We start from the raw sequence: 144,179 nt of genomic DNA, 5'->3' as shown, positions 1-144,179 counted from the left end.
GACTGAGCCCTGCGGCACTCCACATGTGATGGTACCCCCTTCTGAAGATATTGGGACACCATCTTGACTGTCTACTACAACTTTTTGTTTCCTGTTTGACAGATTGAGTCGAGCCATTTCCCTGCTGCACCACTTATACCGAGATGTGCAGCTTTTTGTAAAAGAATTTGGTGATTTACACAGTCAAATGCTTTTGTTAGGTCACAAAATATGCCAATCACTTTCAGTTTTTTGTTGATAGATTCCAAGAGTTTGCCAGTAAATGCAAATATTGCATCTTCTGTTGACAAACCTTTCTGAAATCCAAACTGATTTTTGCTGAAGCTATTGTGTTCACTGAGATGCTTAACTATCCTGGCATGCATTAGTTTCTCTAAAACCTTTGAAAAGCTTGTCAATAGTGATATTGGCCTATAGTTAGCAGTATCTGTCTTATCCCCCTTCTTATACAGTGGTTTTACAACTGCATACTTAAGCCTCTCAGGAACTATTTCTTGCTTAAGTGACACATCAAAAATGTGGCAAAGGACTTTACTTACATGGCTGGAGCAGTATTTCAATAATTTGTTAGAAATGTTGTCAATTCCAGCAGAGTTTTTACTTTTCAGGAATTTAATAACTCTTTCAATTTCTTGAACAGTGACTGTTTCTACCTTCATGTGCTGTACTGAACCAGGTACTCTAGCTTTCAAAAGATTGATGGCTAGCTTCATGGACCCTTGTAAACCTATTTTTTCTATTACTGTTAAAAAATTGTTGTTGAATGTGTCTGCAACTGTTTTTGGATTGCTAACAAGATTACCCTCACTTTTGATTTGGATATTTTCACTACAAACTGCATTTTTCCCCGTTTCCTTCTTTATAAATTTCCGGATAGTTTTTACTTTATTGCTCAAGTTGTCAATTTCTGCCTTCAAGCACATGTTCTTTGCTGCCTGAATTGTCTTATTCAGTACTTTATTGTAGATTTTATAGTGTGTAATCCTACTGTTATCATTTGAACGCCTTGTTTTACAAGAGATTTTGATGCCTTTAGTAATCCAAGGCTTGTTTCCAGATTTGAACAGGTTTTCTCTCACTGATTTTTTAGGAAATGCTTCTTCAAAAATGCTTGTAACTTCATTGGTAAATATATTAAATTTTGAATTAACATCAACTGTAGCATATACAGGAGACCAGTCCACAAGCCGTAATTGCTGATTAAAGGTTTCAATGGTGTGTCTGTTTATAATCCTAAATGTTTTACAAATGAAATTTTCTTTTCTTTGTACATCATTTGGTTTAGAGTGAGGAATTGCCCTTCATGATCAGAGAGACCATTTATGATATTTTTCATGGTTAAATTATTGCAAATATCCTTATCTACAAATAAATTATCTATTATAGTGCTAGAGCTGGCAGTTACTCTAGTTGGAGTGTCCACCACTGGTACTAAATTGTAACAGTATATTAAATGTTCAAAATCTGTCTTGTTTCTATTTTCTGTTGAAAGGTCCACATTGAAATTTTCATCAAGGCTCTGCAACTCTCACTAAAGTAGATAGGGGAGTTACTGAGTCAATATAAAAAAGGAAATAAATAATGTACAGGTTTTCAAAAGGAAACTAAAATTATTCCTCATTGAACAAACTTTCTATAAAATGAATGAATACTTAGAGTTATATATACAAGAGTGGGGGAAACTGCCTAAGAAAAGCACTCCCTTAAAGATAAAGTGTGATGCAGTTACTTGTAGTTTAACTGAAATTGTGATGATAAAATGTAAGTTTATCTGTTTCATTACGAGAAAATGTGAACTCCCATGTATCCCACTCTCTTGAGCATTCACTTAAACCTCTTCTTAAGGAATGCAGTTAAAAATTGTATTCATTCAAACCATGACCATGAAGAAAATTTACTTCTTTATATACATCAATAGCATAAAAATATGCACTGTCACTTCTACTATTTTAAACAATCACTTAAACTGTTTTTGGCAAAATGCAGGCTTTAATACTGCATGTAAGTAATTGTTCTTGCAAAATAAACCAATGTTTGTGCAATGTGATGTATAAATGTTAATGTACTACTGTAATTGCATCAATTGACTTGTCCTATATTACTTGTACACTGGCTGTATAACATGTAATCAACAGGACCAAATAAATAAATAAATAAAATAAAACCATGGAGGTGCAACAGTACATCATCCTTTCATTTCTTGATATCCAGGTGAAATGGAAACTGGATGGCGAGCTGGAACACAGTGCACACAGAAATCTTACACACTCTGATCTGTATCTAAGCACCCACAGTAGTCACTACAATCCCCAACATTAAGATACGAGGGTGGTTTGAAAAGTTCTTGGAACAGAACAGAAAAAAAGTTCTTATATGACTGAAACTTTGTTCATTTTTCATTGTAGTCTCCTTGTAGATTAATGCACTTGGTCCAACGATGTTCCAGTGCTATGGTCCCATCTAGAAAATGAGTTTCCTCCAGGCCTGCAAAATAGTTGTCAAATTTGGCTATCAATTCTTCATTTGAAATGAACCTTCATCCACCAAGAAAAAGTTTCAGTTTTGGGAAGAGATGGAAGTCTGATGGAACCATATCAACTTGCTGGAAAGGTAGAAATTACTCTTTATATCTTCTACTATATTCAAGGGGCTTTCACCAGTACAACCTTTGAAGCCATGGTTAGAGCTGCAGAGGAGCATGGCATTAAGACCACTATATGTAGGCGGATTAAGACCATATTGAATAGACAAAAAGTAGAGGCCACCATGGTGAATGTGAAAATGATGATCAACACCTCCAGAGGATATCTGTAAGGTGGAGTTTTGTCCCCACTACTGTGGAACCTGGAAGCTAGTGGTGATTGAATCATTTAGGATATAAATGCTGGAAGCTCTCTTGCCAAGGTTAGTTAAGTACCTAGTAATAACTCAGGATGAGAAACATGGGCCCCTCGTGTAAAAAATATAAGTTCCAAGGCAAAAGGTGCCCTAAAAGGGCTTATGGTAAAAACTGTGCATAAGTTCCAGAAACATGTACTGGACATAGACCTCTGCAATAAGACCTATGATAATTTATAGTCCTACAATACAGTAGAAGAAAAGGTGACTGCAGGGATTGGCCTGCTTAGCCATAACAGGTGGAATTAGTAGCACATCTACTGTTGGGATAAGACCATGCTGGACATGCGCTCATTACAGGTTACAGTGGATGCAGAGGCAGGAATATACAGGTTAAAAACTGGAAAAAGCTGAAAACTTTTAGGATATCTAGAATCCCACAATAATGTAATAAATGTATTAAATATAAGAATAGTCAGAAATGCTGGCTGAGTATATCATAGCTTCCAGCTTCACTGTAACAAATGGAAGTAGGGATTGGTGGATGAATGCACCACAATATGGTTCAGGAGAGACAATCTGTTTACTGATAGGTTGAAAACCAATGAAGGTGCTGTGGCTAGTGTGTGTGGGGTACAGTCTAGACTAGATTCTGTAGTCTCTCTAAGGAATCAGGATAAGGTATTCCAGGCAGAGATATCTGCAATCAGAGAGTATGTGGAGGAGAATTTAAGTAGATGCTACATGGATTTTAGTATCTACATTCATGCCTGCCCAGCTAGCCGTGCAGTCTAACGCACTGCTTTCTGAGCAGATTAGTGTCAAGGTCTGGTGTGCCAGCCAGCCTGTGGATGGTTTTCAAGTTTTCAGCAAATGCGGGCTGGTTCCCCTTAGTCTGCCTCAGTTACACTATGTTGGCGATTGCTGTGCAAACACTGTCTCCGCATATGAGTACACCATAATTATTCTACCATGCAAACAATGGAATGAGACGTTCCCAAGGAGGTTCACTGGGGGTCGAACCGCACAGTAACCCTGCATTCAGTGTGGGGCAGCAGTGGGGTGAGTGGACTGCTGTAGCCTTTTGTGGGGTTGCGTATCACTGAGGGCTATGGTGGGTACAAAGCCTCTCCGTCATTTCTAGGTCCCCAGTTCAATAAATACAAACATACAAACAACTAAATTCATTCATGAACCCCCAGTGAGGTTAGAGGAAAGTAACAGGATGAGTCTGCTGTGGGTTCCTGGTCACTCAGGAACTGATGACATTAAACAAGCAGAGAGGCTGGTATGGTGGGAGCAACATCTTCATTTGTTAGACCTGAACCTGTCTTAATCATCACTACAGTGATGGAAAAATCTAAATTACACAACTGAATCAGGAGGCAAGATGTAGAATATTTGGCTAAAATCCAGAACCATAGTTTAATAGAAGTTCTGAAATCTTTAGCCTGAACAAGAGGCAGATTAAACTCATGGGAGGTCTAATGGTTGGTCACGGGAACTTCAGAAAACACCTCCACATAATGTGTATAGAAAAAGGCTATGTGATGTAGTGGATGGAACTAAACCTCATTTAACCTACTGATGTCCAGGACTGAAGGCTAAAACACAAAATATTTGGGTCACAAAATTTTTGAAGAGATTGCGCCTAGCAAAGAAGTAGTAAATCAACTAAAATAAGCAATTTTTGAAAATATAATACAGTTGAATGGATAAAAAATCTGCTCACCAAGGGGCGGCAAGAGAACACACATACAAAAAAGGTATTACCTATGCAAGCTTTCAGAGCAATCAGCTCCTTCTTCTGGCACAAGGGTTGAAGGGGAAGGAAGGTAAAAGGATTGGTGAGGGAGACTGCTCATCCCATCCTGTAAATGTCCCTGACTGGGGCTCTGGACAACATTTCTGAACTCTACCCCTTTTTCCTAAACCACACCAATCCTTTTTCTTCACCCTTCTTCCTTCCCCTTCAATCCCTCTGGGAGAAGAAATAGCCACTGATTCCACAAGCTTACAAACTTTAATACTTCTATATGAGTGTTCTCCTGCTGCTGCTTGATGAGTAGAATTTTTTATCCATCCCATTGTGCAATAAATTTAGTTTGAATGTGGGGACAGGACCATTGTTGTTTTCTCTCCCTGATTAAATCAAATCATATCAAATCACATCAGATGCGGATTTGGGCAGGTTGTGCCTAGACAACAGCAGGAAGAAGAACAGGAGCACAAATCATTAATGTGTATCCCATTTGTCGGTAATACCTCCAGAAGATTCTTGGAGGAACACAATGTCAAATGTGCATTTCACTCAGCCCCTAAGACCTTCACACTATTAGGTTCAGTACAGGACAACCTAGGCATTCACAAACCAGGGGTCTACCAAATTCCCTGCCCCAGCAGTGAGGCATATGTTGGGGAAATTGTGCAGACACTGGATGAGAGATACTACAGACATAGATGCCACACTGAATTATGCCAGGCCACCAAGTATTTCATGTGCGGTCATTTTATAAACACTTGGCACAAAGATAAGATACATAGGCAATATCCCTCCTCCTGCAATTGCGTGATTTAAGAAACCATTGAAATTAGGATTCAAGGTGGTCTAATTAACAAATATACTGACAAAGAACTGAGTCAAACATGAAATCCTGCACAGAGCTGAGAAAAAGAAAAGTGTTCCCATACAGTGAGGTCAGTACTCAATCACAGTAGTGCAGGAACTGTGGGCTGAAGTTCAGAGCCCACTACCACCACCCCCACTGCAGCAGCTGGGTGGATAGCAACAGGAGCAAAATGAAGGAGGAGGTCATGGCTAATGTATGTAGAACATAACCCAAGGCAGACCAAGTTATCAGGAACCACCTACAGGTGACAACAATTCTGTTTGCCAAAATATTGTGGAGAACTAATAATATGACACAGGCGGACACCTGAGAATTCTACAATTTAGAACCACACTGTGAAAACATCAGATCACAAATCATCTACACCTGTTCTACTGTCTTCATGTGTCCACTATGTATCCTACATAACTACTGGAGAACCTTATTTACTACTACATTGCCCATGCCACCACAACTACCTAGAACACATCAAACACTGGAGTTAGCAATCCTGTGGAAGATCAAGATATTTTCATTTGTGGTAAATAATGACAATTTTGCAAGAGTAATTTAACCGAGAACTGAGTAAGCAGGAAAACTCATTTGTAAAAATTAAATCTAAATGTGTGGGGAGAGAGAGAGAGGGAGGGGGGGGGGGGCTGACACTTTGTATACCAAAAGAAGCAAAATTTAAGTACTAGATGCTAATGGGATAACTGCAGATTACTTTATGATGCTACAATCCAATATAATTTATAGAAATTATCCCTGTTTATTGTGCTGAAAATGTGCAATGATTTATGCCTAGACTTGTCTTTACAAAACTTTTGTGTTTCTTTGAATACTACACATACAAAAATTTTATCTTTGATAAAAGACTTAGAATAGATATCAACAAATGTATTTACTATGTTCTCTTACTTTTATAATAGATATTCTAAATTGAATAACACATCTTTATTAGAGCACAAAAGCATACCCCTCACTGGATGCTGGCAAATGACTTTAATTGATTGGTAGAATTCTAGGAAAATTTAATGACTGTACAGTGAAGTCCACTTACAGAACACTTTTTGGTCCATTAGTCAGTGTTTTCTTTCCCGGGTATTGGATTGTCAATTGGTCAAACCAAAAAGGGAAATGAAATTCAGAGATGTAGTTTTGCATTTGAAACTTTCTAGTTCAGTCAGTTTGAGACTGTTATGGCACTGTTCTCGGAATTTTGCAAGGGAATCTTTGCAAGAAAGAAATTATGTCCTACGAATATTGTTGCTCTTCTTAATTTCTTTTCACAGCAAATTGTTGGGCAAATTTAGAGATCCAATAAATCTGATACTATAAAATGGTTCTACTACCTAAATGGTATACATTATGTGAGGATCATAAGTGCACAATAACATAGTTGGGACATGTATTTATGTATAAACTTTCATTTTTCTGTAGTCCACTTGCAGATGGGACAAAAATTGAATAAACCACTCATTCAAAAGGAAGAGATTAATAAAAGCCTCAAGTACTGTCCAATAGGCACTCTACAATGGATTTCACATTATATACAACAATATTATGAAAAAGACAGTTGTCACTCACCATATAGCAGAAATGCTGAGTCACAGAACAGCACAACAAAAAGACTATTGGAAAAATAGCTTATGACTGACAAGGCCTTTGTTATAAATAGATAATATACGCACATACCCACTCATGGAAATGCAACTCACACACACATACATGACCTCAGTCTCTGGCAGCTGGAGCCAGACTGCAAGCTGCTGTGCATTATGGGAGACGCGACCAGGTGGGGGTAAGGAGGAGGCTGGACTAAGCACCCAGAATCCCAAACACCTCACCTGGTTCAGATTCATTGATGACATCTTCGTGATCTGGATGGAGGGTGAGGACACCTTATCCACATTCCTCCAGCACTTCAAACTTTCTCCCCCATTCACTTCAGCTGGTCCTACTCAACCCATCAAGCCACCTTCCTTGATGTTGACCTCCACTTAAAAGATGGCTACATCAGTACCTCTGTCCATTACAAACCCACCAACCACCAGGAATACCTCCACTTTAACAGCTGCCACCCACTCCATATTAGAGAAGTCCCTTCCATACAGCCTAGCCACCCATGGCTGTTGCATCTGTAGTGGCAAGTGGTCCTTCTCAAAATATACCTAGGGTCCGCTGAGGCCTTTACAGATCGTAATTACCCTCCTCCCAACCTTGTGCAAAAACAGAGCTTCCATGCCTTACCTTTCCAGTCAGCCACTCCTCTCAAAGTCCTACCATCCAGCCTCAGAGGAGCATTGCCCTCCTGACTCTGTACCACCGAGGACTGAAGCAACTGAATTATGTTCTCCACCAGGGTTTCAGCTACTTCTCGTCATACCCTGAATGAGAAATGTCCTACCCACCATCCTTTCCACCTCTCCCACAGAGCTATTCCACTGCCAACTGAACCTACACAATATCCTCATCCATCCCTACAAAATCCCTGCTCCCATCCCCTTGCCTCATGGCTTGTATCGCTGTAAAAGGCCTAGATGCAAAACCTGTCCTATACATCCTCCCACCATCACCTACTCCAGTCCGGTCACTAGCATCACCTATCCCATCAAAGGCAGGGCTACCTCTGAAACTAGTCATGTGATGTACAAGCTAAGCGGCAACCACTGTGCTGCATTCTATGTGGACATGACAACCAGCAAGCTGTCTGTCCACATGAACAGCCACCGACAAACTGTGGACAAGAAACAACTGGACCACCCTGTTGTCGAGCATGCTGCCCAACACAGCATTCTTCATTTAAATGCTTCACAGGGTGTGCCATCTGGATCCCTCCCACCAATGGCAGATTTTCTGAATTGTGCAGGTGGCAACTCTCCCTGCAATACATCCTGTGTTCCCATAACCCTCCTGGCCTCTAACTTTGCTAGTCATTGTCCTTAACCATCTAGCCTTTTCCCCATTTCCGTTCCAGCTCTACACAGCCCTCTATTCCACAACACACCACTCTTTTTACTTCTCTCCTTTTCTACCATCTCCCATCTCTCTCCTGCCCTCCCTCTAACCTCCCAGTTGCACCGAGCTGCCCTATTCTCTACCTCATAGCCTGCACCCCTACCCAACTATTCCTCCCACTCCCCACCCAAGCCTCCTCAGTACCCCAGCCTGGGTCCCTCTCCCATATTGCACTGGCCGCTGCTCGCAGTCTAACTCCAGTTGCGAGAGACTGTGGCCACGCGCGCGCCCGTGTGTGTGTGTGTGTGTGTGTGTGTGTGTGTGTGTGTGTGTGTGTATGTGTTACGCGCGTGCGCGCCCTTGTGTGTGTGTGTGTGTGTGTGTGTGTGTGTGTGTGTGTGTGTGTGTGTGTGTGTGTTACCCACACTGGTGTTCAAAATTGAAGCAACAAACTGCTATTTCCCCATATTGTGTCTAATTCATGATATAATTATACAAACTGTCAACAGATGTCGTTACAATTGTGTTCTGCATGGAAGATGGCATTACGATCAATTGACAACCACACCAGTAATGACATCAGGGCACCTATCAAGCGGGGTAGTATTTGCATGGTAGTCTCACATCGACAATCGCTGTGTAGACAGTCACAGATGGTGCACTATGGCACAAAGAAGATGCCTACTCTCTGCTGTGGAGGGCAATAGGAAGAATTGAAGCAGGAGAGTCACAAACTGATGTGATCTGATGGCTTGATGTGAACCATTCTGTTGTTTCTCAGATGAGGCAAAATTTTGTAGAGGCCAGGACAGGGACGACCAAGTTTTATATCAGGAAGTGTGTACCATTATTTGGCTTTAAGGGTATGATAGTACTGCCTTACTACTGCATTGAAACTGGCATCTGACCTTGCAGCATCCCCTGGACATGTTGTATCGAGACAAACAGTGTACAGTTGGTTTCAGCAGAGTGGCCTTTATTGTTGGAGACCTGCTGTCTGTTTATCTCTGGTGGATCTTCGCAGAAGGGAACGTCTACAGTGGAGCCGTCAACATGCCACCTGGACAGTCGAATGGTGGGCCAATGTTCTTTTCACAGATGAGTCCCGACTATGTCTGGAAAGTGATTCTCGATGGATTTACACCTGGAGGGCATGTGGAACATGATTTTGGGACCCAAACATTATGGAAAGAGACATATATCGAGGAGGATCCCTCATGGTGTTGGCAGGGATTAAGTTGACCACTCGAACACCTCTTCATCTAATTGTATGGGAGAATCAACAAGATTTAACTACTGTTAGGTACCACAAGGAGACCTTGGGGTCTCATATATGATTGTTGTGAGGTGTTGTGAACCCAGACTTTGTATTGATGGATGAGAATGCTCGATCTCATAGAGCACTGGTGGTAGGTGGTTTTTTGGAAACAGAAGATATTGCACACACAGTGTGGCCTGCGCGTTCGCTCTCGATTTGAATCGCACAAATCATATATGGGATGCACTAGGGAGATGTGTTACATCAAGTCAGCATCCACCAACCACTCTCCAAAACTTGTGAGCAACTCTGCAGGAAGAATTGGCGTTATTGCCTCAAAATGAGATTGATGACATCATTCACAGCATGTCCCATCATTGTCAGGCCTGTATTTGTGCCAGAGGTGATCACATCCCATACTGAGCACATTAACCAGTTGTCAGATTGTGTGTGCAAATCTGTCAAGGTGGAAGAAAATGAAGAACATTTTTGTCTACCAATATGCAAGTGCCAATAGCCTTGCCACAGTGGTAACACCCGTTCCCATCAGATCACTGAATTTAAGTGCTGTCAGGCTGGGCTAGCACTTGGATGGGTGACCATCTGGTCTGCTGAGTGCTTTTGGCAAGTGGGGTGCACTCAGCCCTTGTGAGGCAAACTGAGGAGCTGCTTGATTGAGAAGTAGCGGCTCCGGTCTCGTAAACTGACATACGGCCGGGAGAGCGGTGTGCTCACCACATGCCTCTCCATGTCTGCACCCAGTGGTGCCTGTGTGCTGAGGATGACACTGCTGCCGGTCAGTTCCGTTGGGCCTTCTGAGGCCTGTTTGGTCAGAGTTTATTAGAGTTTCATATGCAAGTTGTAGTGGATTACATTCTGTATACTCTACATTGTTTCTACTTTGCTTTCACCTGTTTATACTGTTTCATGGCAAAATAAACACGACCTTGCAAAATTTCTGTTTGTTGCTTTAGTTTTGGACACCAGTGTATTTTTGACAAAGACCTTGTTGGACAAAAGGTAACCTTCTGACAATCTTTTTGTTGTACCTTTCTTCCACTCAACATCTCTGCTATATGGTGAGTAGCAACTGTCCTTTTCATAATATTGTTACATTCCATCCTGGATTTTCCACTGTTTCATATTATGAAAAGGATAGATTGCTACCCACAATAAAGTTGACACACTTAGTTGCAGACAAGCACAATGAAAAGACAGTTACACATTGAGCTTTCAGACAAAGCATTCTTCAGAAAACAAAACACAGACTTCCACACAAGCAAGCATACCTTACACACACATGACCACTATCTACAGCCAGAAGGCTGACCGGTCTGGCCGAGCAGTTCTAGCACTTCAGTCAGGAACCACATGACCACTACAGTCGCAGGTCTGAATCCTGCCTCGGGCATGGATGTGTGTGATGTCCTTATGTTAGTTAGGTTTGAGTAGTTCTAAATTCTAGGGGACTGATGACCTCAGATGTTAAATCCCATAGTGCTCAGAGCCATTTGAACAGCCAGAAGGCAACTGTGACACTGAACAGAAGTCACAATCTTAAATGGGGTGGGGAAAGGTAAAGGGTAGCAGGTACAGGTGGAGGAGAGAAGCAGGGTCTAGATGGAGGCAGGACAAAGCTTCCAGGCGCAGTGTGTGAGGCTGTGGAGGAAGAAATGTAAATGTAGAGAGAATATATAACAGTGTTGGTGATGATTTGTTCATCAAATGGAGACTTTAAATGTAGTGCCCCATTTAATGCTCTTCTAGAAGGGTTGTCTATTGCTGCAATGTGATGTCACAGCTTTCTTGGTTTTCATTTATAGTAGCTTACAAAAACTATAATACAAATTGGTATTGTAAAATGCATTATTTCAGAGATCCATACAACACAGGCCCACTTTTTATCCCTGCTGAAAGGTTGGAAAAGGGATCTTGAACTGACCTACAGTAGAACCTTTGAAGATACTCGACGGAGATTTGCTAAGTCACTATAGCTTACTTTTGAGTATGGGAGTAACTTATTTGTGGACAGTTGGTGATAACAGGAATCACTTGTTATGACTTTCATTGGTATTATAGTGGGAACTATTTGTTGAAACCATCATGACTGCATAACTCTAGATTCAATTTTTCTTCCTATGATCTGAAAACTAAAAAGCCTAGCATCAACTAGGGCTACTTTAAACCACTTCTTTACATATTTACATTTACAGAAAAAACTGCAACAACAAAAAATAATTAATGGTGGGTAATGAAATTTTAGGAATACATTGGTCTAGGTAACATATTTAAGTCATTAAAACCGTAAAATCACAGGTTATTGTAAGCACAAGATAATCCATTATAAATGTGAAATGCTGTTACATTAATAAGCAGTTTAACTGCCAGAATGTTGACTGCAAACATGCATGCATTGTGTTGCACGAGTGTTGGATGTCAGTTTGTGGAATGAAATTCTGTGCCTGTTGCGCTTAGTTGGTCAATAAGGGGACAGTTAATGCTGGTTGTGAATGTCACTGGAATTGTTGTCTGATAATGTCCCATATGTCCTCGATTGGAGACAAATCTGGTGACTGAGCTGGTCAAGGCAACATGTTGACACGATGTAATGCACGTTCGGTTACAGCAGCAATATGTCGGAGAGTGTTATGCTGTAGGAAGACACCCCCTAGAATGCTGTTCATGAATGGCAGTGCAACAGATCGAATTGCCAGGACGATGTGCAAATTTGCAGTCAGGGTGCATGGGCTAACCACAAGAGTGCTCCTGCCATACGAAATTGCATCCCAGACCATAACTCTATGTGTAGGTCCTGTGAGCTCACAGACAGGGTGGTTCCAGGCTCTCAACTGCCCTCCTCCTAACCAACACTCAGCCAACACTGGAACCAAGGCACAACCAGTTTCCATCGGAAAGTACAACAGACATCCACCTGCTCTCCAGTGGGCTCTCACTTGATAACACTGAAGCCAGAAATGGTGGTGGTTTTGGGTCAATGGAATGCAAGTTACAGGGCATCTGGCTGATAGCTGTCCTTGAAGTAACTGATCTGTAAAAGTTCCTTGTGTCACTCTGATGCCAACTGTTGTTCAAATTGCTGCTGTAGATGCAATATGATGCACCAGAGCCGTATGCCGAACATGGTGGCCTTCCCTCTCGGTAGTGCCATGCGGCCTTCCGAGCCTGGTCTTCTTATGACAATACATTCTCGTGAACACCGCTGCCGGCTGTCATGTACAGAGGCTACATACCTGTCAAGTCTTTCTGGAATACCGCAGAAGGAACATCCAGCTTGTTGTAGCACAATTACGTAACCCCATTCAAACCCAATGAGGTGTTGACAATGACGTCTTTGTCGCCTTAAAGGTATTCTCGACATCAGCTCGCCACGTCCAGTCTCAGAGGTAACTGATGTTCATGACTGTTACAGCATGCATTTAAGGCAAACCTGATTTGCGTCCTCATAGTGGCACCACTAGTGCCATTCTGGCGTGAAATGTGAATAGACGTCATCTTTCAGATGTAGAAACATACCTACAAACTTTTGTTTATGTTGCACAACTCCTTTGTGTTGCGACTTTTTTTCTGTCAATGTAACATTTATTTTTATTTATTTCAAATAAAACTGCTGTAATAATTCCAAAAATGCTGTTTCCTAGTTAATAGGTCTTTTCTCGGCATTTCAGTACATTAGGGGCTGTTGCAACACTTTTGGATACGTAATTTCACCTTTTCAGAATGTGGGCCAACATTGTACCAAAGCGGCATTACATTGTTCCACAATTTTTTTTTCAAGTAATGACTTTTTTAATTGTCTTGGACTAAAATACCTCTGATGATAAAGAATTATGGCGCCGTAGCAACAAAATATAGCAATACATTTAGGTATTTGTGTTTATTTATAAGAACACACTAAACTTAACAAATTCGTACAGAGGCGGCCAAAGTTCATTGTGCATACAACAGAGAAGATTCTTACAGATTAAGAAACTGAATTAAGACACTTAAACAAATAACAGGAATGCTCTAGCCTCTACATTACACAAAACTATCTAACTCTGCCACTTTGAAATATCTCCTCTAGGAAAGTATTTTCGGTATATATATTTTTCTTGCAACAGATGGCCACAGGTATGACATTACACCTTTTTCTGAGCCCATTTGCAGCAATTTTTTTACATTTCTCCACACAATCTAGTGTGGGGCCTTCCACTGAGTACATCCTTACAATTACTTAAGGGTACTCCTGTTTATTGTATATAACAGTTACAAAATAACCCACATTCAGATAGGTCCTGATTCTGAAGGAGTCTGACAGCTGTAAGCTCTTGCTACTCACTAAGCTCATCTTCAGAGAACACCAACTCTGATGATGAATCTTGAACACTGAAGTTATCAGCATCAGTTTCCTGAGTCTTCAGATTCAAAAGTCTGTATTACTTTCCTGGGTCTTCCTCTCTTTTTAGAAACAGAACTATTATCACTTGAAACAGAAGCAATGATCCCTGAAGATGGAGGTGAATCTTTCAACTCTGTTGAACAATACTCTCCCATGGAGGGACATTTAATTTCCTGTGTATCCTTTCCACCTAAGTGTGCCAACACCAAAGTGAGAAGTAAACTAACTTGGATAACAGAAGGAATAAAAATTTCTAGTGCTAGGAAACGGCAGCTGCACAAAGAGCTGAAATATAACAAAGATCTAGCTTTTATTGAATATGTGAAGCATTATAAAAATGTTTTCAAAAATGCTGTAAAGGCAGCAAAACAAATGTCTAACAGCGAACTAATCTCAAATCACAAGAATAAATCAAAAGCAGTGTGGTCTGTTGTAAAATCAGAATTGGACATTAAAGTTGGCAGCCATGAAATTTGTAAAATAAAGCATGAAAACACCACCATTGTAAATCCTGGTCAAATATTCAAACACTTCAATGAATTCTTTATCAGTGTGACAAAATCAAACGTCAATGTTACAAATTACAATAAAAATGTATGTCCATACGGGCTTGATCGAAAAAATATATCTCCCATGAAATTTAGAAATATTACAATGAAAGAAATAGAAGACATTATATTACCACTAAAAAATAAAAATTTGGTGGGTTGTGATGGGATACCTGCAAAAGTAATTAAATCAGTGTTCAAAATAGTAAGTCCTCCACTAGTTGAATTAATCAACAAATCATTTGAAGAAGATTGTTTTCCAGAATCATTAAAATACACGGAAATAAAATCACTTTTTAAGAAAGGGTCAACAGAAGATATGGGAATTATTGTCCTATCTCCCTCCTTCCAGTGCTGTCAAAAATTTTTGAGAAAATCCAAAACTTTATTGTATCACAGGGGATTATTTTGTGCAATCACTTTGGCTTCCAGCAAGAGAAAAATACAACAGATGCCATAAATAATTTCATAGAAAAAATTAGCACAGCTCTAGACAAAAAAAGTAAAGTAGCCGGAATTTTCTGCGACCTGACAAAGGCTTTCGATTCAGTAAATCATTCCTTGCTAATCCACAAACTAGAAAAATATGGGATTAAGGGTGCAGTACTTCAGTGGCTTACTTCTTACTTTTCTAATAGATACTAAAGAGCAGTCATCTCTTCAAATGGTGTAAACTACCATTCAGACTGGAAAACAATAACACAGGGTGTCCCACAAGGTTCGATCCTCAGTCCATTTCTCTTTCTATTGTATGTCAATGACTTACCATTAAACATAAATTCACCATCTGTTCTGTTTGCTGATGACACGTCTGTCTTGGTAGAAAATGAAGAAACAGAAACAATTCCTGATAGAGTCATTGGTACATTAGACAGGCTACTAGAGTCATGGTTCCAGTTAAATGGTCGGAAGCTTAACACATCAAAAACAAACTTGATTGAATTCAGAACTAAATAGTCAAGAGACCAGGAAATTAGTATAAATCATAAAAGTGAAGAATTAACAGAAGTGCATTCTGCCAAATTTCTAGGTCTACACCTCGATAAGAATTTAAACTGGGACACACATTTTGAGTACCTGTGCAGCAAATTGGGTAGCTTTGCATATGCTATGCATATATTATCAAGTGCTACTAACATGTCCACTCGCGAAGTAGCATATCTAAGTTACTTTGAATCACTGATAAGATATGGCATTATTTTCTGGGAGAGCTCCGATAATATATCTCGTATACTGAAGGTCCAGAAGAAAATTAACAGAAATATGTGCACTGCACAGCAAAGAGAATCATGTCATCCATTATTACAGAAACTAAAAATTTTGACTGTCCCCTCCCTATACATATACGAGCTAATGATATTTTTACACAACAAACCGGAATTGTTCATTAGAAACCAATTTCATCATCCTTACACTACAAGGAATAAAGATAATTTTATGCTTCCTGCCCATAGACTGAGATTATATACTCAGTCCCCACAATATATGGGCATGAAAGTCTACAACAAACTTAAAGGCAAAAACATTCTAAACATGGAACTAAGGATACTAAAAAAGAAGTTACATGAAATTCTTATACACAAATGTTATTACTCATTAGAAGATGAACTGATAATTTGAGCAGAATCCAACCGCAAATTCGCCTTATATTGTGAAAAAAAAATTGTCCATTATCAAGAAAGATATTTACCTATGCTGGAAAATAAGAAAATATAGATACCTCTACATAGACTAAATATAGTTTTAAAAATTAATATTAGATTTTAGTTTGTAATTTTTGACATGTCTCCAGTACCATAATCACATGATTTGTAAGTGTATGTTATGAGACTAATAAATCACAATTCACAATTCTCAGTTTGCATCTTACACTCCTTTCTTTTCTGGATCAGATGTAGAAAGAAAACTTTGTTCACTTTCTCTGCTGCAAGTTCTTGATAAAATCATATGCTTACCCATTGTCTTCTAAGGAATGACTTAATAAATGTGTAGCCAGAAAGATTATCTTTGAAGCAGTTGATAACAACACCTTTCCGGACAACTTTGAGGTGTTGGACAGTCTGCTGGATGTCAGCACTATCCTTGCATGATATTTCAATAATGTAACTCGTTATGTTCATCGGCTGCTACCTGAGACTACCCCTGGAATGGAATGGGTCCAGTATATATACCTATAGCCTTCTCCCCCCCCCCCCCCCCCCCATGACCAGTTCCAGGCTTTCACTCGGCGGTCCACACCCACTGGACATGCACTTAGGCATTCCATCTTCTTTCAGGTGCAGATGCCAGCATACAGATATACTGTTTTCACCCAGGTGTAGTTTTAGGTGTTCCATTTGCTGTTTTCACATGTTGGATGTATTCCTAGACATTACATTTTTTGTCCTGCGCACCAGTCGGCATAATGGCATTTTGTTTTTTTGTCTAGTGCAGTTCTAGGTGTTTCTCCCGCAGTCCACAGCCTCTGGATGCAATCTTAGGCATTACATCTTTGGTCTGGTGTGCCTGGTACTCTGTCTGGGGTTCATTTCCCATATACATACTTTCAGTTCTTGTTTTTGTGATGTGCTTCTGCTGCCCCTGTAGTGTTTTCAGCAATTCCATTGTGGGATCCCAGGAACTACTGAGCTGGTAGCCAGTGTCTTGTCCATAAGGTTTTCTAACACTGTCCCAGTATTTATGAGATCTGTGTCAGAACCCTCTTTACATCATAAGTTATGGAATGATTGAATTCCAGCCAGAGCTCAGCAATAGCTTAGTCGCTCAGCAATAGCTTAGTCGGGTGTCTCTGATGTTCTTTGCATCTGTGTCCATTGTCCTGGCTGTTTGGCCAATGTGCCAGTGTGGCATGTCATACATTGCGTATAAACTCAGTAGAGCCTGGAATCCTGCACTGGAATTGCTAAAACTGCAACAGGGACAGCAGAAGCACTCCACAGAAACGAGAACTTTAAGTGTGAAGATGGGAAATGAACCCCAGACAGAGCTCCAGGTGCACCAGACTGAAGATCGTGTCTAGTGGGTGTGGGCTGCAGAGGGAGCACCTAGAAGCATACCTAACTGAAGAAAGTATGCCAGCACTCAGACAGGTGCACCAGATCAAAAATGGAATGCCTAGGAATGCATCCAGTGGATGCGGACTGCAGACGGAATACCAAGAACAGCAGCAAACCAAAAATGTAATACCAGGATGCCAGCAGACTTACCAGACAGAAGATGAAATGCCTAAGAGCACATCCAATGGGCATGGACCACAGAGTAAATGCTTTGGACTGACCATGAAGGGGGAAGGCTGGACCTGTTCAACTAGAGTGGTAGTCTCACGTAACACCTGATGAAGATAACGAGTTATGTTATCAAAATATGACACAAGAATTATGCTGGTATCTGGCAGAATACTGGACACCTCAAAGACATCAACGGGCTACCAGGGAAGCCTGAAGAATTACAGCATCTTTGCTGTCTAAATAGCCTTTAATTACAAATATAAGATCTGTTTGGACAAGTGGGAAGCCAAATTCAGCCACTTGAACTATGTGATTTACAAACTTTTCTCTTTTCCCGGACCAAATACTACTAGAAGACTATGATTTTTCACAGGTCTCACTTTCAGTTTGTGCTTTAAGGTGCTTCTGGACATTCCATAGGGATCTGAAGCAATTCTCTGATTTTTTGACCTGAGCTAATTTCTTCTTAACACATTTCTACAAATTGTTCTGTATGTTTTGGATAATTTCTTGCTCCAATCTTCCTTTTATATGCATTAGCCATTTTTTCATCTGAAAATAATAATAATAATAAATGATTACTGGAAAATCTCATATTAAGATGTGAAACAAATACTAACAAAGAGATAGAGGGGCTGGCCAGTACTTACCTCAGCTCAGTACAGCCGATAGATTCACAAAACAGAACAGAAAATTTACATTCCTAGCTTTCGGAACTTTGTTCCTTCATCAGGGAGGAGAGAGGGGAAAAAAGGGAAGAAGGGAAAGTGGATTCAGTTACTCACAACCCAGGTTATGAAGCAACAGGGAAAGGTAAACAGGGAGGGTAGCAAGGATGGGGGCATGGTAGTCAGAGGGAAGCCAAAGATATTCTGCTGTTAAGTACTGTGCCAACTTCAAACCAAAGAGGATGCATATAGAAGTAAAGAGGTATATAGTATTAAAGATAAACACAACTATGTAGGATGAAAAAATGCTTGAATGGCTAAAGAGGAGAGGGAAAAAGGAGACGACTGAAGAGTAAATGGGGGTGAGGTTGGTTAACGTAAGTTCAGTCCAGGGGGATGGTGGGATGAAAGGATGTGTTGGAGTGCAAGTTCCCATCTCCGCAGTCCCTCAGAACTGGACTGCAGAGATGGGAACTTGCACTCCAACACATCCTTTCCTCCCACCATCCCCCTGGACTGAACCTACGTTAACCAACCTCACTCCCATTTACTCTTCAGTCTTCTCTTTTTTCCCTCTCCTCTTTAGCCATTCACGCATCTTTTCATCCTACATAGTTGTGTTTATCTTTAATACTATATACCTCTTTACTTCTGTATGCATCCTCTTTGGTTTGAAGCTGCACAGTACTTAACAGCAGAATATATTTGGTTTCCCTCTGACAACCATGCCTCCATCCTTGCTACCCTCCCTGTTTACCTTTCCTTGTTGCTTCATAAACTAGGTTGTGAGTAACTGAATCCACTTTCCCTTCTTCCCTTTTTTCCCCTCTCTCCTCCCTGATGAAGGAACAAAGTTCCGAAAGCTAGGAATGTAAATTTTCTGTTCTCTTTTGTGAATCTATCGGCTGTACTGAGCTGAGGTAAGTACTGGCCAGCCCCTCTATCTCTTTGCTAATAATAATAATAACAATAATAAGTTCCAGATTGTGGTAATTCATTGTCAACATTTCAAATTTCTACCACGTATGTGAGTCAATCTACAAAACATAGTAGGGAGGTAACAAAAACTGCACTTCTTCCTTGTTGTTCGAAAACATTAGCAGTGAAATCTGGTGGCTGCCTTGGAAGCATTTCAAGTATCTCAAATACTTGTTAGTGCTGCCCCCTGTGATTTAGCATTGGTACTGCATGCAAATGCTGACGCATGTGAGTGCACTGCACTGAAAATCAATAACCTTTCCCCCTTGTGGGTCAAAGTAGCGTCATAAGGGCCAAGGCAGCCCCAGTTGATGGAGCATACATTCTTTTTTTCACTTGCTGAACTCCATTTATTTTCCATAATAAATCACCACTCTGTTAAAGTGCCAGTAACAGATAAATTTACTCTAAAGACTACACTTCTCTTTTGACAAGGTCACACACTGCCTTAAATTTCCAACTCAACAGAAGAAGCTGAAATTAACACTAACTGCAATATGTGGCTCTTACCTACAATTATTTTTTAGTTTAAAATAGAAAGGTTTTTGTATCATGTTCAGAATGACATTATGCAACATTATCACAAAAGAAATTCACCTTATACTTAAGATAAAATCTGATAACCTAAGGCACATGCTAACAATAATTGGACACAAGGTGGACTTCCTAAGAATCTTTGATGAATTATGCTTCCCTGCACCAGTCACACTATTAAACATCTTCTGTAGATGGCTACTTTCTTCTCAGACAACAATTTTATAATATCAAATTGATCATTTCACACAATTGTGCTTCACTACAGTTGTCTCCTATTGATTGTATTCCATCTTAGACTTACCAATAATATATTAAAAATCCTTATTTGATTTTAAACAATGGAAAATCCAGGATGGAATAATATACAAGGTGCACAACTTTGCTTCCACTGTTTTTTCCCCCGACATTTGAGGCTTTAATGAAACAAATTGTTTACACATGTATCATTCAAAGTATTTTCTGTCGCTGGTACTTTCTCCCATCTTTCTGGCAGTGTACAAATCCCACATCAAAAAAATTGTTCATCTTTTGAAGTGATCCACGAATCGATCCAATTTGTGACTTCTTCATGAGATTTAAAGTGTTGGTCAGCCAGGCCATGCACCATTGATCAAAACAGGTGATAGTCAGAGGGAGCAATGTCTGGAGAATATGGTGGGTGAGACAGGACTTCCCATTTTAATGTATCCAATTACGTTTTGACCTCTTTTGCAATGTGTGGTTGAGCGTTGTCGTGCTGCAAAATCACTTTATCATGCCTCTCACTGTATTGTGGCCATTTGTCTTTTAATGCTCTGCTCAGATGCATTAATTGCATTCAATACCGAGCACCTGTGATTTTTTCACTTGGTTTTAACACCTATAGTACACAACGGAATCTGGGTGGTGGGGATAAGGACAAGGTGGGGTGGGGAGAAGAGGAATAGTGGAGTAGGTGTGGAGGTGGTAAAGTGCTGCTTATGGGAGCATACAGGGACGAGGTGGAGAGAGGGTAGGGCAGCTAGGTGCAGTCAGGAGGTTAGACGGATGGGAGGGTGGGGATGGCAGTGGAAAAGAAGAGAAGTAAGAAGACCCTGAGTGCGTAGGAGAAATAATGGTCTGCATAGTGCCAAAGTGTGAACAGAGAAAGGGATATGTGGGTGTCGGACAATGATTAACAAAGATTGTCATGAGGGTTACAGGAACATAGGATATACTGCAAGGAGAGTTCCCACCTGCATAATCAGATAAACTGGTTTATTAGGAAGGATCCAGATGGCACAGGCTTTGAAGCAGTCATTAAAATAGAGAACATTGCCTTCGGTAGCATGCTCAGCAACTGGGTGGTCCACAGCTTGTCGGTGGCCATTCATGTGGACAGACAGCTTGTTGGTAGTTATGCCCACATAGATTGCAGCACACTGGTTGCAGCTTAGCTCGCAGATCACATGACTGGTTTCACAAGTAGCCCTGCCTTTGATGGCTTAGGTGATGCTTGTAACTTCACTGGAGTAGGTGGTGGTGGGAGGATGTATTGGACAGGTCTTGCATCTAGTCTAATACAGGGATATGAGCCATGGGGCAAGGAGTTGGGAGTAGGGGTTGTATAGGAATAGATGAGGATATTGTGTATGTTCAGTGGGCCATGGAATACCACTGGGGAAGGGGTGTGAAGGATGTTGGGTAGGACATTCCTCGTTTCAGGGCATGACAAGAGGTAGTCTAAACACTGGTGGAAAATGTGAATCAGTTGCTTCAGTCCCAGGTGGTACTGAGTCATGAGGGGAATGCTGCTCTGTGGCTGGACTGTGGGACTTTGGGAGGTGGGGGTAATTGAAGAGATAAGGCATGGGAGATCTGTTTCTACACAAGGTTGAGAGGTTAACTTATGGTCTGTGGAGGTCTCAGTGAAACCCTTGGTGTATATCAAGAGGGACTGCTCATCACTACTGCAGTGACGGCCATGGGTGGCTAGGCTGTATGGAAGGGACTTCATGGTATGGAATAGGTAACACCTGTCGAAGTGGAGGTATTGCTGGTGATTGGTATGTTTGATACGGACGGAGGTACTGATGTAGCCATCTTTGAAGTTGAGGTCAGCATTAAGGAAGGTGGCTTGTTGGTTGAGGAGGACCTGGTGAAGCAGCTGGGGGAGAAAATTTGAGGTTCTAGAGGAATGTGGATAAGGTGTCCTCACCTGCGATGCATATCACAAAGATGTCATCAATGAACCTGAACCAGATAATTGGTTTAGAACTCTGGCTGTTTAGAAAGTATTCCTGTAGATGGCCTATGAATATGTTGGCATAGGATGGTGCCATGCGGGTGCCCATTGCCATACCACCGATTTGATTGTAGGTGATGCCTTCAAAGGACTGGAGCAACTGAATCACATTCTGTGTCAGGGTTTCAAATGTCTCTTGTCATGTCCTGAAGTGAGGAATGTCCTACCAACTAATCTTCCCATCCTTCTCACAGTGGTATTTAGCTGCTCACCAAACCTCCCACATATCCTCACCCGTCCCTACACAACCCCTGCTCCTAACCCCTTGCCTTGTGGCTCATATTTCTGTAATGGTCCTAGATGCAAGGCCTGTTCAATACATCCATCCACCATCAGCTAATCCACTCTGGCCGCAAGCGTCACCTATCCAATCAGAGGCAGGGGTACCTATGAAACCAGTCACGATCTACAAGCTAAGCTGCAACCACTGTGCTGCATTGTATGTGGGCATGACAACCAACAAGCTGTCTGTCCACATGAATGGCCACTGACAGACTGTGACCAAGAAAAGCAGTGGACCACCCAGTTACTGAGCACGCTGTGCAAGACAACATTCTCTATTTTCATGACTGCTTCACAGCCTGTGCCATCTGGATCCTTCCTGCTAACACCAGCTTTTCTGAATTATGCAGGTGGGAACCCTCCTTAATGTTCCTGTAACCCTCCTGGCCTCAACCTTCATTAATCATTGTCCTACACCAACCTATCCCCTTCCTTATTCACACTCTGGCATTATGCAGTCCTTTGTTTCACCTATGCAGCCACAGTCTTTTTACTTCAATCCTTTTAAGCTGACTGCCCACCCCCTCCCCCACACCCTCACCATGCTCTCCGTCTTACCTCCTGACTGCACCTAGCTGCCCTATCCTCACTCCACCTTGTCCCTGTATGCTTCCACAACTCATAGACTTTTCTACTCTAATTTCACACATTAATAACAAAGTCTCTTTCTTTGTGAATTATCAGTGGTAATCAATCTAAGTGTTTGGTAGTGTGCATCAGCTTTGACTCATAACATAATGAAGTTTTGTCATGTTGGTTGTGTTGCAACTCTCCTGTTGTAAATTTTGATCTCATAAAAGTTGTTTGGTGCATTGTTACTTCTAAAAAGCCATTGCACCTATTCGTTGTGTGATGGGTGTACCAGTGATGTTTAACAGCTGCATGTTGATGGAGGAAGTGCGTGACATGCCGAGCACCACGATTTTCCTTCAGAAGTCTGATGTATTGTGTAAAATGTCTCCCTCATGCTCTGATGGATATCAGTGTTCCCAGGCAGTTGGTTAGATTTATTAATGAGAAGTTAATAGACTTTTATTTGTTTTGTATTTGAGGGTGGGGGAGGGGGGTGTAGGGTTGTTTGTCTCTGTGAAAAACCTCCAAATTTCATGTGTAGTGATTGGTTGCGTAATTGTTTTTAGATTATTTCAGAAATATATCTTATGACAAAATTTCTGTTGTTGCATGCTTATTATGGTTGCATGAGTGACACGATGATTGCTATATGGGATTTAGATGAGTTGTTTATTTCTACCATTTTGATGACATCAAGGATGAAAGCTGATATCTTGGTATCAAAAACCTTGATATTTCCACATATGCTCTATTAAATTCTTAACAAGCACATAAGCAGTGGCAATAGAGTATTATCTACGTATTTCACAAAGGTCTTAAATAACATTCAGTGATAAAATCAATAGAAATTACAATCACTTTGCACACATGGAATGGAATGGAATGTAGTTCCTACTCTCATTTTGCAGTAACAGCTAAGATTTACTTGTGCATTTATTTAACTAGTGCAACTACATTACTAATGTATGCAATGGATTTTAAGAACTAACATTCTGAAGCCAAACAGAGTGTCGTATATATCTTTGCTTCTGGTTTAATAAGTCCGTGAAACACAATCCATTACTCTTAAGCATTCCTGAGAACATATACAATTAAAATGCTTTTTTTCTGTGGAATTTGATAATTTATGTATGTGTAAAGGACAGAGATTTGTTCTTCCAGTAATTTTTGGGTTTTCAGCCAGATCCCATCAACATTATTTCAGCCCAGAGGCATCTGGCCATCCTTAGGTGAGTAGACGAAGTACTGAAGAGATCAGATGCAGTCAAGGTATTTATAGTGAATTCTGCACATGCGAATTGTACTGGCAGTTTACGTGCATGCGTTGAGAGATGACATTTTAGCACTGGTTTTCAGCTTCTGTAACTAAAGAATCCGTGGAAATACGTCTTGCTGATAATTTAATGAATTGTGATAACAGCTTTCAGCTGGATAAAAATTGGAATCCAACTATTAAAATTATGCGGTCACAATGGAATTGACATTCTCAGTTGATACTCAGCGATTTTATTGTCCTTACTTCATCACTGAGGGCAGCACACACAACTTGGCTGCCTCACATGTCACCTCTAATGCATGCACCATAAACTGCCAGTACAATTCACATGCGTGGTATTTTCTATTAATACTATGACTGCATCAGCTCTCTTCAGTACTTTGTCTATTCACCTGAGGACGGCCGGACATCTCTGGGCTGAAATATCATGGTAGAATGTTGATGGGATCCAGCTGCAAACCTGAAAATTACTGGAAGAAGAAAGACGCTGGGAAAATTTCAGAAGTCACATCAGAGATTTGTTATTCAGCTCTTAGGGCCAACTGCACCAATGCCGATTAAAAGTTAACTGTGGTCAAGTCAGCATTTAACCCTGATTAACTCAATATTCAGCTGCATCAACCATGATCAAATTTAATCAAGGGATTTGATCGTGATTAAAGTTAACCGAGCTCAAAGGTTTGATTATCTTGAATTGATCGTGGTTAACTTATTGTAAACACATAACATGGCAGCATGTTTTGATGTTTTAGGTGACATAGAAGATGAAGAAATGGTATATGTTCAACATATAAATCATTGCAACCGCGTAGGTGTACATGTGGAAAGGGGAAATCCTTTCGAAGATTACGGTGACCAGAAATTTGAAGAGAGGTTTCGTCTTTCAAAAGAAACAGTGTGGTGGTTATTGGATCAAGTCCATGACAGGTTAGAATTTCCAACTTACCGAAATAATCTGGTCTCACCCACAAACAGACTTCTGATGACATTAAGGGCATACGCAACTGGAGCGTTTAATATAGTAATTGGCGACAGTGCTAATGACATTCCACAATGGCACAAAGAATTATAAGTGAACTGTCTGGAACCATAGCAACAATGTCTCGTCAATACATAAAGTTTCCTTCTCAAGCAGAAGTATGCTCTGTGATGGATGGTTTCAACACACTGGCTGGATTTCATGGAGTCATTGGTACAGTGGATTGCACTCACATAAGGATTAAGTCACTTGGGGGATAGAATGCAGAACTTTTCCACAATAGGAAATCATATTTCTCCTTTAATTGTCAAACAATCAGCAACCACAATTTAATAATATGGGACATTGTGGCTCGGTGGCATGGTTCTGTGCATAATAGTACACTACTTCATAACTGCGCTCGAAGGGCACAGTTTGAAAATGGTGAAATACCAGTCGGTCACTTACTAGGAGATAGTGATTATGCATGCAGACCTTACTTATTGACACCACTTTCAAATCCACAGAGTGTGGCAGAGCACCGATATAATAGGTCTCACATTACATCAAGGAACACTGTGGAGAGACAATATGGTTTGTGGAAGAGGAGATTCCCCTATTTTATCTATGGAAATGAGGTGTAATCCACAAAAGACAATGACAATTATAGTTAGTACAGTTGTCTTGCATAATATTGCAAGGAGCACAAGCAAGGAAGAGCCACCAAAAGATACAGAAATTATGCAGCTGCTGTGGCTATTACATAGTGAGAGGGGCCCCGATATCGACCATAATGAGCCAATGCCTCCTGCTCAACAAATGTATCGGGATGACACATTACCAGGACGAGCAGTTCACACTATAGTTGATGAACATTTTCACTGAAGTAAACTGTTATTTAATACATGTAAAATACGTAACTATTTTTATTGGAAATTATTATAGTGCACAAAAAACAAAATGTTTTTTAAACATTTACATTACATTCGGTAGAATTCTTCTGCTTCAAATATTTTAATTTTTCTTTTAGTGCCAAAATTTTCTTTCATGTGTTCTCTCTTCATCATTTCCAGCTGCTGCTGGAGTACTTCCACCTTCTTCTGCATCACACTGTCCAGTGCACAGGAGGAAGTTGGTTTTGGTCTCAGTGTCATCCTTCTCCAATTACATGTTTCTTGTGATTCTGCACTTGAAGGTTTGGAGAAGGGTTGTTGAACATTCTCCATAACAACCTGTGCTGGGATCAGGCTTTCGCCAGCTTCAGAAGCAATTACAGTTCCATTACTGCTTGTGGTACTGCTGACATCGCCAACTGCTGCATCATCAACTATATCTACATTTAGGTCCATCATTACACTGTAACACTGTACTGTGCATCCGAATCGAAGGTATTTTTCAGTGGCTTCAATGATGAGCCAACTATTTCCAGTAATTTTGCCTCGTGTGGTCTCTTTTTAGGTACTGGTACTGAGGCGGTGCGGTTCTTTCTGTCCCTTTACAATGAACCTGCACCTACCTGTGAACCTTGTCTCAGCATATCATCAGTAGGGGAGCCGAGTGAAACCTACTGTACTTCAACGTGAACCAGGCTGCAATTAAAGTCACTAATTTACATTTCGGGAGAAAGTTTTTTCACTAAATGAAAAGTTGGAAATGTTGTCCTCAATTAATATATTCTGAAACTTAGGTGAACAAGTATCACTGCCAAGCCCGTGCTAGTCTTAACACAGTCACTCACAATCCCTTTCACTCACGTTTGCAAGTTTATGGTGTTGCATTTTCCGAAAACGTAATAGCTACAAAAATACTGATTGTTTTTGATCGGGAATGCTCGCCAAATATTAAGCCTGCCGGTACCTAATGCAGTCACAGTTCTTAGCCACCGACCTGCTCAATACGCCATGTGGAATATATGTCTTTTCTCATCACAAAATTCACTTAAAAATTCCGAAATTTCTACAAGTCCATCAGAATAATTATGCCGTCACTTTACCACACTTTTGATGTATGAAACACTGCTAGATCTGGCAACTTATCGTTTCCATTGAACTGTTGGACCACATACTGAAATCAATTGACCAACATAATATAGCTGCAGGTATCTTCTTAGATCCCTCTAAAGCCTTTGACGTACTAGATCATAAAATACTGCTTGCTAAATTGGAAAGAAGAGGAATAAGAGGTGTGGCTCACAACTGGCCATGCTCTTACCTACAAAACCGCAGACAGAAGGTATCACTTCAATTCGATATTAATGTACAGAATAAAATAAATAATACAGTTTTCCTCTCGGAGGAAAGAACAGTAAGATATGGTGTTCCCCAGGGTTCTGTTCTAGGGCCATTACTTTTCCTCATTTACATAGATGATCTTGTTGAACATATGAGCCCACAAAAAACTATCCTGTTTGCTGATGATACAAGCATAGTGTTGACTGGATCTAGCCCTGAATCCCTTCAGACAATATCTGATAACTCCATGAAAAAACTTTCTGAGTGGTTTAACAAAAATGGCCTAATTGTTAATAGTGGGAAAACTGTATGTATCAACTTCGATCTAATTCCCACATCCAATCAAAAAACTATCCAAGTAAAGTTAAATAATGATAAAATTGAAAATGTAAATGCAACAAAATTTTTGGGTCTATGGGTCCAACAAAATTTAAAATGGGACACACATATAAACAACTTATCAAAGAAACTCTCATCATTGTGCTATGGACTAAGAATACTAAAATCTACTACAAGTAGATCCACACTAATGCAAGCATACCATGCGCAGTTCCACTCATTGCTCCGCTATGGAATCATCTTTTGGGGAAATTCAACTCACATCACAAATATATTTAAACTACAAAAAAGAGCACTGAGGATAATCTGTGGCCTCAAAAAGCTGGAATCCTGTAAACGTCAATTTATAAAACTTAATGTTCTAAGCATCCCATCCCTATTCATTCAAGAAACAATCCTATTCACCAGGGAATACCTCTCAAGAACAGGCAAATTAATCCAAAACAATGATATACACGCTCATTATACCATAGGGCAATCTAATATCCATCAAATTTTTTCAAGGACATCATCATACCAAAAATATATAACTCATCTGGGCGTCGTATTACACAATAAAATTCCAGAACAAATAAAAACTGCTCCAGATCCAATATTTAAAAATAAACTAAAGGCATTTCTGACAAAGCACTGTTTCTATTCAGTACAAGAATTCCTGGAAATGAAAAATTATAAAGTTCCTTTGTAAATACTGTGATTAGAGTAAAACATTCTGTAGGCAAAATAATAACCTTATTTCTACTATACACAACTATGTTTCAGTTTCACTTCCCCAAATTTTTTAACTCGCTTTTTGAATGTACAAGTACACATTCTATTAGTATTAAAACTTAATTGTCTGGGAAATCTCAATGTTAATTTCATGTTTAATGTAGTTTTTAAATGACATTGTCCTTCTGTTGTGTTTCCAGTTGACATTTTCACTATTCTGTAATCTCAGTGATTATTTGTGTAAATTTAAAGTAGCACTACATTGCCTACATGTAAATTGTTTGTATTCTCTGTATGTGAAGTTACTATATTCATCAATGAACAATTTTGTGTACATTTTTTTAAATGGCAGTCCATTGCCTATTTTTTTCTCCAAACTACATATTTGTTAAGAAAAATGACTTGTCCTATATCATGTGTACTTTGCACAATATGTGATCCACAGGATAAATAAATAAATACAAATACAAACTACTACTACACAAATCCGAACTGTTTCATGTCTAGGTTCCGACTCTCCTCTAGAATACTCTAAGTCTTCTCTACCAGCAGAGAAAGGCGCGTGAAAAATACTGCTTTACCATTGGTCAGTTTACTCAACAGCCAATAGCAAAACAACATTCTCCCGTGTCAGTCCATGCTTTTCCTCAATAACCAATCGCAAAATAGAGAGACACTTTTTACTGACGTAATTGTCTAATATGCTGAAGTTTTGCTTCTGCATAAAGTTATTTACTATTGTTATTTATACCTGAATTAACTTTCCCTTTACCATAAACTTACTTTACAAAACTATTCTACAAAAATCCCCTTTGTCCATATCCATACTTCTTTGAAATGTTCCCACACTAAATCCTACTACATAACTCATTAAACAATTATCTTCATATTAACCTTAAACCACACTCACACATCATTCATACTGCTAAAACACATTTATAACATTTTATATCTATGATGTGACTTACCAAATGAAAGTGCTGGCAGGTCGACAGACACACAAACAAACACAAACATACACACAAAATTCAAGCTTTCGCAACAAACTGTTGATTTGTGTGTGTATCTTGAATTGTTATTAAATATTAATCTAAGCACCATGAAAAATTGTGTTTTAATTTACATTAGTAACAGATATTTATTGATTTTTGATTCAAATAAAATTTAACAACATCTTTGTTTTAGATATATTTTTCCTACGTGGAATGTCTCCCTCTATTATAACCACATTTATAACATTTTACATACACATTAATGATATCAGTATAATAGAAGGAAACATTCCACGTGGGAAAAATTATATATAAAAACAAAGATGAGGTGACTTACCGAACGAAAGCGCTGGCAGGTCGATAGACACACAAACAAACACAAACATACACACAAAATTCAAGCTTTCGCAACAAACTGTTGCCTCATCAGGAAAGAGGGAAGGAGGGGGGAAGACGAAAGGAAGTGGGTTTTAAGGGAGAGGGTAAGGAGTCATTCCAATCCCGGGAGTCTCCCTTAAAACCCACTTCCTTTCGTCTTCCCCCCTCCTTCCCTCTTTCCTGATGAGGCAACAGTTTGTTGCGAAAGCTTGAATTTTGTGTGTATGTTTGTGTTTGTTTGTGTATCTATCGACCTGCCAGCGCTTTCATTCGGTAAGTCACCTCATCTTTGTTTTTATATATAATTTTACATACACAAAAAGAAATAATAACACTTTATGAAAATACTAGAACAGTTTATGAAAAACATTCTATTACTTTAGTGCACTCTAGTGGGCACAATTGAAACTATAAAATCACAGTCTCCCTATCCAATATTGTCCTCTATTGGCTGGTACATAAACTAAATGCATCTGTCACTATCCAGCTCTGAGACACATCTCCCACTTAACCGCCTCCAAGGCAGGATCGTTATACGGTGCTATACCTCAGTACTGCCTTCTCTCCTCCTGTTTTATAGACTTGAACCTTCTCTTCAGCCAAATCCTTCTGCAACCTCGTCTTCAAATTCTCATAACATGTTTTAAGCCTTTCAGGCCTTCTTTTTGTTACACCTGAAATGGATATATTTTGTAGTAGTTGATATTTTTGTGTGTGTATCTTGAATTGTTATTAAATGTTAATCTAAGCACCATGAAAAATTGTGTTTTAATTTACATTAGTAACAGATATTTATTGATTTTTGATTCAAATAAAATTTAATCTTAACTGGAGTTGAATTAAATTGTTTTGCTAGATTTTCCCATGCATCCAGTTTATCCCTAACTGTGCAACCTTTCCTTTTTTACACTCTAATATACTTGAATTGGAGGCAAGCAACTACAAAAGTATGTCTACTTCAAATTTGGAAAAATTTGACGTCCTTTTCTTGTTCTCCATAGTGCAGTAACTACGCTCACGTTATGCCAACAATATGAAAAGTGCGCAAAAGTACCACAGACCAAGGCATGTATATGGGCACTTTCCTCTGTAAAATGCAGAGTTAACCATGGTCAAACTCCCGATTAGCTAACCGTGTTTTGGTAATCGGCATTTAACATTTTTGCAGCACAGAGACAACTTACTCATGATTAAGTTTTAACCGTGATCACAGGACCCTCGGTTATTTTGCTTTTTAATCGGCGTTGGTGCAGTCGGCCCTTAATGGAACAAAAGCAACAGATGTGAAGGTAATTTCAGGAGTACCTCAAGAAAGTGTGTCAGGAGTGTTATTGTTTACAAAATATATAAATGATCTAGTAGATAACATCATAAGCTTTGTGAGGTTATATGTGGATATCTCAGTTGTCTGTAAAAAGGTGGAAATGCCAGAAAACTACAGAAAATTGCAGGAAGACCTGCAGATGATTGACGATTGGTGTAGGGACTGGCAGTTGACTCTGAACATAAAAATATGTAACGTACTGAGCATAAATAGATGCAGAAATCCACTACTGCACAATTACATCATTGGAGACAAATCACCATAAAATAAACTCTAAGACAAAAAAAATCACCATGAAGGACTTACGCAAATTGTTCACAAACTGCTATTCATACAGGTATCAGTGGAAAACACAAAATTGTAAACTTTGATGGCTGTTGGGTGAAAGTGTGATGCTGCATCACACCCTTGGCAAGGGTAGTAAACAGGGGAAATGATGATAACAGGGCATAAAGTCTTTTCAAATTTCATTCTGTGTATTCCGCTGTACAGAAACTATGTCTTGCAGACAGGTAAATGGAAAACATAGGAAGATGTCAACATTTGAGAGATGATGTGTAGTTGAGCTCAAAGAAATCAGTTGGAAGAATTGGCGAATCATTCAACATTTGAATATGAGTGATGCCGCTATTTGACAATGTTAGCAGGAAGGGGTGAATCATGGCTGAACACTGTATCATAGAAGGAAGTGGCCAACCTGAAGAGATGACAGAACATGAGGACTGAGCAATCATCAGAGATGAACTCAGAGTCATGGATTCATCATTATCATTGATCCAAAGTGCAACTGGTGCTTCAGTGACCACGAGGACCATTAATAGATGGCTCATAGACACGTGGCCGAGCTCACAATGCCCCTCGCACCAACTGTGATTGACATCTTTTCACAAACAGTGATGTTGGGCACATCTGGTCTGCAATCTCAATGACTGGAGTATAATTGTCTTCAGTGATGAATTCTGCTTCAAAATGATCCTGATGACCAGCTAAGACAAGTCAGGACACACCCCAGACAGCAGTGGAATACCAACCATACTGTTGCTCGCCTTACACCTTCAAGACCAGGAGTGTTGGTCTTGGGTGCGATTTCATTATATAGCAAGACCACTTCAGTTGTCATCCACAGCACAGTGGTATAGTGACAATGTTCTACGATGAATTTTGTTGCCTTTCATGTCAAGCCATCCTGGGCTTACATTTCAGTAAGATAGTGCCTGCCCCACAAAGTGTGAGTTTCTACTGCTTGTCTTCATGCTTACCAGACCCCAGCTTGGCCAGCATGACTGCCAGATCTCTGCCCAGTTAAGAACATTTGGAGCATTATGAGCAGGGTCTCCACCCAGCTTGTGATTTTGACAATCTAATTTGAAGATTGGACAGAATTTGGCATGATCTCCCTCAGGAGGACATGCAACAACTCCATCAATCAAAGCTAAGCTGAATAACTGCTTGCTTATGGGCCAGAGGTGGACCAATACATTTGTCACTTGTTCAATTTGTGAAGCTCTTCCTCTTGAATAAATAATCCAGTTTTTCTAAGATTGTATTCATTTGTTTGTCTGTGCATGTACATATCCCCTTGTGGTGTGTGTGTGTGTGTGTGTGTGTGTGTGTGTGTGTGTCATCATCTTCATCAGCGAGTTCTAATGATGTGGCCTCTTTGAGTTGGCATGTAACAAAGCATCCCAGTAAGATCTTCCATTTCTTCCAATCCTGAGCTTCCTGTTGACAATTGAATCCCACCGCCTTCCTTAAATCTCTGTGCCATCTGTCTGGTGGTCTTCTTCTAGGTCTTTTTTGGTAAATTGGGCTCCAGTCTAGGACTTGTTTAGACCATCTACCATCTTTTGCTCGAGCTACATGAGTAGCCCACTGCCATTTTAGTGTATTCACTCTTTTCATTATGTCAGTGACCTTTGCTGTTCATCTTATTTAACTGCTCTCTTCCTGTCTTTTTTTGGGTAACCCAACATTGATCTTTCCATTCCTCTTTGGACTACTATTAGCTTCCCAACAATGAATTCTTTTAATGTCTATGTTTTGCACCCATAAGTTATTACTGTCAATATACATTGGTCAAAGATAGATTTCTCTTGATCAACCGACATCTTAGATTTTAAAACTGAAGAGTGCTTCTAATAAGCTTGCCAGCCCAATTTAATTCATCGTAATATTCTTGGTTTTATCAATGTTCATTTTTAGCCCAACTTCAGAGAACACAAATGCAACTTTATTAACTAAAACTTGAAGTTCTTCTATGTCATTTGCAAATAAGACAATATCATCTGCAAACCTCAAGTTGTTCAGTCTTTTTCTAAAAACCTGAATTCCCTCTTCTACCCAATTCAGTTTAGACATGGCTTTTTCTAAGACTGCTGAAAATAGTTTGGGAGATGTAGAATCACCTTGCTTTACACCCTTTTCAATGGGAAATTCATAAGTATCTTCGGTAATGCTCACAAAAGCTGTAGAGGTTTTGTAAATGTTATGCAGGATTTTGATATAGCCCTGTTCTACTCCTTGTTCTTTTAGAGCAGCAAACATAGCTGGGTGACTGATTGAATCAAAGGCCTTTTCAAAGACTATAAAAGCAAGGCAAAGGGGTACATGGTGCTCATTTGTTCTACTAATTATTTCCCATAGTTTGAAGATATGGTCAACTGTGCTAAATTCTGATTGGAAACTGGCTTGCTCAGTGGGTTGAGCCTGGTTGAGTGTAGTGCTAAATCGGGTAGTCAAGATCCTAGTGAAAACTTTGTACATTATGGAGAGTAAGCTGATAGGGTGATAGTTCTTTATGTCTTTGGTACTACCTTTCTTGTGTATTAGAATTATTTTGGCTGTATCCCAGTCGCTTGGTAATGTTCCACAGTGCAAAACAACCAGAAAATATCTTAGCTAAATGCTTTATGGATTCCTCATCCATCAGCCTTAGAATATCTACTGGGAGGTCATCACTACCTGGAGCAGTCCCTTTTCTTTGTATTTTCTATTCATGTTTGACTTCTGATGGGAGTATTTCTGTAATTTGGGAGACAGAAGCATATCCAATTCATCTAGGATCAAGGTATCATCACTGATTTTACTGTATAGGTTAATATAGAAATTTCCAATATATTCAAGTATTTTTTCCTTGTCTGTAATTCAGCCTTGATCTGTGTCCAATGCTATTAGCTGATTCATTCTAATCATAAGCATTCGCTTGGCTTTCTTTAAACTAGATTTATTCTCAAGACTGACTTTTAGCATGTCTTCATCATTCTTCTTGATGTCGTCTTCCATGCTCTTTCTCAGAGCTTTGCACAGGTCTGCATTTTCCATCTTATCTTTGTCTGTATCAACTTTCATTCTTCTTCTCTGGTCCATCAAACCTGTTGTTTTATTTTTTAGTTTCTTGGGTTAGTTTTGAGATTTACTTAAGCCACCCACTTTTTCAGCTGTCATGATTAGTACATTTAATACTTCTGCTTCACATTCTTTTAATTTTCTCTGAATTCTTTCTTGAAATTCCTATTTCTGTTTTCCAAGATTTTGACATTTAAAATTTTACTTTCTTGATTAATTAGTTTTAATCTTTCATATTTTGTATGAAATTCAAATCTTGCTCTTACTAATCTATGATCACTGCTTGTCTTGAACCTGTTTAACACAGTGACGTCTTGAATTTTTTAGGTCAATTGGTGAGAATGAAGTCACTTCAAAGTTAGAACTCCTCCAAGTCCATTTATGACTTGGGTGCTTCTTGAAAAATGTATTCATAATAGGTGTTTTCATGCATTCTGCAAATTGTACCAATCTCTCACCTCTATCATTTCTTTAGTGTATTCCATATTTGCCAACACACTGAATCGCCTTCTTTGTATGTTCCAACTTTGGCATTAAAGTCTCCAGTTATGAATTTATAAAAACATTCTCTGTCTTTTTCATAGACTTCCTTGAGACATTCGTAGAAAGATTCTATCTCTTCATCTGAGTGAGCAGACATAGGTGCATATGCTTGAACTATTTGGATCTTATATCTGTCTAATATTTTTAGAACTAAGCGTGCAATTCTGCTTGAAATTCCTTCTGATACTGTTATCTTGTTGACAATGGTTTTGTTTACTTAAAATCCAACTCCATTTAATTTTCCATTTGGTTCTCTACAGTAATATAAGAGATTCCCTGAATTCAAGCAAAGGCAGTTTTCGCCTTTATGGCACACTTCACTTAAACCAACGATGTCCCAGTTTATTTTCTCTAGTTCCTCTTCTACTTCCAGTAATCCGTCATCTCCCACCAGCATATGACAATTGTATGTACATATTTGAAGGCACTGCTTCTCTTGTTTTGTAAACTTAGGATTTTGTGACACTAAAGCAGCTCCCAGCTGGAGATCTGAACTTGGGGCTATTTTAATTCCGGAACATTTTACCTTACTGTCACACATCATGACTCAAAGGTGAGAAGCATAATCGCCATGCTTGCTTCAGAACGGATTGGCAATGTAACTTTCCAGGCCGCCCCTAACATGGGGTACAGATGCATTTGGCAGGTCGCTCATCTGGAGTACAGATGCCGCCTATGCATGAGAAGTATATGTTGGAAAATGAAAGACACTTAGCCCTCAAAACCTAGTAGCATCAGGGTTGGAAAAGAACAAGAGTTGGCCGAGGATGGCCAAACAAAAAAGATAAAAGTGAGGAGCCTGGCATAAGTAAGTGGAAGCAATTCCAGGACTCAGCTCGGGGCCCCGTGGTCACCAGCCATGTACTCACTAGGTGTGAGGCCCCTAGGGAAATATATATGATATGGTTATAATAGAGGGAAACATTCCACGTAGGAAAAATATATCTAAAAACAAAGATGATGTGACTTACCAAATGAAAGTGCTGGCAGGTCGACAGACACAAAAAACAAACACAAAGATACACACAAAATTCAAGCTTTCGCAACAAACTGTTGCCTCATCAGGAAAGAGGGAAGGAGAGGGAAAGACGAAAGGATGTGGGTTTTAAGGGAGAGGGTAAGGAGTCATTCCAATCCCGGGAGCAGAAAGACTTACCTTAGGGGGAAAAAAGGTCGAGTATACACTCGCACACACACACATATCCATCCACACATATACAGACACAAGCAGACATGTCATGTGTGTGTGCGAGTGTATACCCGTCCTTTTTTAATTTTGTGTGTATGTAAGTGTCTGTTTGTGTTTCATGCCAGACTGAGATTCATTGGAAGGATCTTAAGGAGATGTACGGCTGTTGAGTATAACCTCTACCCATAGTAATTCGCAGGAACTATCTATTTCAACTTCACTACAAGATAACTGGTAGAAGCTGACCTCGGGGAAGATCAGTTTGGATTCCGTAGAAATATTGGAACACGTGAGGCAATACTGACTCTACGGCTTATCTTAGAAGAAAGATTAAGAAAAGGCAAACCTACGTTTCTAGCATTTGTAGACTTGGAGAAAGCTTTTGACAATGTTAACTGGAATACTCTCTTTCAAATTCTGAAGGTGGCAGGGGTAAAATACAGGGAGCGAAAGGCTATTTACAATTTGTACAGAAACCAGATGGCAGTTATAAGAGTCGAGGGGCATGAAAGGGAAGCAGCGGTTGGGAAAGGAGTGAGACAGGGTTGTAGCCTCTTCCCGATGTTATTCAATCTGTATATTGAGCAAGCAGTAAAGGAAACAAAAGAAAAATTTGGAGTAGGTATTAAAATTCATGGAGAAGAAGTAAAAACTTTGAGGTTTGCCGATGACATGGTAATTCTGTCAGAGACAGCAAAGGACTTGGAAGAGCAGTTGAACGGAATGGACAGTATCTTGAAAGGAGGATATAAGATGAGCATCAACAAAAGCAAAACGAGTATAATGGAATGTGGTCAAATTAAGTCGGTGATGCTGAGGGAATTAGATTAGGAAATGAGACACTTAAAGTAGTAAAGGAGTTTTGCTATTTGGGGACCAAAATAACTGATGATGGTCAAAGTAGAGAGGATATAAAATGTAGAGAGGCAATGGCAAGGAAAGCGTTTCTGAAGAAGAGAAATTTGTTAACATCGAGTATAGATTTAAGTGTCAGGAAGTCGTTTCTGAAAGTATTTATATGGAGTGCAGCCATATATGGAAGTGAAACATGGATGATAAGTAGTTTGGACAAGATCACATAACTAATGAGGAGGTATTGAATAGAATTAGTGAGAAGAGAAATTTGTGGCACAACTTGACTAGAAGAAGGGATCGGTTGATAGGACATGTTCTGATGCATCAAGGGATCACCAATTTAGTATTAGAGGGCAGCGTGGAGCATAAAAATCCTAGAGGGAGACCAAGAGATGAATACACTAAGCAGATTCAGAAAGATGTAGGCTGCAGTATGTATTGGGAGATGAAGCAGCTTGCACAGGATAGAGTAGCATGGAGAGCTGCATCAAACCTGTCTCAGGACTGAAGACCACAACAACAACAGGATATTCAGCTTGAGAATTTTACACTGGTATTCATGAATTATTCTACTGTATACAAGCAGCTCTTCTGAAGAAACATTTAAACTTTTACTCTGAATCCTTTTTTATTTGACTGTAAGCTTCTGGGTAGCTTGTGCTGCTGAGGAACACCCATGTGCCTGACACTGTTGTGTCCCTTACATAGCCACTCTATTTATAAAAATGTCACTGGAGTGATGGCTCAGATGATGGTAGAAGTTTTATTTTTTGTAAAAATATGTAAATTTTCATGAATATAACACACTGATTTGTGAATATAATAAAAGGCAATAGCAGGATAATAAGCTCCAGAAGTAAATGTTTAGTGGTGGAGGTAACAGACACATGTCTCATTATCCTTCCTGCATAATAAATATATCTCAGTGCGAGATGACCTAATATGGAATGCAGTATGTGATTACTGAGGGTACAGATGTAGACTGGGCACATTCTCGTGTTACAGATTTTATCAGGACAGTAAATGCATAACATAAACTCATCAGTCTATCTACTAACTTTTTTCTGTATGTTCCATGGTAGACTGTCACATATCCATGGTCAGAGGAATTTAGTGATTACCTATGGGTTTATGGCCTACTTTCAAATCTGACATCATTTATCCTTGATAAAATATGTATGATGGCCAAAAAATTATACACACAATTTTATCCTTAAAAAGAAACAGTTTTGTGTGAATAACCAATTTACTGGCTTGGAGTTTGTGTTCAAAATAGTAATAGAGGGAAACATTCCCTTTGGGAAAAATATATATGAAAACAAAGATGCTGTAACTTACCAAACGAAACCACTGGTATGTTGATAGAGACAATAAAAAACACACAAACACACACACAAGTTTCAAGCTTTTGCAACCCAAGGTTGCTTCATCAGGAAAGAGGGAAGGAGAGGGAAAGACGAAAGGATGTGAGTTTTAAGGGAGAGGGTAAGGAGTCATTCCAATCCCGGGAGCGGAAAGACTTACCTTAGGGGGAAAGACAAGGGAAAGACGAAAGGATGTGGGTTTTAAGGCAGAGGGTAAGGAGTCATTCTAACTCTGGGAGCGGAAAAACTTACCTTAGGGGGAAAAGTTAAGTCTTTCCGCTCCCGGGATCGGAATGACTCCTTACTCTCTCCATTAAAACCCACATCCTTTTGTCTTTCCCTCTCCTTCCCCCTTTCCTGATGAAGCACCCTTGGGTTGTGAAAGCTTGAAATTTGTGTGTGTGTTTGTGCGTTTTTTATTGTCTCTATCAACATACCAACGAACGCTTTCATTTGGTAAGTTACAGCATCTTTGTTTTTATAAAGATGCTGTGACTTACCAAATGGGAAAGCGCTGGTAGATAGACACAATAAAAAACACACAAACACACACACAAATTTTTTGTGTGTGTTTTTTATTGTTTCTATCTACAAGTGCTTTCCCGTTTGGTAAGTCACAGCATCTTTGTTTTTTATATATATTTTTACCACGTGGAATTTTTCGCTCTCTTATATATAAAGGTACTCTACACAAAACAAATGTGCATCATAGTAGACTACACAACATCAGACTGCATTGAAATAGCATGTACAACTTTGATTAATTACATTAATGTATGAGAAAGACCTTTTACATGGAATACACAGTTGATATTTAGATACAACCCATAATAATTCTAACATGTTTGTACATATTATTTGTTTAGATCATAGCAACAGTAAGATAAAAATCAGTATTGGCACAGAGTACATAAATCTAATTATTTTGTATGAAGCTATTCCAGGTATTCGTTTACACTATAAATTAGATTGGATTAGATTAATACTTGTTCCATAGATCATGAATACGACACTTCGTAATGATGTGGAACGTGTCAGGTTAATAAAAGACATCTGTACAAGATATTTCATTACACAAAATATTGCATGACACTAATGTTTAAGTTGGTTTTTTTCCCTTCCTTTAATTTATATCTAAAAATTCAGCCAATGAGTAGAAGGAGTTGTCATCTAGATATTCTTTTAATTTATTTTTAAATGTTGGTTGGCTATCTGTCAGGCTTTTGATGCTGTTTGGTAGGTGACCAAAGACTTTTGCGGCAGCATAATTTACCCCTTTCTGTGCCAAAGTCAGATTTAACCCTGCATAGTGAAGATCATCCTTTCTCCTGGTGTTATAGCTATGCACACTGCTATTACTTATGAACTGGGTTGGATTATTAACAACACATTTCATAAGTGAATATATATATATATATATATATATATATATATATATATATATACTGTGAGGTTACTGTGAGGATTCCTAGATCCTTAAATAGATGTCTGCAGGATGACTGTGGGTGGGCACCAGCAATTATTCTGATTACACGTTTTTGAGCAATGAATACTTTTCTACTCAACAATGAATTACCCCAGAATATGATGCCATACGAAAGCAGTGAAAGAAAGTAGGCATAGTAAGCTAATTTACTGAGATTCTTATCATTAAAATTTGCAATAACCCTAACAGCTTACGTAGCTGAACTCAGACATTTCAGCAGACCATCAATGTGTTGCTTCCAGTTTAACCTCTCATCAACGGACACACCTAAAAATTTTGAAAATTCTACCTTAGCTACTGACTTCTGTTCAAAGTCTATATTTATTACTGGAGTTGTGCCATTTATTGTACAGAACTGTATATACTGTGTTTTATCAAAATTTAAAGAGAATCCGTTTGCTGAGAACCACTTAATAATTTAGTGAAAAACATCATTTACAATTACATCACTTAGTTCTTGGTTTTTGGATGTTATTACTATACTTGTATTATCAGCAAAAAGAACTAACTTTGCATCTTCATCAATGTGGAATGGTAAGTCATTAATGTGTATCAAGAACAGTAAATGACCTAAGACCAAACCCTGTGGGACTCTGTACCTGATAGCCCCCCAGTTTGAGGAATCAGCTGTTGTTTTAACATTACATGTACCACTTATTTCAACTTTCTGCATTCTCCCAGTTAAGTATGAATTAAACCATTTGTGCACTGCCCCCCTCAAACCATAATGATTTAGCTTATCTAAAAGAATTCCATGATTTACACAATCAAAGGCCTTTGAGAGATCACAAAAAATACCAATGGCTGATGTCCGGTTGTTTAGAGCATTTAATATTTGATCAGTGAAAGAGTATATAGCATTTTCTGTTGAAAAGCCTTTCTGAAAACCAAACTGACATTTTGTTAGTACTTTATTTTTACAAATATGGGAGGCTACTCTTGAATACATTACTTTCTCAAAAATTTTTGATAGAGCTGTCAGAAGAGAGATTGGGCGGTAGTTGTTGACATCCGACATATCCCCCTTTTTATGCAATGGTTTTACAATGGCATATTTCAGTCTATCAGGGAAAACACCCTGCTCCAAAGAGCTATTACATACATGGCTGAGAATCCTACTTATCTGTGGGGAACAAGCTTTAAGTACCTTGATGGAAATGCCATCAATTCCGTAAGAGCTTTTACTTTTCAGTGAGTTTATTATTTTACTGATTTCAGAGGGAGAGGTTGGTGGAAATACAGTTGTTTCAAACTGCACAGGTATGGCCTCTTCTATTAGTAGCCTTGCCTCTTCTAGTGAAGATCTAGATCCTATTTTCTCCACAACATTTAAAAAATGATTATTGAAAATATTTTCAATTTATGATTGTTTGTTAGTACACTTGTCATTCAGTTTTATGGCACTAAAGTCTTCCTGTGCTCTTGGTTGCCCTGTTTCCCTTTCAATAATATTCCAAATTGTTTTAATTTTATTATCAGAGTTACTGATGTCAGACATGATACACATGCTTCTGGACTTTTTAATAACTTTTCTTAGTACCGCACAATAGTTTTTGTAATATTGAACAATTTCAGGGTCAGTACTCCCTCTTGCTGTTAGATACAGTTCTCTTTTACAGTTGCAAGATATTCTTATTCCTTTAGTTAGCCAAGGTATTTTATATGTTTTCTTGGAATTATGTTTAACTATTTTCTTGGGAAAACAATCTTCAAATACCCTTAAAAATGTTTTTTTTTTTATTTCTTTTATCTTTACCAGTAGTTTGTTATACAATCTACTTCCTTGTATGTTTGTTTGATTCTGCACCAAAGCCTTGTTAACTCTTTTAATATGAATGTCATTGTTCTTTCTTGTGTTGTAAGTATGTAGATCTGAGTTGGATTGGAAATTGTAACTATTTCTTTTTACATTGATTATGCTTTTTTGTATATAGAGGCATGGTAGGGGTAGAATATTTAGCTGTTGAAATAATTGCTTTGAAGGAGTTAACCTTGAACTGTTGGTAATTATTCTAACAGCTTGTTTTTGTAGAGTGAAGATTGTTTTGAGATTTTTCTTACTATGACCCCTGAAGGTGAGGCCACAGGTAATAGCAGAATGTATATAAGCAAAGTAAACAGTTCTACTACATTCCCTACTACATACAAAGCCAATAATATGTAATGCAAAGCAAGCAGAGCTTAACTTATGAGAGAGATACAGGATGTGGGATTTCCAGTCTAAATTTTCGTCTATATGTACACGTAAGAATTTTGTGGTAGCAACTCTCACAATTTCTTTATTTTGTACTCTGAGATCCAGATCAGAACGTGACTTTGTTTTTCTGTAATGGATATAATTAGTTTTAGAGATATTTATGGTTAATTTGTTCATTTCAAACCAATTTTGCAAATATTCTATAACTCTGGTTCAGATGATGGCAATACCCGGTTTATGTCAGTTACTACAATGTTTGTGTCATCTGCAGGGTTATGTGAGCTCCATTTACTGGTGTCAAAGTTCATTAGCACTGTGGTATCATCCAAAGATCATGGTGCCACACCACAGTCAGCAATGTGCATCAATACTACAAACATTAGTGATGTCTCGCTGCAATACACAATGATCCAAGTGCTTATCCATCCTCGAAAATAATAATTAGTGGCAATGTAAATAGGAGGTCGGTAAGTGAAAAGTACATTTTCAAAATAAACAGTGATGTGAGAGAGCAGTGCAACAAGCTTGGAGCAATATTCATTGATCCTAATAAATTTTTAAATGATAAATGTCTATGGAGGGATGGTTTTCATTTGAACAGATTAGGCTTTGCAGCTTTAAGTAAAATGTATATGGATGTCTACAAAATCATAAATGAGGGAAACTAATATATCCTGATGGATGTCAATGTTTCTGCACCTAAGATGTCACAAAGATGTGAAAAGGTAGTTTTTCAGGAAGAACGTCCTGAAGAAACAAAAAACAAAGCAGGTGTCAAAGTGTTACATCAAAACATTCAGTACCTAAGCAAAAAGTGCATACAATTACAGTAAGCACTAAGTGAGAAAAATGCAGATGTAGTTATTCTTACAGAACACAGATTGTCTAATACTTTAATTACAATGACTAAATTTGACAACTATACAGTGAGTAGTAATTTCTGTCAAACGTAACATAAAAGTGGGGGAGTTGCCATATATTGTAAAGGCCATCTACAAGTCACAAAACTGGATTTTATCACGTAACTTAGTGTGGAGATGACATTTGAAATTTCAGCAATAAAGCTGTTGGTAAACAAAGTGCCCCTGATTGTTATAGGTGTGTACAGATCTCCTAGTAGTATTGTGGACAATTTCTTACAAAACATGGAAAAAATGATAGAAATTGTATGTAATAAGTATAAGAACACAGGTATTGTTATAGTTTGTGATTTTAATCCAGATTCCTTAAAGTATACTAAAGATTATGAAAAAGTAAATGATATTCTGTGTAGCTATAATTTGTCAGACAGGGTTAATGGGCCAACAAGACTAACTAAAGACTCCTCTAGCTGTATAGATCCATTTTACACCAACTTAGATAACTGCAGAGTTGACATAATAAACCTTCACCTATCTGATCATCTTTGCCAGACAATGTAAATACTGAATATGTACGATTCACAAAGTACATATGAGATGATTGAAATAAGATGTACAAATGAAAAATGTGTAGAGAACTTGGGGTACACAGTATGAGACATGGAATGACATATATTGCGCAGAAAATGTTGCAGACAAATGGAATAGCTTTTATAACACTTCCTTTGTCCATTTCAATGCAACATATCCAGTTACTTTCAAAAAGAAATATACTCAAAACCGTATAAGACTACCTTCAGAAGTAAAACAGCTAAAGAAGAAAATATTTATTACTTGGAAAATATATAAAGAGTACCTGAACACATCAACTAGAGACAAGTACCAAACATGTCGAAGAGCCTATAAACAAGCACTGAATGTATACACAAAGGAAACTATACAGCAAAAAATTGCTACCTCAAATAACATAAGCAAATCAGTATAGAAATGTGTAAATGAGAGAATCAGCAGAAAACCAAAGCCTAGTGTCAACAATATCCAACTAACGACTGATAATGTAAATATTTCAGATCCATATATGATCAGCAATGTTTTTAATACTCACTTTATAAATTTAGGTAACGTGTGTGACCTCTGACACTGATGACTACAGAACTCCTTGCCAGGTACAAAAATCAGTGTTTATGTGTAAACAGATACAACTGACGTAGAGGTAATCATAAATAAAATGCAAAACAAATTCTCTACGGGATGGGATGAAATCTCCTCCATAATATTAAAATGATGCAAACATTCACTCATACCTGTTCCGGTCCACCTCTTCAATGAAAGTTTGAATAAAGTTGTGTTTCTATCTGAATTAAAATATTCAATACTCAAGCCATTGCACAAAAAAGGTAGTATCGACAAAGTCGAAAACTACCAACCTATTAGCATAATTCCAATCCTAAGCAAAGTATTAGAAAAGATTATTTCACTAAGGTTAGAAAAATTTCTTTTCAAAGAAAAAGTGCTACGAGAAACCCAACAAGGTTTTAGGAAGGGCTATTCAACATCATCTGCCATATGTGATGTAGTACATACAATACTTATGAAATCAGATGAAAAAGAAAGGATGGCATGTTTGTTACTAGATTTATCACATCAACACAGTATCTCATGAGCTGCTACTTGAGAAACTGGAAACTTATGGTATCAGAGGAATAGCCAAAAGTCTCATACAGTCATACCTACAAGACAAATATCAGGTCACACAAGTCACACACAAAGTGGGCAACATTATTAAGAAGTATAGCTCCAGTCCAGCTATAGTAAAGTATGGTGTACCCCAAGGGTCAGTTCTGGATCCTTTATTGTTTATACTATATGTTAAGGATCTGCCCACAGAACACAACAGCAAGATATTTAACTATGTGGATGACACAACCGTTGTTAACTGGGGAACAAACGAGAACGATTTGGCCCAAAATTGTTCTGATGTCTTATTTGCATTGAAGAATTACTTCCAAAACAACCACTTTAGCTTAAACATCAATAAAACAAATCTAATGACATTTCAAATACACCACAAACAAGATGAAATGCAATGGAGTGTTGTGTCTGATGATGGTTCAGAAATAAAATTTAAAGATAAAAAATGTTCAAATGTGTGTGAAATCTTATGGGACTGCTAAGGTCATCAGTCCCTAAGCTTACACACTACTTAACCTAAATTATCCTAAGGACAAACACACACACCCATGCCCGAGGGAGGACTCAAACCTCTGCCAGGAGCAGCCACACAGTCCATGACTGCAGCACCTTAGACCGCTCGGCTAATCCCGCGCGGCGATAAAATTTCCTTCCTTGGCCTAATGTTAAATCAGCATCTCTCTTGGGAGCATCATATTGATTTCTTATGCCAGAAACTTAGCAAATCAATTTATGCAATGTGAACAATGTCACAATTTCTTAAATATGAGCAAATAAGTATAGTATACTATGCTTTAGTGTATCCATACCTCACATATGGAATTGAAGTATGGGGATGTAATGCTGCCAAGCATGTAAATAGGGTATTCATCCTTCAAAAAAAGGCAGTTAGGATCGCATGTAAGCTTAGATATAATGAGTCCTGCAAAGCAATTTTCAAAATTAAGAAACTACTAACACTCCCATCACTACATATTTATAAAACTGTTCAGCTGATGTTAAAATACAAGCAGTTCAATCATCTAAATAGAGAAGTGCACATGTACAATACTAGGAGGAATGATGATTATCACCTGGAAAGAAATAATACAAAAAGTGCAGACAAGAGCCCCTATTGCATGAGGAGCAAATTTTATTTATTTATTTATTTATTTATCCATCTTTAAGCATTTACATGCAATCGATGTCGTCATGAGTAATGTACAATTTACATATTAAGAAATATAACTATTGTGAGGTATCACACAAAGCTAAAGTATACATTTTAAAAGAACATACGTAATAAAGGAATATATTTGATACATAAAGATATCCCACATAACTAAATTGTGCCTTTTAAAGAATGTGCATAATAAAAGAATTCATTTCATACATAAGGATTTTTCCACATGTTTAACAGTTAAATGTGGAACTACGAAGACAAAAAAAGCTTAGGAAGAGGTACAAACAAAGTTGCAAGTTGTTTCATAAGTCAGGTCTATTTTTGAAGAGTTTTCAAATTCTTTAACACTGTAAAAAGCTTTGACTTTCAGCTATTTTTAGTCTTACTTTTAAAAATATTAAGAGAGACACAATGTGCCTGCAGAGGTAATTTGTTGAAAAGCCTTATTCCCATATATTCATAACTGTCTTGTGTTTTCTTGAGTCGAGTTGTTGGTATGTCTATCTTATATGTTTGACGAGTGTTATGATTATGAACAGACTGCCTAAGGTTGTAACTGTTAAAGTTTTCTTTTATGTACAAAAGGCAGCTGCATATAAAAAGAGAAGGGACTGTCATTATCTGTAATTCTTTGAAGTATGACCTACATGACACGTTATTTTTGGTAATCCCAGAGATGCTCCTGATGGCTTTCTTCTGCCAAATAAAAATTTTCCTGGACCATGGAGAATTACCCCATAGAAGAATACCATAGCTAACATGGCAATGAAAGAATGCATAATAGGAATTAATCAGCAGGCTTTCAGAAACACAGGTGCATAATTTTTTCAGTAGACAGATAACTTGCGAAAGCTTTCGAGATATATTGTCTATGTGACTCTGCCAGGTCAATTTCGTATCTAAGTATATGCCAAGATGTTTGGTAGAAGTGTACTCAATATCAGCATTGGATAAGCTGAAGGATATGTTTACAGTCTTTTCATAGTTAATAGCTAACTCATTGGCTTCGAACGACATATTGGATAATCTGAGAAACTCTTTACTTTGCTCCTTCAGTTTATTAATGTCCTTCCCTGAATTGATGAAAGTTGTATCATCTGTGTAGAGCACAGATTTGCATGGCATATTGCTGGGCAGGTCATTTATAAATATTATAAACAGTAATAGCCCAAGCACTGACCCTTGGGGTACACCTCTAGTGGCATTCAGTAACTGTGACTTTTGACCGTTGTAGCTTACTGTTTGCTTTCTGTTACTGAGATATGATTTAATGAGGGAGAGTTCCAGATCCCCAATGCCATAACACCATAGTTTTTCCAGTAGTGTTGTGTGGTTTACAGAATCAAATGCTTTGCTCAAGTCCACTAGTGTGGCTTCAGCAGATAATTTGGATTCAAAAGAAGATTGCACAATAGAAACAATATTTTCAACAGCATTAATTGTTGATAACTGGGCCCTAAAACCATATTGAGACTTAGTCAGTACATTGTTTTTTGACAAATGCTTGTTAATTTGCTTTTGTATACAATATTCGATTATTTTTGAAAAAATAGGTATCAGAGAAATTGGACGATAATTATTAGTGCAGCTTTTATCACCTTTTTTGTGTTATGGAATTACTACTGTCTTCTTTAGACATTCTGGAAAAATACCATTGTCAAATATCCAGTTTATGAGTGTGCAGAGAGGGAATGATATCAAGTCAATTATTTTTTTAATGACAAAATTTGAGAGGCCATAAATATCTTCTGATCTGGAGTCACTTAACTTTGCCACTGATTTAATTACATCACTTATTTCCACATGTCCCCAATTACAATTTGGCACAGTATCGGCAAAGTTTTGTAAAAACTTGTTTATATAAGTAGATTGTGAATTTGATTTTGAACTCTTCTTACAAGGAGATGAGGGATTAGGGTTTGCTGCATTGATAAAAAGAGATTAAATTCATCTGGGGTGACATTAATATCAGTTTCAACTTTTACATTATGACTACCTGTACCTAATTCTGCTTTAATGACTCTCCATGCAGCCTTACAGTTATTATTGGAGTTTTTAATGAAGTTATCATTTGCTCTACATTTTGCTAATCAGATTTGTGATCTATAGTGTCTCTTGAGGCTAACATACGTTGCATTGTCAACACTACCATTTTTTACCTTATCATAGCATATCAAAACCATTAATCTTAGCTTCTGTAAATATGGTGTGAACCACCTATGTGGAGTAGTTCTACCATGCTTTCTTGCCATAGTTTTGTTTCGTTTGGTAACCAATGGACAGGAGGTATTGAAAATTTCAGATAGAGTACTAACAAACCTGCTACAAGCCTCCTCAACATTGTTGGAAGCATATATTATATTACTCCAGTTTAGTACCTTCAGCTTATTCCTGAAGCTATTTATGCTTTTATCATTTAATAACCTGACATACCGGGTTGGTTCACAATCCCCCATTGTTTCATTAATTGTTAGTTTTACCCATATACCTTTGTGATCTGTCAGATGGTCGACATTAATGAGTCCCAATTCAAAATCATCTTTATGTATATCTGTGATAAAATTGTTGAGACAAGAAAGTTGTCTTGTGGTACTATAATTTGCACAGAAGAGATCATGGGATCTTAGCATGTTTTTGTTTTTTTCCTTACATCAAAATTTAAATCTCCTAAAATTACTGTCTTGTGTTTGGTATATTTTTCTGTATGGTGAATAAGTTTATCTAAACACTCTACAAATTGATTGGCATCACTATCAGGAGAATGGTATATTGAAATAACTGTGAGTTTTAATGTTGGTAGTAGCATGACAGCTGCTTCAAGAATGCCTTTAACACATATGTCCCTAACATCAAGTACAGTATATCTTAACACTAGGTTGTCACTTATATATATTGAAGAACCCCCATAACCTTCATTGTGTCTGCAGTAACTTGTAATTAAATTAAAACATGGTAGTACATACAGTTTTATCTCTTCTTCTCTTAACCAGTGTTCATTAATACATAACACTATTCTGTTGTTTCCATTCAATACAACACCAACCTCATCAGCTTTATATTTCAGAGATCTAATATTTATGTGCATGAATAATATTGATTTTTCACAGCAAGAGGGAAGATGCATGGTGTCTTGGGCACAACTGGATGCACACATGGTGGTTTGCCAAACTTCCAAAAAAATTAAAAAGCTTAAGTGGAAGCTGCTTTGAAATTGACTTGAAGGAGTTCCTCAGCAATAAGTGTTTTTATAGTATTAAGGAATTCCTCTCAGAGGAATAGAATACTTTCATTTGTATAAATAGTATTTACATGTACAAATATATATATATATATATATATATATATATATATATATATATATATATATATAAAAATAGAGGGAAACATTCCACGTGGGAAAAATTATATATAAAAACAAAGATGAGGTGACTTACCGAACGAAAGTGCTGGCAGGTCGATAGACACACAAACAAACATACACACAAAATTCAAGCTTTCGCAGCAAACTATTGCCTCATCAGAAAAGAGGGAAGGAGAGGGAAAGACGGAAGGAAGTGGGTTTTAAGGGTGAGGGTAAGGAGTCATTCCAATCCCGGGAGCGGAAAGACTTACCTTAGGGGGAAAAAAGGACAGGTATACACTCGCACACACACACATATCCATCCACACATACAGACACAAGCAGACATATTTAAAGGTCTTTAAATATGTCTGCTTGTGTCTGTATTTGTGGATGGATATGTGTGTGTGTGCGCGAGTGTATACCTGTCCTTTTTTCCCCCTAAGGTAAGTCTTTCCGCTCCCGGGATTGGAATGACTCCTTACCCTCACCCTTAAAGCCCACTTCCTTCCGTCTTTCCCTCTGCTTCCCTCTTTCCTGATGAGGCAACAGTTTGTTGCGAAAGACTGAATTTTGTGTGTATGTTTGTGTTTGTTTGTGTGTCTATCGACCTGCCAGCACTTTCGTTCGGTAAGTCACCTCATCTTTGTTTTTATATATATATATATATAAAAAAACAAAGATGATGTGACTTACCAAATGAAAGTGCTGGCAGGTCGACAGACACACAAACGAACACAAACATACACACAAAATTCAAGCTTTGTATGTTTGTGTTCGTTTGTGTGTCTGTAAAGCTTGAATCTTGTGTGTATGTTTGTGTTCGTTTGTGTGTCTGTCGACCTGCCAGCACTTTCATTTGGTAAGTCACATCATCTTTGTTTTTAGATATATTTTTCCTACGTGGAATGTTTCCCTCTATTATAACTGTACATTATATATATATAATTTTTTCCACAATTATATAAGGGGAAATGATCAATATGTAAACTATCCAAAACAAATCCTTGTATTTGTTCATGGAGAATAAATAAATAAATGATGAATGGGAGAGACTGAAGAAGACATACTCTCTCTCCTTCTTTCTCTCAACCCAGCAGCATCCCTGCATGGAGGTCAATATAGAGACAAGCTTGGAAGAATCCTGCAAACACAATGATTTAAATAGAATATATTGGTGTCACCAGTAAACATTACTGGTAGACCTTTAAGAATGATTTAGGTCAGATCATTGATAAATATAATAAGCAGAAGTGGACCAAGTGTGGAACGTAGCTTGCTCCTTTAATGGTATGACTCCAGCATTTTTTGAGGTGATTACAACTTTTTGTAATCTATCTGAGAGATATGATCTAAATGATTCTTTGCATTTTCCATTAATTCTAATATGTAGCAGTTTAACCAGAAATAATTCATGGTCGATAAATTGCAAGCCTTTATGAGATCAAGGAACACTCCTGTTATATGTTTTTGTGTCATTGGGTGCACTATAAGCTTCATTTAGAAATGAATTTAGGACCCCACTTATTGGCCTCCCTTTATGAAAGCCAAACTGATGAGACCTCAGTAAACAGTTGCTTTCCATGAACCTTGTATATGCTTGATAATATCGAGATAGGTTTGTAGTTATTAACATCACACTTTTCATCATTTAAAAGAGAGGTATGGTACCATCAGATGCTCAATAGAAGAATATAATTAAAAGCTTCAAGAACTTACTCCCTATCACTACATGTTCAAAACTTTTTTTATAGGTCAGTCATTTGGCTTAAATTATGGGATTACACTCTTCACTGTCTCTGGCAAAAATTAGTAAGCCATCTCCTTTTGTCAGTTTTCAGAAATAAGTTACACAGTGGTAGCCTGAAAGAGCAAAGCAGGCAACTTCATCATCTTTAAGACAATTCTCAGCAACACAAAGCAAATCTATGGTTTCTAAGTGGCTTTCCAAGAATATTAATTGTAAGCCTAATCTTTTGTTCCTCGTGCTTTTCAGATTTTGGAAGCAACCTTAGAGTTATGATTCCTTTGTATGGGTGCACTACTTTTTATTGATGTTTCTCCTGCCTGTTATCACTTTTAATAAGGAATGATTGACTGATCAATTTTAAATAGTTGACAGATTAGTTTGCATTATACTTTTGATAAAATTGGGCTCTTGTTAAGGCAGGATACCAAAAATTTGGAAGGGTTGTGGGTATTCTGCTTCTAGTTAACTTTATTCCTGTTCCTGCTGACTGTGTAGCATCTAATGGGTTTCATGGCACTGCTTCTGTTGGTGGAGCCACTGCTTCTGCTGTGATGTTTTGATGTTTTAGCTGTTGGTACTGGTACTGCCTCCGTGATGCTACTGCTTGTGCTGAATGTGGTAATGTTGTTTTGTTTGGAGACTTCTTGTTTTTTCTTGTCTTTGACTAAAAAGTCATTTGTATGATGACAAGGTATAGTTTTCTTCCTATTCAATTCATTATCCCCAGTTCCATCTCTTGATTAGTCACCTTTTTGCAGTTTTTGCTACTAACACATTTTTTGTTGGCACTGATGACAGTGCCGCTGGTTTGACCTCTTTTAGTAGTGTTGTTGTTCTTCCTGTTGGGATTGATGGTGAAGTTGCTATGAAAAGCTTAGTATTGAAACTATTTTGGTGATTTTGATTTATTTTATTGTCAAATTCACCAGATATTGTTCCCCAAGCCTTTCAGGTGTAGTGCACATTGCATATGAAACCTACATCCTATAGTGCTTGTATCAACAAATTTCACAGTTTTGAAATATCTACAGATTCTGATAAACTGATTATTACACAGCATACTCCTTCCTGCTTTGCCCATATTCATTTCAGAAGATTATGGTATTGTGGAATATTTACGCTTATGACATTATTATGCGTAAAGTTTTTCAGACACTGTTTAAGATGGTGTTCAGCACTGACAAGTCACTGACTGGATGCATTCTCAGCAAACCAAACAGCTTGTACTTTCTGAGGTTTACATTAATTATTTGTTATTGCCAATAAGTAAATAGGCAAAAGCACTTATTTGCTGAGGGTAAAAGCATCCTAATGAAAGGCAACTCATTATCACAGAACACAACCAAACAATAATTTAATAGTTTCACAGCAAATATTTTACCATAAGGAATTCAAAAACGTCTTACATGGTTTTGGAAAGTGAATAGTAGCTTCTAGTTTCCTAGAATTGATATTAAATGGTAGAAAAGCAAAGAAACTGCATGTAAATGTCTTAGACATCTAAACTGATATTCAGTTAATAAATTAGCATATTGCTTTATGCCTCAAGAAATGAAGTTTAGTATGTTTTACTCAGATATTTGTTACAATTATCCTGATGAGTACATAGAATAATCATCACATTTTGCATATTTTGACTTCCTTCTGTATTACAGAATAATATACAGACGAAATTTTTGCATTTTGTCATTACATGGTTGTGAATTACGGTCTAGCCCCCTGTAGGAAGCCAACATCAAATTTGGATGTAATATAGTCTTACAATTAATGCTTATAATCATGTAGTGATTCTGTATAATGCACAACTTTTTTTAAGTTACTGAACTAAATACAACTAGATAAACAAGATCAAAGCACTTTCAACTACTGGTCTGCAAAGCAAAATAAATTAATGGTCAATGATGTAAAAACAATTATATCTACATCTACATCTACTCCCTGCAAACCACTGTGAGGTACCAACTAATGGCACTGATGATGAAGAATAAGAATAAGGATCTTTATTAGCCGTTCAGTATTTTCTTATACAATGGGCTTCATCAATAAGTTCAATTACAGTATAAAGATGGTTATATTCTCATAACAATGTTTATATAAATCATATGAATGTTAGTGTAGTACAATAGCACACGTTTGGAATTTTATATGTTGTTAATTTTACAATAAAAAAGAAAACATTATACAGATTTATATTAAGTGGGGAGTATTCATGTTGATGACACTATGTCATTATCATATACATGTTGATAATATTATGTCATTATCCTAAGCTATTGATACAAATATAGAGCACTCGAAATAGGTCTATTATGCCTACATGTTAGATATTGTTTTTCCAAATTTAGTTCCTACTACAGGCAGAGGTACCTTTCTCTATGTTAAAACAGCAAATCTGCCATATTACAATCTTTATATTCATCAAGATTCTATGCAGAATCGGAGAGGAAAGGAATATGTGGAAAACACTGATAAGGAGAAGGGACAGGCTGATAGGACATCTGCTAAGACATGAGGGAATGACTTCCATGGTACTAGAGGGAGCTGCAGCCTCAAAGGTGGTGTCTATACACAGGTCTGTGACATCAATAGTAAGGTATTGTAAATTTAGTCCATTCTTAATATATATTGCAACACCCCCATGTCCAATTGTTGATCTGCAGTAACTACTAGCTAAGGAGTAGCCAAATGGAATATTGAGGTCAATTTCTGATGAATATAGCCAGTGCTCATTTACACTAAGTATACCACAGTTGGAAGTTTCTAACCAGTACTGCAATGCTTCCAACTTCTTTCTTAAATACTGTATATTAATATGTAAGAACAGAAGACCATTTTTGCTAACCCTGGGTAGTAAAGATGAGGGTTCAGATTGTCTTCTTAAGGGCACTTCTATACAGCTGATATCTTGAGTTGTTTGTAAGTCTACTGCTGGTAGCCAGGCCCCATTTTGACAATGTTCAGATACATCTAGTTTCCTGGGCTCAGAGTGAATGGTTTGAAGATTATTTTGATCCTGCTGGAGCTTATCTGTTAATATTTTGCCAGACAGACCAGCAGGCTTTACAGGTTTCCCTGGTCCAGCGGTATTACTGTAAAGGTGGCCATTTCTTTACTCACAGAGATTGAAAGAATGTATGTTGAGATAAAGGAAATTATTTAGATAGTTAAGACAGAGGAAAACTTAATTGTGATGGGTGATGGAATTTGGTAGTAGAAAGAAGAAGAGAAAGAAAAATAGTCTGCAAATATGGGCTGGAGGAAAGAAATGAAAGAGGAAGCTGCCTGGTAGAATTTGGGGCAGAGCATAATTTAATCATTGCTAACACTTGATTTAAGAATCACAAAAGAAGACCATGTGGAAGAGACATGGGGACACTGGGAGGTTTCATGTTGATTATATAATGGTAGAAAAAGAGATTTCGAAACAGGATTTTACACTGTAAAACATTTTCAGGGGCAGGTGTGGACTCAGACTATAATTTCTTTGTTATGAATTGTATACATTAAGACTGAAAAAACTGCAAAAAAGGTAGGAAAGTAAGGAGATGGCACTCAAATATGGTGAAATAACAAGAAGTTATTGACAGTTTCAAAGGCAACATTACACTACATTGACTGAAACGGGAGACAGGAATACAGTAGAAGATGAACGGGTAACTTTGAGAGATGAAATAGAGAAGGCAGCAGAGGATCACACAGGCAAAAAGACAAAGCATACCAGTAATAGAAATCTTGGATATGGCAAGAGATACTCAATTTTATTGATGAAAGCGGAAAATATAATAATGTTGCAAATGAAGCAGGTGAAAGAGACTAGATAGTCTAAGAAATGAGACTGACAGGAAGAGCGAAAGGGCTAAGCAGAAGTGGTTAGAAGATGAATATACATCTACAGAAGCATTTATAATGAGGGGAAAGATAGATAGTGCCTATAAGAAAATTAAAGAGGTGTTTAGAGGAAAGAGAAGCAATTGTATGAAAATCAAGTGCTCAGATGGAAAACCTGTACTAAGCAAAGAAAGGAAAGCTGAATGGTGGAAGGATTATATAGAGGGAATACACAAGGGAAATAAACTTGCAGGCAATGTTACAGATAGGGAAGAGGAAACAGATAAAGGTGAGATATGACGTATGATACTGTGAGAAGAATTTGACAGAGCACTGAAAGATCTGAGTCAAAACAAGGCCCCTGGTGTACACAAAATTCCCTCAGAACTGCTGATATCCTTGGGAGAGCCAACCATGACCAAACTATTCCATTCCATCTACTGTGCAACATATGAGACAGGGGAAATACCTTCACACTTCAAAAAGGATGTACTAATTCCAATTCTAAAGGAAGCACATCCTGATGTATGTTAATATTCCTCAACTAACAGTTTAATAAGTCACAGGTGCAAAATACTGTACAGAATTATGGAAAATCTGGTACAAGCTGACCTCAGGGAAGATCAGTTTAGGTTCCGAACAAATGTTGTAACACGCGAGGCAATACTAACCCTATGACTATCTTAGAAGATAGGTTAAATTAAGGCAGACCTATGTTTATAGCATTTGTAGACTTAGAGAAAGTATCTGACAGTGTTGCTCTCTCTAAATTTCTGAAGCTAACAGGGGTAAGATGAAGGGAGCAATAGGTTATTTACAGTTTGTACAGAAACCACACTACAGTTATAGGTTGAAGGACATAAAAAAGCAGGAATGGTTGTGAAGGGTGTGAGGCAGGGTTGTAGTGTATTCCCAAAGTTATTCAATCTGTACATTGAGTAAGCTGTGAAGAAAAGCAAGGAGAAATTTAGGAGAAGAAGTAGACCTTTACAGTTTGCCAATGTGACCTCAATCCCGTCACAGACAGTGAAGGGCTAAGAACAGTCGAAGAGAACAATATCTTGAGAGGAGGGTGTAATATGAACCTTGACGAAAACAAAATAAGGATAACAGACTGTAGTCATATAAACAGGTTGATGCTAAGGGAATTAGATTAGAAAATGAGACACTAAAAGTAGATGAATTTTGCTATTTTGGTAGTAAAATACCGTATGATAGCCAAAGTAGAAAGAATATTAAATGTGGAATGCCAATGCAAGAAAAGTGTTTCTGAGGGAGATAAATTTGTTAACAGCAAATATAAGTGTTAGCAAGTTTTTTCTGAGGGCAGTCTGGAGTGTAGCCTTGTATGGAAGTGAAACATGAATGATAAGCAGATCAGACAAAAAGTTAATTGAGGTTTTGAAAGGTGGTGCTACTGAAGAACGCTGAAGATTAGATGAGTAAATCACATAACTGATGAGGAAATGCTGAACAGACGTGGGGAGGAAAGACATTTGTGGCATAACTTGACTAAAAGAAGGGATCAGTTTATAACGCATTTCAAGATATCAGAGAATCGTAGTTTAGTACAGGAGGGAATGGAGGGAAGAGTGTGTGTGTGGGGGGGGGGGGGAGGGGGGGGGGGAGATGGGTAAACATTGCTGAGAAACCAAGATATGAGTACAGTTAGCAGGTTCATATGGATGTGGCTTGCAGTATTTATCCACAGATAGAGAGGTTTGCAGTATTTATCCACAAACAGATAGGTTTGCAAGGGACTGAGTAGCATGGAGAGCTGCATGAAACCACTCTTCTGACTGAAGACAACAACAACACACTAGTCACACACCTTGGCTTTGCACCTACAGCTCTAAGTGTCTATGGCTACACAACTTGTATGGCATGGTGATAATACTTATAAATTATATACACAAACCTTCCTCATGAATTAGTCTATGTATTGGTGAAAACTGTATCAGAATACCTACGGTAATTACTGAGATTACCTTTCACATATAGACAGAAAAACATGGCAAAGGACTTTATAATATGTATAGATAAATGAAATAACAACCAATGTATTACATTATTGAAATACTGTATGAACCTGTTAGAAAAATTTAGGACATTGAAAATCACATGTCAGGATATATAAACCCTGATGGTATTTGTAGCAAGTGACTGCACTCATGTTTCAAACAAAATGTGTCATTTGCAACACTTTCCCTCTCTCATTTTTTTCATGAAACCCATCAAGAAGAAGAACCTGCAGGGATGTAGAACACACAAAGGTATACTTTTACAAAAGACAAAACTATCATAAAAGCTTGATTTGTATAGGCTACTGTATTAACTATTAACTATCATTATACTACTTAGTGCTATTCACACTTAAGCTGTCTAAATTTAGTCAAGTAAATTAAAATGAAAACTGTTACTTTGAAAAAAGGTGCTGCCTCATCTGCTTTAATATGTAGTCACTGTTTATCTGCTATAAGTAGCTTAAAATTTGTTAGATTAGAGTGGTATTTTTCAAAGTAAATGTATTTTTATTGGTTGCACCCCATCTGTCTTGCAGAGTGGAACAGAGCCTTGATGACTATTGTGTGCCCAAAATCAAAATCAAAATATTTTTTCTGTGAACATGCCTTCTGTTTCTTTATAAAAGTACCATAGTAAGTTGATATCTCATTTTACTTAATATGAACAGGAGTAATTCATCAATTTATGCAAGAATTACTTTTTAACATAGTCATAGGCTACGTTTATTTTATTCCTTGTACAATGTAGCAAGACTTATAATACTAACAGTTTTATGCAAATAAATATGATATACTATATGAAAGAACACCACACACTGTTGAACAACTGTGAACAGGAAAATACTTGTTTTAGTCAAGGAGTTTCTTGTAGCATTCTTAACATTATGAATTGTTCCACGTTATTATGTTCATCATGTATCTGATTTGTAGTGAATGTAGCAATTTTGTGCTATACATTGAGTTCACTTTATGTATCACATCTTAATCAGTTTAGCAGTTAACTGAAAGAAGTGCACATGCATAAGTTACATAATAAAATTTATGGTCATCTTAATAGATTTCAGAGTCAATTACTATTTAAAATATGTCACATAGGGGAAACAAGACAAAAAAATTCACATATCTGTGCTGTGTGAACTTAGTTCTCAAATATTCTGTCTCTTCTTGTGTAACTTGAAGGACTGTGATGTTCATTCATAATTTTCACTGCCTTACTAGAAGAATACTGTTTTATGCTATGTATGAAATTAATTCTTAGTGACATTCTTAAAAATAAATAAATAAAGATACGCACAAAACATTTCCAGACACAAGAAATTCTTAGAATAATTATTAAAAATTCAAATCTTCCATTGGTCATAATATTCAACTGTCGGTTTAATAGCAGACCAAAGCACCAGCTCTACAGGAAATGGAGGAGACCTTGAAGGCACAAAGGAGACGCACTCCGTGTCTACTCAACTGAATCATTATTGTCTGCAGTGTCACTAACCTCATGTTAAGAAACTGGTGTGACAAATTTGGTTTCCTCAACTCCAGTACTACATTACACAACATAACAACTTTATCAAAAAGATTTCTGTGAATATCTATTATGATAACGTTTAAAAAGAAGAGAAAAAAATTGGTTTTCTGTATTGTGTCAGTATTAAAGAATGAACTTCCAGTAATTTATACTTGTAACTAATTTTCAGTAATTACAAAATAAGGAGGCAGAGCTCAGTATTATATGGTTAAAAGGGGTATTGTCAACATTGTTATTACTGTCAGTCATTCTGAACACTATTACAAATTTTCACACATGACCCTGCAAGGAAGCCCTTTATTATGCAGTGCATGGTCATATCCAAGGCCATCCAATATCCTGTTTCTTTTACTTCCTTTTCACAGAGGTGGGAGAACCTTTATATAAGGAGGGCTGGCATAGAGACCTCGGCAGTAAGACTTTATTCTTTTCTCTGTGAGAGTGAGCAACAATGAAAGCAAACAATTACTTTTATTTTGTGTGCATTTTATTAAGTGTGCTGGATAGTTTTATGTGCAGTGCATCTAATGGGATAGAATTTATTGAAAACAAACATCAGTCACTTAAGGATTCACCATCATATTTACTTTCAGAATCTGAAGATGCTCATAATTTTAAAAGGTATTTGAATTTTCATGGAATTCTACTAGACCAAACACCATCGAGTTCAGAATTATTGGGGCCAAGTATTGATTTAGATTACACACATTTACAAGAAGATACTTCAGGAAAACAAAGTCATGGTATTTCTAGTGATTCACGTGGTTTCTACAATGAAAATGATGCTGCTAGAGCCACAGGACGTCTTGGATTTTTTGGAAGTTCTGCAAAACAGGGTGCATCTGGGCATATGTCTGAACATGCTTATGATGGCCTTCAGAGAAGAGTTCATCATGATTCATCTGACAGAAACTTTTACAATGGTATTTCTGGAGCACATGCTGATAGACGGTTTGGAGGTCTGTACAATGGTGGTCATGAATTAAAACAAAAAGGGCTGGCAGCTGCTGCAGTTGGATCTAATGGTTCACACCGTAAAGGCCATCACTCATCAGGTTTTCATAATTCTTATCATAAAGATGAATCAGGAAACAATACAACTTTCTACGATGATTCTGCAGATTTTGGTGGACATTTCTTCTTAGGTTCCCAAGATGGTTCATATATGAATCAAGCGGATGAACTGTATGGAGGTAACTATAACCATGGTGCTTTCAAAGACCAAATTAAAGGACGGCAAAGCAACTATGGTCTTTCTAATGCGTATGATGCTGTTAATGGTCATAAACAAAATTATGGTCAGGGTCGTTTCTTCGATAATGCAGCCGGTTATGCTGAAGAGGAGCAAGCTAAAAACAGTGAGCGTGCTTTGTTTACTGGACGGAATGGTGATTCAAAAACCTATCATGGGGCAAATATAAACCATGAGCAGCTTTATGGTGGAGTTTTGAAGCCTAAATTACATTCCACACTTGATGAACCCGAACATAGAAACAGTTTCTCGAGTGAAAAACGTAATTATTATCCAGCTGATGGCCGAACTTACGCGCTACGGAAAAGACCAAGCGACAGTTTAAGTGACTATGGTATTGACGATGGGGCAAGGCAATATTCTAAACAGTACGAATCAAGTGCGAGTAAATATCTTAAACCACAAACTTCTGCTGAAATCGGATACTATGGGACTTATAGAGGTATTACTTACTGAACAGCTGTCAAATGGAAAGGTACTAAATTTTAACAAAATGTGTTTAGTGCGTGGGAGTTTTGTGAAGTAATTTAACGGCTGCAATTCTTTCTACGGCTATCATAATCTGTATTCCAGAAAACCAGTCACAATTTCTTTTATCGAGTACTTGTAAATTTTGCTGTTAAGTAATGTGTTCTACTGGAAATTTTTTGTGTCGTCATTGAAGGAAAGCTTGATATTGTAACTACTGTTAATTTTTTATGTGCGTAAATATGCAATTTTGTTTTATACTTTGATATCACTGTCAACTATTTAATTTTCAATAAATTAATTAGCAGCAACTTTTATAGTTTTGTTCTGTCATTTATCAACCACCACAGCATTTGGTAATGGGATTTGATTACAAGTGCTGTTTACTACTTCACTATTTAAGCTGATTAAATATAATAAACAGTCATGGGTACGATTAGGCCAGCTTTCATATCGTTATTTACATAGTTGATTATCTGTCGTGACGTCCTGAATATATCATTGTCCAAAGAGGTATGTGCATCGTCCTTATCCTCAAAGATACTGCACCTTGCAAGTCACCCCTATGAATGTGGCGTGACCGGCATGACAACGTAAAAGTTGTCAAGATGGCGGATACCTTGGATGTGGTGGAAGAGAGCGGGTTTCTTTCAAGTTTAATATGGGAAATTCTTAAAAGTCCAATTAACATTGCTTTGGTAGGAATAATCAGTTATCTTGTATATAAAATAATAAAAAGCAGGCAAAAGGTACATGAACCTGTGCACATTGAACCAGAATTACCGAAGTTAAGAAGAGATTTTACAGTAGAAGAGTTACGAAAGTATGATGGAACTGGCCCAGATGGAAGAATTCTTGTTGCTGTGAATGGAAACGTCTACGATGTCACGAAAGGGAAACGTTTTTATGGACCAGGTGTGTAGTAATTCTTGTTGAACCGTAGTATATTCTGAAGGTTCCAGGTTGCATTCCAAGTGATGGACAGGTTTCTTAAGTCTTTAATGTATCTATATCTGCTTTTACGCCTTCGCACAGTATGTAGTATAATAGCACGCATCGAATGACAAATTCTCGCCTTAGTGCTATCAGAATAAGTCTTAGCTAGTTTATTATAAACACCGTAGTTTGTCTCATGTTCACACCTTCTGAAGAAAAACATTTTTCATTGAAGCTAAATAATTGCCACTTTCAAGGAGTCATAAGTAACTTTGAGGGACTGTTCAGTACGGGATTATGATTTCAACCATTAAAAGAATGGGAAAATTATTCATTCAAGGAAATTGATAAATTATTTTTGCAATCAATTTTGTACTATGGCTATCATTCACATAGTTATTGTGCCAGTTACTTACCATGTTTGTTATTGAATGTTTAATGAAATGTAGTAGGATTGTGAGTCATGCAAAAGTAGTATGCTCACACCATATCTAATCTGTTCCATTTAGAAAATATGAACAGTGCTTTGAGTTCCTTTGCATTCTGTATAGCTAGAGGAGTAGCAAGCTAATCTATCCTTATTTCAGTAACATAAAAACTGTACAGTAGATGCACCACTATATATGGGCCTATAGGCCTAAAAGAAGTTGAATGTACTTCAAAATAAGATATATTTTGCTTTAGGCTAATGAGAAAATCATTCAGATTATTTATACAAGTAAATATGCTTTGGCATTTAATTTCATGAAATGGGGTCAACTGAAGACTAGGATACAATCTGTAGGCTTTGACCAGTGACGTCATAGTTTACTCATATATATTGTCTTTATTTTCAAGTCGTAGATAATAATAAATCTGTTATCTTCAGTGGTGAGTTATCATCATTGTACATTGAAGTAAATGAATGTGTTCTTAAATGATAGGGTTAGACACACTCTTAAGATTTTTGTCACTTGTATTAATTTACGTCATATGTTCATTCAATACTTATTTTCATTCTTAGTGAGATAATTTGGAAAGAACTGCTTTTCATTCTAGACAATTTTTACTTTATCTTCTTATGTGGGTTGGATTTATCTATATTAACTGCAGTAAGGTATACAAATTTTTTTGTTCGCATTTTTTCAGTTGGTACTAGTATTATCGCAGGTGAAAAGACAGACATTCTAAAAATTATCTTATACCTCAGTTGAGGTATATAGGTCCACTGAAGAATACGACATTAGTGCTAGCCAAGACAAAAAAAAAAGTGACATACGTAACATCAGTATCCTGTACCTCAGTTGAACTACGAAGGTAGTAACATGTTCTTCAGTTGACCTATATAGGTGTTATGTATGTCACTATTTTTCTCCTTCACTAGAATCTTGGTCTGTCAGCTTATATAGCTCAACTGAATAACAGTAGGCTACACTACCTTCACAGTTCAACTGAGTGTAGGATGCCAGTGTCACATTTGTTTTTTTTCATCTTCACTAGCAGTAGTATCCTGTTCTTCAGTTGACCTTTGCAAGTCAACTACAGTATGGGATACAAATTTTACACATGGGTCATTCCGTGTCAAATCAACCAATTGTACTACATGATTTGAACCATGACCTCTTAGATTCCCCCCCCCCCCCCTCGCCCTCCGGGTAATGTACCCACTAACACTAGTTTAAATTTGAAATTTCAGATTTTTCTGACCTTTGGTTTTGAAGTTTCAAGGGTTTAAAAATAAAAAAAATCTGCTTTTGATCATTCGATGATTGTTTTAATATGCTGCAGCTCAAAAACTATACAACTTAGAGAGCGCAAACTTGCACAATTGTTTTCCTGTAAAAATTCCCTTCAATTTTATATGTAACATGACTATGCTACCTAAATCTGAAAATTTTAAACTATTCAAAAAACCTTTTTTGAAATTCCCAAAATATGTACCCTCAGATTTTTTTTTATAAAAATTGTGTGTGTTGTCCAGTCTAACCGACTACATGCATGCAAAATTTCAAAATGGGATCTCAGTGGGTTCTTGTATAAAATATTTTACTACCACAATACACACTAGTGAGGTGAAAAGCAGACTATTTGTAGGCTATGAATACTAAGCTAGGCCTACGTAAGTCTAACAAACTTATATTATTATGTTAGCCTTTTTATGCAACATTACCCTCTTATTGTTTGTTAATTCATTAAATGATATAGTGTTGTTTTTAATTTAATGTTCATGATTCTTTTAACTACGCATCAGAAGGAAGTGAACACATTTTAATTGGTAATATATGAAGTTAAAATTTTGAATAAAGCCACTCACCTTCATCCTTAGTTGTAAATGGCAGACATTATCTTTTTCTCGATTTTCCAGTGTTATTTGAAATCATTTACAACAAGTTCCTTATATTAGAAATTGGCATATAAGTAATTTCACTTGGGAAAAAGATTAACTTGTTGATATTTGCATGGATAGAACTGTATTTGTAATACTAATTGGTATTTACAAAGCTAATACACATGGTATTTATACAACTTAGTGTTTAGTAAGGGTAGGTGTAACATAATTTAAATGTGCTTCTTTTAGGATATTTTTCCAAAGCAAGAGAAGACAACTTCATTTCTTAAGCACTTAGTGTTGATTCTTCCCCTAGCTGTTGTTGGATTCGCTGTTTGTAAAAGAGCATTTCCTGGGACATCTCTTGGTTGTGGATAGTAAAAAGACTAGACTTGGACCCTTTGGGTGTAAAAAAAATTTATTCGGTACATGTCTGTATTTTTCTTCAGTGCATCCTAGCCACTAAGAGTCATCATATGCTACTGTCACAAAACCAGCAGCAATATTTTCCACATGTGACGGTGTTGTTCAGTGTTGTCGGTTATTCAGGAGACTCATCCAGACTAAAATGATAAGGCTTGACAGTAATTTGACTCTCTTTGCAGGGTTTGGATCGACCGAAGCGTCAGATCCCACCTGTAAGGCTGTTGTGGTGTGTGACGTCACGATAGCGCGGAATTTAGTTTGTGAGAGTGGCATGTTTGTACGTGTCGTTTTGATGCAATTGGTGGTGCTCTCTGGTGGTGTGTTAGATGATGTTTTTGGTTTAGTTTGCGAGTGTGGCGTTGTGTGTGAATTTTGGTAAATTGCTTTTTTCTGTCTTTGGTAGGTATGGATATGACTGACAGGGTCAAAAGTTTTCGGTTGTCGGCTATGATGGGGGACAGTGCGTTGTCTCTAATAAAATTTCTTCAACTGTTCAGATTTTTGGACGAAGTTGTGAAGTGTTCAGTATGCTGTCAAGAAATGAGGCTTACTTAAAGTTCCGGCGTCTCAGACCCGGGACGGCTGTATGTGGAAATGTAAGGATAACAGGTCAAGGGAAGTGTTCGATCCCAATGTGTGGCTGTGAATGTTGATTTTGGTATCGGGAGAGGTTTTTGAGCTATTTAGGTCAAGGGAAGTGTCAGATTCCAGATGATATTGTGTTGTATTTGGGGAGTTTTGGGATGTCGTTCTGCGTGGTTTTGTATGGTGGTGGGTGTCTAAATTTGTTTATATTTAGTTTGTCCTCATCCAAAAACCCCCTATTTCCTGCGCTTGTCCTGTTAGTGTCATTAGGCTTTTTGTGGAACGTGTGTATGTTTGTTTTTCGATGTATTTTCGTCCTCTTAATGTGTACGTAACGACTGTATTTGCGCCATATTGGAATCGTGGTTTATGGTCATTTCCGCCATATTTGTGATGTCATGGGTCAAAGCAGATGGGCGGGATTGGATGCTTCCGTATTTCCCAGGGTTTATATGAGTGAAACTTTTGTGTTCCCATAATCGCTTTTGATTCACTAAACTGAGGAAGTAAGTATTCTTTGGTCAGTTCATAGTCCTCTGTTGTGCAATATTCAAAGTCATTGTTTTTGTTTTCCATGGCAAATACATAAAGTGATTTGGGTGTTAAGATTTGTTGGTCATATGGCCTTTGTAAGCTGGTTTTAGCAGCTAGCCGCTTAACAGTTCTGCCAAGGCCATTGCATGCACTCTTGCCAAGGGATGTTGCAAAGAACTCCCACTCTGCCGCAACTTCAAAATCAGTTTTGTGCAAACACAAATTAAGGAAGTTTTTCTGATTTTTATATTGTGCAGTGCTGCCATCAAAAAAGTAAGTAATCTTTTAAGTGCAAAAGGCAAGGTTTTCTTTATGATTTCTAGCAGTTTTTTCTGGAATACATAGAAAGTGACTGTATTATGTTTCAGGCAATCTAATATGAAGACAAACTGCAGATATTTGTTTTCCCTCCCATTTGTAATATATGATGAAAGGATGCAGTGTAGTTTGGGTGGTAGTCCAGTGGAATGATTGTATTTCATCTTGTACTACGAAAGAGTAGTTTTCTGCAAAATCACAGTTGACTACTACATGGCCTTCAGTTAAATTGGACTTCATTTCGCTGTAGTATTCTTTCTGCTGACTAGCTATAAATGAATGAGTTTTCACCTTCATTAGTGTGACCAAAAACTCATCCATAAAGTCATCAGTACTTTTTACTACAGTTTCCATCAAACACCTATCTACAGTTACCCACTTTTTCTAGGTAACTTCATCAATCATATCGTCAGTGAATTTGCAAAGCTTGGAAAACCCAATTTTGTTTGCAGGGCTCTTTTCCTTAAATAATTGGTATATTTCTTGCAAATTTGCCAACACTAGCCTCTTTTGAACCTGGGGGGGGGGGGGGGGGGGGGGGGGGATCCAAATCTGAGATATCAAGGTTCAGACTGTTGGTTGATTTGCGATGGAATGACCCACATGTCAAGTTTTCGCCTTCTGCAGCACCGGTAACCTATTCCTCAGTTGACCTACATATGTCAACAAAAGTATTGGATTCATTTCCCCCCACCCCCTCCACCACACTAATACTATTATGATACTTTCAATCGATACTATTACTATTGAATGCAAAAGAAAATTGTATCCCCTACTTAAGGTCAATTGAAATATGGGATACAAATTTTATGTATGTCTCTTTTTTTTACCTTTGTGTAGTTCAACTGAGGTACAGGATGCCAATGTTAGGTTTATAGATTGTTTTGTCTTCACTAGTATTAGTAGACCTACATAGGTCAACTGAAGTATGGGGTAGCCTATAAATTTTAGGTATGTCGGTCTTTTTTGCCTTTGCTAGTACTAGTATGAGCTGAAGACTAGGATTCTAATAGTAGCGGAGGCAGAAAAAGCAACAGTTGTAAACTTTCTATCCCATACTTCAGTTTGCCTACATAGGTCAGCTGAAGAATAGGATACTAGTGGTAGCGACGGTGGAAAAAAAATCAACATTATTAAATTTGTGTCCTGTAATGCAATTGATCTGTACATATCAACTTATGTTCAGGATGCAACCCATGTATGTCAACTGAGGTAGTCCATGGTAACATTAATTCTGCCCCTTGTTTTATTCTTTCCTTTTTGCATTAGTATCCCATTCTTCAGTTGAGCTATATAGGTCAGCTGAAGAATATGGTACTAGGACATATTGTGTCTCAGCAATTTTCTTTGCTGTTAAATCTGTGCAATGCAGCATCTTGGGTAATTTTTGATATCATTTGTCAAAACCGACAGGTTGTATCCCATTCTTCAGTAATACCATGAAATGTGTAACTTACAATAAGTTGATGGCTGCTTGTGTGTTGTTGCTTGAAAACAGATTGGTATATATTCTTTAGGTACCCATTATATGGAAAAAAATATATAGCCTTCATCCAGTTTAAATTAATTTACTACTAAATGTCCAGAGTGCTTACTTTTTGGATACCTGGTGGTTTCAATATCAGTTGCTTTTTGTGGTCACTTACAACCTAGTATTATGTGTACTCGTGAAATAGAAGTTGCAGTTGTTTTCTAGTACAAATGCAATATGCTTCTGGGTGTTGTCTAGGTCTGTTACCAACATTTATCAGTCGATTAAATGAAACCTCTCATCTCTGCTATTTGTGGCCGTTACGTGTATATAAGTACTTCTGTGCTATAATTGGCACTTGTAGATTACAAATATGGCAAATGAATAGAGACAGATGGTGGGAATGTGTGTATATTGTGGGCAACACGCAACTTACTTTAGCATATTTAGCCTGCTTAAGATTCCTCAATACATGTTACAATAACTTTGGTATGGATGTTTTTATATATTGTAACAAGGCACTTAAAATAGGCAATACTGGGGCACAGGAATGGGGTAAATTCTAGTGTCTGATTCCACCTGTCAGGCTTTGAGCAATGACGTCATTTGTAAGACTACTGATCACATTCTTAGACAGTTGAATGCAACATATGATAAAATTACTACTACTACTACTACTACTACTACTACTACTTAGCCACAAATTGTATCGGAAAGAACTGAAGGCAACAAAAATAAATAAGAATAGGAAAAGAGAAATGTACATGTCTGAAATTCTCATCATAAAAGTGACAAAATCACACGGTTTTTAAATCCATTATAGCCTAGCACATGGTGAAGTTGTAATATTATGAAATAGCATTAGTTTTTAGTAATGATTATAGAATCTAAAGGGACTATTGTGGGAAAGTGGTGGTTTTGGTTGGGGAGAAACAAAAATGTAGCACAAAAACTGGAAAAGTGAAAGTAATTATATACTATACACAAAAAGAACAGTAACATGAAATGTGGGAAAACCAACTCCAAACTTGTAAAAGAAAAGCCTCTACACAGGTAACGAAAATTGGAATTGGAAACTAGAATTAAGATATGCAGGACAGTTCTGATTTCTGATTCCAGCCATTCTGAGGCTCATTACGTAGATCGTTTATCCAGCAGTTGTGTGCACTGAAATGTAATAGGATTTCTACATCTGTAATTGCTCTTTGAGTTCTGCAAAAAAAAGTAACAAATATTGGAATCTTACTGCACACATGTCCGAAATAAGCACCATTGAATGGCTGGAATTGGTGACTAGAATTGACCTCGAGTACAGGTCAAGTCTAGTTACTGACTCAAAACAATTCCATGGTTCATTATTAAGATCATTTTTCAGGCAGGTGTGTGAGCTGAAAAGTAGTATGATTTGCATTTCTATTTGCTCTCTAAAACACTGTGAAAAAATGACAAATATTGGAATCGGTGACTAGAATTAAGCTATTTAAGAGGCCAGTTATGGTTATCATTTCCAACCATTGCATGGCCCAGTATTTAGATCGTTTTTGCAGCGTGTGTGTTACACTGAAATGTATAAGAAATAGGATTTCTGTAATTGCTATTGCTCTCTGAACTGCTGTAAAAAAAAAAAAGGTACCTAATATTGGAATCGGGTACTAAAAGTAACGTATATAGGTCAATTTCAGTTACTGATTACAATATTCATTACTTTATGAATTTTTGTTCTTTGTGTGCTGGTTTTTTTAAGGATTTGTCTCGGTTATTCCACATTTTATGCTACTGTTTTATATATGTTGTTGATTATTTCATTTTCCCATTGTTGTTAAATTTTAGTTTCTCCTTGCCCAAAGCCACTACTTTTCCATGATTGTCTTGATATATTCAGTAATTATTATTATAAATTAACACTTTATATTGTTATAAACAAATGCTTTTCAACTGTGTTTTTGAAAATATCATCGGGACCTGGTGCAAAAGATTAATGGAAACCAACTATAGCCCATTGTGGATTGTAACCAAATTGAAGAGGATTGAGGTAAACTGCATGGCTTTTGCCAGTGGCATTGCCAATTTGTCAAACGATGTGGACACCACTAGCATTCAAATCAAGCTGTTAAAAGAAATCTCTGAGCAAACTGGTCTCCATATATCATTTGAGAAAACAGAAGTCATGACTAACATTAAAGATGCCCCACGAAAACTCTGTATGAAATATGGAGTCATTGCCCGGGTAGACAAATTCAAGTACCTGGATGAGATCATCCTGAAATGGACTGGACAAGGAAGCGCTTAGGGAATGGATACACAAACTAGAAACAGGATCTACGGCAAGAAATGCCTTTACCAGAACACTAAGATACGTCACTATGAACCAGTTTTGAGGCCAGTAGTTTTGTATGCAGCCGAGACCTTATCCCTAAACACTGATAAAGACTCCTCAGGGAACTGGAAGAAAGAGCACAAAATCATTAGAAATATATTAGGATCCAAGTACAAAAATGGCATCCATCAAAACAGATCCAACTAGGAAGTCTACAGTAAAATATAAAAAATTAGACACAATCCAGAGAAGACTGGGACGATTTTATGTTCATCTCCAACGGATTGACTGAAATAGATTAATCAAAAATATATTTCTCTTTTTTGATTCAAAACCAAAAACTACAATGCCATGGTTTAAAAACACCAAAGTAGGCTTCCAGGTGCTACATACAAAACCCGAAGATTCTATTGACATTTTTTTGCTAACAGGCACACTCACAATGAATGAGGGAAATGTGGGATCAGAAAAAAGCCAGGCTCAGTGCTAAGTGCAACAAGACATGACATGGTCTTAGATGGCCCCAATGAGTAAATAAATACTAATGCTATTTTATAATATTATGACCTCACCATGCACGATGTTGTTGTTGTTGTCTTCAGTCCTGAGACTGGTTTGATGCAGCTCTCCATGCTACTCTATCCTGTGCAAGCTTCATCATCTCCCAGTACTTACTGCAACCTACATCCTTCTGAATCTGCTTAGTGTATTCATCTCTTGGTCTCCCTCTACAATTTTTACCCTCCACATTGCCCTCCAATACTAAATTGGTGATCCCTTGATGCCTCAGAACATGTCCTACCAACCGGTCCCTTCTTCTTGTCAAGTTGTGCCACAAACTCCTCTTCTCCCCAATTCTATTCAATACCTCCTCATTAGTTATGTGATCTACCCATCTAATCTTCAGCATTCTTCTGTAGCACCACATTTCGAAAGCTTCTATTATCTATTGCTATATGATAATAAAATTTAAAGGTTCTCTGTGCTTATTTTACTCGTATAATTTACAACTAATTTATTTCACACATATACTTCCCTTTTGCTATAGTTATCTTCAATTCATTTTGATATAATTTGTAGCTAAGAAAACAATTGTGTGTATTGTGATTGTAATTTTATTGTAGGCTATATTCCTTTGTTTATGAATACCATCTGATGCTTTCGAAGATTGCCTCTATGTAGCATCCATGCCTGTGGTATGACCTCATTGCTCAAAGCTGGCAGGTGAAACTGGACTCTAGAATGTATCCCAGGAACAGGTAGACTTCTTCACATTAGATTCCAGCAGTCCTTGCATGACCTACCAAATTACAATGTGTCTATGGTATGTTCATAATACAGATTAACATGATAGTGTAAAAATAGCTTCATTGTTATGAATGAAGTGTTAATTCACTCCTCTCTTTCTCATTGTATTATTGTTTCTGTACTTCTGATCAATATGTTCTATTGAAGTGTCTCTGGACACCTTTATCTGTGGTGAGTGCACATACCAGTCTTTCGGTGTGATTAGAGTGAATTTTAAATGTGAATCTGTGCTTCCACTAGTTTATGTAGCTTATCCATTGCCATAGCACTTAAGTGTTGTGTGTGTGTGTGTGTGTGTGTGTGTGTGTGTGTGTGTGTGTCCACATTTATATTGAATTTAAAAAATGTTTGTCTGCAACATTGTTTCCATCAATGCCCACATCTTGTTTGTAACTATGTTTATTGTCCCGTAATGTGGAATATTTATTACTGCTATGGTTGGGCATATGTACATGAGCACTTGAAAGTGACTGTGCAGTCAAAGGTGGTCTATAGCGTGGTTAAAACATCTTATATCATAGTGATCGAGAGCCGCAGCAGAAAAAAATGGCTTGTTTTATTATTCCAAAACACCCAAGGTCATCTTTCACTAGAAGTGTTTAAATGCATGTGGCACCTTCTCTGGGCTTCACATTGTGTTCTTTTTTTTCTGTCTCTTAAATTTACACAATGTCATCCTTTAATAAATTACAACTTGCCATTTTATTTCCTGTTCGTTTAGTGTACAATATTTTAAAAACATGTTTTACTTCCTTATCCACATACTGATAAACCTAATCAAAGAGTGAAGAGGAAAAAGAAATTAGAAAGTACATTGAGAGACAGTTGTTGTACTCCTCTGCAGAATTGAGACAGCAGATTAATTTCAGCTTGAAATTGTGTTGAACAACTACTTTCATCTAACAGGCATAGATATTCTGGTAAGAACTAACAGTTCTGCAATACACCCCATCTTGGAAAAGAGATATTTAGACATAGATCCTGATTAATCTGAAATATGATACATTTTTTGTGTTTTGTCATGTGCACGTTTTTTGCTTCTGCAGATTTAAAGTAGACAGAATTGCAAATCATTTGAAATTTGAACCGATTCTGAGTGAATAATGTAGTTTCTTTCAGATAGCAATTTCACTGCAGTTACTTCCTTCACCTGCAAAAATTTTGAGGTTACTATTAATTTTGCCTACACGGTAACTAATGTGACTGAAGAGCAACTTTACTGTTGATGACTCTGAATTCAAGATAAAATGATGGATTCTCTCTATCAAGAACTACTGAATCCGCTCACAAATGTAGTCTGATACTCCATATGATCATATTTTCATTAATAAATATTGTTGCTGTTGTTTGTTTTTCCCCCCGAAGGAGGGCGGGGATATGCAAGCAACTGATGGCTTCACTTTTTTGGGTTTCAGGGCATCATGTAAGAAAAATGAGCATTGAGTTTTGCAGGGCCAACATTTTCAGAATCCATGCTAGTTGAGAAATTTCAATACATTTGATCTCAGAATATGTTCTAAGTATCTACAACAGATAGGTGTCACAGATACTGGATGGCAGTTGTGTAAATCACTTCTGCTACCCTTCTTGTAGATGGCTGCATGTGCTTTCTTCTGATCATGCGCAGTTTAATTTGTTTGAACAATCCACACTATACTGTTCTTGAGAGCCGAGTTGTAATTTCCGTATAGAATCTGACAGGTTTCTAGATAGACTCTCCACATAGCTCATTCGCTCCTCTTACACCAGGACCGTGACAGCACAGCAAGTGTCACCCCCTCACACACACACACACACACACACACACTCACCTTCCGATATTCATCCATTGTCCATTTTACGTCCATCTGTTATCTGTGTCTACATTGTGGGAATATAAATTGAGTGGAGGAGGGGTGGGGTGACCTGTGAATCCAGGAAACAGTTTTATGTCTGTGTTCAAAGTCAAAGATATAAAATTAGTTTCCATCTTTGTACGAAAGAAGCCTCTAACTGTAAAAAATAGACCTTTTCATCTCGGTATTCAAATATACAATTGTCAACGCAAATTAAAAATAATTCTCTTTGTTTTATGTGAATCAGAAAATTTTCATTCTTGATCGTTATTTTTACATTGATCTTGTTTTTTTTTCACATTAGCTTAAATATGACAACAGCAAATGCAGGAGAAATTTTGTAAGAGATGAACAATCATGCAAAACATGTGTAAGTGGGCTTAAATGTTCATTATCTACCTCATATGTAACTATGGTATATCAATATTGCAGTAATGTTCTTTGTTTGCTTTTGCATGTGTGTGTTACGAAATTGTAATAACTTGTTGCCCTCTGTTATGTAATTTTGTCAAATCTTGTAGGTTTTATGTATATGCGACGTCTCCTTTATCATTATGTACTTGCTTAGTACACCAGGATGTGTGTATATTTCAGAAGAAAACCTCATAACCAACAAAGAGAAATAAAAATTAAAGAACAGCATGCCGTCCATCTAACCCATTATCTTAGATTTGGATGAAACTTCACTTATTTCTCCTCCCTACAGAGAAAAGTAACAATACCAAATTTTAATGTTTTATTTCGCTCCATTTTCATTTTATAGCATTTCAAATTTGGAAGTTTTGATGTTTTTAATGTGACATGATACTTGCTAACATTTTCAAATGTAATTACAATATTTTCTTTTAGCATCTAATATGTATGAAACAAAAGCTAGCTAGTGATATTGGACCTACCCCATTGAAATCATGGTTGCGGTGACACTGATCTGTAGTGTAGCCCAAGGTCTAGGTTGGGCTGCATGGTGGTAATGTGGATGTGAATTAGCGGAGCCAATGAATGTGAATGCCAAATAGAGGTTGTGGTAATGCATTGACCTGTTGCATAGCCTAAAGTTTATGTTCGTGCTATATTTTAACACACTTGACCAGATAACTTATTATAGACAAGCCTCCAATGAGTATTTTGTTGCGTATTATGTTTATATATTGTTTATAAATGACAAGAAATTTAAGGTGGGGTCCATTATGTAACATTTCACTGAAATGTGGTGGTTGTGTAATATAACATATTCTTATAAACAAAATTACCTAATACTTTTAAGTACATTTATCTAACAGATAGGAAAATGTAGTCAGTACATAATGTCACATAAAGGGGAAGGGGTACCTCCCAGACGGCCACCTGGAAAATAAATGTGCTGGGATTTTTGTTGTTTTACAGTATTTTTCCTGCTATTTTAAAAACTGTAAATCAGTTTTCATTCAGTCATATTACAAAATCTGTTGTTCAGACATTTGTAAAAATACATTTTTGGTTTGTGTTTCAGAGTTGTTATCCTTTTTAGTGTAATAGACATGTTGTTTAAAAACCCAGGAACAGATGACAACGGGCTACGTCATAAGTCATGGAACATATGCCTATCAAAACTGAAATTTTAAGTAATTAAGGGGATTAAACTATCTTCACTGGCTGGAATTACAGTAACAAAACTTTTGTTTTTAACTGCACACTGTAAAATGAAAATAACTAAAAGCAATATTTTTTTCCGAGTGAATATTCAATTTTCTTCCACTTGCAGTTTTAGAATGTTCAGATACCAAGAATAAGAGGTATTGGCAGTGGGCAAATAACCTATTGTTTGGAGCAATGGAGTGTTGGTTATGAACCTGCAAGATACATAAATTGAACAGTTACATCGTGTTCTGTTGTATACATTTCAATGACAATTTGAAAGTACCATAGATTGCAGTATTTACAAGCTATGTAGTGATATGGGTTGGCATTTTCTTCTATCACATGAGATTTCAGTTTATTCCTTAAAATTACAGAAGGTTCCACATTGTTACTTATGCAACTGGCTTCCAACGATGTAATGGTATTAAGTTGTGGAAACTTCTGGTTCTTTGAGGCCTTCAAAATGTTCCACAAGGTCTGAACATGGATAATATACAGGCTTTTCCTAATTAAAGTTTAATGGTGTTAACATTATATAACTGAAACGAATCTAACGAAAATGGTATTTGATTTGCGGAGTAGAGGTGTTTATAGATTTCCTTTTCTAGCTAGCCTTTTATCTAGTTCCTTTGTACTGTCTGTTTTTTCATGGTTGCACTTGACCTTATCATTTTGATCTAGGTGTATACCATATGGTGTACACCATATAGCAGAGATGCTGAGTCGCAGATAAACGCATTAAAGACTTCGTCTAAAATACCCCTCGCACGCGCGCGCGCGCGCGCGCGCGCACACACACACACACACACACACACACACACACACACACATTCTGGTGCTTCAAGAGTGAGAGATTTTTGTGTGTGTGTGTGTGTGTGTGTGTGTGTGTGTGTGTGTGTTTTTTGACTTGGGCCTCCCTGTTGTTTGAAAGCCCACTTTCCTGCAGTCTTTTTATTATGCCTATCTGCAACTCAGCATCTCTGTTATATGGTGAGTAGCAACTATCATTTTCATAATATTGTTCATTCCACCAGGGATTTTCCAATGCTTGATCTAGGTATAGTTCTTTTTTTTATAGTGGCTTGTACATCCATCAATAAAATTGTGGATTTTTGTAGCATGTGTAAACATTTATTCTGTGAACTCTATTGCAATTTTCAAATTTTGTGGGCTGTTTCATGTTACAATTGGCCCAAAAACACTATTTTTTTTCCCTCAGTATTTTTTAGGTAAATTGTAACAACGTACAGTGCAAGATTCAAATGTCCATTGGTATCCTTGGTCTTTCTACTTAAGTCAGTTATTTTCAATAAAGCCCATATGCCCTCACTGTTTGGTCCCCTCTCCCAAATTAACCAAACCATATCTGGCACTGTTAAGGTGGAGTACATTTGCAGGAGATGCAATATTCCTCAGTGTGATTGGTATGATTAAATCTAAAATCGTTAACTTCATTTCATAGTTATTCTCAGACTCCTTGGTTTTATGAATTTTGATTTTGAGGCATATATATAGATACAGAGTACCAGTGGGAGTACATTGTTCAAATAATATTGAGTGTACATGTGCGAGAGTTTGACATATTACATACCAGTATTACTTACTATTTTTCATGTATAACATGTGTTCTCAAACAAGACTTCAAAACATGGTGAGCAGATGTGCCCCCTCCCCTCTTTCCTTGCTGTCCCTTGCCTCCCTCATTCTGTGAATAAGAGAGCTCTGGTTGTCACTTCGCTGTACATTGCTTTGCAGTCAAGTTTTAGGCAGCTGCAGTGGGTTGGAGCAAATGACAAACAACTGGTGCGCACTCTAATGGAACCCTATGTCTTGCCTATAATTGAAACGTTGTTAAATGATTGACGAAATAAAGTTAAAGTTAAGAAAAAATGCTGTTTAGGAGTTTCCAGACAGAGAAGTGATTAAAGTTAATTGCAGGACATGGATCCTTGAACTCTCTTTTGATACCACTGAATTTCAAGAAAAGTAATTGAGAACAATACTAATCATTCTGTTAGATACCGTATTTGTTGTCACTCGTTCTTCTGAAAATAAATGGGGTATTATTTTGCCAGTAATGGTGAACCAGTTGGACTCATTTTCATATGTATTCTTCGCTCTCAAATAATGACAAAACAATTTTCTGTGTTACTTGTATGCTAACAATTACTCACAAAAGTAAGCCAGAGATGAGTTAGTTAGACTTTTCTCCATCAAAGCTAACAACAAAGTTCCGAGGTCAGGTCTGTTTGTTGCTATTAGGTCCAGTATATTTCCATCATAAGTGGGCTTTTAAGCATTTTGTTCTAGGTAGTTCTCAGACAAAACATTTTATAATGTTTCAAAGCTTGACTTGTCAATCCCACCACTTAAGACAGTAATTCTCCCAATTGATTGTTTGCTGTTTAAAATCTCATCCAGTGATGGTGACATTGTAATTGGGAAACTTACTTACTAGTGAACTGAGGTTTTCTCTGAAGATTTTGGTTATATCTGTAGGCGAGTCTGGTGGCAGATAGATCTGATAAGTTTATGCCCATTCCTCACACTGTCATCCCCAGTCAGTCTAACACGCAGCTTCAGTTTCTCTTTCGGTGCATTTCAGTTCATCTACTGTGTAAAATACACCACCTCCATTCAGTACACACTTAAAATTTCCCCTAATATCTCATTGCTATTTAGGATTTTAATCAGCTTTCTGTATCTGGTATGATGAGAGAGTTCCACAGCTTTTTAGGAGCACATCAAACTCTGGCATTTGTTGTAAATGCTTTGGCAGTTAATCGCTAGCATTTTAATACTCTTCCGTGAAGGGTGCATTTCTTTGAATCCTAAACTGACCCTTCCAGATCACCTACAGCTGTTATCTGGATTGGATGGAGTGTCTACATCCCCCACGCACTCTGTCAGCTACCTGGATAGCAATGTCTGATCTTTGGTGCAGACCTGACTCATTTAAGGGGGTTCTACACTTCTCAACCCTATGGCTCAAATCCAGGAAGTCGCAGTGTATATTATGACAGAAAGTTTGAAGTATCTGGTTCAGTCCTTCCACTCAACTCAGCACTAAGAGTTCAGTCAGTTCTGCGGACAATGTTACTAATTATGAGCTTTGTTACAGCTTCATGCACAAGGCTAGTTTTCTCAGCTTTCTCTGCCAGTCGCTGGAAAGATCCAGCTATGACCTTGGAACCCATACGACAGGTATTGGCTGTTCCAATATGCTCCACGATCTGCTATTGATTGCACCCTGTTTCCTCAGTGGCTGTCAGAGTAGGTTCAACTCATCGACCAATGCCGCCTTTGACCTGCTGAGAATTAGTAGACTCTGCCCTTTTTCATTTGCCGCCTCTTCACATAGGATACAGCAACTTTCCCAAGAGGTAAAGTGTCACTGGCCCAGTTTCAGTGAAAGTTAGCACATCGAACTTGTTGATTAGGGTGGTTAGTAAAACACTCTTGTGTTCTCGTTGGTTCTTGTTTCATCTGCACAGGACTCCTAGTCTCACAACCAACATGCCGCTCAAGTCCAGTGAATGAGTAGTGATAGATCCCATACTTCCTGTAAGTAGTACTTGTGTTAACTTTGGTATCTGAGGTACACCACCCTTGGGAGCTCTCACAACAAACCAATTCGTAACAGCTTCCAATCATTTGACAGTAGTCGGGCCAGTTTCCTGCTGCTTATGAGTATCATCTGACTCTTCCCATGTTCGAGAACAGTATTCACATTAAGGCTGCAGTGTGGCTGTTGTAATGTTTTACAGGATAGTAAACAAATAACTTTAGAATAAACCTACTGCTTCTTTTAATCTATCAGGCTAAAAATATTCTGATTCCCTTCAACAAAAAAACACCAGCAATTAGTACACATAACGAGCTTCTATCAAGGCAACGGAAAAACCTGGGATAAAAGTTACTAATTATTAACAAACTCTAAACCATCATTAATTTGTGGTAAATGCTGATAACATACACTGTTGTGGAGTGGAGGAATTAGATGGAATGTGTTATGTCAGTCATGATGCGAATTACTGTAATTTAATCGCAAACGTCAATTTACTACTTGAAATAGCTTACACAACAATTGTAACTTCAAAAATTCTCAAATTAGGGGTGAAGTATTCTTTGGCAGTAACTGTAAATATCAAATTCTGATGTACTGTGAAATAAGTTAGCCACTACACTCGTAACTTACGAAAATTTCCAAAAATATACTTTTGTAAGTGCCCAAAAAGTCCCAGAAATGTACCTCTGTGCCGTGTAATTGTACAATGAAAGTAGGGAACAGTTGTTGCTGGCTGAGGATACTGTTGTAAAAAGCTTCTAAAAAATCACAATTTAAGATTAGGCCTACAGTGGATAATAGTGTGAATTATTTTCAGCACTCGCAGATATCGGAATTTCACAATATAACACAATACGCCCTATTATTGACACAACCAATGAAAGATTGTGTGAAAGCAACACGAATAGTAAAATATTAGAATCTAGAATTTCTAATCAGTGTTCTCACATAAAGGAAAATTGGGAAGTCGTCATATGTGCAAATTGGACAGATCTTTTACATAGCTGAATTTATTACACCGTCTACTATCATGTGCCAAAGCTGAATAATGCAGTTGCTTAAATGTCCTTGTTTTTCACTGGTACATTATCTTCTATTTTTATAAGAATGTCTAGAGACTTTAATTCCAACTATTATGAAATTCAGTTATTATCTCACAAGCAAATCTGATTTGTCTTCCTTCTTGTGATATAACATTTCTTTCCTCTAATAGTGTGCTTTTGGGTGTTGTGCCAACACCCTTTACCAGTATAAAGCTACATAATCCATTTGTTGCAAGGTACTGTCATTTATATAAAAAAAACTGTAAAACTAAGATAATTGGATTGGTAAATCCTAGAATTAACTGGAGAAATCTAAGATTTACCATCGCGGCGTGATAAAAGTCCGAAATTTCTCATTATGTGCATAGATTTTGAACTTTTGCCAAGAGACATTGGTAGATTTTGGTTCAGACAAGTTTCATTGTTGCTGATTTTGTGTTCAGATAAGTTTTTTGTTGGCAAGTATGAGTCTTCAGTCCACCCACCGCTACGTAGTGTCAGTGTCAAGCATCCTGTGTACAGTCATCTTTGCCACTTATTTTAGTTGTTTCTTCTTCAGCTTTGCGTAAGAATGAGTGTCATTATGCATAAAAGATTTTACAAACTTTTATGAAGTGAATCAGTGAATAAGGAGGGGACAACAATTTTTATGTAACTGCTGAACAGTATAATATTCTGTTAAGTGAAGTGGCAAATGCAAAAATCGTTTTCAATAAGAAATCTGTTCACTACAGATGTTTGAAGCGATATGAGGATCTCAACAGCGCAGGTGAACAGAAACTCATAGCACCTGTGTCGCTAGAAAAGAAGAAATTTGTTATTACATTTGTTTTGATGAACTGTTTAACGTATGACATGAGACGCACATTGCTATAGGCCATGGCAGCCAAACATGGATGATTGTGGAACTGAATTGTAAGTACAAGAATGTGACTGTTAATCAGTTGTTACTTATTTGAGATTATGTGAACTGTGTCGGCAAAAGAAAAAAAAAATTGAAAAGGGGTATTGTAGTGAAAGCTCTCATACACAGTGAAATGAATTCATGATGCTAAATTGACGTTATCGACATGCAGGCAAACGCAGACAATAAGGTGAAGTTCACACTTGTATCCAAGATCATTTGACAAAATTTGTTATCCTCCTCACATTAACTTTGAAAAGGGCTGATGGATAGCACATCATCTTTTGGACATTTTTACCCTCTTTGGTGCCCCAAATACCCATCATTCTGATAATAGTACAGAGTTTTGTAACCAAGTAATTCAAAGTTTATGTGGGTTGTGGAGTGATATAAAGATAGTCTACAGCAGGGCTTCCGAACATGTGGTCCGCGGACCCCTTAGGGGTCCGCCGGCCCTTTCTAGGGGGTCCGTGGCCATCCTTCACGAAATTGTGTAAAATAATGAGTAAAATTATTGAATAAAAATGTGAACATCAAATTCATCACTTTTTTTTCGTGTGAAAAAATGTGTACTTCGTCGTATTCCCAACCAGCCTTTGCGGTTCCTAAGTGAGAACGCATACACAGTTTAGTGCCGGAGAATGCGGCTTCTCTGATAGACTGTTTCGTAACAATACGGGGGTCATTTGTGCGCCGGCTCACGGCGGTAGATGCGCTGAAATCTTTTACGCATGCGCGGAGCGAGCTTTGTCGACCAATCACAGCACTCGCTGGCACGTATGCGGCCCCAGGCATCATTAAATGTTAAACTTGCTTTGTCAGTGCACTACCTATTTCATAAGTCGAATTTTGACCTTCAAGTTGTTTTCATTCATCTCTACATCTACATCTACATCTATACTCCGCGAGCCACCTTACGGTGTGTGGCAGAGGGTACTTATTGTACCACTATCTGATCCCCCCTTCCCTGTTCCATTCACGAATTGTGCGTGGGAAGAACGACTGTTTGTAAGTCTCCGTATTTGCTCTAATTTCTCGGATCTTTTCGTTGTGATCATTACGCGAGATATATGTGGGCGGTAGTAATATGTTGCCCATCTCTTCCCGGAATGTGCTCTCTCGTAATTTCGATAATAAACCTCTCCGTATTGCGTAACGCCTTTCTTGAAGTGTCCGCCACTGGAGCTTGTTCAGCATCTCCGTAACGCTCTCGCGCTGACTAAATGTCCCCATGACGAATCGCGCTGCTTTTCGCTGGATCATGTCTATCTCTTCTATTAATCCAACCTGGTAAGGGTCCCATACTGATGAGCAATACTCAAGAATCGGACGAACAAGCGTTTTGTAAGCTACTTCTTTCGTCGATGAGTCACATTTTCTTAGAATTCTTCCTATGAATCTCAACCTGGCGCCTGCTTTTCCCACTATTTGTTTTATGTGATCATTCCACTTCAGATCGCTCCGGATAGTAACTCCTAAGTATTTTACGGTCGTTACCGCTTCCAATGATTTACCACCTATGGCATAATCGTACTGGAATGGATTTCTGCCCCTATGTATGCGCATTATATTACATTTATCTACGTTTAGGGAAAGCTGCCAGCTGTCGCACCATGCATTAATCCTCTGCAGGTCCACCTGTAGTACGTACGAGTCTTCTGATGTTGCTACTTTCTTGTAGACAACCGTGTCATCTGCAAATAGCCTCACGGAGCTACCGATGTTGTCAACTAAGTCATTTATGTATATTGTAAACAATAAAGGTCCTATCACGCTTCCCTGCGGTACTCCCGAAATTACCTCTACATCTGCAGATTTTGAACCGTTAAGAATGACATGTTGTGTTCTTTCTTCTAGGAAATCCTGAATCCAATCACAAACCTGGTCCGATATTCCGTAAGCTCGTATTTTTTTCACTAAACGTAAGTGCGGAACCGTATCAAATGCCTTCCTGAAGTCCAGGAATACGGCATCAATCTGCTCGCCAGTGTCTACGGCACTGTGAATTTCTTGGGCAAATAGGGCGAGCTGAGTTTCACATGATCTCTGTTTGCGGAATCCATGTTGGTTATGATGAAGGAGATTTGTATTATCTAAGAACGTCATAATACGAGAACACAAAACATGTTCCATTATTCTACAACAGATTGACGTAAGCGAAATAGGCCTATAATTATTCGCATCTGATTTATGACCCTTCTTGAAAATGGGAACGACCTGCGCTTTCTTCCAGTCGCTAGGTACTTTACGTTCTTCCAGCGATCTACGATAAATTGCTGATAGAAAGGGGGCAAGTTCTTTAGCATAATCACTGTAGAATCTTAAGGGTATCTCGTCTGGTCCGGATGCTTTTCCGCTACTAAGTGATAGCAGTTGTTTTTCAATTCCGATATCGTTTATTTCAATATTTTCCATTTTGGCGTCCGTGCGACGGCTGAAGTCAGGGACCGTGTTACGATTTTCCACAGTGAAACAGTTTCGGAACACTGAATTCAGTATTTCTGCCTTTCTTCGGTCGTCCTCTGTTTCGGTGCCATCGTGGTCAACGAGTGACTGAATAGGGGATTTAGATCCGCTTACCGATTTTACATATGACCAAAACTTTTTAGGGTTCTTGTTTAGATTGTTTGCCAATGTTTTATGTTTGAATTCGTTGAATGCTTCTCTCATTGCTCTCTTTACGCTCTTTTTCGCTCTTTTTCGCTTCGTTCAGCTTTTCCTTATCAGCTATGATTCGACTACTCTTAAACCTATGATGAAGCTTTCTTTGTTTCCGTAGTACCTTTCGTACATGATTGTTATACCACGGTGGATCTTTCCCCTCGCTTTGGACCTTAGTCGGTACGAATTTATCTAAGGCGTACTGGACGATGTTTCTGAATTTTTTCCATTTTTGTTCCACATCCTCTTCCTCAGAAATGAACGTTTGATGGTGGTCACTCAGATATTCTGCGATTTGTGCCCTATCACTCTTGTTAAGCAAATATATTTTCCTTCCTTTCTTGGCATTTCTTATTACACTTGTAGTCATTGATGCAACCACTGACTTATGATCACTGATACCCTCTTCTACATTCACGGAGTCGAAAAGTTCCGGTCTATTTGTTGCTATGAGGTCTAAAACGTTAGCTTCACGAGTTGGTTCTCTAACTATCTGCTCGAAGTAATTCTCGGACAAGGCAGTCAGGATAATGTCACAAGGGTCTCTGTCCCTGGCTCCAGTTCTGATTGTGTGACTATCCCATTCTATACCTGGTAGATTGAAGTCTCCCCCTATTACAATAGTATGATCACGAAACTTCTTCACGACGTTCTGCAGGTTCTCTCTGAGGCGCTCAACCACTACGGTTGCTGATGCAGGTGGTCTATAGAAGCATCCGACTATCATATCTGACCCACCTTTGATACTTAACTTAACCCAGATTATTTCACATTCGCATTCGCTAATAACTTCACTGGATATTATTGAATTCTTTACTGCTATAAATACTCCTCCACCATTGGCGTTTATCCTATCCTTGCGGTATATATTCCATTCTGTGTCTAGGATTTCGTTACTGTTCACTTCCGGTTTTAACCAACTTTCCGTTCCTAATACTATATGCGCACTATTTCCTTCAATAAGAGATACTAATTCAGGAACCTTGCCCTGGATACTCCTGCAGTTTACCAATATTACGTTAACTTTTCCTGTTTTTGGTCTCTGAGGACGGACGTTCTTTATCAACGATGATAATGTCCTCTCTGGTAAGCCGTCAGGTATTTTATCGTTTCGCCCAAGGGGGGTCCCTCTAACCTAAAAAACCCCCGTGTGCACGCCACACGTACTCTGCTACCCTAGTAGCTGCTTCCGGTGTGTAGTGCACGCCTGACCTGTCTAGGGGGGCCCTACAGTTCTCCACCCAATAACGGAGGTCGATGAATTTGTAACCATTATAGTCGCAGAGTCGTCTGAGCCTCTGGTTTAGACCCTCCACACGGCTCCAAACCAGAGGACCGCGATCGACTCTGGGCACTATGCTGCAGATATTAAGCTCAGCTTGCACTCCGCGTGCGATGCTGGTTGTCTTCACCAAATCAGCCAGCCGCTGGAAGGAACCAAGGATGGCCTCAGAACCCAAGCGGCAGGCGTCATTCGTTCCGACATGTGCTACTATCTGCAGCTGGTCACACCCAGTGCGTTCAATAGCTGCCGGAAGGGCCTCCTCCACGTTACGGACGAGACCCCCCGGCAAGCACACCGAGTGCACACTGGCATTCTTCCCTGACCTACCCGCTATTTTCCTGAGGGGCTCCATAACCCGCCTAACATTGGAGCTCCCTATAACTAATAGGCCCGCCCTCTGTGACTGTCGGGACCTTGCCGGAGAATCGGCCACTGGCCCAACAGGCGAGGCATCCTGTGGTGGCTTGGAAACGATGTCATCACCACTAGGAAGCACCCCGTACCTGTTGGAAAGGGGTAAGGCAGCTGCCGCGCGGCCAGATCCCACCTTTGCCTTTCGGCCAGGCACGCGCGAGCCCACCACTGTCCGCCATTCACCCTGGAGTGATGGCTGACCGGTAAGATGCTCACTGCCGGAAGACGCAGCGACATCAGGGGTTCCATGTGATTCCAAGGCCACCGAAGTAGGCATAGGTCTCACCACAGTTGCCCCAACGCCACTACGAGCCGACGCCTGCGCCTCGAGCTCGATGAGCCTAACAGACAAAGCCTCCACCTGCCCCCGAAGAGTGGCCAATTCTCCTTGCGTCCGCTCACAACAACCACAGTCCCTACACATGACTATGTTTACCCTACTCTATACGGTGACAAATTCCCAAGATAATCTTCTGATGAGCTACTCTGATAATCAAGAAACACTCACTGAAATACGAGACGCGAAAACTACGCTAGGTTTTCCCAGAAAAACTATTTAAAAGCTAAGCGCAGCAAATAAATACAAAAACGCTTTATACAAACAGTACTCGCTGCTGCTGGTGCTCTCGCTCTGGCTGTCACAAGACAACTGCTGATTCAAGTGACTAGTGGCAAACGGCCGCGAAACAAACAAAAGACCGTTTTAGGGCGCTTTCTGTTCTAAACGATCAAGAAAACACTAAGAAATCTAACACGAAAACTACGTAAAGTTTTATCAAGAACTGTTAGTTACTATGCAGAGCAGATAAACACAAATAGAATCCCTTCCTTAGTGGATGGTCGTGAACAAAATGCAAAATAAACGCTTTATACAAACAGTACTCGCTGCTGCTGGTGCTCTCGCTCTGGCTGTCACAAGACAAAGACTATTGATACTTCAGGGGGGGGGGGGGGGATGGGGGGTCATTGGGAACTGACTAGGGGTCCGCCATGGATTTTCGACTGAAGAAGGGGTCCACCAGCTGAAACGGTTGGGAAGCCCTGGTCTACAGGAAGCCGAGGCACAGTAAGTCTCAGGGATCAGTTGAAAGAGCAAATAAAGATATCAAAAATATGTTGTAAACTTGCATGGAAACAAATGAAACTTCAAAACAGTCTAAAGAGTGAGGCTTGTGCAAGCAATGAAAAATTGGGCTTATCATGAAGGGATCAGATGTTCACCATAGGGGGGGGGGGGGGGGGTGTCCCAGTGAAAATGGACATTATGACCTCAGTTGTTCCACGTGATTTAATAAACAATATAGTCACTGAAGAAGACTTGGAAACAATGTTAAACACCACTTCCACTGACTCACAAGAGATTGAAAATGATGGTCAAGGGATTGATGCCTGTGGATCAAGTACTGGAACAGATGGAATGGCGGCAGAAAGTAAAGCTGCAGCAGGTGAGGCAGCACCAGATACACAGGATTTGAGAACGGTTAACAATGAGACACCAGCACCAGCTAATGGTTGTGATGAGACACTGGCAACTTCCAACAGTGTTAATAAAGTGAAACGGATGCAATAAGGTGCCAAAGAAGGTCTTAAAGTGCAGGCAAAGAGAATGAAAGCAGACTCATATAACAACATTCCAAAACCGTCAGTTGGACAGAAAGTAAGAATTAAAGTACTGGCTGTAGATAGGGCAAAAATTGATGCAAAATCTGTAATAGCAATTGTGATAAATATTTGGGATGACGAATTTTATCAACTTGGTACCAAAGCGGGTAAACTGAAGTCATTGTACAATATCAACCAATTTGCATTGAGCAAGGAAAATTTTACCCGCATTGAAGAAGTAGCGAGAGAAGCAATTAGTCTATGGGAAGTAGTTTCCAATCAATCTTTTCTTGGAGGATAAGGGTTGAAAAAGTGCAATTGCTTAAAGTGTTCAACTAAAAAATACTTGTGTAAATAGTCTTCCATCTTATGTAACTACAAATGCCGCAATAGTCAGCCTCACAACGTAACTTTTTTACAACATTTTTCATTACTATGGAATATTGCTCATTATAATTACATTGGACTGCAAGAATGTTTAAAATACATATATTTACAATAAATACAAACTATTTCAATAAATTGCTAAGCTGATTTTTTTAATTAAATAGTTGTATCAGTTGGTATAGGTAAATCCCAAGATTTACCAATGTCTCCTGGTAAAAGTCCAAAAGCTGTGCACATAATAAGAAATTTTGGACTGTTACCACACACAGCATCTTTACATATGTTTTCAATAGTTTGTCCAAGCCATTTCAATTGTGTCATTGTGTTTCCTTATGCCAGGCCATTGCCAATTGCATCCTCATATGAGTGTGCATGCTTGTACTTTAGATATAAAGACCCTAGTGTTCCTAGAAGAGTGGGCCAACCCATTGCTTCCTGCTACCTATATTTCTCAGAAAAAGATTAAGCTAAAATTATACATATTACAGTGCTTATCGAGGCTTACCAGCAGTCACTCTGTTCCTTACTCATAACGTGAAAAGGGGTGGGGGGTGAATGATAGTGGTACATGAAGTAATGTCCACTATGCAGCATAAGACAAGTTGTGGAGCATAGATGTACATTTTAATGATTGCTCTGATTACCTTGCTGTTGCTAAAATTCTAATCCTATGCTTCTGTTTCAATAACAGATTAATCTCCCTAAAATCTTTCGTGTGCTGTTGGCAGTTACCTGGCAACAGAATTTAGTTGACGTATATTATTTAGAATGTGTGTTTATTGTGACAAAGGTCACATAAGAGTCAGTTACAAAAAGATTTATTTCTTTATTTTAGGTGGTCCATACTCAGCATTTGGAGGACGTGATGCTTCCCGTGGTCTTGCTACGTTTTCTGTTGATTCAGCAAAAGATGAATATGATGACTTGAGTGATCTAAACACGATGGAGATGGAATCTGTTAGAGAATGGGAAATGCAGTTCAAAGGTAAAATTAGTACCTAAAAGAGCAAAATTTAGTATGCCGTATTTACCACTAACATTAACATAACATTACGATGTGATATACGTATGTTTTTATTTTAGGAGAATGTCAACTATTCTTTTGAATCCTTAAGATTGTCCTGACATTCTTTTTCCCTGCCTCATACCTTTGGAAATGTCTCCCACGATCTGTCCTTTATGTTGATGTGTGTGTTGTATGGTAGGAAAGGAGAAGCATGTGCAGAAGAGTGTCTAGTGCTAAAGGGCAGCTGTGCTTTTCAGTGACAGAATTTTAAAGAAACTTTAAACAAGTGATGTACATAGGGCTGATGGCGGGGGGATCGGATATCTCTGTGGTCGTAATGAGTTAATCATCGACAGATCTGTCACTTAGCATGAGGTGCGTGGAACTGAGTATTGACAAGTGTGAACTGTCTTTTCTGTATGTTCCTTAAGGACTGGAATTCCTTGCCGGAAACTATGGTAAATATCTTGGCTATATGCAGTCTACTAAAAAGATAAAATTTATCCTGCAACTGAAAACTATTTAATGGTACGAACACTCCACAGGTGTACTGCTGGTCCATAGTGTTCAACGGGCAAAATATTTCAGCAATCAGACATGTCGTGATCATCAGGTGTGCTGACGAACTGAGCTTGTGAGGGCGGGTGGCTGTCTTAAACCCTCTCCCCCTGCGAGGCATTCTCTCCGTGGTCCGCGGCCGCGCATTGGCAGTCGCTGGCGTCGGTGTAATTGCCTCGTCCATCCTGGTTGCCTGTTCATTTTCTTTGCTGAGCGTCTTTTTAGTTAGACTTAGTGCTGCTTCCCATGCCTTGCTGAGGTTATAACCACAATCTTGGTTGATGAGTCCATCACTGGTACGAATTTAGATAGCCTCTCTAACAATGCTGTCCCAGTGTTTAGATGTCTGTGCCTAGACCCTGGTATGTTGGTAGTCCATTTTGTGATTTCCAGACAAACAGTGCTCTGCGACTGCCGACTTGTTGTGGTACCTAAGTCGAGTGTGCCTCTGATGTTCTTGGCAACGATCTTTGATCGTGCGCACTGTCTGTCCAATATAAGTCTTCCCACACTAACATGGCATCTGGTATATGCTGGCCTTCCGCAAACCGAGATCATCTTTGACACTTACTAATAATGCTTGTGTTTTATTGGGTGGGCAAAAGATAGTTCCTACTCGGTGTTTCCTCAATATTCGTCCTATTTTCCCCAATAGTGCGACAGTATACGGTATATAGGCAGTGGCTATCTCTTCCTCCGTGACTGCTTGTGTCTCCACATGCTGCATTGTATAGGTCGGGTGGAGAGCGCGTCTGATCTGCCATTCCAAGTACCAATTTTTCTGGAATACAGTTTTGAGGTGTTCCAGCTCATGGGCAGACTCTCTCCATCAGAGATGGTGCGCACCCTGTGCACCAAAGTTTTTAGCACCCTGTTCCTCTGCAAAGGGTGGTGGCAGCTATCTGCATGCAAATACAGATCAGCGTGCGTTTTTGTCATGTATGCCCCGTGGCCCAGGGTGCCATCTGCTCTTCTTTTGACCATGTCGTCCAGGAATGGTAATCTTCCTTCTGCTTCAGTCTCCATAGTGAACATGATGTTCAGATGTATGGAGTTCAGCTGTGGAAGGAAGTCTAGGAGCTTGTCACTTCCATTGGGCCAGGTCATGAACGTGTCATCCACGTAACAGAGAAAACAAGTATGTTTCCATTTGAATGATGTCAAAGCTTCCTCCTCGAGGTACTCCATAGAGAAGTTCGCTACCACAGGTGAGAGTGGGCTCCCCATTGCGACTCCTTATGTTTGTTCATAGTATTCTCCTTTAAAGAGAAAATACGTGGAGGTCAGAACGTTCCTGAAAAGGTCGGTCATCTTCTCATAAAATTTCTGTGCAGTAAGCTGAACTGACTCTCAAAGAGGCACCCTGGTGAATAATGAAACGACGTCAAAACTTACCAGGATATCAGCCTTTCAGCTTGAAGCTGTTGAGACATTTTACAAAATACACAGAATTATGAACCTAGTGAGGGCATTTACCGACATAAGGTCTTAGTAATGCTGCCAGGTATTTGGCCAGCAAATATGTAGGTGCCCTAATGTTGCTGACAATTGGGCATAACGGCACCACTTCTTTGTGGACTTTAGGGAGTCCATAAAGTCTTGGTGGTACAGGTCCTTGAGGTGTCAATTTCTTGGCGACACCCTCTGGTAAATCCACGTCCTTGAGAAGAGCACGAGTCTTGTTCTCCACCTTCTTTGTGGGGTCAGCATTGATCTTCCTGTAAGATTTGTCATTTAGCAGGCTTTGCATCTTCTCCATGTAGTCCTTATGGCCTTAGTCAGCCAGTAAAACAACAATCTCGGGGCTCTGTCTCAGGTCTCAAATGGCTGCCCTCTCCGTGCTGGTAGTATTCAACTTGATCGGTTTAGTTCTCATCGGAGCACAGTAGGTTTCCCGGCATACTTCTTAAGCTGCTTCAGGTGACAGTCGCTCAGCAATCTGTTCAACTGCACTGACAATGTCCACTTCTGGTGTGAACCTAGGTGTGGGAGCAAAATTAAGTCCCTTCTCCAGAACAGAAACTGCATCCCCAGTCAGCTCAATGTCTGTAAGATTGATGACCATCTTGCATGGGGCCTTCAGCGGTGGTTTGCCGGAGAGACGAAAGAATTTAGATATCTGATGTCCCGAAGCCTTCTTAAGAGCAGTATTGGCGGTCACCCAGGTAACACCATCAATCCAGTCCCAGGTCCTGGAATTAAAATGATTGGCTAGTTGTAGATGTAGTTTAAGTAGTTTGAGAGTTGTACTCAGGGCTGTGTCTGGTAAAGTGTACCCTCTCACAAACCAAGGCGAGGGTAGCACACTTCATTATTCTCTTAGCTGCTGCAGAATCGATGTGATGCATGATCTTAGCAGAGTTTGGCACAGCCTGATCGGCACGACACTTCTTCAGAAAAGCAAGAGCACCCAGCAAACGGCTCCTTCAGTGGCACAGCTTTTCAAATTTCTTGATGCTGCGATACATCTCCTCCCTGTAGATATGATTCTTCAGTTTCTCCCTGCGTATTACTTGCTCAAACAGTTCATGGGTGTACTGCCAGTCCCTAGTGTCCAACGGGCACAATATTTTGTGATCTGGCCCCATGGAAGTCTCAAGCTCCTAGACTTTCTTATGCACCTGAACTCCATACATCTGAACATCAAATTTACTATGGAGACCGAAGCAGAGGGAAGTACACCCGTGGACTGTTCGAGCAAGATATATGCCGGGAGAAACTGAAGAATCATATTTAATGGTAGTTAGGAAAGAACACACAGCAGAATACACATTTCTATATATAAACTCCATGACAGCTCAGTGTAATACGTCATCGATTCCAGTGCTCCTGGAAGTCATGAGTAAAGCCATTTGACAGCTGGATCATAACAATAATTAGCACACGCAGCACAACTGACACTGCACTACTCTATGCTGAGAGAAGTGCGGTTTGGTCACTACATCGGCCCTCTTGAGGAAGCAGATTGCCATCCAGGTAGCATGTCGGGAAGTGTACTCGCTGTCCAGATCCTGTTGTGTATGTCTACGGTGGTTCTGCAACAGGTAGTGCCAGTGCTTGTGTCAGTGTTGGACATCGGGTGGTCGCTCATCGTGTGGAACATTCACCGATTTAACTCTGTCTATAGAGACTGTAGTAAGCTGGTCATTCACCAGTATCTCAAAGGTGTGTCCCCCTTGCTGCAGAACCTTGTGGGGACCAGTGTGCGGTGGTTGCAGAGTATGACGTTAAGTGCATGTCTGTAGGGCTTGATGCACTTAGGTGGTGGAGGTGCCATGCCTTGAAGCTTGAGGGGGCAAAGTCGGGTACATTTTCTCTCTGTCAGAGTAGAAAGTCACAGGTGTTGGGTGATAGTGATGCTTATGCTTTTACAAACTCTCCGGGTAGGTGCAAGGTTTCACCATAAACAAGTTCTGCAAATGAAGTGTCTAATTCAGATTTATATCATCCAGAGGACCAGAAATATATTTGGCAGTGCTGACATCTAATCTGAATCCTGACTCATGACTGCCACCTTGAGCAAGCGATTCCAGTGCTCAGTCATTTCAGGATTCGAAACCAGAACAGCTGTTAGCATGAGTGACATAAAAGTAGATATCTTAGGTGTTGCGAAACAACTCAAAACACTTAAGAAAGGCAAGTCTTCTGGTCCAGATGGTATACCAATCAGGTTCCTTTCAGAGTATGCAGACACAATAGTGCCTTTCTTAGCAATCATATACAACCGCTCACTTGACGAAAGGTCTGCTCCTAAAGACTGGAAAGTAGCTCAGGTCACACCAATATTCAAGATGGGAAATAAGAGTAACCCATTGAATTGCAGACCCCTCAATTTGCCGTAGGATTTTGCAGCATATACTGCACTCGAACATTATCAGTCACCTTGATGAAAATGACCTATTGATACACAACCAACACAGTTTCAGAAAATATCGTTCTTGCGTAACACAGGTAGCTCTTTATTCCCATGAAGTAATGAGTGCTGTCGACAAGGGATCACAGATCGATTCCAGAAGGCTTTTGATACTGTTTCTCACAAGCGACTACTAATCAAATTGCGTGCATTGGAGTATCGTCTCAGTTGTGAGACTGGATTCGTGATTTCCTCTCGGAGAGGTCACAGTTCGTAGTGATAGAGGGTAAATCATCGAGTAGAACAGAAGCCCTGCAAGGTAGTGTTACAGACCCTCTGCTGTTCCTGATTTACATAAATGATCTAGGCGATAATCGTAGCAGCTCCCTTAGATTGTTTGCAGGTGATGCTGTAATTTACCGTCTTGTAGAAATCATCAGATGATCAATTCCGAATACCTTGATCTAGAGAGAATTTCTGTATGGCGCAAAAAGTGGCAATTGGCACCAAAAACAAAAGTGCGAGGTGGTCATCCACATGGGTACTAAGAGAAATTCGATACATCTTGGGTATACAATAAATTGCACAAATCTAAGGGCTGTCAAATCGCATAAATACATAGGGATTGCAGTTACGAGCAACTTAAATTGAAAAGACCACGTAGATAATATTGTGGAGAAGGCAAAACAAAGACTGCGCTTTGTTAGCAGAACACTTAGAAGATGCGACAAACCCACTAAAGAGACAGCCGACATTACACTTGTCCATCCTCTGCTGGAATATTGCTCCATGGTGTGCGATCCTTACCAGGTAGGATTGACGGAAGACATCGAAAAAGTGCAAAGAAGGGCAGCTTGTTTCGTGTTATTGTGCAATAGGGGTGAGAGTTAGGGTGGCAGTCAATGAAACAAAGGCGGCTTTCTTTGCAGCAAGATATAGTTACGAAATTTCAATCACCAACTTTCTCTTCTAAATGCGAAAATATTCTGTTGACACCCACCTACATAGGGAGAAATGATCATCGTAATAAAATAAGAGAGACCAGAGCTCAAACGGAAAGATTTAGGTGTTTCTTTTTCCCACATGCAATTCGAGAGTGGAATGGTAGGTAAGTAGTATGAAAATGGTTCGATGAACCCTCTGCCAGGCACTTAAGTGTGAATTGCAGAGTAACAATGTAGATGTAGATGACACATTATGCCACCTTTAGATATAGAATTATTTTGCTGTTATCAAACACTGCTTTATGTAGCATTATTGTTGAGTGAAGTGCAACTTTATAGATATGACATCACATAATCTAATTCAGTATTTCATGTTGTGGTTTTTTTTTTTTTTAATAGAAAAATACGAGTATGTTGGGCGGTTGTTGAGGCCTGGAGAGCAACCAACCAACTACGAAGAGGAGGAGGAAGAAGATGTGCCAAATGCTGCTCAGACAGATACTAAACCAAAGGATGAATGAATGTGCTTTTGCTACTGCAACTTTCTGTACTGGACTGTACTGTACTGTCTTGTCGTCATTCAACATCCACAAGAATGGGCATGCCCCTTCATTGATTTTTCAGGAAGAAAGGGGGTTTCAGTACAGTTATCTTACGTTTAAGGTTGCCTTACTTTTGTATATTTCTTATGAGCTTACAGCTTTACATATATGGAGAAAGGCCAATTTAGCACTGATTTAGTATATCCTTATTTTTATTGTTTAGAGTGGTTATATTTGAGTTTATGGTAATGTGTGATCTACGGTGTGGAAAATTGATAAAGTATAATCTATTAAAAATTTAATATATTTTCATTAATTATTCCAAAAAGAACATATTCTAAAATTTTATTGTTGTCAAGAGATAAAGAGGCTGATTAACTCCATTCAAATAAGTTTTAATGACAGTTTTCTTTATAAGCTGTTGCAGAATGTTGATTTTTTTTTTTTTTTTTTACAAATATGTAGAAAAGCTATCTCTTTAGTTCATGTAATTCATACATTTTTAAGGTGGTTATTACTGCTGACTGTGTTAATATACAGTTACTAGTTGGCTGTTCAGGTACTGTTGTAAATATGAATACTGATTCCAAGTTTCGTCTTGTTTGTTGATACTGTTGCATTTTCTGCTTTGTCAGATTATATATCACTGTCAAATTGTGTGTGTTTTATTTTTCTTATTTTTTTTTTTTTCTTCTTTTGTCTTTGGTCAAAATTTCATCAAAATTTGAGTGTTTTAAGTTTCCATTGCAGTTAATGGTAATATTTCGACACCTGTGGCATAATTAATCTTAATCAAATTGTAATGAGACTGGATTCTTGTGATAGAAGTGAGAGTGACACATGTGGTGTTTTAAGTTGTTTTACTAACTTGGTTTTGAGAATTTTATATTACATAAATTGGAAATATAATGCTTATTACCAAAGTGAATGAAAGCTCTCTGAATTAAAACTTTCTGGGGGTAAAACATTTACAGTGTTTTATATTGCTTTAAATATGAAGAAGGAAAAGAATTTTATTCTGATGAAAATTAGAAGAAACACTTGTTCCTGTCTGGCTTAATTATATTCATATTGTTATGTGTTCATTGGCTCATTCCACATAATGTTAATTCTTTTGCTGATAAAGCATTGATTGTTACAATTTTTACTCCAGTTTTGATGTCCTTTGATGAACATCCACATGTTCTGTACTGAGTTGCTGTTAAATTGTTGGTATACTTATTTTGTAAATTCTTGTCTGATTTTGTTCTTTTTGCATTGCAATGTGGGGAACCACAGATGTGTCTTCTGTATATAAATCATAAAATAACATTACTGACAGATTTAATTTAATTACTTTGCCTTCCATTGAATGCATTTTGTAAGTTTTTCTTCATTGGATTGGCCTGATACTCATTCCATCATAGCTGTATTTTCCCATAAAGAAATTAAATATGTGTTCTAAAAAGATGTCTGTATATATATATACATATAATTATATATTTGTGTGTGTACTTTTCATACATGTTCTTAACTGAATAGGTGGTTGTTGTGCTGTGCCAGATGGCTGACAAAGGCAAATAAATTTCAGATGTGATGTTTTATGAAGTCCTGTGAATGTAAAGCACGTTTTTTTTTTATGATTTGTAATTGCTTTAGATTGCTAGGTAGTTTTCATTAATTTTTTTTACCAGTTTTAACTCGCGGTGAAGACTGCCTTGAGGAAATTGAGGCTGCAGACACAGGCCAGCTTTGGAATATTGAAACAGATTCACAGTTTTGCTGCTGTAGAATAAGTTAGTTGTATGATTCTAATATAATAGAGTACAACACATTTGAAGTTTTTGATGCCATTAGTTCATTAATAGAGACTGAAGGTAGGCAAATCAATGGGGAGGAAACAGAAGTTAATTACTTTCTAAAGTAGGCTGAAATGGCTCAGTTGAAGTAGCAGGGGAATATACAGGGTTTACATAAAGTCTGGGAACACTTTCAATTATTTATTGCACAAGAACTAAACACTGTACAGATTTCATACATATTGCATTTTGAAGAGAAACTCTGAAAGTTTTTTTTACCAACATTCAATATGTGAACCATGAGTGACCCAGCAGACATAAATATGGTAATCAAATTCTTGCCATACCTGTCCCAACATGGCATTGTCGACTGTGGCAGTTGCTTCCTGTATTCTCTTCTGGAGCTCTGCTACATCACGTGGTAGAGGCGGTACATACATCAGATCTTTAATGTGCCCCACAGAAAAAAGTCACACAGAGTGAGATCTGGTGATCAGGGAGGCCATTTCATGAAACAGTTGTCCCCTTCTGTAGCATGGCTGATCCATAGATGTGGCAGCTCCATGTTCAGGTGCCAAGAATTTACCAAACTACAGTGTGGTGGTGTACATGAAGAAAAAAAAACTTTCAGGGTTTCTCTTCAAAATGACATATGTATGATATCTGTACAATGTTTGGTTCTTGTGCAATAAATAATTGAAAGTGTTCCGGGACTTTATGTACGCCCTGTACTAATATCATTTCACAAAACTTTAAGCAGTCATAAGTAGTACCAGCATCATTCACATGTTAAACCTCTTCATAAGAAAAGTGACAAGACTGAAAACAACTATTGTCTAATTTTGACATGTTCTTCCAAAATATTTGGAAAAGTAATGTACTCAAGACTATTCTCATATTTACGTAGGAACAGTGTGCTTACCATATCAGAGTTCTAATTTCAGAAGGGTTGCTCGACCGAAAATGCTGTTTTATACATTCACCCACCAAATGTTACAGGCCTTAAATAATAAAATATCACAAGTTGGTATTTTTGTGAACTGTTCAAGGAATTTGATTGTGTAGATCACATTACTTTCTTAAAAAAACTCAAGTTTTATGGTATTGATGGCTTTGCACACAATTGGTTCAAATCATTCTTAATAAACTGAACGCAGAAAGTTGTGCTGAATAAATAAAGCAATTTTGCAAAGGTAGAAAATTTTAATGACTGGGGAGTAAAGACAAAGGGAGTCCGGCAGCATTTGATTTTGGATCCACTCCTGTTCCTTATGTATGTGAACGACCTTCCACTTGAAATTCAACGTGCAGATTTAGTTCCTTTTTCAGATGATATTATTAATAGCTCATGCGAGAGAGAAAGTGACAGAAGAGAGTTAATTCCAAATAATTATTAAGCTTTTCTCTGAAAATGGACTATCCCTAAATCTGGATAAAACACACTGTATTAAATTTTGTTCAACAAATAGTCATAGCAACAATTGATATAACATAGGGTAGAATGCTCCAAATTTTTGGTAGTACTTAAACTGATGAAAACTATAAGAAACACATTAATGAGGTTCTCAGACAACTTAAGTTCAGCTACTTTTGCTCTTCATATAATTGCTAGTCTTGGAAACAAACAAATCAATCTCCTAACATATTTTCCATATTTGCTCTCAATAATTTTCTGGGCCAACTTGTCACTTAGAAAGAAGGTATCAATTGTACAGAAGCAAGCAGTTTGAATAACATGTGCTGGTTACCTGCGGTGAAATTCATCAGAAATAATCCATCACAATTTGAGAATGATGTGATGTCCATACCTACCACACCAGAGAGAGAAGACGACTTTTATTGCCCATTATTAAAGCTGTCTTATTTATAAAGGAGTTCAATAAGCAGCAGAAAAAAATTTTTCTCGTTTGCCCAATACCGTAAAATTTTGGACATGTAGCAACCACATTGCTTCATCCATTAGATAGTGCCTGCTTATCTTTTGTTAATATCTTAATATTTACTTCATTACATTGGTATTTCTGAAAGAAAATAGTTGTGTAGATCTGTATCAAGACCTGTTTACAATACGCTTCTATTTATGTGGCTTTACAGTTGCCATGCAAGTGATAGAAATTCTAAATGATTAATGGAAAATCTCATATAAAGATGTGAAACAAATACTAACAAAGAGATAGAGGGGCTGGCCAGTACTTACCTCAGCTCAGTACAGCTGATAGATACACAAAACAGAACAGAAAATTGAGCAACGTGTATTCGTTTCCCCTGATCTGGACATACTCAATTGGTCTGGTCAACCTTTATCTGTACTTTTCCTTTTTTTTTCCGTATAGTGTTTTTCTTATTTAGTGGCCTTCCTTTGGTACTGAACATTACCAACACATTTTCTTTCTCATCCTTCCCTCCTTGTTTTATTCCTTCTTTTTATTACTATTTTAACTTTATTTATTTAATTTCCATACCCACTATGTACCCTAATTCTATCCCATATTATTTATTCATTCCAGAAACGTGCATTCACCATAGCCAAACTGCAATCCTACATACTTTTCCTCCGGTCCTGTTTAACCTTCAGAATTACCCCTAAAGGACTTACCTTATAAGTTCCCATCTCTGGGTGCAATCCCTCCTTCCACCAGTCTCTCCTGGATTTCCAGAACCTTCAATCCTTAGCTCTTACCCAACTTGTCCTGAATCTCTACACTACTTTGTGTAACCACCACTCCCAACAGCTCCTATCTCTCTTCAAAGTCCTCCACCTCTCAAACCCCTGCTTGGCAAACACACTCAGGAACATCATCCTAGAAGCCAGCTGTAAACTTGAGTTCCATGCCACACACCACCTGAAAAAACTATCCACAGTGCTAGTGCAACACCTAAGTAGTGGGGTCCCTCTCCCTATCCCTCACAACCACCAACCACAACAGAACCTTCAACAAACGCCCCTCATAGCCAATAAACCTAGCCTAGCCACCCTACTCAATCTCCCCATCCCAGCACATACCCCCCACAGACCAAATCTCAACTATAACCACAGTCAAATGCCACACATCACCAGTCCCAATTCAGTTCTAAACCTCTCATCCAGATCCCTCTCTCCTCCAGAGACATCTGTTCTATCAAAAGGCTTAACCTATAGCCCCACGCCCAAATTCAACCACACTGCCATGGTTAAAGATCTCTTTCACCCAGAACCTCAACTGGAAATATCACTTCACCACCCAGACACAGCCCCCAAATACTAGACACAGTGTTGAATCCTGTCTAGAACAGTTCCAATCGCCTTCTCAAAGGGATCCTCCTCCCCTCCCCCAAAACCATCCCTTGCAGACATTTCAGGAATCCAGTGTCGCCTCCCAGTCCTTCTTGAAGAACATCCAGACAACCCCCAACATTACCCCAGCTGAATCCCGTGCTATTAAGGAGCTGAAAACAGACCGCTCTATTGTCATCCTCCCGGTGGATAAAGGCTCCACAACTGTGGTACTTGACCGTATGGAGTATGTGGCAGAAGGACTGTGTCAACTCTCCGACACCTCAACCTACAAAGCTGTTACCCAGGATCCCATTCCCTCCATCCAGACTAAGCTGCAGAAAATCCTAAAAATCCAAGGTCCCTCACAAGGCCTCACAACGTCTTCCATAGACCTACTCACTCCACCTGACACGTACCCCTACCATCTACCTATTACCCAAAATCCACAAAGAGAACCATCCTGGCCGTCCCATTGTAGCAGGCTTCAAAGCCCCAACAGAACGTATCTCAGCTCTGGTAGACCAACACCTCCAACCTATCACCCGCACACTCCCATCCTACATCAAAGACACAAACCACTTCTTAGAACGCCTCAAATCCATTCCCACTCCCCACCCACCTGAAACCTTTCTTGTCACCATAGATGCTACATCCCTTTACACAAACATCCCACATACCCATGGTCTCTCTGCCCTTGAGCACTCTCTCTCCTAACGCCCACCCGAAGATCTTCCAAAAACCTCGTTCCTTATCACACTTACCAACTTCATCCTAACCCATAATTACTTCACCTTTGAAGGCCAGACCTACAAACAAATCAGGAGAATGGCCATGGGAACCGGGATGGCTCCGTCTTCATGGGCAGCATGGAGGAGGCATTCCTGAAGACCCAACAGCTGCTTCCCCTGGCCTGGTATAGGTTTATAGATGACATCTTTGTGGTCTGGACTCGTGGTGAAGAAACACTCCTTAATTTCCTCCACAACCTCAACTCCTTTTCAAATCTGAATTTCACCTGGTCCTTCTCCAAAATCCAAGCCACCTTCCTGGATGTTGACCTTCATCTTGTTGAAGCTCACATCCACACCTCTGTCCATATCAAACCCACAAACAAACAACAGTACCTTCACTTTGATAGCTGTCATCCATTCCACATCAAACGTTCCCTTCTCTACAGCCTAGGTATTCATGGCAAACGTATCTGCTCCAGTGATGAATCCCTCAACAATTACACCAATAACCTGACCAGTGCTTTCCTCTCCCGCAACTATCCTGCAGACCTTGTCCACAAACAGATCTACCGAGCAATACCTTCCTCCCCATCCAACAACAATGTTCCTACCCCGAGACCACACAGAAGCATCCCCCTTGTCACTCAATATTATCCTGGCCTTGAATACATCAACAAATTGCTCCACCAGGGATATGACTTTCTCAAGTCAAGCCCTGAAATGAGATCATCCCTTGACAATATTCTCCCCACACCACCCAGAGTTGCCTTTCGTCGCCCCCCTAACCTCTGTAACATCCTTGTCAAGCCCTACAATATTCCTAGACCACCTTCTCTACCCAGCGGTTCCTACCCCCTGTAACTGACCCCGCTGCGAAACCTGCCCCATGCATCCCCCCCCACAACCACCTACTCCAGCCCTGCTACTGGTAAAACATACACAATTAATGGTAGGGCCACATGTGAAACAACATGTCATTTATCAGCTGACATGCCTGCACTGCACAGCCTTTTACATTGGTATGACAACTGAACTGGCTGAGCACATGAACAGGCACAGACGAACTGTCCGCCTAGGAGATGTCCAATACCCAGTAGCAAAGCATGTCCTCCAGCATAATTCTAGGAACCTGCTACACTGTAAATGCCATTTGGCTCCTCCCACCCAACACCAGTCTCTTGGAACTGCGAAGATGGGAACTTGCACTCCAACACATCCTTTCATCCTGCCATTCCCCTGGACTGACCCTACGTTAACCAACCTCACTCCCATTTACCCTTCAGTCTTCTCTTTCCCTTTCGTCTTTAGCCATTCACGCATCTTTTCATCCTACATAGTTTTGTTTATCTTCATACTATATACCTCTTTATTTCTGTATGCATTCTCTTTGGTTGTAAGCTGGCACAGTACTTACAGTAGAATATCTTTGGCTTCCCTCTGACGCCCATGCCTCCATTTTTGCTACCCTCCGTTTACCTTTCCCCTGTTGCTTCATAACCTGGGTTGTGAGTAACTGAATCCACTTTCGCTTCTTCCCCTCTCTCCTCCCTCACGCAGGAACAAAGTTCCGAAAGCTAGGATACGTAAATTTTTTGTTCTGTTTTGTGTATGGAACCACCATAAATTCTTTACTTTTGAATACATTATGGGAGTGACAGTGATCAATGTGTTACAAATATCTATTATCACTTAGTAGTGATTCTCCAGCAGACCAAGGTTCTAACTCATTGGTCAGATGATGACCACAGTAGTGGTCGAAACTGGTCGCCATAGTAAATAGTGATCTACATCTACATTTAAACTCCGCAAGCCACCCAACAGTGTGTGGCAGAGGGCACTTTATGTGCCACTGTCATTACCTCCCCCTCCTGTTCCAGTTGCATATGGTTCATGGGAAGAACGACTGCTGGAAAGCCTCCGTGCGCGGTCGAATTTCTCTAATTTTACATTCGTGATCTCCTCAGGAGGTATAAGTAGGGGGAAACTATATATTCGATACCTCATCCAGAAACACACCCTTTCGAAACCTAGACAGCAAGCTACACCGCAATACAGAGTGCCTCTCTTGCAGAGTCTGCCACTTGAGTTTGCTAAATATATCTGTAATGCTATTACGCTTACCAAATAACCCTGTGACGAAACACGCCACTCTGTTTTCGATTAAAAAAATTTTAAAAAACATAAATTCTGATGAATATGTGATGACACTGAAGAAACTTGAAGCTCGACTGAGTCGTGTTCGACCACATTGGCAAAAGCAGGATGTTTTGCTGTTGCACGACAATGCACGGCCACATGTCAGTCAAAAAAACCATGGAAGCGATCACAAGGCTCGGATGGACAACACTGAAACACCCGCCTTACAGTCCTGACCTGGCTCCACATGGCTATCATGTCTTTGGGAAACTGAAAGACACTCTTCGTGAAACAAGGTTTGAAGATGATGACTCCCTTGTGCATGCTGCCAAACAGTGGCTCCAACAGGTTGGTCCAGAGTTTTACCGTGCGGGTATATAGGCGCTGGTTCCGAGATGGCGCAAGGCAGTTGAGAGGGATGGAAATTATGTGGAGAAATGAAAATATTGTTCCTAATGGATGTACCTACACGCTGTAAAACTTTGACATGTAGAATAAAAGATGGATTTAAAAAAAAAATGGTGTGCATTTCTTTTGGAGTGACCCTCATATTTGTGACTGGGGGAAATTAAACAAAGCTCCAGGGCCTGGTGGAACCACTATCAGATACTAAACTGAATTTGATTTTGAGTTATCTTCTCTTTTAACTATAATCTATTGCAGATTCCTCAAACAAAAAACCGTGTCCAGCAGTTGGAAGAAAGCACAGGTCTCACCCACATACAAGAAGCATAGTAGAAGTGATCCATAAAACTACTGTCCAGTATGCTTGATATTGATTTGCTGTACAATTTCAGAACATATTGTGAGCTCAAATGTAATGAAGCATCTGAAACAGAATGACCTCCTACAAGCCAACCATCATGGATTCCAAAAGCATTGATCAAGTGGAACACAACTCAAACTTTTCTCACATGACATACTGGGAGCCTTGGATCAAGGCAGTATTTCTTCATTTTGAAAATGTATTTGACTCAGTGCCACAAGTATGCTTATTGACAAAACTATGATGACATGAAATATGTGACTGGGTTGAGTATTTTTTGGTAGGGGGGACACAGAATGTTATCTTGCATGGAGAGTCATCATCAGATGTAGAAGTAACTTTGGGTGTGCCCCAGGGAAGTGAGTTGGAACTCTTGCTGTTCATGTTGTATATTAATGACCTTGCAGACATTATTAATAGTAACATCTGACTTTTTGATGATGATTCACTATATTGCATTGTTGGTGCTGCAAATTTTAGCAACTTTGACCGAGAAAGCTTACCTGCTGCAATGATATATATATTAGAGGGAAACATTCCACGTGGGAAAAATATATCTAAAAACAAAGATGATGTGACTTACCAAACGAAAGTGCTGGCAGGTTGATAGACACACAAAATTCAAGCTTTCGCAACCAACAGTTACTTTATCAGGAAAGAGGGAAAGACCAAAGGATGTGGGTTTTAAGGGAGAGGGTAAGGAGTCATTCCAATCCCAGGAGCGGAAAGACTTACCTTAGGGGGGAAAAAAGGACAGGTATACACTCACGCGCGCGCGCACACACACACACACACACACACACACACACACACACACACATATATCCATCCTCACAGACACAAGCAGACATTTGTAAAGGCAAAGAGTTTGGGCAGAGATGTCAGTCGAGGCGGAAGTACAGAGGCAAAGATGTTGTTGAATGACAGGTGAGGTATGAGCAGCGGCAACTTGAAATTAGCGGAGGTTGAGGCCTGGCGGGTAACGAGAAGAGAGGATATACTGAAGGGCAAGTTCCCATCTCCGGAGTTCTGACAGATTGGTGTTAGTTGGAAGTATCCAGATAACCCGGCCGGTGTAACACTATGCCAAGATGTGCTGGCCATGCACCAAGGCATGTTTAGCCACAGGGAGATCCTCATTACCAACAAACACTGTCTGCCTGTGTCCATTCATGCGAATGGACAGTTTGTTGCTGGTCATTCCCACATAGAAAGCTTCACAGTGTAGGCAGGTCAGTTGATAAATCACGTGGGTGCTTTCACACGTGTCTCTGCCTTTGATCGTGTACACCTTCCGGGTTACAGGACTGGAGTAGGTGGTGGTGGGAGGGTGCATGGGACAGGTTTTACACCGGGGGCGGTTACAAGGGTAGGAGCCAGAGGGTAGGGAAGGTGGTTTGGGGATTTCATAGGGATGAACTAAGAGGTTACGAAGGTTAGGTGGATGGCGGAAAGACACTCTTGGTGGAGTGGGGAGGATTTCATGAAGGATGGATCTCATTTCAAGGCAGGATTGGAGGAAGTTGTATCCCTGTTTCGTAGAGTGTTTCAGCATATCTGCAATATAGCCCTTCTGCTCAAGTTTTAAATTACCTTCCTCCAATTCCTAGTTATATGCATGTATTGACAAGACTTTCCTTCTCTTAGATCTTTTAACTTCAAAATGCTCAGAAAATTCATCACACAACTTGATGTTCATCGCATTGTTATTACAAAATGACAAAAAAAACATCTACATACAAATCAACAATTACAAGATTTTTACCTGACCTTGTAATGAGCATACAATCTTCATCGGCATTTATAAGATAACCTAGGTCTAAAAGTACACTTTTTGCCTTTTCATTCCACTGTCTAGCTGACTGTTGTAAACCATAAGTGTTGTTGGGTAGTTTATAGGCTTTATCTTAATTATATTTTTATATAAAACCATCTGGTTGGTTCAAGAGAGTGAAAAGTGGTTCTGATACTGAAATTATAAATTACAAGTTCAAGATTTACAGCTGAACTAATGACAGCTTTGAGAGTACTGTGTCTCACAAAATTACAACATAATATGTATCAAACTTTTGGGTAAATCCCTTAGAAAAACAAGTCTAGCATGATAGACTGTTGTGTTATTAACATTTCTTTTTAACTTAAGTACCCACTTATTACCTATGATGCTTTTATTCTTTGGTGAGTCCACAAGGTCTCAAAATGAATTGTTGTGGAAACTCCCTATTTTCTCTTTCATAGCCTTTCTCCAGTTCCCTGTGTCACTCCTTTACATAGAATCCTCCAGATTCAAAGGATCTTCTCCTAAAGCGGAAAAAATCATTTACCAAATAGTTGACATACCCTGAGTACTCGTTGGGTTTGGATACATGGATTGACATTCTGACAGGCTAATTATCTTGTAGAGCAACAGGGTCCATTGGCAGCCTTTCTGTCTTCTCTACACATACCACTGACTGACCATCTGGGACTGACTTTCACTACTTCCTCTGCCTTGCTTGTTCAGCAAATTATACAGCTATCTTCACGTTTAGCTGGTGTCCTGGTACTGTCTGTTCTGCACTCATTCTCGAGAGAAAAAACACTCCTGCCTTTCACAATTTTCTTGGTCTTCGGTGAATCAGTTAGTCAGTCTGTAACCTTTAGTAATTTCATTGCAACCCACAAAAACAAGTGCCTTAGCCTAGGCATCCCAATTTGTTTAACTGTATTTTGAGCTGACGTAGGGAAAAGGGCTCGGTAACCAAACACTTTCGAATGGTTCAAAGAAGTTACTTTTCCCATCTATAGCTCCTATGGAATATTACCATTAAGTGCTCTGTGAGGAACACAAATCTTTGTGTAAATAGCTGAATTGCATACCTCTGTCCAATACTGCTTAGGTAGACCATATTCAAATAATATATTCTGTGCCATCTGCAAACTGATCTGTTAGTCCTATCCATTACATTGTGTTCTGGACTATAAGGCACATTTATCTGATGCTCAATCCCATTCTTTTTGAAAAATGAATCAAAATTAAAGTTCACAAAATCACTGCCATTGACTGTGTTAATAGCTAAGCATGATCACATAAATCCATATGCACCAAGCATGTGTGTGTGTGTGTGTGTGTGTGTGTGTGTGTGTGTGTGTGTGTGTGAATGATCGAAATTGGAGAATGTCGACTTTCACCAGTGAATGTCAACAGATACCAAATACGTCGGTGAAAGATCGAATATTTCATTACGTTGTTGTACCTTTGGACCCTCTCCGGTGTGTGTCGACAATCACAGATATGCTCTCGTGGATGTCCAAAACAGAAGAGTCAAATAACAAGCTACTAGTCCTCTCCTGCCAAATCCTTTGTTCTGCTCAGAGTCAATCAGCTTTGTCAGTTTTATGCAAGTTTTGATAATGTGAGCAAGGTTTTCTTAATTTTTTTTCCGATACCTTAATTTATACTAAATGTATACTGCAGTAAATCATGATCTTTTTCATGAAAAGTTGAATGCATTAATTGAATGTAAATGAGAAGACAATTGTTTTTATTTTTCTCAAGAAAAGTATTCTAAAATACTTTCTGGAGTGGTTTCTGCTAAAATTAAATGCAATACACCTTTGGATTACAGACAATTAAAACATTTTGATGTTTTAAAAATTAATGATGAAGATCACTTAATTGTGCCATTAAAACTAGGGGAAACGAACATACAGTATTATGTTACCAATGAAGAATTGTACAGTATACTATATGAAACACATCAGAATAGGCCACGGAGGAAGAACACATATGCTTAAATAGTTGCAAGTTAAATACAAAAATATTACATATGAAGTTGTAATATTGTACTTAAATTTATGCAAACAGTGTCAAATGAAACACAGTGCACCTAAGAAAGGTATTGTTGTGAAGCCAATTGTTAGTTCTGAATTAAACTCAAGATGTCAAGTTGATCTGATAGATCTGCAGTCAAACAGAGATGGCGAATATAAGTTCATAATGGTGTATCAAGATCATTTAACTAAGTTTGTCCAGCTACAACCCTTGAAAACTAAAAGAGCTGAAGAAGTAGCACCTCACGTTCTTTCAATATTTTTAACATTTGGTGCACCAGCAATATTGCAGTCAGATAATGGTAGAGAATTAGTCATCAAGTCATATCCGAAATGTGCGCTATGTGGAAAGATTTTAAAATAGTTCATGGAAAGTCTCGTCACAGTCAAACACAAGGCTCAATTGAAAGGGCCAATCAGGATATACAGAATATGCTAGTTGCACGGATGAACGATAACAATACAAATAAATGGTCAGATGGTTTGTCCTTGGTTCAATTTGCCAAGTACACTGCATACCACAAAGGAATATGCCAAAGTCCTTATGAAGCCATGTTTGGTGTTAAAGCATAAAGAGGCATAGCATCATCTTTTTTGCCTGGTGAACAAATTGCAAATATTGAAACTGAAGAACAACTCGAAGAAATTGCCAATACTTCTGAAACCGAAGAACAGCTTGAAGAAACTGTTAATGCTTATAAAAAAAATTTGAGCTGTGGTCATACCAGAAACCATATTCCAAAGAAAAATATTAAAGAGGACCTACTACCTACAATGTCTTCACATCAAATTCTGTCTGAAAAACACGAGTTGATTTCTAGAAAAAGAGCAGCCTTGAAAGAAAATCTTCTATTCCAAGCAGCAAAGATGTTATGAACTTCACAAAAACAATTTCCTCCTGCTCAAATTGGTGATAATGTACGAATACAAGTCCATGATGTCGACCGTGGTCATACAGATAGCCGAAACGTGTTGGCAGTTGTTGGAATAGAAGACTCTGACTTCTATAAACTGGCAAATAAAAATGGTACCCTCAAGCAGCTCTAAACATGTAATCAGTTCATAATTTGTAAAGAAAAGTTACTTTCCATAGATGAGATTACTTTTCAAGAAATGTCGCTGAGAGAAACAGCTGCAGCTAATTCGAGAAATGGGGGACAAGGCTATACACGCTGTCATTGCAGCAGGAAGTGTTCCACAAATAAATGCAGCTGTAAAAGCAAGGGACTCTTGTGCAATTCAAAGTGTCATAATAGTTTAAGTTGTTGCAATAAATAAGATTTGAATCACATAAGTAAGTAATTTTTTTATAACTATTATTTTCTTTTCTCATGTAGAATGTACTGTGTATTTTAAATTCTTGGTCATTCCTTTCAGAAAGAGAGGCGAAAAAGTTACATCACCCTTGTGATGTTTTATAGCGACTGAATTGCGGGGAAGAAAATATAAATCTCCAACATGTTCAACATTCACCATTAGTGCATGGTGAATGTCAACATTTACTGGTGTAAGTCAGAAATAAGGGTATTTAGCAAATATTTCGGACATACGCTAGGCGACTATGTGAATGTTGACATTCACCGGTGAAAGTCAACATTCTCCAAGTCGAAGTTAGATATACCTAGGCACACGTTAGCGATGACTGGAAATTCTCACAAAGTAAACCCACTCAGAATTTTCAATAAGTTACCAGTCTTTGCTTGGACCATGGATATAATTAGTTTTAAACATAATTGGTACAACTGGTTAACAGAACACTCTTTTTATAATGTTAAAGAATACTTTGATTTACCAGATCATTATATTTACCGTGAACCATGGACCTTGCTGTTGGTGGAGAGGCTTGCGTGCCTCAGCAATACAGGTGGCCGTACCGTAGGTGCAACCACAACAGGGGTGGGGGGGGGGGGGGGTATCTGTTGAGAGGCCAGACAAATGCGTGGTTCCTGAAGAGGGACAGCAGCCTTTTCAGTAGTTGCAGGGGCAACAGTCTGGATGATTGACTGATCTGGCCTTGTAACACTAACCAAAACGGCCTTGCTGTGCTGGTACTGTGAACGGCTGAAAGCAAGGGGAAACTACAGCCGTAATTTTTCCCGAGGGCATGCAGCTTTACTGTATGGTTAAATGATGATGGCGTCCTCTTGGGTAAAATATTCTGGAGGTAAAATAGTCCCCCATTCGGATCTCTGGGCGGGGACTACTCAAGAGGACGTCGTTATCAGGAGAAAGAAAACTGGCGTTCTACGGATCGGAGCGTGGAATGTCAGATCCCTTAATCGGGCAGGTAGATTAGAAAATTTAAAAAGGGAAATGGATAGGTTAACGTTAGATATAGTGGGAATTAGTGAAGTTCGGTGGCAGGAGGATTAAGACTTTTGGTCAGGCGAATACAGGATTATAAATACAAAATCAAATAGGGGTAATGCAGGAGTAGGTTTAATAATGAAAAAAAAAAATAATAACTACAAACAGCATAGTGAACGCATTATTGTGGCCAAGATAGACACTAAGCCCACGCCAACCAGCTCTGCAGATGACAAAGAAATTGAAGAAATGTATGATGAAATCAAAGAAATTATTCAGATAGTGAAGGGAGACGAAAATTTAAAAGTCATGGGTGACTGGAATTCGGTAGTAGGAAAGGGGAGAGAAGGAAACGTAGTAGGTGAGTTTGGATTGGGGCTAAGAAATGAAAGAGGAAGCCGCCTGGTAGAATTTTGCACAGAACACAACTTAATCATAGCTAACACTTGGTTCAAGAATCATGAAAGAAGGCTGCATACATGGAAGAAGCCTGGAGATACTGACAGGTTTCAGATAGATTATATAATGGTAAGACAGAGATCTAGGAACCAGGTTTTAAATTGTGAGACATTTACAAGGGCAAATGTGAACTCTGACCACAATCTATTGATTATGAACTGTAGATTAAAACTGCAAAAAGGTGGCAATTTAACAAGATGGGACCTGGATAAACTGAAAGAACCAGAGGTTGTACAGAGTTTCAGGGAGAGCATAAGGGAACAATTGTCAGGAATGGGGAAAAGAAATACAGTAGAAGAAGAATGGGTAGCTTTGAGGGATGAAGTAGTGAAGGCAGCAGAGTATCAAGTAGGTAAAAAGATGCAGGCAGTAGAACTCCATGGGTAACAGAAAAAATATTGAATTTAATTGATGAAAGGAGAAAATATAAAAATGCAGTAAATGAAGCAGGCAAAAAGAAATACAAACGTCTCAAAAATGAGATCGACAGGAAGTGCAAAATGGCTAAGCAAGGGATGGCTAGAGGACAAATGTAAGGATGTAGAGGCTTATCTCACTAGGGGTAAGATAGATACAGCCGACAGGAAAATTAAAGAGCCCTTTGGAGAAAAGAGAAACACTTGTATGAATATCAAGAGCTCAGATGGAAACCCAGTTCTAAGTAAAGAAGGGAAAGCACAAAGGTGGAAGGAGTATATAGAGGGTCTATACAAGGGCGAAGTACTTGATTGCAATATTATGGAAATGGAAGAGGATGTAGATGAAGATGAAATGGGAGATATGATACTGCATGAAGAGTTTGACAGAGCACTGAAAGACCTGATTCGAAACAAGGCCCTGGGAGTAGACAACATTCCATTAGAACTACTGACAGCCTTGGGAGAGCCAGTCCTGACAAAACTCTACCGTCTGGTGAGCAAGATGTATGAGACAGGCGAAATACCCTCACACTTCAAGAAGAATGTAATAATTCCAATCCCAAAGAAAGCAGGTGTTGACAGATGTGAAAATTACTGAACAATCAGTTTAATAAGTCACAGCTGCATAATACCAACGCATATTCTTTACAGGTGAATGGAAAAACTAGTAGAAGCCGACCTCGGGGAAGATCAGTTTGGATTCCGTAGAAATATTGGAACACGTGAGGCAATACTGACCCTACAACTTATCTTAGAAGCTAGATTAAGGAAAGGCAAATCTACGTTTCTAGCATTTGTAGACCTAGAGAAAGCTTTTGACAATGTTGACTGGAATAATCTCTTTCAAATTCTGAAGGTGGCATAGGTAAAATGCAGGAAGCAAAAGGCTATTTACAATTTGTACAGAAACCAGATGGCAGTTATAATAGTTGAGGGTCATGAAAGGGAAGCAGTGGTTAGGAAGGGAGTGAGACAGGGTTGTAGCCTATCCCCGATGTTATTCAATCTGTATATTGAGCAAGCAGTGAAGGAAACAAAAGAAAAATTTGGAGTAGGTATTAAAATCCATGGAGAAGAAATAAAAACTTTAAGGTTCGTCGATGACATTGTAATTCTGTCAGAGACAGCAAAGGACTTGGAAGAGCAGTTGAACGGAATGGATAGTGTCTTGAAAGGAGGGTCTAAGATGAACATCAACAAAAGCAAAAGGAGGATAATGGAATGTAGTCGAATTAAGTCGGGTGATGCTGAGGGAGTTAGATTAGGAATGATACACTTAAAGTAGTAAAGGAGTCTTGGTATTTGGGGAGCAAAATAACTGATGATGGTCGAAGTAGAGAGGATATAAAAAGTAGACTGGCAATGGCAAGGAAAGCGTTTCTGAAGAAGAGAAATTTGTTAACATTGAGTATTGATTTAAGTGTCAGGAAGTTGTTTCTGAAAGTATTTGTATGGAGTGTAGCCATGTATGGAAGTGAAACAAGGATGATAAATAGTTTGGATAAGAAGAGAATAGAAGCTTTCGAAATGTGGTGCTACAGAAGAATGCTGAAGATTAGATGGGTAGATTGCATAACTAATGAGGAGGTACAAAATTGTTAAGGCTTTCGTGGCGACTTGTTGACAAACTGCCTATTGGCTTCTGTCTCGGGTTCTTTGGCCGACGTTCACCTAATGATTTTTCTGACATTTCGCCAGCATGAGTGGCTGGCATTGTCAAAGCTTCACCCTCCATTGCCGGTGGTGAACTGGAGCCAAGCTCGCAGCCGCAGACTATATGTACCTGGCGCGCCAACGTCCAAGGGCTTCTCCGCAGTCATTTCCGGTGTGGTTCTCCTCTTGCTACCTGCGACGGTCGTTCGCTGCAGTACGGAAATCCAGGATCTGTTTACCTTAAGGCTTTCCTCTCTCTTGTTCAAACTGTTCGCGTGTTTTTGTATTTCTACAGCTTCTCTGAACAAGCACGTGTGATAGTGCTTCTCTACAGCCAGAACTTCCGTGTCGTCAAATTTTATTACGTGGTCGGTCTGATTCAGTGCGTGCTGTGCCACGGCCGATTTCTCCACCTTCCCCAACCTGTAATGTCGCTTATGCTCTTTGATCCTGATGTTAACTGATCATCCAGCATAGCATAAGCATAGCATTAGCGACACTGCAGGTTGGGGCAGGTGGAGAAATCGGCCGTGGCAGAGCATGCACTGAATGAGACCGACCACATAATAAAATTTGCTGACATGGAAGTTCTGGCTGTAGAGAAGCACTATCACACACGCTTGTTCAGAGAAGCTGTAGAAATACAAAAACATGCAAACAGTTTGAACAAGAAAGAGGAAAGCCTTAAGGTAAACGGATCCTGGCTTCCCGTACTGCAGCGAACGACCGTCGCAGGTAGCAAGAGGAGAACCGCACCGGAAATGACTGCGGAGAAGCCCTCGGACGTTGGCGCGCCAGGTACATATAGTCTGCGGCCGCGAGCTCGGCTCCAGTTCACCACCGGCAATGGAGGGTGAAGCTTTGACAATGCCAGCCACTCGTGCTGGCGAAACGTCAGAAAAATCATTAGATGAACGTCAGACGAAGAGCCCGAGACAGGTAATGAGGAGGTATTGAATAGGTTTGTGGAGAAGACAAGTTTGTGGCACAACTGGACTAGAAGAAGGGATCGGATGGTAGGACATGTTCTGAGGCATCAAGGGATCACCAATTTAGTAGTGGTGGTGGTGGTGGTGGTGGTTAGTGTTTAACGTCCCGTCGACAACGAGGTCATTAGAGACGGAGCGCAGTCCCGTCGACAACGAGGTCATTAGAGACGGAGCGCAAACTCGGGTTAGGGAAGGATTGGGAAGGAAATCGGCCGTGACCTTTCCAAGGAACCATCCCGGCATTTACCTGAGACGATTTAGGGAAATCACGGAAAACCTAAATCAGGATGGCTGGAGACGGGATTGAACCGTCGTTCTCCCGAATGCGAGTCCAGTGTGCTAACCACTGCGCCACCTCGCTCGGCCCCAATTTAGTATTGGAGGGCAGCGTGGAGGATAAAAATCGTAGAGGGAGACCATGAGATGGATACACTAAGCAGATTCAGAAGGATGTAGGTTGCAGTAAGTACTGGGAGATGAAGAAGCTTGCACAGGATAGATTAGCATAGAGAGCTGCATCAAACCAGTCTCAGGACTGAAGACCACAACAACAACAACATATTAACTTTTAAAAACTGTTGCTTTTAATTGTATTATTATGTACTGCGTAAACTTTGTAGAACTAATATTTAATGGTACACATTGTGCTACTGTGCATTGTATATACTTTATCTTGTATCAAATTGATGAAACCCATATCATTGTGAAATGATTTAGGTGAATAAAGATTCTTCATTCTTGATATATCTCTCTACATATACATCTACATCTTTATACATACTCCAGAAGCCACCGTACGCTGGGTGGTGGAGGGTCCCTTTACCACATCCAGACATTTCTGCCCCTGTTGCACCCACAGAAATAATGAGGGAAAAACGACTGTCTATAAGCCTCCATGTGAGCCCTATTTTCTCATATCTTATCTTGGTGGTTCCTATGCAAAATTTATGTTGGTGGCAGCAGGATCATTCTGCAGCAGTCAGCATCAAATGCTGGTTCATCCAAATGAATGTCTTCTTGGCTCCAGGGATTCCCAATTGAGCTCCCAAAGCATATCCATAACATGTGCATGCTGACTGAACCTACCGGTAACAAATCTAGCAGCTTGCCTCTGAATTGCTTCGAAGTCTTCTTTCAATCTGACCTGATGTGGATCCCAAACACTCAAGCAGTACTCAAGAACAGGCCACACTAGCATCCTGTATGTGGTCTCCTTTACAGATGAATCACACTTTCCTAAAATTCTCCCAATAAAATGATTAGCATATTCCTCACATGCTCATACCATTTCATATCACTCAGTAATGTTACACCCAGACATTTAAATGATGTGACTGTGTTGAGAAGAACACTACTAATACTGTATCTGAACATTAAGGCTCATCTGCATTAACTTATATGTTTCTACGTTAAGAGCCAGTTCCCATTCATCACACCAACTAGAAATTTTGTTCAGGCCATCTTGTGTCAATCTGCAGTCACTTGTCTTTGACACCTTCCTGTACACCACAGCATCATCAGTGAGCAATTGCAGATTGGTGCCCACTCTGTCTGTCATACCATTTATGTACAGAAAATAGCAACGTTCCTATCACATTTCCCTGCATTACTCCTGATGTTACCCCTGTCTCCGATGAACACTCACCGTGGAGGACAACATACAGCGTTCTATTACTCGAGAAGTCTTTGAGCCAGTCACGTATCTGGGAGCCTATTCTGCACGAACATACCTTCATTAACAGTCTGCAGTGGGTTAGCATGTTGAATGCCATCCTTCACCCTTAGGAAATGGAAATATAGGATCTGTAACAAGCACACGTAATTTACACTTGTCAACTAACACTACCAAGTCTACAATGCCATAAGTCTTCCACGTTACTAATTTTTCCAACAGCTTGAGCTTTCTCGTCTGACACAAGTTCAACATTTTTTAGTTTATAAATGATATTTGACTCTGATCTATAGCAAAGAAGCTAATCCCTTTTAAACATCTTACATCTATCTTTGTGAAAAACAAGATTTATGCCTTTCTTAACCAAAGGACAAACTGAAAAACAATTAGTGACTAAGCCAGGGGGACAAATGACATTTCTGATTGAAGATATACCTGAGGCTTGGCCAATAACATTTCCTTTCTCTTCACTTCCTCACTCAACATTATCAGCACACATTAGAATGTTTCATTTGTAATTTGCTGATACAAAAACCTGAAGCCATCCACTTCTTGAAGTCATGTGAGGTGATGCTCCAGGAACAAAGATCCACTGTTCTGGTTAAAGTGTGATATACTCAGTGCAGAAAATAATGACATGTCTACTCTCTTGTAATCTCTTCTTTGACAATTCTTACCTCTTTGGAGAGCTGGACTTGAAGTGACCATACTTCCAGCAACTTAAACATTTTATTTTTCTTCTTTTCTTGTTCATCTTTGGAAACAGCTTGCTGTGACTTCTTACAATGTTCTGTGATTAAACCACTATCATTGTATGACGAAACAAGCTGGGATCTTTTTACTTTCTCTCTTGCTTTGCCATTTGCCTCCTTAAAATTCATTTCTTCATTTTTGACTAATTACTAGTAACATACGTGAGTATAACCTGCATTTTCATAAAATAGAAAGGTTGGCCCTTAGTTTTAAAGAATAGAGCACCAGATCTAATTCTGTGTTTAGTGTTATGTATGTTAGTTTTCTACTTGATTTTGACTATTCATAGTTAATATACAGGGTGGCCCAAAAAGGATGGTCACATTTTAAATAACTATAACTCCATCAGTTTTACAAATTAATTTTATTCAATTACGTAACTAAATGCTCCCAGGCACCCAATTACACCTGCAGTTTTGTTTATTGACATAGCCGTCTAAATGGAAATGGGCTTCATCTGACATAAGAAGCACAACATCATTATTAGAGTACAAAATGTCAAGCATTGATTCACAAAATCGTCTTCGCTGCTCAAAATCACGATCATACAGCTTTTGCGTGATCATAATTTTGTATGGGTGAAACTGTAACTCACGGCTTAAAATACGCTGCAACGAACTACGGCTGAGGCCTAAAGTTTGAGCACGACGCCTAGTGGAACGACGCGGGCTTTGCAGCACTGACGCTCTAACATCATCAATGTTCTGTGGAGTAACTGCCGTACGTGTACGCCCTGTAGATTTACCACTTTTGACAGACCCTGTTGTCCGGAATGTAGTCACCCAATGTGATATGGATCTGCGATCTGGAATGGGTCCATCACGCGCTACACCAAAACGTTGTCGAAACAATCGTTGCACAGTAATAAACGATTCATCATTTCTGAAAAACTGTTCCACAGCAAAAACACGATGCTCGACCGTCCACTGCGTCATCTCGTGGCAAACTGGGTGTAATGGCCGACTTGCAGACGGCCGGCAGTGGTCCCCCCTCCTCACCTTTCAATGGTACTACGCAGTTCAAATCCGACCATCCTTTCTGGGCCACCCAGTATTTCATCACAGGGTGAAGTCAGCAATTGTTCTGTGACTTAAATTCTATTGTTGACTTATAAACAAATATAAATTCTATAATAATTATAAACAAATGGAGGAACACTTAATAGCATTATTTAAGTATTTATTTGGCTCTAATTGAAAACTTGTTAGCAAAGCTAGCCCTTAATTAATTCCAAAGTAATGACCAATTTTGTCAAAAGTATTGTTTGTATAACTATATCTGTTTCTTATATATAAAAACAAAGATGAGGTGACTTACCGAACGAAAGCGCTGGCAGGTCAATAGACACACAAACAAACACAAACATACACACAAAATTCAAGCTTTCGCAACACACTGTTGCCTCATCAGGAAAGAGGGAAGGAGAGGGGAAGACGAAAGGAAGTGGGTTTTAAGGGAGAGGGTAAGGAGTCATTCCAATCCCGGGAGTGGAAAGACTTACCTCTGGGGGAAAAAAGGACAGGTATACACTCGCACACACGCACATATCCATCCACACATACAGACACAAGCAGTTGAGGGTGAACAGTGAAAGTAAAGAACTGTGAAATGAAAATGGGCACCTGTCAGCTACATCATTTAAAGTAGTCAGTGCTGAACTTCCACCCCCTTTTTCAGCCAGTATAGCAACACAGTACGTCGACACCGAGGATAATCAACAAAGAAATGAAGCATGCAAGTGTCGAAATTGCCTCCTTTGTCCAACGTGAAGTATTCTTCCACACTTCCATTTAGTAACTTAAGGTTTTCCTATGTGAAAATTTCATCCATTGTTCCAGGCTCTATATCCATCTGGTAAGGCAGACAAAATTTTTGTAGACCCCTCTGCATAATAAGAGCAATAAGTCCATCATCAGCTAGTTTGCGCTTGTTCTGCATTTCACTGGCTACATCCAGAATATGAGTTATGCAATTCTGTACATTTCCTTAAAATTTGGATAATGTAGTGTCCAACAGAGCATCCCAGTGATTCATCCACTTAAGTTTTATTCTTACCAGAAAGCAGGTTTTCCAGGGTATCACAAGATTCTCTTGCCTTTCTTGTTTCTTCCACGTGTGCATACAGAGATTTATCCACATGCAAAAGAATAAGAGCCCATGCATCTGTATTCTGCTCTGCATTCATAGCAGCACTTGCACCCACGACACAATCCCATAATTTTTCATGCATTAGAATTAGTTTCATCCCAAACTTCTGTGTACTGTAACTATCCTTGCCTATTAGTTTATCGACCATTGAAGTAGTGGTTTTTATCACGTTTACCGTTGAAGACGTTTTTGGAAACCCAAATTAACAGGTAATATATCATATAGCTTATTTCTTCCAAAAAATGAGAGTTCAAATGCCAAAGAGGCTGACCAACATCTACATCTGCAAGCCACTGTATGGTGCATGGCAGAGGGTGCATTGTACTATCACTAATCATTTCCTTTCCTATTCCACAAGCACAAATAGAATGAGAGAAAAACAACTGCCTATATGCCTCTGTACGAGCCCTAATTTCTCTCATCTTATCTTTGTTGTCCTTATGTGAAGTGTACATTGGTGGGAGTAGTAGAATCATTCTGCAGTCAGCCTGAAATGCTGGTTCTCTATATTTTCTCAACAGGGTTTCATGTGAAGAATGTCATTTTCACTCCATCAAATTCCCATCTGGGTTCACAAAGCATCTCTGTGATGCTCACACATTGATTGAACCTACTGGTAACAAATCTAGCAGAACACCTCTGAACTGCTTTAATGTTTTCCTTTAATCTGATCTAATGGGGACTATAAAAACTCCAGTAGCACTCAAGAATGTGTCATACTAGTGTTCTATACAAAATCTCCTTTATGGATGAGCTACACTTCCCTAAAATTATCTAAAAAAAAAAACAAAGTTGGCCATTTGCCTTCCCTGCTACAAACCTTGTACGCTTTAAAGACTCCAGTAACAGTCAGGAAAGTGTCACATTGGTGTTCTACATGAAATCTCCTTTATAGATGAGCTACACTTGCCTAAAATTCTCTATCAAAACCAAAGTCGGCCATTTGCCTCCCCTACTACCATCCTTACGTGCTCAATTGATTTCATATCACTTTACAATGTCATGCCTAAAAAGTTAACTTTAATAACTGTGTCAAGCAGCACATCACTAATGCTGTATTCAAACATTATGGTATGTTTTTCCCTACTCATCTGCATTAACATACATTTTTCTGCATTAGAGTGAGCTGCCATTCATCACACTAGAAATTTTGTCAAAGTCATATTTTATGTTCTTGTACCCCACAGCATCATCAGTAACAAGCCACAGTGCCAAAAGCTTGTCTATTAGTTCATTTGTGTATATAGAGAACAAGAGAGGTCCTATCATGCTTTCCTGCAGCACCCCTGGCAATAATCTTGTCTCTGATGAACATTCATTGTCACGGACAACATACTGGGTTCTATCATTGAAGAAATGTTCAAATGTGTGTGAAATCTTATGGGACTTAACTGCTAAGGTCATCAGTCCCTACGCTTACACACTGCTTAACCTAAATTATCCTAAGGACAAACACACACACCCATGCCCGAGGGAGGACTCGAACCTCCGGCGGGACCAGCCGCACAGCCCATGACTGCAGGGCCTTAGACTGCTCGGCTAATCCTGCGTGGCTATCATTGAAGAAGTGTTAGATTTACACACATATATGGAAACCTAATCTGTATGATTGACCCTTCATTAACAATCTGCACTGTGGCACCACAGCAAATGCTTTCCAAAAAGCTAGGAATATGTAATCTGATTATTTCCCTTCATTCATGATTTGCAGGATGTCATGTGAGAAAAAGGCAAGCTGAGTTTCGAACAAATAATGCTTTCAAAATCCATGCTTATATGTGGACAGAAGCTTTTCTGCCTCAAGGAAGTTTATTATATTCATACTCAGAATATGTTCAAGAATTCTGTAGCAATTTGGTGTTAAAGATATTTGTCTGTAATTTTGCAGGTCTGTTCTTTTGGCCTTCTTGTATACAAGATTCATTTGCACTTTTTTCAATTGCTAAGGACCTAATACACTTGTTGAGTTATTTGTATTCCCACCAGCACGACATACAAATTTTCCATAAGCTGTTAGCAGAGCGTGGTTAGAATCTGCTGGTGTCTGTGTTGGTAAGTATAAATAATGATTGTATTGTTCATAATACATGTACACATAAATCAGCACTACGTCACACACAAGAATGACAAAGGAACAACATGCTAACAATAGTAGATGGCTACAGCAAAGAGGAAAAACAAGGTGCCAGATTACTAACATAGCAACAAAAGAGCAGATTTTTTATGCTGATGGCAGTTCTAGACCGGGATTCACATATGTGTTCAAGAGAGTGCACCACTAACCACTTTATCTCAAGACGGTTTTTGAGAATCTCAATTACTCGTCTTAATGCTTTGAGAAATTCCCCTTCAAAGTTCTTAGTATGAATATTAATGTCATTATAAATGCCTTAAATGCTATATTTTTTTTGTACATTTACATATTCCACTTCTCCAAGCGTTAATATTGGCTTCTGACAATCATTGGATTAGTCATTGCACTTTTAGTGATGTAGTTTATCCAAATCCCAACATATTCTAAGTAATTTGTCCTACAAAGCTTTGACAAGTAGTGGTCATGGCTATTTATGAATATGGCACTGATACTGTATTAGCACCTTACAGCACAAAATATGTTAAAATCCCATATTAATTTACCCAGTGACTGTAAGAAGTGTTACGATTGTGAATCTTTTGAAACAATTCACGTTGACTGTATTGTCTCGATATTTTCTAATGGATACATTTTGTTAATTATCATTCTTTTTCCACAGTACTCACAGTTAAACTGCTAAGGCATTCTTACAGGATCTAGTCTGAGCTTTTGATTCGCCACATGAATAAATTACAGCAAAAGATCTCGCATAGATTTGTACACATTGCCAAACCAGGAGTACCACAACCAGTTCTTGGATCATTCGTTTTCATGATTACATTCAATGATTTGCCACATTATGTTCTCTATTCTATGATCTGCTATGACAACAATTAAAGCAGCTCATCAATACAACTCAGAATCACAACAAATGTCCCAGGAATCATTGGACGCTGCAGTGAAATGGTACTGCTCTAACAAACTTGATGTGCAACCCTGACAGGACCCATCATCTTCTGTTAGGACTATCTAATGATACAGAAAATAGAATGGTTAAACATTTAGGACTCCACTGACTCCAAAATGGCCTGAGGAGAACTCGTCAGTTATATCTGCAAAAACTATTGAAGGGAACATCCATAATGGAAGCTGAGAGATTTTGTTGCTTCAAAATATTTAAGACTGACCTATTTTGGACTTTTCCAGTATCATTTCTTATGGACTGCTGCTATGGGGGCATTCTACACCTTTAAGTGAGATTCTGAAGATGCAAAAGATATTCATAAGAGAAACTGTAGAGCTGAACCGAAAGATCACTGTTGACTTTTGTTTATTAAACTTAATATACTTGCTGTTGTAAATCTCTGTATATAGTCTCATCACTATCCATTAAATGAAATTCAAATGAATTTCAAGTAAGAGGAGATACACAGCAGCACAAAATGAGAGGGAAAAATTAAAATGGATATACCAAGACATGACTAGTAAGGCAGCCCACTCCACCAGAGCCAGCCCACTAAAAATATGTGACAAATTCCACACTCACTGGGGTCCATGCCACATAATTTATTTTAAAAAAATAACTGGTTGGCTGATAATCCTTTTTATAATCAAAAAGAATTGATGAGATACAGGTTGTGACCATGTTAAAATTTTGAATGAATGTTGAATGTACAGTGTAAATTGGAAGCCTTCTGTAATAAAGAATTTTACTTGTATGCAGTATTGAAAGAAAATTACAGAATAAATAGAGGATAAGGGTGGCAAATGAAAATAAACACAATTTTTTTTTGAAAACAATATTTATTGTACAAAGTGAGGATAAAAACAGTGAGTGATAAACCACAAATGGTTTTATAAACAGAATGAAGGTCATAGGAACTTGAGATGAAATTCAGTCTTATATAAATAGTAAGCTTATAAATACATGTGTGTCAACCAACAAGAAGGCAGACAAAGACACACTAAATGAGTCTTTAAATCATGAATGCTTCACTCTCCTATGCTATGTACACCACATTTTATATATCACACACAGTGACACGTAAAACCGTTTTTATATTAACAGTTCAGTTAGTCAACCTCCTCAATAGTTGGTCCACCGGTGTGTGCTGCTCCTGTACCTGCTTGTTGCCCACAGCTACTGCTGGGATCCTTAGTGCCCTGGTGCAGCTTAGTCATTATGGGTGTGCACACCCGCTGCAGCTCCTGTAGCCGACGCTCACACTCACCACAGCTCGCCTGGGCATTGTTGTCTAGCCATTGTAATTCCTCCTCACAACGTGTCATCGCTGCTGTCTTGTCTGACTCAGATAGCCTGCTGCCTGCGTCCGACAGTGCCTGCTTCACAGACAGGGCATAGCCCTCCAGTCGATGCCGTGCCTCTACTCTCTCACGTTGCCGCTGGTCTTCCTCCTTGAAGCGCTCTGCATCAGCTACCATCCGATCGATTTCCTCCTTGGAAAGCCGACCCTTGTCATTGCGGATGGTGATGTTACGAGATCTTCCTGTGCTCTTCTCTTGGGCGGACACAGTTAGAATGCCATCTGCATTCAAGTCAAATGTAACTTCCACTTGAGGCACACCACGTGGTGCTGGTGGAATGCCAGTGAGGTCAAATGTGCCCAGCAAGTTGTTGTCCTTTGTCATTGCACGCTCTCCTTCAAACACCTGAATTGTAACTGCTGGCTGGTTGTCTGAGTATGTGGTGAATGTCTGTTTTTGCTTGCAGGGGATACGCGCATTGCGCTCTACCAGCTTAGTCATGACACCACCTGCTGTCTCAATGCCGAGTGATAGTGGTGCTACATCTACCAGTAACACATCCTGAATTGCAGAGCTGGTATCACCACTGAGAATGGCTGCTTGTACAGCTGCACCATATGCCACTGCCTCATCCGGGTTGATGGACAAATTCAGCCGCTTACCAGCAAAGTAGTTCTGCAGCAGAGCCTGAATCTTAGGGATGCGTGTTGAACCACCCACCAACACGACATCGTGGATTGACGCTTTGTCCATCTTGGCATCGGCCAGTGCTTTCTCGACAGGTTGTAGTGTTGAGCGGAACAGATCAGCACAAAGTTCCTCAAACCGTGCTCGTGAAACTTTTGTGTAGAAGTCAATGCCATCTAATAGTGCATCAATCTCAATACTGGCCTCCGTGCTGGAAGACAACGTACGCTTGGCCCGTTCTGCTGCCGTACGCAGTCGACGCAAAGCACGTGGATTGGAACGTACGTCCTTGTGGAATTTACGTTTGAACTCATCAGCCAAATGATTCACAAGCCGACTGTCAAAGTCCTCGCCTCCCAGGTGTGTGTCTCCAGCTGTTGCTTTCACTTCAAACAGTGAACCCTCCGAAATGCTCAGGATGGACACGTCAAAGGTGCCACCACCAAGGTCAAATATGAGCACATTGCGCTCACCTTTCAGGTTTTTGTCGAGGCCGTATGCGAGTGCAGCTGCAGTTGGCTCGTTGATAATCCGCAGCACCTTCAGGCCTGCTATGGCGCCTGCATCTTTGGTAGCTTGCCGCTGTGAGTCGTTGAAGTAGGCGGGCACTGTAATAACTGCCTCTCGAACCTGCCCACCCAAGAATGCCTCTGCTGTTTCCTTCATTTTCACAAGCACCATAGCGCTTATCTCTTCTGGAGCGAAAGTTTTGGTGGTGCCTTTGAACTGGACCTGTATCTTAGGCTTGCTACAGTCGTTAATCACTTTGAATGGCCAATGCTTCATGTCTCCCTGCACCTTTGGGTCGTCAAACTTGCGGCCGATGAGTCGTTTGGCGTCGAAGATGGTATTCTGCGGGTTCATCGCAACCTGGTTCTTGGCAGCATCGCCGATCAGCCGCTCCGAGTCGCAAAAGGCGACGTAGCTTGGTGTCGTCCTGTTGCCTTGATCGTTGGCGATTATTTCCACCTTGCCTTGTTGCCACACTCCCACGCACGAGTACGTGGTTCCCAAATCGATCCCCACTGCTGGAATCTTCGGCATTTTCTTCTGTTAGCTATGTCACAGTAACGTAGACGAATATAGCTGCGTAGCGAATCTTCGATCACGTCTCGAAGCACTAACTTCGCGTCGCTCTCTCGTAATGAACTGAGCTGTGACGCGCCTGCGGCTCTTTTAAATAAGGCGGCTAAACGGTGTAGAGAGTAGGAGACTATTCGAGAGTTGTCACATTACGTCATCAAAGAGTCTGCAGCTGATTGGTCGGAGGGCGGAGCTGAGTCTGTCATGGCTGGAAAGTTCTCGTATCTCTTCGTCTCTACGTCTGGCGTCTAGCGGTTTCTGGACAAATCTGTGTTTATCGTTAAGGCGGCAATATTGACGTTTTTTTTAATCGGCGTCATGTACGTAGTTAGGGTGTTGTTTGGGCAAATGTGTGCTGCCGATATTTATTTCATGCCTAAACGTGGTTTTCTCTGTGTCCTCAGCGATAAAATTTTGTTGTTTGCGTGAATTTTACGTGTAATGTCATACTCACCTCTCCATTATTACTAGTGGCTGTCGTTTGGAAGTCGTACTCATGTTTTTCCGGTGTTATGCAAAAGTCGTCGTATTTATCCCATTTACTAATATCATGATGTCTTAATCCAGCTTCCATTCAGAAACATTTTTCGTACAGCGTTCGATAATGTTTGTAGTATGAAATAGCGGAAATGACGGAAAACTACACATTTCGAACAGTTGTACATTTTATACCATTCGTCTTTCTGGTTTGCTGAAGAATCTCATGCCTAGCTTGGTGTATTTGTGCGTAGGGAAGTCAAAACATTTATTTTAAGTGTATGAGCGTATCAAAGAATTCGCCCTAGGGGAGTTTAGCGGATACAGGACATAATTGTTATTCACATTTCGCGGAATTTCTTTTTTGAAATATCAGTCTTAGAATGAACACATTTGTGTCAACAAGTAGTCCTAAACCAGCCTAGGGCAAGCAATAGCCGGGAGCACGCAGTTATTTCTAAGTAAAATATGTAAAAGTTTCGTGGTTTTCTGCCCAAGGAAAGTGTTTCGTTTTTGGTTGTACCAGACAGTATTGATCAAGTACTTATAGGCCAGTGCCACGTGTGTTTTATGTGTGACAGTATAAAATAAATAAATAAAAAAGAAGTGTAAGAAGAAAGGGTATTCGGAGTGTACATATACACGTAATATTAATACGAATTTATTTATTTTCTGTTAATATACATTAGATTATATTAGATTTACGTTCATTCCAATTGATCCGTAGCGAGGAGGGCCTCCAGGATGTTGAACATGTCAGAAAAACAATAATACATGACAAATATTTACAACTGAAACAAATAAGCTAATGTACCTGCCACAGGTTCCAAGTGGAATGATCGTCATTTTTAAATGAACACTATATGAAAGAATCATTTTACAAACGCTAATGCACTGAATTTAAAATAAAAAAGGTTTATTTATTTATAAGGTATTAAAGTTGTAATAGAACTACTATAATACTTATTTACAATGAACACATTACTGCACTGAAAATATATATATATATATCAGTTGGTCCTACTGAGAAATTCATCAATGGAGTAGGAGGAGTTGGCCTCCAATAAATCCTTTAGGCTTCTCTTAAACTGAATTTCATGGGTTTTTAAGCTTTTTATGGCTGCTGGCAAGCTATTGAAAATGTGTGTTGCTGAATAATGCACACCTTTTTGTACAAGAGTAAGTGACTTTAAATCCTTGTGAAGATTATTCTTATTTCTGGTATTAATTCTATGAATTGAGCTGTTGGTTTGAAAAAGTGATATATTTTTAATGACAAATTTCATTAAGGAATAAATATATTGGGAAGCAGTAGTTAGTATCCGTAGTTCCCTAAACAGACTTCTGCAGGAAGTTCTTGAGTTCATACCACATATAACTTCTACTGCACATTTTTGTGTCCGGAAAACTTTAGCTTGGCTTGATGAATTACCCCCAAAAATAATCCCATATGACATTATGGAATGAAAGTAAGCATAGTATGCCAGCTTTTTCATTTTTATGTCCCTTATGTCGGACACAATTTGCATTGAAAATACAAGTTATGTGTAATAAAGGTCTAGTAGTAAATAAATGTTATTTTGTTGTAAAACAAGTTGGTGTATCTGATTGTTGGGTTAGTATACGCTAACTCGTCGCAGAGAAATCTTGCTCATTATCTGAGTTAGTGTGCTCAGCATCACATTGTCTATTCAGAGTTAAATGGTAACGTGTTTAACATAAGAGATTTACCATTTGGAGGAAAGACTGGTGTTCATAACTATATCTGGCACCCCATTATGTGACATATGATGATTTTTCAAAATCAGAGGTGGTAAAAACTGGAGTGGATCTTTTAAGGTGAAGCAACTTGTTTCCTCACTCAGTCATGCTCAATGGAGTTAAGTGCTTTTACTTCCAGTGACTTACATCTAATTATGACCCATACCTTTTTTACTAATTATCATCGAAAAAATATGTTATCAGTTACATGCAACCACGGATTACCTTTCATTAAAGATGTTTATGATTACTGGTATTGACAACTCAACTGTAGTAATCAGTAAACATTGACTGGTTTTCTGCAAATGTTCTTGCCCTCAGTTTTAAAAAGACACACTATATTCACTTCTGCATATCCAGGAATTCTGCATTAATGATATGTGTAACACAGTCAGGAAATATTTAGGGTGGAAACTTCAAAATTCTCAAGTGTTCATATTGACGAGAATTTAAATGAGAAAAGCACAGTTTGGAAATCCTAAGCCAACTTAGTTCAGCCACATTTGCACACAGAATCATTTAAAATCTTGGAGAGAGAGACATTAGTAAGATGACATATCTTGCATATTTTCATTCAGTAATGTCATACTGATTTATGTTCTCAGGTAACTCATCTTTAAGAAAGGAAGTCTTCATTGCTCAAAAGTATGCTGTTAGAGTAAGATGGGGTGCACACCCATGATCATCTTATAGGCATCTGTTGAACGAGTTAAGCTTCACAGCATACAGGGTGTACATATAGTCCAGAAAAAACTTTCAATTATTTATTGCCCAAGAACTAAACATTGTACAGATGTCATACATATTGCATTGTGAAGAGAAACTCTGAAAGTTTTTTTTTTACAAACGTTCGATATGCGAACCACGACTGACCTGACAGACATCAATACAGTAATCAAATTCTTGCCATACACCTCCCAGCATGGCATCATCAACTGTGGCAGTCGCTTCCAGTATTCTCTACCGAAGCTCTGCTACATCACATGGTAGAGGCGGTTCATATACTAGATCTTTAATATGTCCCCACAGAAAAAAGTCACGCAGAGTGAGATCTGGTGATTGGGGAGGCCATTTCATGAAATAGCTGTCCCCTTCTGTAGCACCGCCGATGCGGCAGCTCCATGTTCAGGTACACACAAACTTCATGATGAAAATTGGGTGGAGCCCCAACCTGCTGTAAGATGAATGGAGAGTCTGATTGCATTTGAGGCATCAGCCATTGCTGCAGCATGTCAAAGTAGGGATATCCAGTGACAGTGCTCTCGGCGAAGAATAATGTCCCCTACAGTTTTCAAAGTGACAAGGTGGCAAGGCACAAAAAATATTTATCTTTGGGGAACCACGCTCAAATTCAATGCATTTGTGTGGATGCTTTGTACCCCAGATTCGACAATTATGCCTGTTCACTTTCCCTTTAGTGTGAAAAGTGGCTTCGTTGCTAAAAATTAAGCGATCAGCAATGCAATCCCCATCCTCATTCAGTTGTTGCAACTGTGAATAAACTCAAAACGCTTGTCTTTGTCGTCATCATTGAGCTTCTGCACTAGCTCCAATTTGAATGGTGTCATAGACAGCTTCTGTCACAGGACTTTCCACACTGTCATTGGAGTCATTTTGAGTTCACGGGATTCACAACGCACTGATTTCTTTGGACTCATGAATGTCTCTCGTACGTGCTTCACATTCACTTCACTCACACTGGGACATCTGCTTCTCTTTGCTGGGCACAAGCAACCCATGGTAACGAATTTGTTGCGCCAGTGGTAAATGGCCTTCCTTATTGGTGGCTTCTTACTGTACTTGGTTCTAAACATCTGTTGAACACTTGTTTTTGTTGAATTCCAACACACATAAAGCTCACTCCGCTCCTGAACTCGCCATGTTTGCGACTAGCACTGACTGTCAGCAAATTACCAAACTACACTGTGGTGGTATTTAATTAAAAAAAAAAAAAAAAAAAAAAAAAAAAAAAAAAAAAAAAAAAAAAAAAACCTTTCAGGGTTTCTCTTCAAAATGACATATGTATGATATCTTTACAATGTTTGGTTCTTGTCCAATACATAACTGAAAGTGTTCCCGCCTTTATGTACACCCTATATCTTTCCATCATAAAGTTTGTTGTAGGTCTACTGCAGTTCAAAAGGAACAATGATGTACATAATTAAAATACCAGAAGGGAAAATGACATTCATTAATCTAAACTCTCTGAGGGAAAGCAAAATAAAATTTGAAAACAAACTAAAATATAATAAAAATTAAATAAAATATAAATTATGTGGCAGATGACAAAATAAAACTTGAAAACAAACAAAAATGTTCTCATTGACAACTCCTATTCTGTAGAAGAATTTCTATTGTTGTAATGTGTAAAAGTAAAAGGTGGTGTATAGGAGTAACTAACTCAGGTCTCTAGATTTTTTATAAATGTGCAGCATGTAGCCATATTTAAGAATTAAGTTATGATTGTATGTAAAATGATTCATTCCTTCGCATTATGATTTATCATGCAAATGATCCATGGAACATGAAACTGACTGACTTTGAATCAGCAGAATATATTTCTGAGGGATTCACAGGTATTGTTTTGTGTAACTGTAGTACTTCAGTCAAAAATTGTTTGACCCTATGATAATGTGTGTTAATAAAATCTTTTGTAATACACTGATATTATGGGACAACTTGGCTAAACTGAGGGATAGGTTGACAGGAGTGGGGAATATAGTAATGAAGGAATGTATGGTAGTTAAAAATTGTAGAGATAGATGAAAGCCTAACTAGAGTAAAGAGGTTTGAGTGGATCCAGGTTGCAGTAATTGTACTTGGGAGACGAGATTTGCGTAGGGTAAACCAGTCTGGAGAGTTGCAGCAAACTGAATTAGAGCATAATATGCTGCATTGAAGTTTTGCAATAAACTTGCCAATAGGCATTTAATTCAAGAAAAGTTAATGAACATTGGGGGAAATTGGAACAGTTGTAATCAGTGACACAGCCTTTGTTTTGCATTCATTGAGAGATGTGAATGTACCACTAACTTCCCTAAAGGAAATAGGAACAGACAAAATTTTTTAAGGTGCAGCCATAAAACTTATAAATCTAACTCTCACTGTAGCTAGAATTTACTGTTCCCCCTCCAGTAAAATTAATGATTTCCTGTTCAAATCGGACTTGTTTTTAACTAAAATAAGTTAGCGGAAACATGATGTCAGTATATGTGGCGACCTTGATATTGACTTCCTCACCTCGTCTACTTGGCCTTGTATATGAGCCCACTAGAATAACACCCACACCCATGTCAGCCTTAGACTAAATTCTTGCAATGTCAGCCTTAGACTAAATTCTTGCAAACAGAAATAAACTTAGCTGAACACTACAAGTTTACAATGCAGGATTCTGCAATCACCAAGTTATTGTACTAAATGTTGATGTAATCAAAGACCCCTCATATCCAATCCCAACTAAAACATTACAAGGGTGGTACACTCCAGATTAACTTAAACTAAATGTCCTCCTACGAGATATGTACAACTACTGATGCCAAAATAAAATTCAACATATTTGTTGACACAGTGGTCCACCATTTCAAAGAGGCTTTTCAACAAAGATCAGTGTGAACAAATAATAATAAGGAAAATAAGAACTGGATTACACTAGCTATAAAAACCTCTTGCAAAAATGAGAGAATTACCCATATGTTATGTAGACATTTTGACTCTCATCAGCTAATCAAATACTATAAAAGCTGCACTTGTATCCTAAGGAGAGTAATAAGACAGGCTAAAAGGATGCACAATGGTAGTATGTTGTCAAATCCAACAACAAAGTAAAAGCAATGTGGAATATTATAAAAACGGTAAAGAGGAAAACAAAGTTACACGTACAAACATAGAAATGAAACACAGCAATGAACTGATATCTAATCCTGTAGCTTGGTGAACATCTTCAACAAATTCTTTACAAGCATACCCATAAAATTGGTGATCAAAAATAATCCAAACACAAAATGTCAATCAGAACACCGGAAATATCACACATGAACAGAATCTATATTCATTGCTGCAGTCACTGAACACAATGCAGCAAAAGCCCTCAGAGAGTTAAAAAAAATCCTTATCAGCTGGCATTGATAGTATTCCAGCAACTGTCATCAAAAATTGTGAGCAAATTATTGCTGTACCACTAACTCGCCCGAGTCACTGTTCTCTCCAGGCAGGTGCTTTCCCAGAAGCCCTGACATTAAACTATTTCCTGTTGTGTAAAAAAGGTGATTATAAAGATTGGAGCAGCTATGGGCCTAACTCAATTTCGTCCTGTTTCTCTAATGTATTTGAAAAAGTTTTGCATAAAAAGCCGATTGGCTTTGTAGATAAAAAAGGTTTACTACGCTTATCCCAACATTAGTTTAGAAACAATAAATCTGCAGAAACAGCTGTGCATGAACACATTAATACTATACTAGATTCAGTATATACAAAATGACTCACAACAGGCATATTTCTAAATCTGTCAAAAGGCTCGTGGCACAGTGGATCACAAAATTTTGCTGGAAAAAATTGAACAATGGTATTGTATCAGAGGAGTTGCAAATGAATGAATTTCAGCTTTCCTAAGCAATTGTATATAGAAAATCAGTTCAGTAGCCAAAATTCTACCTACTAGTAAAACTGTTAAACAAGATGTGCCACAGTGCTCAATATTGGGACTTCTACTATTCCTTCTGTATATTAACGATTTCAGCTGGAATGGAGATGCACACAGAATTGTAATATTTGATGATGACATAACAAAGGGGATGACACAGAGGCACTTCGAAAGCTGTGAATTTAACTTCTGAACAACTCACCAACTGGACTATATTCAACAGATTGATCATTAACACTAAAAACACAGTTTGATGAACTTTCACACCACATATAATGCAAACACCTCTCAACTACTCTTAACAGTAAATAACCAATCGATAAATACTAACATTGTGTTCAAATTCCTGGGTCTGTAATGGAATAAATGTACTGAAAAGGTAAATGCCAAAATAAGTACTGGCTGCTACGCACTGAGTGTGCTGAAACTGTGTGGTAGCCAGAAAACTATAACTAGTGCATAATACCTGTACGTAAAGGCCGAGCCAGTTGCTGTGGCCTTGCGGTTCTAAGCGCTTCAGTTCGGAACCGTGCTGCTGCTACAGTTGCAGGTTCGAATCCTGCCTCGGGCATGGATGTGTGTGATGTCCTTAGGTTAGTTAGGTTTAAGTAGTTATAAGTCTAGGGGACTGATGGCCTCAGATGTTAAGTCCCATAGTGCTTAGAGCCTTTTGAACCATTAAAGGCCGACGTAAAATATGGTGTGATATTGTGGAGAAATTCTTCAACTGCACTAACACTGTCAGAATTCAGAAGGAAGCCTTGAGGATCATTAATGGAAGCAAACCTAGAGACTCTGACATATCCATCTTCAGGAAGCTGGAGATCCTAAAACTACCTTGTCTATGCATTCTCAAGACTAAGATTTTTCAAAAACCACCTAGTGCCAATCGAATACAGACTGAAAACAAATAAATAAATAAATAGTGAAATACACAAACACACCATCAAAATAGACTAAAGTCTGCATGTGTTACATGCAAACACTCAACTTTGTAAAAGGATGCATTACACATGGGCCTTTGCCTGTTCAGCAAGCTTCCCATATGTATTAAGACTATTGAAGACAACTTACAATTTAGTAAAGCTGTGAAGTCCTATTTGCTGTGTCACTGCCATTACTCATTGAAAGAATACAATGAAAACTAATGTTTAAGTGCAAAACATGAACTGCTCATGAAGATACTTTAATCAAACTGTTGCAATGTATTATAATACCATAATCTATCCATAATATAAGTTAACAAATTTTATCAGACATCTACAACACATTATTTGTACTATATCTAAAAACAAAGATGATGTAACTTACCAAACGAAAGCATTGGCATGTTGATAGACACACAAACACACACACACATACACACACACACACACACACAAAATTCAAGCTTTCACAACCAACAGTTGCTTCATCAGGAAAGAGGGAAGGAGAGGGAAAGACGAAAGGATGTGGGTTTTAAGGGAGAGGGTAAGGAGTCATTCCAATCCCGGGAGCGGAAAGACTTACCTTAGGGGAAAAACGGACAGGTATACACTAGCACACACACACATATCCATCTGCACATATACAGACACAAGCAGACATTTTTATCCTTCCCCTACGCGCTGACAGGGGAAGGGCTGCAGACCCCCTTGCCCACTTGTATGGGTGCCCTTGAGCTTAAGGTATGTTTAACCTCTGACCTAAAATTATCACGGTTTTTTTGCAGAAAAATGTGATATATATTTTACAGCATCTAAAATGTCTGAAAATGTTGCTAGTACTGTTAGATGCATCAACCATCTCATTGCTTCAGTTGTTATAATTGTTAATTTTTCCATGTGTATCAATTAGATGAAAATTTACATGTTGTGATTAAAAGCAAATAAAGCTCTGTTACACGAAATAAGTCTGAACAACAAGTGCCAAATTGGATCTTACAACAACTTTGCCTATGTATTCATTTTTATATGTTATAATATATTTCACTGTGAAGTTAAAGAATGTTACCAAAAGTGCACTGTGTTCCAACTTGAGCAAATTGGTAAAATATTTAAAAATGGGAGTTTCAGGCAAAATGAGTGAATTAAATAAAAATATAAACACTGCACCAGTTAAAGCAATTAAATCTTCATGAAAGCTCATTTTTGAAACAGTTCAGGATGGCAGAAAAGCTTTGAAACACACGAGAGAATTTTCAGTCACCACTTTTAAATCTGTATCCGGTGATAAGAAATATAAGAAGTAATTTAAAAAGAGTCACTTTCCGAAGTGAAGATGTTAACAATTTGTAGTATATTATCTGGGCTGAAAGATTACGGAGTCCTATTAACTGTATGAAAAATGTCATAGTTTACTGTGAAGAAATATGTATTTAAACGGCATACCAACAATTGTTGGTCTGTGCCAGTCATAAATATTATCACATAGGTATTGAACCAGAATAGAGCATAAACAAAAGCTATTTAATATAACTGAGGAAGTAGTCACTTTATTTCAGAGAAGAGGCATTCCTGTTTAGTTTGGTAGATCTAGCTTAACAATACAAATAGTTTATAGCATGTGAACACTAGTTACTTATCTGCCTGTAGCCAAGGGCATTAGTACATGATTCATTTGTTAGTGCTCAAATTGGAGGTAGCTGGCTGAATACTGGTGTTGTAAGAAATTTTTATCATCAGTGTTTGGCCAGCATAGAAAGAGCAGGAGGTGGCATTCATTTAATGATTGCCAGATTATACACAAACGTCTACGATAAAATTTCAAATATTTCTACAGTGTCTTATGGGATAGAATTTTGTAATACTGTTGATAGTGACCCTTCCCATCCTCGGAGGATATTAAGAGGAAATTAAGCTTAGTAGCTTTCTTGTTACTATTTGAGAGGAATGGGTTATGTGCTGGCATGTGGTTGCACTCTTTCCTTTCTCACTCTCAACATCAACAACACAAACACCATACTAAGGGCTCCAACCAACCCTCTTCAGTCACATACTCTTAACAGATACTCTTAAGATGTGACCCCCCACACTTCTCAGAGATAAGATGCCATTAGGCCAGGAAGATGACTTCTTTTTGAATGATCCAGCTACATGGATCTCATAGAGAGGGGTCTCTGCAACAGGAAATTAGTCAAAGACATTAACTTTATTGAAGTATAGTACAAAGAAATGAATTAATATCATGAAAGATATTGTATTGCAGAGCTAATGTTAATTGTAAACTAACCTAAAAGTTGATTTTAAGAGTTTATGTGATGATATTCTTTAATAAACCAGGAGAAGATGCTCAAGACAAAGACCCTTGCATTAGTCTTAAAATTTCACCATGCTACATAGAGGACTTTCAGTACTTCCCAGCAGGCTGTTGAATACTTGTTTACTCATGTATCTGATGCATTTCTGTACAAATGGTAATGATGAAGGATGTTAATGGATATATACAGGGTGTCCATAATTAAAGTTCCAGTTTCAAAATGCTGTAGAAAGAGAACTACTGATCAGAATGACAGCAAATTTTAACAGGATATTACCGACACAAGGTGTATATATATATAGTTATAATAGAGGGAAACATTCCACGTAGGAAAAATATATCTAAAAACAAAGATGATGTGACTTACCAAATGAAAGTGCTGGCAGGTCGACAGACACACAAACAAACACAAACATACACACAAAATTCAAGCTTTCGCAACAAACTGTTGCCTCATCAGGAAAGAGGGAAGGAGAGGGGAAGACGAAAGGAAGTGGGTTTTAAGGGAGAGGGTAAGGAGTCATTCCAATCCCGGGAGCGGAAAGACTTACCTTAGGGGGAAAAAAGGATGGGTATACACTCGCACACACACACGTATCCATCCACACATGGTATCTGTATATGTGTGGATGGATACGTGTGTGTGTGCGAGTGTATACCCGTCCTTTTTTCCCCCTAAGGTAAGTCTTTCCGCTCCCGGGATTGGAATGACTCCTTACCCTCTCCCTTAAAACCCACTTCCTTTCGTCTTTCCCTCTCCTTCCCTCTTTCCTGATGAGGCAACAGTTTGTTGCGAAAGCTTGAATTTTGTGTGTAAGTTTGTGTTTGTTTGTGTGTCTGTCGACCTGCCGGTATGATATAGCATCAGAGTACACACACCAACAGACATGCGGCATGTGGCTGTTCATCAATTTGCATCTTAGGTGACCAGCATTACTAAGGAGGTCTCATGCTGCTCATTAAGCTCTTTTACGAGAATGGTGACTGTGCTCCAGTAGCCCTGCAGAAGCATTCAAGGGTATGAAGAAAGGCATTGGTATGATGTCTGATAAGGGATGGAGCAAATGATTACAAAATTTGAAAAGACAGTTTCTTTTGAAGAAGTACAATGTGGCAAAGGAAGGAAAACAGTTGATCCAACATCTGCAAAGATGTGCCACAGCATTGCAGGAGGGATCGAGTGGCAGTAAGCAAACATGCAGTGCACGGGGAATTGCCTGAATGTTGAACAAGCCTGTGAGCATGGTGCATAAAATCCTATGAAACATCCTGCATTGCTATCCGCTTGAAGTCACCTATGTTCAGGTGTTGCATTCTGCTGACATGCGGGAAAGCCAAACATTCATGTGGAATTTCTTGCATTCATGGAAGTGGATAGTGAGTGGCCATGGAACATTCTGTGGACAGATAAACCCCATTTGCATCTCTCAGGACAATTCAGTATGCAGAATTGCAGAATATGGGCAGAAAATCTGCACAAACATCAACTGGTACCACTTCACTCTGCAAATATGACTGTGTGAAGCAGGTTGACAGCATCATTTGTGATAGGGCCAATATTTTTGAGCCAATGAATCCTGCGGGTCCTATTACCTGTACCGATACTGGGAAACGATATGGGAGTCTTTCGTGTACCAATATCTTTCCAACCCTCCAACAGCATGGATGTGCAGGGAGGATCATTTTTATGTATTATGACTGAACAGCCAGTGAAGCAGCTGGCTGCAGAGGCATTTTGGAAATGCTTGAGTTATAAGACATCATTTCTCTGCAGCCGGGGTGGAAAAACTAGAGTGATCAGTCACTATTTCCCTACAGTCTGCCCATCCACATCACCTGTTTTTAATCTGTGTGCCTTCTGGCAGGGGGGATTAGCTGAAAGAAGTTGTGTTCAGTGCTCCAGTTATGAACGTAGTCAAATTGAAAGTACACACTGTGCAATGCTTTCTGAACATGATCCCTGAGACACTCCAATCTGTTGTGGAACATGTTTTTTGATTTCAGCTTGGAGCAGAAAATATTGGACAGTATATTGAACATGTCTTGTGCCATCTCATGACAACTACAAACCAATATCATTTTGCTTTTTATGCAGTTTTTGGTCCCAGGACAATTAGAAACCAGTGCCATTCTGCTTTTTTATGCAGTTTTTGACCTCAGGACTGATTTTTCCTCTCTGTTGTGGTATGAGCTTGCCGTGAGGGTTGGGCTTGCCTAACTAAAAGTGCCACAACTGTTGACTGCCGAACTTGTACAGCCACACACATTGAACAGTTCGGATGATGTAATGTTGAGGTCGAATCATAACCACAATATTGCAATTCATCTGTCATTTGCAGCCAACCCCATTTACATTAAGATGCTTACAGTGCATCTATTGGTAAAATTTTCATTAAATTCTGTTGCTGTTCAAATTCGATATCATTCTGAGTGCTGGTTCTCTTTGTACAGTGGAACTTTAATTATGGACATCCTACATATTTTGAAGCAGGTGTCCAAGTACCAAGTTTTTTTAAAGACTTCCAGGCTGTTATAGAATTAACACCAAATATAGTTTGATAACATTCTTTTGTATTACAAAAACACTATGTCTAGAAGTTCAGTTCCCATCCAAAATGATTCCATAATTCATTAATAAATGGAAGTATGGAATAAACTAGTTTCAGCATTTCTATATCACCCATGCATATTGCAAACACAACTGTATTAAAACACAGAATCGATTCTAGGCCATGAGTTTTTCAGTTAAGGTTCTGCACTCCCAGAAGCTTAACACTTTCTATTTCTTCTACTTTATTGTCTAAGCATATTATTTTTATTTCTAGTAGAGTTCAATGAGAAGGACTGAACAGCTTGTACAGAGTCCTGTTAAAATTTAATGATATCCCATGCTCCTCTTCTTTTATTATTCAGATTCTGTTTTTGTACAGTACCTACTAACCTACTACAAACAAACTTTATGCAGTACATTATCAGTTGTGTGCATACTGGGTAATCTGAGGTCTGTTTAACACAAACACGGGAGTTAATCAGAATTTACAGTCCTGAATCCATTATGCTGCTAAATTGTAGGTGTGGCAAATAAGGTCTACTTTTACTTTGTTTTGAATATCTGGAGAATTTCAATTCCCTGCCTGATCTCTACTGATTACCTATCATAGACTTTTGCCCAGAATGTTAAACTCCATTCTGAATCCTAGATAGAGATTATTTTTACCCTTGGTAGTACTGATATGAATTGCACAGTTCATTCTAAATACATTCTTGCCGTTTACCAGTAATACCATCACAGGCCAAATGCTTATAGAGAAGCTTGACAAAAAAAAAAAAAAAAAAAAAAAAAAAAAAAAAAAAAAAATATATATATATATATATATATATATATATATATATATATATATATATATATAAAAAAAATAGGGAAATGCTGCACGAAATGCATGCTCGAACATAAATGCGGATACACGCTAGCTGAGTCTGCAGATGGCGCTGTTGTGCTTTCAATTGTGGCAAAAAAAAAAAAAAAAAAAAAAAAAATATATATATATATATATATATATATATATATATATATATATAAAAAAATAGGGAAATGCTGCACGAAATGCATGCTCGAACATAAATGCGGATACACGCTAGCTGAGTCTGCAGATGGCGCTGTTGTGCTTTCAATTGTGGCAAAATTGTTGGAGCGCGTATGGTGGGTGCTTCTGTAGCAAGATAGCCATAGTGTCGGTTTTTAAAGAGGCATTATATTGAATATTTGTGTTACATACAGGGAAAGCAGAAAAACATCATCTGCTAAGTCACTATGTGGATGAAAGTATATGTTCAGTGATTGTGACAGACAGTCATTGAAGAGTATTGTGATGAATAAGCATACTACAGCTGCAAAAGTCAGTGCGGAACTGAATGTCAAACACACAAATCCTGCCGGCACCAAAATGACATGAAGAGAGATGCATAATCTGGAAATTACAGGATGAGTCAGAATTCCAACACCGCACATAAGTGATGCAAATGATCATAACAGGAAACGTGGTCTCGAAGTAATAAAACCTGGACTGTGGAGCAATGGAAGAAAGTCATTTGGTCGGATGAGTCTTGTTTCATATTGTTTCCAACTTCTAGCCATTTATGTCTGGAGTACACCATTCTAAACCTGTGATGCAGACTGCTTGCTGCCAAGAGTGAGACATGGCGGGGGTTGGATGACAATTTGGGGAGCCATATAATGATATTCCATGGGACCTTTGGTTGCTCTGCAGGGTTGCATTACTGCCAAGGATTATGTCACTATTTTGACTGACCAGGACCATTCCATGATGCAATATTTGTTCCCCAGTTGTGACACTGTGTTCGAAGACAACAGAGTCCCTGTTCACATAGCTCGCATCATCCAAGACTGGTTTTGTGAGCAAGAGGATGAATTGTCACATCTCCCTTGGCCACCAAAGTCACAAGATCTCAATGTTACTGAGTCTTTGTGGTCTACCTTGGAGAGAGGGGTGCACAATTGCTGTCACCTCCATCATCATTACCTGCACTTGCCACTATTTTGCGGGAAGAATGGTATAAGAGTCCCTTGGAAATCATACAGGACCTGTATTTATCCATTTCAAGAAGACTGGAAACAGTTTTGAATGCCAACAGTTTCTCTACACCACATTAGGCACAGTAATGTGTCGTCGTCTCGGTGTTTCCGTATTTTTGTCCACCCTTGTGAGTGAGAGAATCCTTAGGTCCCTGTAGAAGCTTCTGCAAGATGTTCAATTATCAACTTCAGACAATATTCATACTGCAAGCCTCTATGGTATGAATATTTTTTTGGCATTAGCCCCAGAGCCCAAAAGATTTTTCCAAAGGACAGAACTGAGTGAAAGTATTGTGGTGGGACTGGGCAGTAGGTTGGAAATGGTGGGATTGAATGCTTGACTAACAAAAACCTTTAAAAATAAGATGATGTTAACTTGACAGATAGCTCCCTAGAGCTTCTCAGCAAAACATATTTAGCTTGAGCTCGAGGAAATAACAAGTCAAACACATTAACTGTTGTAAAAACCTGGCTCACAAGGAATTTAACTCAACCTCTTGAGAATTTAAAGCATCTTAGGAACTGTTTAAACACAGTACTTAAGAACCAGAGCCTCTTCCTAAAAATACAACTTAGTGGCAGTAAAGACACTGTATAAAATGGAGCTTGAAAGATAGCTTCTCTTTTCTTAATGACTCTGACGGTTCCTGGTTTGGATCCCAGATGACCTTGGTCAAACTTGGCTGCTATTAAACATCCACCTGTTTCCATTACACACACAGACTGGTTACAAAATTTTGGCTGAAAACTAAATCATCAGCAGTACTTATATTTTCATCAAAACTAACCACTTCTCAAAGGTTTATGTGACAAGTTCAGTATTAGACACAAGACACAACATGTTAACAACATCAATTTGCATGAATTTAAATAATCTTTCAGTGCGGCATGTAACCTGATTACTAACAGCCATGTCATCTAACAGTCAGTTACAACAGATTCCAGTGAACTAAAACAATTCAATCACTGTGGCTAAGCTACAGGAGAATTAATGAAACAACAGCTCACAGTGCCTTATCAAAGCACAATCTTTCTAGGCATATGCTAATCACATTCAGGTCACTCCATAATGTACCATGTCCAAAATGTTAGAAATCACAGCCACAGCAGTGGGCCACAGGTCGCAAAATGTCAAGTGTGTACTCTGCCTAATAGGACACAGGAGTACCTCAGCTGCTGTTTCCCAACACAATGTGCATTCTGGAATCCACAAACCAGAACTCAGCTCACAGTGAACTTCCTTGACTCTGTATGGAGCTGGCAGATATGACTGTTTCCGCCTGAAGGAATACACACCATCTCTGTCCAGCAACTCACAGAACAAGAGTGGTACCAACCTAGTACAAAACCCCAAAAATAGCATCACAATATGTAAAACATGTTAGTTATGCTTGGTGCAGTTCACAACAACAAGAGAGATTTCTAGTTGCAAAGCTGTAATAATTTAGCTTTTTGGTTAATTTATTTACAAGCCAGTGCCAACTCAGCTTATTATCCATTTGTATGGAGAGGAACTTCACACTTGAACTTTATATAGTACATATCCACTAATCTCTACTTCCAACATCTGTGAGTGATTTCTTAATTTGTTAAGAATGGCACAATATGATACTTCGAAAATAATTTACAGGGTAAAGGCAACTGCTCATTGAATACTAGAGGTGCTGAGTTGCCGAAGGGTGCACAAATGAGACAGTGCTTTGTTAACTTTCAATCAAATCCTTTTTCCTTAGTTAACATATCTCCATTACAAAATTAATCTTATTCCTGGTGTATCATTTGTTAATTTGATCCTCTGTTTCCGGTTGTGAAAATATGACACCATCCACACAAGGAGTGTGTCTTTAATTCCATACCCTTTTACTTTTCTGAGTAGAATTTTATGTTCTACACAATCAAAGGCCTTGACAAGTTTCCATAATCTGCCAAGAGAGTAATTTTCCTGTTTAGTTAAATGACAGTAAGTCCATGAGAATGTTGCTCATCATCAGAAAAGCCATTATGGGAACCAAATTGAGTTTACTCTCAGAAAGAGGATTCAATATTATGGTCTAAATTACTGCCAAAAATTTTTTTTAGAATGTGGAAAGCAGGTAGAAGTGTCTGCAATTTGATATCACTTCCTTATTTGCACCATTCTAAAAAGTTGTTACTACTGGATAATTCAGAAATTACACATTGACCTATCGATTAGTTACAATGCAATGAAAAAAGTTATTCAAAGTGTCTGCAATTTAGGAGCTATCTTTGATCAGTTTCTTATCTTCTTTCAAATAACATATACATCTATATTCTGCAAGCTACCTTACAGAGTGTGGCAGTGGGTACTTCTGGCACCACTATCTATTCTCCCTTCCCTAGTCCATTCATGAATAGCGCATGGTAAAAATCATCATCAGCAAACTCTGAGCCACTTGATGTGGTCATTGCATGACTATTTTGACTATGCATAGTTATTAGCTTTTGTTATAAGGTAAATCAGTAATTGTTCCGTAAATTAAATTCTATTGTTGGCGTATAACCAAATATAAATTCTGTACTACGTATAAGCATTTGGAGGAACAACTAATAGTATTCTTAAAGGATCTATTTGGTTCTATTCGAATACATGTTAGCAAAGCCAGCCCTTAATTAATTCCTAAGTAATTAACAGTTTTGTCAGAAGCATTGTTTGCGTAACTATATATGTTAATTTCATGATTGAAAAACAAATAATTTGGCTTAACCCTTGCAGTTAATTTAATGAGTGAAGTTTTAATTGTAATTTCTGTAACTTAAAATTCAAACAATGTGTATTTTCATCACATATTATTGTGAGGATATATAAGGACCTGATTTTTGGTCCCGAGACAGTCAGTCCACGGCCGAGTTTCAGACAAGGAACCTGTGTTGGTTAGAACGACAACAATGCTTCAACTTAACAGTGAAATAAGTGTTACACAATTAGGCCGTGTGTTAAAATAATGACAGTGTCTCCTCCATACATACCTTTCTATTCTTCAAGAATTGTGAACTTTGTGAGTAGGTTTTTACTGCTCATAGATGTTCAACAGGGAAGTATTGTAGCAGTATGTGGATGTTCGCCTGCAACCTATTAATGAGGCTTATTGAAAGTGTAACAACTGTGCACTGGCCATAAAACTGTGTATTATTGGTGGGTTGTGACTAGGGAAAGCAAATAACTGTGAAACACTAATGTGCACCTGTCAGCTACGTCATTTAAAGTAGACAGTACTGCTCTCCCACCCCCTATATTTTCAGCTAGTACATCAACACCAAGAACAATAAATGAAGAAATAAAGCAGGGAACATTGTCATACTGGCTCTCCCAAGGCTATCAGTAGTTCTAATGGAGTGTTGTCTACTCCCAGGGCCTTGTTTCGACTTAGGTCTTTCAGTGCTCTATCAGGCTCTTCACGCAGTATCATATCTCCAATTTCATCTTCATCTATGTCCTCTTCCATTTCCATAATATTGCAATCAAGTACATTGTCCTTGTATAGCCCCACTCCATATACTCCTTCCACTTTCTGCCTTCCCTTGTTTGCTTAGAACTGGTTTTCCATCTGAGTTCTTGATATTCATACAAGTGGTTCTTTTTTCTCCATAGGTTTCTCTAATTTTCCTGTAGGCAGTATCTATCTTACCCCTAGTGATATATGCCTCTACATCCTTACATTTATCCTGTAGCCATCCCTCCTTAGCCATTTTGCACATCCTGTCAATCTCATTTTTGAGATGTCTGTATTCCTTTTTGCATGCCGTTAGCATGAGTGACATAAAAGTAGATATCTTAGATGTTGCGAAGCAACTCACATCACTTAAGAAAGGCAAGTCTTCTGGTCCAGATGGTAAACCAATTAGGTTCCTTTCAGAGTATGCAGACACAATAGCGCCTTTCTTAGCAATCATATACAACCACTCACTTGATGAAAGGTCTGTTCCTAAAGACTGGAGAGTAGCACAGGTCACACCAATATTCAAGAAAAGAAATAGGAGTAACCCATTGAATTACAGACCCATATCACTGACCTCAATCTGCAGTAGGATTTTGGAGCATATACTGTACTCAAACATTATGAATCACCTTGAAGAAAATGACTTATTGATACATTACCAACGCGGATTCAGAAACTATCGTTCTTGTGAAACACAGCTAGCTCTTCATCCCCATGAAGTAATGAGTGCTGTCAACAAGGGATCTCAGCTCATTTCAATATTTCCAGAAGGCTTTTGATACCATTCCTCACAAGCAACTATTAATCAAATTGTGTGCATATGGAGTATCATCTCAGTTGTGTGACTGGATTCGTGATTTCCTCTCAGAGAGGTCACAGTTCATAGTGATAGACGGTAAATCATTGAGTAGAACAGAAGTGATATCTGGTGTCCTGCAAGGTAGTGTCATAGGCCCTCTGCTGTTCCTAATTTACATAAATCATCTAGGTGATAATCTGAGCAGCCCCCTTAGATTGTTTGCAGATGACACTGTAATTTACCGTCTAGTAATACCATTTGATGATTAATTCCAATTGCAAAATGATCTAGAGAGAATTTCTGTATGGGGCGAAAAGTGGCAATTGGCACTAAACAAAGGAAAGTGCAAGGTCATCCACATGGGTACTAAAAGAAATCTGATAAATTTTGGGTATATGATAAATCGCACAAATCTAAGGGCTGTCAATTCGACTAAATACCTAGGAATTACAATTACGAGCAACTTAAATTGACAGTCCTTTCACAAATCCAAACTGTTCGTGTACCTGCATACCAAGTAGATTGACATCTCTAAATCTTTGGTTTATTGCCTTGGTATATGCCTCTGCCTTTATTCCTTTTACTGTTAATACCTACTCATCATTACTCTTAGGATGAACCTCAACAACAGAACATTATATCAAGATACAGTCCACCTTTTTATTCATTAACCAGCTCTGTAGGTTTCATCGATAAGGAGACTCTTAAGAATATTCAAAGCACTCATCACAAATATGAAGCAACTCAAATACTGGACCACTTGGGCCAGAATTACAGAGCATGACATGGACAGATTACTACTCACCACACAGAGAGGACACTGAGTGGCAGACAGGCAGTTTGATAAGAGACTGCCAGATATTATCAGCTATTGGACCAAGTCCTTTGTCAGATGTAGAAGAAACACAGACATTCATACACACAGTGTATTGTCTAATCTAATGAAGGACTTAGTCTGATACCAGATAGTACGTAGATTCGTAAATTTGGAGCAACTGCTAAAACTGCATTAAAATTAATTACTAAAGATAACTGCTGTTGTATGAAATAGGGAACTGAACAATTATTTGCAAAATAGAGACTTGAAAGACATACAAAGAGCACATGCTGATAAAAAAGTATAATGCACTTTATAACATCAACACAGCTATTTTAATAACTACTATCCTGTGTAAGCTGCTTGGTAGAATTTTGCACAGAGCATAACTTAATCATAGCTAACACTTGGACTTGGTTTAAAAATCACGAATGAAGGTTTATATGTGGAAGAGGCGTGGAGACACTGGAAGACTTCAGATAGATTATATAATGGTAAGACAGAGATTTAGGAACCAGGTTTTAAACTGTAAGACATTTCCAGGGGCAGATGTTGACTCTGAGCACAATCTATTGGTTATGAACTGTAGATTAAAACTGAAGAGCCTGCGAAAAGATGGGAATATAAGGAGATGGGACCTGGATAAACTGAAAGAACCAGAGATTGTAGAGAGTTTCAGAGAGAGCATTAGGGAATGACTAACAAGAACGGAGGAAAGAAATACAGTAGAAGAAGAATGGATAGCTTTGAGAGATGAAATAGAGAAGGCAGCAGAGGATCAAGTAGGTAAAAAGATGAGAGCTAGTAGAAATCCTTGGGTAACAGAAGAGATATTGAATTTAATTGATGAAAGGAGAAAATATAAAAATGGAGTAACATCTACATCTACATGGTTACTCTGCATTGCACACTTAAGTGCCTGGCAGAGGGTTCATCAAACCATTTTCATACTACTTCTCTACCATTCCACTCTCGAATGGCGCGTGGGAAAAAGGAACACTTAAATTTTTCCGTTCAAGCTCTGATTTCTCTTATTTTATTATGATGACCATTTCTCCCTACGTAGGTGGGTGTCAACAAAGTATTTTCGCATTCGGAAGAGAAAGTTGGTGATTGAAACTTCGTAAATAGATCTCACCACAGAGAAAACCGCCTTTGTTTCAGTGACTGCCACCTCAACTTGTGTAGTCCGCTTATTGAGTTTGATGTGGACTCTACCAGTGTAACGCCAGCCCTACATTCCGTCAACCTGTTCACCACGAGGACTACCATTCCATGCCAACTGATTTGTGGCCATTATCGTATGTACTGGACACATGTTGTCTCATCTGCACCATGTGGCAGGCCGTCCTTCCTTTAGTTTGTGCAGCTGCCAGTATTACCAGCCACCACCAACCTGCAGTTATTCCCATGCTAAGTGGCCATATTCTAACCACATTACCAAACTGAACAGTCAACTACTTCAAGGCTCATGCTATCCCTGTTCAGTACGGACAATGTGTGCCTTTGGTTTGCAGTCATCCAAAGTACGTTCACCTCACATGCCATCATCACAAATGACATAAAGTATGTCACTCTATTCAGACACTCTGGCACTCACACCAACATTATCTATGACATCATCCTGGCATTGCCATCTATGGACAAGTATGGGACAAAAAGAAAATGCTCTTACGATGTCACTCCCGGACTCCCATAGAGCAACTACACCACGTACTTTACCACAAACGTTTATAGGATGGGACCCCCTCTGAATTATGGTGACACCTTCGCAGCAAAATGGACCCATGCCTCATTCCCAGCAAGACACTGTGGACGATCTGAATCATCAAGCTTCCATCTCAGGTCCAGATGACTTTATTCAGCACAGTTAACCAGTCTCTTGACACCCACATGTCCCCAACCCTGACATTACAGTGGCCATCGCCGCCCATATTTACAGAAGAAACTCAACTCCAGCTGTCACTCCTGGTACATTGGCAGCTGTGCACGTGCAGCCTCGTCTGTGTTGGTAGCACGTCTGCTTTTGTGATACCACAAGCCTCTTGACTTGTGACTACGCAAACTCACTTCATGGCCCACAAGAGGTGCCCTGAGCTGTGAACGAAGCGTATACTGCCTCAATACACACAAAGCTGCTGACTTACGATGTCTCTCAAAACAACACCTGGATATCCTTGACCGCATCAGTGGACTACCTTTCCTGGTCGACACTGGATTGCAGATCACCATGGCATTTCATACACTTGCCTTGCCCATGTCTGAAGACTCACGCCTTTGCTTGACAGCTACTAATGGCTCTCGTATTGCTGTTGGCTTATGAAGACATGGACTCTAGAACTCATCTTCACTACATCCTTTACTTAGTTGTTTATCACCACTGACATTGTGGAGCCAGTCCTGGGTGCTGATTTCCTATGAGTCTTTCACCTTGTGCCCTTAGTGCATGCAAATGAACTCATCTACATGCCTCCTCATTGTGCTACTGACAGTACACATGTCCCAGCTGTCTCTTTGCCCCAACGCGACAACATCAACACTCCTTCACCCTCAGCCATGCCCATTCAATGGTACATACAACAGTGTGTGGTCTGCGCTGACCACTTACTATATTTCTGTCGACACGCAAGAGACACTCACACACCTCTGACAGGACAATACGTCCATATGCAGTCACATCCAAGCAGCACAGGCAGAATTCGCGGAGGCTTGGTCCAAACATGGGAGCCTCTGTTTCTCACCTATGCTTGCGGCCT

At 38.8% G+C, this 144,179-nt stretch overlaps 3 protein-coding genes across 3 annotated transcripts; 2 read left to right on the top strand and 1 right to left on the bottom strand.

Moving 5' to 3' along the window:
* The first annotated feature begins 58,901 nt into the window (after positions 1–58,901).
* LOC124789510 lies at positions 58,902–60,499 on the top strand. The gene has a single exon (XM_047256894.1). It carries the CDS (start codon positions 58,962–58,964, stop codon positions 60,216–60,218), a length of 1,257 nt encoding a protein of 418 aa, XP_047112850.1. The 5' UTR covers positions 58,902–58,961; the 3' UTR covers positions 60,219–60,499.
* A 315-nt stretch (positions 60,500–60,814) lies between these two features.
* LOC124787827 (membrane-associated progesterone receptor component 1) lies at positions 60,815–94,235 on the top strand. Its single transcript, XM_047254762.1, has 3 exons — positions 60,815–61,145; positions 86,585–86,734; positions 92,510–94,235. Exons 1-3 carry the CDS (start codon positions 60,839–60,841, stop codon positions 92,629–92,631), a joined length of 579 nt encoding a protein of 192 aa, XP_047110718.1. The 5' UTR covers positions 60,815–60,838; the 3' UTR covers positions 92,632–94,235.
* Positions 94,236–119,611: 25,376 nt separating this feature from the next.
* LOC124788321 (heat shock protein 70 A1-like) lies at positions 119,612–121,718 on the bottom strand. Its single transcript, XM_047255560.1, has one exon. The coding sequence runs from the start codon at positions 121,600–121,602 to the stop codon at positions 119,680–119,682; it is 1,923 nt and encodes a 640-aa protein (XP_047111516.1). The 5' UTR covers positions 121,603–121,718; the 3' UTR covers positions 119,612–119,679.
* Between the last annotated feature and the right edge of the window lie 22,461 nt (positions 121,719–144,179).

The sequence above is a fragment of the Schistocerca piceifrons genome, chromosome 3, assembly GCF_021461385.2.
Source record: "Schistocerca piceifrons isolate TAMUIC-IGC-003096 chromosome 3, iqSchPice1.1, whole genome shotgun sequence".
Lineage (NCBI taxonomy): Eukaryota > Metazoa > Arthropoda > Insecta > Orthoptera > Acrididae > Schistocerca > Schistocerca piceifrons.
The sequence above is the reverse complement of the archived record's forward strand: the minus strand, read 5'-3'. Positions and strand labels throughout refer to the sequence as shown.

Coding starts and splice junctions, on each gene's coding strand:
- LOC124789510 (XM_047256894.1), top strand. CDS start 58,962: ATGAAAGCAAACAATTACTTTTATTTTGTGTGCATTTTATTAAGTGTG.
- LOC124787827 (XM_047254762.1), top strand. CDS start 60,839: ATGGCGGATACCTTGGATGTGGTGGAAGAGAGCGGGTTTCTTTCAAGT. Junction 61,146..86,584: donor GAAACGTTTTTATGGACCAG/GTGTGTAGTAAT, acceptor TCTTTATTTTAG/GTGGTCCATACTCAGCATTT. Junction 86,735..92,509: donor ATGGGAAATGCAGTTCAAAG/GTAAAATTAGTA, acceptor TTTTTTTAATAG/AAAAATACGAGTATGTTGGG.
- LOC124788321 (XM_047255560.1), bottom strand. CDS start 121,602: ATGCCGAAGATTCCAGCAGTGGGGATCGATTTGGGAACCACGTACTCG.